We start from the raw sequence: 144,179 nt of genomic DNA, 5'->3' as shown, positions 1-144,179 counted from the left end.
GATTCTCTTTATTTTGCAGGTGGGGAGTAACCGGCCCTATCCACCCACAGCATAGTACCTTCAGTGACTGTTGCTGGTGTTAATCTTACATTTCTTTTAGATTGTGTGCCCGTTGGGGACAGGGATCCATCTTATTTATTTATTATTTCTCTATGTAAACCACTTTGGAAACTTTGTTGAAAAGTGGTATATAAATATTTGTTGTTTGTTGTTGTTGTTGTTTTATGCAGGTACAGAAGTGCACTTCCTATCTGTACCATGCATTTGAAAGGCCTAAATCCAAGTTCACTTTTAAAATGAACACAGGTTCAGTAAAAATGAACACAGGTGCAGTAATTCACACAAACATCTGTACACTCATACAGCACAATGTCTGAAACGGGCTATAGTTCAATTTGAAGGGATTTGAACTCAGGTCCCCCTTGCCCTAGTTCAACACTCTTACCACTATATAACACTGGTTCTTCTTTTGAGTCTTCTAGTTTAGGTGTGGGTGGGAGACAACTAAGGGGAGAGGTTGATAAAATTATATGCATGGTGTAGAGAAAGTGGATGGAGAAAGGTTTTTCTCCCGCTCCCATGACACTGAAGTCAACCGATAGAAAGGATTGGCAAGGGATTTAGGATAGACAAAGGGACATATGTTACTTCTTCACATAGGGCAAAATTAATTAATTAAAAGAGGCAGTATGCCTCTGAATACACTATTTGCCAGGACTACATGTCCCATTTGGGGGCTTCCTGGAGGCAACTGGAAAAGGAAAAGGAAGCTGGACTAGACAGAATGATGGTCTTGCAGAGGGGAGCTGGTCTTGTGGTGGTGAGCATGAATTGTCCCTTTTGCTAAGCAGAATGGGGTCAGAACTCCAGAAACGATTTTGATCTACCTGTTCTAGATGGGGTCACACTTCCCCAAAAGGTTTGCAGTCTGGGAGTACTTCTGGATCCACACTTCTCCCTGGTTTCTCAGGTGGCCAGGGGTGCTTTTTATCAGCTTCGGCTGATACGCCAGCTGTGCCCGTTTCTCAAGATCAATGACCTCAAAACAGTGGTACATTTGTTGGTAACCTCCAGACTTGACTTCTGTAATGCGCTCTATGTGGGGCTGCCTTTGTAGGTAGTCCGGAAACTTCAGTTGGTTCACAATGCAGCAGCCAGGTTGGTCTCCGGGTCATCTTGAAGAGACCACATTACTCCTTTGTTGATGGAGTTATACTGGCTGCTGATAGGTTTCCGGGCAAAATACAAAGTGCTAGTTATAACTTATAAAGCCTTAAAGGGCTTAGGTCCTGGGTATTTAAGAGAGCGTCTTCTTCGCTATGAACCCCACCGCCCATTGAGGTTGTCTGAGAAGGTCCATCTCCAGTTACCGCCAACTCGTTTGGTGGTCACACAGAGACGGGCTTCTTGGTTGCTGCCCTGAGACGGTGGAATGCACTCCCTGCTGAGTTATGATCCTCCCCATCTCTGGCAATTTTTAAAAACCATCGGAAAACCCATCTTTTTCACCGAAGCTTTCTCAGCTTTTTAAAATTTGTCGGTTTTAATTTTGTGGTTGATTTTAAATTGCTGAATTGTTTTAACTTTTTATATGTGTTTCAGTTGTTTTATGTTAACCACCCAGAGATGAAAGTTTGGGTGGTATATAAATTTGATAAATAAATAAATAAATAAGCAGGCTCCACCTTGGTATGTGGATGGGAGACTCCATTTGAGTGCTGCAAGATATCCCCTTTGGGATGGAGCCATAGCTGAATGGAAGAGCACCTTTATGTTTGCATGCAGAAGGTCCCAGGTTCAGTTCTTGGCATCTTCAGGCAAGGCTGGGAAAGACTCCTGCTTGTAACCTTGGAGAGCTGCTGCCAGCCAGTGTAGACAAAACTGCTAGAAATCAGGCCTGCTCAACTTAGGCCCCCCAGCTGCTTTCGGACTACAACTCCCATAAACCCCAGCCATAGTGCCCAATAGCTAGGAACTATGGCAGCTGTAGGCCAACATCTGTAGGAGGGCCAAAGCTGAGCAGCCCTGTGCTAGATGGACCAAGAGTCTGACTTGGTATAAAGCAGCTTCTTATGACTCTGGGTTAGATTGAGCTAAGCCCTTTCTATCTAAATTAGTAACGGGGTAGGTGTCTTTCCTTAATTTGGGCTGTTCCAGAAGCATCTTTAAACCCACATGCTTGCAAACACTAGGCCTCAAATTCCAAGTCTGCAGCTCTTTTCATACTGATGTGCCGGGGTTGTTGCTGCCCCCCTTCCCCCACAAAAGAAATCACGTTCCCCATGTCTGACAGTACACCCCCACCCCACCCAAAATTATTGGAACATTCCAATTGAATTCCTTGGCATGTGGCTCTTACAGAAAATAAAGCTGTCTTGCCCATTGTCTTCCGTTTGCCCAGAGCAGTTTAAGGCACAACAGACTGCAGCCAATCGTCTTCTGCCTCCCTCGATTCTTCATATGGAGGGGAGAGGATGGAACACTGCCACTTTATAACTTGCGAGACTGACAGGTGCTGGTTTACAAATCCTTTACAAAAGGTAGTTTCCCCGCCAGCATTTTTACCTTAATAGGTGAAGCAGAATGGATGACAATTGTGCTGTTGATGAAATTATTGCTATTGGTGTTGAATGGGGAAGGGAAGGGAAGAATGAATGAACTGAGGATGGCATTTTTTGTTGAAGAAGCAATTTATAAGAAGGCATAATGGATCGACGGGGCACACAGTTTCATTTTGGAGCTCTGTTTGTTTTCAGGACCTCTGTTCCTGTTCATCTGGCCACTCCCCTGAGCTTGGAGTGAGACATCACTTGACCTCTTTCTCCTCCTGCACTGAACACACTCTAGCAGGTATGCAATAAAGCACTAGTGTCACTTGCAATAAGATCGTAAGAACAGCCCTGATGGATCAGGCCCAAGGCCTACCTCTGGCTTGATAATCAAGTCATTTTCATGTTGCACCATACAGGAATGCATGTGGACGAACTGTGTTTGCTTAGTTCTTCTGGGCACAACTGAGATCATTTGTAGTTAAATTTGTGGAAAACTGGGGTACAGAAATACATCTTTTACATGCACACATATGCAGCAGCAGAGAAAAATTTCTCAAGGGTGACACTTTACAAATGGTGTTTCCCTTCTGGAGACCACACAACTGACTCACCGGTGCTATAGTCCTTTTGTGCCTGTAAACAGTATCAGGAATAAAACATGGTGACCTATTTGCTTCAAATGCACTCTACACCCTGGTGCACAGTTAATTAATCTTCACCATCCGTGGCAATTTTTGCGTGCCAGTGCCACCTAATCAGCCCAGTGGTAGTCCGTCTACTTCATTTGTCGTGCTCAGCCCTCCTCACACCTATGGCTTGCCTTTAGCAAAGCATTTCTTAAAGTGTTCCCAAATTATCGGTTTATAGTTCAGGAAATGAGGAGCTGTTGCTCACTTATTGACCTGGAGTTTGGATATCATCCTTCAAGGGGTGATATCCCGCAGATGATATCCCTGGATATCATCCCTCAGTGACTGCTTTAGAGATATGGCAGCTTCTCAGCACTCAGTTCATAATCTCTTGTTGCTAGGAGAATGCAATGCTTACCTCAACCAGTGGGGCCATTTGTGACCTGGCATGTTGTGCAGAATAGGGCTGCAGACAAGTCCGGGACACAGAAGCACAGCGATGCAGCCGGCAGATATTTCGGGGGGCTCCTGCTCCTGCCACCACTGGCCTCAACAGCTGCCCACCGGCCTCCCTCATTGGTGCCAGCAAAGAACTGGTGCACATGGGGCCAGGGCCGGGGGAGCTGCCTGACCTCTTTGGCTCAGGCTGATGATGTCACCATCCAGCAACACACACACTGGGCGGAGACATCATTAGCCAGCGCTTATGAGGGCAGAAGGAGAGAGGCGGGGAAGTGGCTCCCCCAGCCCTGGCCCCATGTATGCCAGCAATCTGCCGGTGCAAACGAGGGAGGCAGGCAGGCAGTTGAGGATAGAGGTGCACCTCGATAATTTTGGAGCCTGGAACTGAAGGCCTTTGGAGCCACTGCCCACAAGTTAAGCATCACTCCCCCTACACACACACACACACACCCCATGACACACGCAGTATTTTTAACCCATGAGTTCTTGAGGGCACAAACAGCAACTGAACTCACATGAACGCAAGAATATTAAAAAGGTATATTTGTGCAAATATGCATTAGCAGAAACATTTCAACACGCAACAATGTATTCCCATCTCACATATTTCTTTCCCCACTCCCCCCCCCCATCTCTGAAGAGGATTTGGGGGGGGCAGGGAGTGTGGAGGCTCTGGACTTGGGCCCAGAAAACCAGGGACAAGAGCATCTCGGGTTGTGGAGGCAGGCAGTGTGTAATCCTGGCCCCAGTACCAGCTCTGGCCCCATTGGGTAGGGATGTACATGGAACTGTACAGTTAATAAGGCAAAGGGAGACAAATGTCTCCTGGCTCTCAGCCTCTGAGGGGCCCCCAAGGCCAGTCCTTGTCCCCATTTCTCTTCCTGTTTCTCTCCCCCGCCCCCTTTTAAGATCTTTAAAGTGCAAGAGCAGCAGTGGCCTGTCTCCAGCCCCGCTGGCGGCTTCTCCAGAAACATCCTGAGTATGGCCGGGGTGTCACCTGGCTCACCGCTCGGCTCCAATTAACCCAGCAGCCAGCTCCACTTCTCCTGTCTTTTCAGGCAGCCCTTTGCTGTCTGAACAGCATCCCCCCCCCCCCACTTCCTCTCCCTCGATGGAGGGAAAGAAATCAGAAAAAACGCTGTTCGGGCAGCAAATGGCTGCCTGAAAAGACAGGGGTTGTGGAGCTGGCTGGACGTAGTGCTGAATGTAGATTCAACTAACTGCTAGCTTTTATATTTAAGTGGGGCGGGGGGAGCTATTTTTTGCTTTGTCCCAGTGGCCCTCCATGTACGGAGATCTGTTCTGTACCTAGTAGAAGGTGAAGGAGAGGAAGGCAGCAAGGGGCCCATTTTAAAGTCTTGTCTCCGAGCCCACTCCAACTTTGGTATGCCCCTGGTTCTGTGCACTCCCAGGAGGGTGGGAAGGTTGCTTTAAGGGGCAGTGAAGGGGCTGCCAACCTGCCAGCCCCCACCCTGCACCTTTCCCCCTGCTGGCGCTCTTCCAGAAAGCAGGCGCATGGGGCTGCAGTGTGCCTCCTTGCAGCCGGGATCAGCGTCACCATGCAGATGGTCGATGTGCATGTGCATGGCATGCACGTGCATGTGCATCAGCCATTTGCCTGGCGATGCTGGTCCGGGCTACAAAGAGGCACAGTGCAACCCGGTGCACCCACTTTTTGGAAGAGCATCAGCAGGGGTAAAGCAGCAGGGCGGGAGCTGGCAGGTAGGCAGTGCCTTCCCTGCCCCTTAAAGCGACTCCCCTTCCCCCTCTGAACCAGTTCAACCTCCGGTTGCCAGAACCGATTTGGTGCTCCTAGAATGGAGCGCCGAATGGAGCGCTGAACGGAGCGCTGAACAGTTCTGGAGCACCGAACGGAGTTCTGAACGGTTCCATGCATATCCCTACCATTGGGTGGCCCATGTTTACTGAACATGGTCCATCAGTGGTAGTTCCTCCCCTCCAGGAACATCTGTCAGACAGTGCCTGTGACATGACTGATAAGGCAACTCTCTCCCAGCCCAATGTCTATACCATATTATAAACAAAAGCTGTACCGGTAAAGAAGGGACCTCCATGGGAACTGAAATTGACGGCTCTCATTGCAAAGCATGGAGATCTCATAGTCATTCTTATATATTCAAGCAGTTATCAAGCAGTCTCAGTAGCAAGGCTCTGTATTGTCCGTCTGTTTTGGAACAGCAGGGTATTGTTTATATATCGCTTTTCAAACAAAAACCATTCTTAAAACATTTTTGATAGCAAAAGGGGTAGATAAATTGTTCCCTGACCTAAAAGGGTTCTAAGTCTTAAAACACACACACACCCCAGCAAGGGCCACTGGAGGGATATTTATGCTAGGGTGAATAGGTTCAGTTGCTCTCTGCTAAATATAAGAGAGGGACCACTTTAAAACAGATCTTTTTAGAGAGGCTTTTAAATATTTCATCTGCTGCTCATATCTGGTAAGTTTCTTAGTGTTTAGCTTTAATGATAATTTTTAATTTCAAAAATGGTATTTTAATCTTCTTTAATTGATTATTATTTTATATTCTATCTGTTTTATTAATGGTGTAAGCTGCAGTGAGAAAATGACTTGATTATCAAGCCAGCGGTTGCTGGTTCAAATCCCCGATGGTATGTTTCCCAGACTATGGGAAACACCTGTATCAGGCCACAGTGATACAGGAAGATGCTGAAAGGTCTGCGCGGGAGATGGCAATGGTAAACCCCTCCTGTATTCTACGAAACACAACCACAGGGCTCTGTGGTCACCAGGAGTCAACACCAACTCAACGGCACACTTTACTTTACTTTAAGCTGCCCCAAGCACTTGTGCATGGGAGGGAGAGAGTATAAATATTTTGAAATAAATAAATAAATTCAATTAGCAGGGGTCATTGTGCTGTTACCTTTGAACTAGGGTCTGCAGAACTATCTCACGTAATCGTGAAACAAAATGCTATACAGGCATGCTTTGAAATGGCAGCTATACGCTACTCCCAAATATTCAGACATCACAAATGTGAATGATAGAAGGTCCCTTCCAGCTCTAAAATTCTATGATTCTAGGACTCATTTTTATGATATCTGAGCATTTGGTACCAATGTATAGTTGCCATTTCAAAGCATGTACACATACAGTTTGGGCACATCTATCTATATATTTATTTCTCCTAGGCATACCCATCGCTAATCCGATGTGTGGCAGCTCTCGCAAGAGTTTGCGAGCTGGTGATGGACTAGCGATGAGGACAAGAGATGAGGAGGTGGCAGCGGGAGGTGACAGCCTCCAAGATGAGGAGGTGGCAGCGGGCCACCCCAGCCCAGCCGCTGGGATGAGGAAGCAGCGGTGGCAGACCAGCCCGATCTGGCCACCAGGAGCAGGCGGAAACGAAGCTTTGTTTCTCGGAAAAGAATTCAGACCTCCATTTTGAGATCAGTTATAGCTTTTCTCCTCAGTCTCCTTTTAGTTCCTCTGCCATCACTATGAATTTCCCACCCTTCAGGTCTGCAGATTGGCAGGCAAAAGCAGGGCCGGATGCGTGGCGGAGTGGCAGGGAGTTTCCAGAGCAGCAGGGAGCTTGCCGAGAGTGCCTTACTTTGAGAGGTGAGGCAACGGTGGTGGGCACGGCCATGGTGAAGAGGCGGAGGAGGAGGCGGATGGCTGGGTGATGCGGCAGCGGCGGGCCCTGGCAGAGGAGGCAGGCAGGTGAAAATGGCGGCGGGAAGGGAGCCCGTTGGGGAGAGAAAGCACAGCTGGTGGCGGGAGGAGGTCGGGGGCCTCCAGAACAATGGGGAACAGGCTGGGGTGGAAGGAAGGAGGGAATTGGTGGGGAATGGACTGGGGAAGGAGAACGGAGTGATGGGGAATGGATTAGGGTGGAAGGGAGGGGGGAAACTGCGGGGAGAATGATAGCTGGCAATTTGGTTTCGGCTTCAGAGCAAGTCGACTCTGAATCCGAAAATGGGGAGTTTTCAGAGGGCTAATTTCGTACCCTTAACTAAATGGGGGGACTTTGGAATGGGCTGGGGAAAAAGAAAAAAAAATCTGAAATGCACACCCCTACCAACTAATAGCCTGGCTATCACATTCCTCACCAGCTGAACTTCCAGATACTTTTCAAAGGTAGTCTAGTTATACTGTGTAGTATCAGAAGTCATCCCATAAAACTGAAGGCCAGGAAATTTGGGGCTAACAAAAGGAAGGACTTTTTCACAGAGTGCATAATTAACCTATGGAATTCTCTGCCACAGGATATGGTGATGCCCACTAGCTTGGATGGCTTGAAAAGGGGCTTGGACAAATTCATGGAGGACAGATCTATAAATAGCTACTAGTCTGGTGGCTGTGGGCCACTTCCAGCCTCAGAGGCTAGATGCCTCTCAATACCAGTTGCAAGGGAGCAATGGCAGAAGAGGGGGCATGCCCTTACCTCTTGCCTATGGACTTCTCAGAGGCATCTGGTGGGCCACTGTGTGAAACAGAATGCTGGACTAGATAGAGCCCTTAAACCCTATCTGTTGGCCTGGCCTTCCAGGGTTTTGAAACTGTTTTGAAACTGCAAAAAAGCCAATAATGAACTCAGATTATGGATTTCTGCAGAAAGTTCATTCCGCAACCCAGGAACAAATACAGAGAAGGCCTGCCTCTGAGTCGCCACCAGACATGCTGGTGGTAACTGAAGACGAACCTCAGATGACCTTAACATGCGGTGGGGATCATGCAGAAGAAGGTGCTCTCTAAGATAACTCAGACCTAAGCTGTTCAGGGCTTTAAAGGTAATAACCAGCACTTTGTATTTTGCCCGAAAACATATCGGCAGCTAGTGCAACTGTTTCAAAACAGGCATAATATTATCTCTCTGGGTTGCCCCAGAGACCAGTCTGGCTGCCATATTTTGAACTAACCGAAGTTTCTGAACTATGTACAAACGCAGCCCCCTTGTAAAGCGCATTGCAATAGTCAAGCCTAGAGGTTACCAGCTGATGCACCACTGTTTTGAGGTTGTCCTCTTCAAGGAATGGATTCAGCTGTCGAATCAGCCGAAGCTGGTAGAAAGCACTCCCGGCCATAGCCTCCACCTGAGATACCAGGGTGAGGCCTGGGTCCAGGAATACACCCAAGCTGTGTACCTGCTCCTTCCAGGGGAATGCAACCCCATCCAGCACAAGAAGCTCTAACTCATCCCTTAAATTCTGAACCCCTACAATGAGCACCTCCATCTTGCTTGTATTCAGTTTCAATTTGTTATCCCTCCTCCAGCCCATTACTGCCTATGGGAAGGCATTTAGGGAATGAATGTCATTTCCTGATGATACAGATGAAAAAGTGAAGTAGATTTGGGTGTCATCAGCATACTGATAACACCCAGCACCAGATCTCCTGATGACCTCACCCAGCAGTTTCATGTAGATATTAAAAAGCATTGGTGACAGAATGGAGCCCTGGAAGACTCCCTATAACAGCTCTTGCTTTGAGGAGCAACGGTCACCAAGCTCCACCATTTGGAATCAACTTAAGAGATAGGAGCGGAACCACTGCAAAGCAGTGCCCCCTATCCCCAACTTCCCCAGGCGATCCAGAAGGATACCATGGTCGATGGTATCAAATGCCGCCGAGAGATCCAGAAGAACCAGCAGAGTCACACTCCCTCTGTCAATTCCCTGGTAAAGGTCATCCATCGGGCAGACCAAGGATGTCTCCACCCCATAGACAGCTCTTAAGCCAGTTTGAAATGAGTCTAGATAATCAGTTTCCTCCCAAACCACCTGGAGATGGTTGGCCACCACCATCTCAATCACCTCTTCCAACCAAGGGAGATTGGAGACTAGCCTATAACTATCCATCGCTAAGGGGTCCAGGGAAGGCTTCATAAGAAGTGGTCTAAACATTGCCTCCTTCAGACAAGGAGGTACCCTACCCTCCCTCAGTGATGCATTTATGATATTAACTAGGCCACCTCAAACAATCTCCCTGCTAGATAGAAGCAGCCAAGTTGGGCAAGGATCCAGAGAACAAGTGGTAGGCCGCACCACCCCAAGCAGCTTGTCCACATCCTCAGGAGTCACAGATTGAAACTGATCCAATCTAATACTGCAAGTGGGATTTCGCGGCGACTGGTTTAAAGCAGAAGGAGCAGAAATTAAGCTCCTCACAACCTGGGATAGGGTTTATATTTTCTCTGATCTTTTCTTTCATAGTTTCAAACAGAACAGGTAGGAGACCATGTACTTTCTTTATTCTCTGTTCTTAACTTTCCTGTCACCGTCAGACAGACTGCCAAATGATTTTCAGACAGGTATGCAACTTCAGGGGTCCTTTTCCCAACAGGTCCCTCTTCTCTTAGCAGTCACATATCCAGCTGTTGACAAGCTCTACTGTTTCTTCATCTTCCACATCTCTGACACCTGAATCCATTGCTAAACCTTCATCCACACCTTCGTCATCTTCCTACCTACATCACTGCAACCTCATTCTTGATGGATTGTCACCTCTCCTGTCAATTCCAAAAGAACACCTCTGCTAAAACTATCATTGTCTTCTGACACTAGGATCTTACTTCCCCTCTCATTAGATCTCTTCACTGTCAGTATCAGCTTCAGACTCCTACTCTTTCCCATGCAGGCACTCCATCCCTTACTATAAATAGATGCAGACAATCTGAGCATATGCAGATGTACTTTTTAAAACGAACTCTTCCCTTCCCATAAAGAAACATAACACGGGGCCAGTTCAAATACTAACCCAGCACATGTGAAGAAACGGTGGCTGCACCAAAAGCGTGCCTGTCAGGACATCATCTATGAAAGTCCTGATGCCTTCCCGGCATGACTCTTACATAGATACATGGCAGGCTGCCTTATACTGCATTAGACCTTTGGTCCATCTAGCTCAGTATTATCTACACTGACTGGCAGTGGCTCTCTGATATTTATTTTATTTATTATTAGAAATCTTAATACCCTGCCCACTGGCACTCTTGGACCGGACTTCCGGGCAGAAGTCCAGTCCCCTGCAGGCCTGGGGGTGGGGGGGCCTCCAGATGCTGGCCTAGGAGGCCTCCAAATGCTGAGTGGCCCACTAAATGCTGAGTGGCACACAAGTGGCAGGATTGTCCATGCAAAATGTGGTATCTTTCTGAAAGTCAGTGGGAAGTATCTTATTCAGAATCTCTTCTAATAATACACATACAGAGGCACTTCACACGATTAGCGTGAAGTGCCATTAGGGTTTGTGTGGGGAAAACAGGCTTAGCCTGCTCTCCTCACAAACAGGCAGGGACCCATTCCAGATCGGCTACCCACACAATTGCCGGCTCCGTCACAGAGCCAGCAGGGGCGGTAGGGATCAGGGGGCGGCCCGCAGAAGTCCCAGGATGTCCCACACATGTGCGGGGGGCATCCTGGAGAGACCCCCGTGGCCGGGAGGTTTTTTGGAGCCTCCTGGCGGGGGTCTCCTTGGGAGCCACGCCATAGCATCTCACGACCACAAAAACGCAGTTAATGGAGCAAGTGCTCTGTTAATCTCATTTAAGGGGAGGGGTTCCTGGGCTGTCTAGCGGGCTCACCCGCAAGCCCGGTGGCTCTAACGATCACTAGAAACTGGGCTGGGCTCACTTAGCCCAGTTTCTAGTGATTGTCAGAATAGACACACACACTTTTGCTGGTCAGTGACCGAATAAACTTGTAACTAACACACACACACACACACTTCCAGCTTTTCATTAGCATGTTCTGGTGTTGCAAAAATAGTGCATTGTAACTTATCCATGGGTGGCAGCAGGGGTCCTCAAAAGGTCTTTAGGTCCAGCCTCCAAAATTACCTAGGTGCACCTTTGACCCCACCCCTCCAGTGCACTACTGCTCAGGGCAGCTCACTACATGAATAATATAAAGTAACAGATTAATAAAATTAAACAAGTTAAAGGGCCAAGCTAAAATCACCTCTAATATGGCAAAACTTTACAAATCTTTAAAGTTTCCAATATAAAATGTTCCAAGGATTTTAGGCAGAAGCCTTTCCCAGCCCTACCTGGAGATGCCAGGGCGTGGATCAGGAACCTTCTGCATTCAGTGCAGATGCTCTCCCACTAAGCCACAGCCCTATCCCAAATATAGAAAGTTGCCTGATACCGAGTCAGATCATTGGTCCCATCTAGCTCAGTATTGTCTGCACCGGTGCCGGCAGCGGCTTTCCAAGGGTTCAGGCAGGAGCCTTTCCCAGCCCTGCCTGGAAATGCCAGAGATTGAAGCTGGGACATACTGCATTCAAAGCAGATGCCCCCCATCTCCAAAGCTATGACCCCCTTGTTTAAAGAAATGTTTGTAGGCCATGTTTTCTGGTCATTCAGATAAACATCCCCCATACGTGAACAAGAGATATGCTGGAAGGGCATCAGGATTGTATGCACGCTTGGGACAGCCCTTCTTTCTGCATGTGTGCTGAGTCACTTTTGTTTGAACTGCCCTGCTATTTGTAAATTGTGGTTTTTTAAAGGTAAAGTGTGCTGTCGAGTCAGTGTCGACTCCTGGCAACCACAGAGCCCTGTGGTTGTCTTTGGTAGAATACAGGAGGGGGTTACCATTGCCATGTCCTGTGCAGTATGAGATGATGCCTTTCAGCGTCTTCCTAAATCGCTGCTGCTCAATATAGGTGTTTCCCATAGTCTGGGAAACATACCAGCGGGGATTAAAACCGGCAACCCCTGGCTTGCTAGTCATTTCCCCGCTGTCATTTCCCCACTGTCATTTACCCACCTTTAAAAAAATTAGGCTCCAATTTTCAACTGGGAAGGTGCACTCATGACCATGTTCTGCCTTGTACTGAGTCAGACCATTGGTCCATCTAGGTCAGTATAGTCTACACAGACTGGCAGCAGCTTCTCCAAGTTTACAGGCAGGAGTCTCTTTCAGTCCTATCTTGGGAGATCCAGGGAGGGAATGTAGAACCTTCTGCTCTTCCTAGAGTGGCCCCATCCCCTCTAAGGGGAATAACTTACAGTGATCACATCTTACAGTGATCACAGGAGTGAATGTCCACTCCTGTCATTGCAGTTGGAATTGCAATGCCTATATACCTGAGAAAGAGAAGGCAGCAAGAATGAGGGCCAAAAACATGGGGCCCATGGGGTTTTAATTTACTCCAATGTAAACAGGACATAAGACCAAAGTGGACATTCATGGAATTTTGTTTTTTAAAGGTATACTTATTTAGAATCCCAGGGTAAGGGTTGTGGTATGCAAGGACAAGGGAGTGGAGTAGAATCAGGAATATTAATATTTTAATGAAATAGATTTTATGTACAGAGAGGCAAGTGTGCTCTTGCTGCTGGCTGTTCATTAGCCCCGCCTCTACATCGGGGCTAGAATACCAGTAACTAAAGCCGCATTCAAAAGTTGGCCTGGATCAAGGAATGGATTGACCAAAAAGAACACACATAAAAGCAGCAAAATCTCTTCTTTCACAAAGATATAGCCACAGAGGCCCTGATCCTGATCAGAACACAGTGTGTGGGATGACAAGGAGGGGCACAGTGTGGTCACTGTTATGAGAGAGCGCCGAGAGAATTGACAGCCAAAAGCTGGATGGAAGGGAAGGGAGGGGAGCTAATGGAAGACCAGTAGTTAAGGCAAGAGAGTAGTTAAGGCAACAGTAATTAAGGCAAGAGAGGACTAGGGCTTGAACTAGATTTTTTGCTAAGGGGTTAGAGGGAAATGAACAAAACCCAAAGCAGCTGCAGAATGGAAGATTTATTCCGACGGGTTTTGATAAATTATCTTTCTCAGGGAACATTCTCACTAGACTGCCTGGAAGAGATATTTCTTTGCCCAAATCCTAAAGAGATTTAGGATTCTAGCAAGAAAGTATCTCTTCCAAGCAGTCTAGTGAGAATATTCCCTGAGAAAGATAATTTATCGCAACATGTCCAAATAAATCTCCCATTCTGCAGATGCTTCTGTTTTTGTGTATCTGGCTAATCTCAACTGACACTGATCCCCTCTATCATTTTGGTGAGAAAAAAGGCCATATTCTTGCAGTATCATAAAGAGAGAAGTGATGTGATATGGTGATGGACTGAATATAAGGCAAACAAAGGACTGAAAACCCCCAAGGCTTTGTGCTGCTGCCAATTCAACAATGGAGATGATGACATGGTCAGTGGACAAGGAGAGAGAGTCCATGGAGAGGAGAGTTTGGGAGAAAAGAAGAGAAGGATAAACTCTTCAAAGCTAGATTGGAGTATTGCTCAGGCTGTGTCTGAGAGGAGTAGGGCAAAGAAGAAGAAGAAGAAGAAGAAGAAGAAGAAGAAGAAGAAGAAGAAGAAGAAGAAGAAGAAGAAGAAGAAGAAGAAGAAGGTGGTTCTAGTTATTTGTTCCCCACCTTCAGCCCTGAGCAGTTGCTCTCCCTGATCAGCAGATGGGTATGTAGAGTTTCCAAGCCTCCAGGAATGGCCCCAGAAATTGGCATCAATCTGAAGGTGACTATTCAACGCAACCAGAGGTGTGCCTAGATAATTTTGGAACCTGGACCTAAAGGCCTTTGGAGCCCCACTCGCTCCCGCCGTCCCTGCTGCAAATTAAGCATACACACACCTACACACGCAAACATACCATGACACATGCAGTATTTTTAACATGTTGATTCTTGAGGGCACAAACAGCAACTGAACTCATAAGAATGTAAGAATATAAAACAGGTATATTTATGCAAATATGCATTAGCAGAAACATTTCAGTATGCAACTTAACATATTCCCATCTCACATATTTCTTCCCCCTCTCTCTCTAAAGCACCGAGTGCAAGTCACAATCGCCCTCAGCCCGCCCAGCGCAGCACAGGCCAGCGGCACGGTGACCACAGTACACAGGGCAGACTAAAGGGGAATTGGGGGTCCCCAGGGGGTGCAGAGGAGGCCCTGGACTTGGGCCCTGAAGTCCAGGGGTAAGAGTGCCTCTGAACACAACCCTGGAGATTTTTGAAGATGGAACTCCAGAAGCATCAACTCTTGGATCCCTTAATCTAATGATCATTAGAGACATTAGGAGGCTATTCTCATGATCGGCCAAAATTGAGCTAAAGGAGCCTAGCCCGATTTCGGCAAATCGTGTGCTGCAATCGGTGCTGCAGGGCTCCTGGCAGCAAACCTCCCAAAGTACCCCTCCCCTTAGCCAAGGTTAACGGAGCGAGTGCTCTGTTAACCTCATCTTTTTGATCATGTATTGCCACAGCGTGGCTCCGTGCCACAGCAACACCCAAGGGGACCCCCAGCTGGGAGGCTGCAAGCAGCCTCCCGGGCTTGGGGGTCTCTCCAGCATGAAACATGGAAGTTCCGCCTGGAACATCCGGGGGCTGCGCGGCCCCCGATCCCCGCAGTCCCTTCCAGCTCCATGCTGGAGCCAGCAGTCATGTGGCCAACCGATCCGGCCGCCCAGGGCTGTAATTGTGATCATCTGTGGGGAGAGTGGGCTAAGCCCACTCCCCCCGCAAACCCCCTTAAGGTGGGTCTCACTGATCATGAGACTCGCCTCTAGGAGTAGTAACAGTGAGGAAGGGTCTTCCTCTTTATTTCACTCTTGTTCTCTCTCTCTCTCTCTCTGATCTGGCTTTTTATGATAGAAGGTCGACTGATATTCTCAGGGCCTGTCACTACTTGCTCTTCTTGCCCTTCTTGCTCCCAGACTGCTGCTTCCTCTCTGCTCTGCTGCAGACCCCAGTAGCCATGTGGCTTCTCTCTGTCTCTCTCCCCCGCCCCCCACCTCATGAAGACAGAAAGCTCAGGCACACAGGCTTTTCTGTCCAAGAATGTAACTTCGCCAATAAAGCTTACTTGCTTTTAGATCTTAAACAACTGTATCAAGCTACTTTTTAACGAGGTCAGCTTTTCCTGCTCACACTGGCTCTGTTACAGCTGGGGTGATTCAAACTCCTGCCCTCCAACAGAGATTGCTTGGTACAATATTGTGAAAAATACTAGGGGAGAAATGGAAAAACCATCTCCAGGAATAGTCTTAGTCTGAGCTGGCAACCCTATCAAATAACAAGACCTCCCCCCCCGCCCCCCCCCGCTGCCAAAAAACAGCCATCTGCCCATCTCTGCTTGCCAATTTGCCTTACATCCCCACCCCCCCACCCCGCATATACATATCTGGGCACTGCTTTGTTTCTCCATTCTGTCTTTTCACTAGAGGTGTGCATGACACTTCATGGTCACTTCTGTTTCAGCCAATGACAAGAGTCCAATACATGTCTGTCTGATCCTTCACAGTTCTCCGCCAAAGAACCACCTTGACGTAAATAATTGCCTACATCTCTTGAGATAATCCTATTTAATACTCAAGGTTTTTATACACCCACTTGTTTACAAATGCATCAAATCTCCTCTTTCCTTGGATGGTTTTCTGATCTCTCATCTGTAAGAGTGGAAATGATACCTGAGCTGAGAATTCTCAACTTTGATGTAGATTGAATAATTAATTCCCAGATACTGTGGAGCTCGTGAAAAGCATCAGATTCCTGCCCCTCTGCATTCTAATAGCATGTTTTGTTAAATCCATGCCGACTGACATGGAGCTTTACCAAGCAGGTGAAATTGTTTTCCTCCTTCAATTTCTCACCTTCTAATAAGACGCCTGAATTTCAAACATGCTGGTCTTATTCCTATTGATTTCAAGTCCTAATGGACAAGCCATTTCTGCAAGCTTAATTGTCTCAGCCATGCAATGTGTCTAGCAAAGCCAACATCTATATATTTAGCATCTGCCTGGACTATTTCAACACTCCATTTTGCATATTTCCTCATTATTCAGTCCACAGTTCAGCAACAAAGGTGATACAGTATTAGCTTGTTTCACTCCTGCTGACAGCCATGGATCCTACAGGGCAGCTGTATCTGAATCCAGGCGTGGAGGATTTGAAGCAAGCAGGGGCAGAGCTATAATTGGGTGGATGGGTTCAAAGAACCCAAGCTGCCCAGCTCCCGAGAGCCTCCTGGCTCATCCCTCCCTATTTTCTCCCTTCTCTCCCTGCCTCAGAAGGAAACTCTCTTCTCTCCCTTGCTCCGAAGAAAACACCCTGCCTACTTCATTGGGAAATGAACTCAGAAGGGCTACACAGGTCCTTCCGGGTGCTGGCCATGTCCCCTGCATATGATGTCACACGCAGGGGGCGTGGCTGGTACCCGTGAGGGGCCACCTGGGAGAGGGGCAAGCATGAATCCCCTCTTGCCTAGCTACATACAATACCTGGAAGCAGGAACCTAAATGCAGGGACTTGAGCAGGCAAGGGCAGAACATCCTGCTTGTAATATACCTATATACCAGGTCTGGCCAATCCAGAGGTGGCTTACTGCCTGCCAGTCACATCAGTCAATGCTGAACATCTCATCTTATGCACCTGAAGCAGTTTTAAAGATCTGCCTTTGTTTGTCTGTTTGATCTGAATTATTTGCACCTCACATTTCTTAACAGCCTTAAGGCAGCTTACAACGCAACCCTTAAAATAGACTGCAACAAACACTAGCCCACTATAAAGCAGCAAAATAAAAGCAGCAAATGAAAAACCCACAGGAAGCCAGCAACTAAAAGACAAAACAACCCAAATAAACACAACATGTCAAACAAGTAAAGGGGCAGGCATAAAGTCATTAAAGGCCCAAGAGCACAGGGGCATGCAGTCCCACACAGTTTATCAAAATAGGCCTCACTCTTACATTATGGCTGTCTGAGTCTTCAAGTTCCTGATACAACAGAGATGTAAACCATTGGGGCCAAACTAAAAAAAGAGCCTGCAATGATATTTAGAAGCATAAACTGGACAGTGAGTGAGCACTCAGTTTGGCAACTGTTATTACAAGCCACCCCACTCCACCCCGACACCCATTACTAAATCTTTATCTTGCCTGAGTTGCACAAGTTTTGATTCTGCAGTGAATGCCAAGGGCAAGCCCCCTGACTCAACAGTTTTCCAGAAATGACTGATGGATCCACAGGGGAGCAAGAAAATAATCTAAGCCCAGGAATGTGCTGTTGCAGAGAAATTAGTTGTGCTCTATAAGGAATTGTACAGGAAGCAACTTTAACTGAGAAACAAGAGTTTGATATTTATGACTAACAAAAACATAGACTAAAAAAACAATAAACACAGACTAACAGTCTCTTATGCAGGGAGTGGGAGAACCTCTCAGTTTGAATCTAGGACACCTGTCTCTCAGTCCTACCTGGATGTTTTTCTCTCCTGGCTTGTAGTTTGCATCTCCTCTGGAATGGAGGTGTGCATTCACATATCCGCAAAATTTACCCCGAAGTCCCTGAGAACTACAAGGGAGCACTTCACACACAATTTGAGTTTTTCATCGTGTGTTGGAGTGTAACCCAATTTATATCCAGGGTTAAAAAAAAACCCCAAACATTCATTCATTCATTTATATATTGCCCCAAACACAAGCCTTTTTGCGTTGGTTTTTTGGGGAAATTTCCAACTTGCAGTAAAGCCTCACAGAAAACATGTGGTCAAGCCTGCTGTCTGGGAAAGGGACCAGAGATGCCAGAAAACGAACCTGGGGTCTTCTGCATGCAAAGTATCTGCTGTACCACTGAGCTACAGACCCTCCCCGGCTCTTTTCTTTTTTTAAAACTTAAATGGGATCATAAACCAGAGCTGTACTGCCGCATCTTGGTTTTGCTCAGCAGTTATGGTGTGTGTGTGCTGGAGACCAGTGCACTGACCACTCTATCGTACTAGACACTCACAAGCCAGATATCAGCTGAGCTGGTTCCTGAGCTGCTGATCACTGCTGGACCAGTTAGTAGGGCCGGCTGGCAACTGTGAAAGCAATAAGCAATGATTTCAAGAAACTGTGGGGAAATGCTACTTCCTTGTGCAAACGGTTCCTGTTTTGCCTTCCAGGTTTGCTGCTACAGTTGTTGGGGAATCTGCCATCTGGAAACTCTCTATGATTTTACTGATTCCTTTCCAGATGTCATGATGTGCCAGATCATCCATTTCTGAAAATTCAATATCTGTAAACATCCTTCCCCACCTTCGCCACTCTCGGCACAGGGTGCCCAAATCTAATTCAAACTTTCCTGGTGGATCGACAAACTCATTGCAGTCAGCCACCTGCATACAGATAGATATAGTACACTGGCATGTAGTTGTGTGTATAGTACTAATTGCCCATTCCTCATATCTGTAGAGCAAACAGCTAAAGCTAGAAGGCAGTGGTTGCTGGCTAGGCCTACACCAGGCTTTCGCAATTGGCACAAACAAATGTTCAACATCCGCTAACAGTTTGCCAACCCAAATATCCAAACATCAGGACACAGACACTGCAAAACATGATTTTTTCAATAGTTGCCTGATTTTTTAGTTTGCACACTCACTGGCAAGATCAACACGTTCTACAAGTATATAAGGCAGGGTTTCTCAACGTGTGGGTCCCCAGATGTTATTGGACTTCAACTCCCATAATCCCCAGCCCCAGAGGTCTTTGGTTGGGAATTATGGGAGCTGAAGTCCAATTACATCTGGGGACCCACACGTTGAGAAACCCTGAAAGGACATGGGCAAAGTTTTGATTGTGCAGTGAATGCTGAGGGCAAGCCCCCTGGTTTTCCCAAAACGACTAATAGATCCACAGGGGAGCAAGAAAATAATCTAAGCCCAGGAATGTGCTGTTGCAGAGAAATTACTTATCCTCCATAAGTGATTGTACAGGAAGCAACTTTAACTGAGAAACAAGAGTTTGATATTTATGACTAATAAAAACATAGACCAAAAAAACAATAAAAAGACTAACAGTTTCTTAAGCAGAGAGAGGGAGAACCTCTCAGTTTGGATTCAGGACAGCAAGTGAAGGAAGGAGCAAACAGACAAACTGTGACTTCACTCCCAAGCTACATTCAACTATAGACAAACATCCCCAATACACAGAACTGAGACCTGTATTTAGTAAATCCCAACATGTGCAGCTGTAGGCATTTTGAAATGGAGATGAACAAAAGCATACTTGCATGAAGATTCTGACTCAGTTCAGGAGTACCTTTAGTGTATTTCTGAATCCAGCAGTAAATATAGATAGCAGTGCTGTTACTCTGCTGGTTGCCAGTTGTATTTCTAATGGTTCAGTCAGGTAATAGCACGGGTTTACACTAGTTTTTACACTTATATCCCGCTCTTCCTCTGAGGAGCAATCTGCTGTTGCTGCTCTGTGTCTTGGGTTTTCCTGTTTTATTTTTTTAATATGTTTTTAAACTTTTAAAAAAGATCTATTATTTTTCTATTTAATTTAAATATTTGTATGTTTAATTGTGTATTAATTGTGTATTGTAGTTTTAATTATGTATCTTCTTTATATTTATTTCTGTAAGACGTACCCGTAACTAATCCCATGTGTGGCAAACTCACAAGAGTTTGCAAGCAGCTGCCAGATAGTGGCAGGTACGGGGCAAGAAAATGTTGGCGGCGGCGGCGGCAGGCGGGCAGGGAAAGCATTGGCCAGGCCAGCCAGCTAGGGAAACCACTGCCGCCGGCGGGCGGGGAAGGAAATTGCCCACCAGGCTGGTGGGGAAGGAAAGCTTCCCCCCTTCCCTACAGTCTGGTCAGCGAAGGAATCTGCCGCCAGCGGGCAGGGAGGGAAAGTGGACTGGGAGAGGGAGAACGGACAGAGGCTGAAGGGAGGGGGGAGGAGCATGGACTAGGGCTGAAGGGGGAAGGAGAACAGACTGGGGCTGAAGGGAGGGGGGAATGAAGATAGGGAGGAGAGACAGGGAGAACTAGGAGTGCAGATGCTCTGTGCCAGATCAGCTAGTTTTTAATTATATAGTAAAACACTTTGGGATTATTTTAATTATTATTATTATTATTACATTTATATCCCGCTCTTCCTCCAAGGAGCCCAGAGTGGTGTACTACATACTTGAGTTTCTCTTTCACAACAACCCTGTGAAGTAGGTTAGGCTGAGAGAGAAGTGACTGGCCCAGAGTCACCCAGCTAGTTTTATGGCTGAATGGGGATTTGAACTCGGGTCTCCCCGAGTTCAAATCCAGCACTCTAACCACTACACCACACTGGCAAAGCAGTGTGTAAATTCAACAAACAAACAAATATTTATATACCACTTTTCAACAAGAGTTTCCAAAGTGGTTTACATAGAGAATAAATAAATAAAGATTGCTCCCTGTCTCCAAAGGGTTCACAGTCTAAAAAGAAACATAAGATAGACACCAGCAACAGTTACTGGAGGTACTGTGCTGGGCATGGATAGGGCCAGTTACTCTCCTCCTGCTAAATAAAGAGAATCACCACATTAAAAAGGTGCCTCTTTGCCCAGTTAGCAGGAATGCTTAGCTTTTTTAAAAATGAAAGCTGGGGATCCATGTTAGGGTTAGGACTGGGTGACAAATCAAATCCAAATAGAATCTGGGGTGATTCGGGGGAACAGATTTGGACAAAAAACAAATCAGGGGTGATTTGATTCAGCACAAATCAAATTGAAAAAAAAGATTCATGCTCATCCCTAATGTGCAGTCATTCACACAAAAGCATATACATCTGTACATGCACATGCAATGTATGTCTAGATAGGGCTTCTATCTCTGCTGATAGGATCGTTGTGATATGAAAAAAATCTGCTTTAAAGAAAGGGTGGGGTGCAAACTTTACAAGTAAATGAAGAGCTTCCAGTATTGGCGCTAGCATTGGTTCATCCCCAAAGCACCATTTAAATGTAACTTCTATTCTAATAATGAATCCATATGACATTATTACCATATTGTTGTTAAATGTACACATATTAACAGTTATCAAATCATTAACAATAATATACTAACAAACAGAGAATATCTTTAGGACTACACATTTAAGGAATGATAATTTAGTTTTAGTTTTTAATGGCAAGGACACATTCATTTCTTATACCTGAGAGCCACCTCTTGGTATAGGAAGAGTAAAGCAGTGCCTTTAGCAAGCATCAGAAACCATCCAACCAGCTGATGATGATACCACTACTCTTACGGCTGCTACTGACACACACTGGTCCATCGCTAAGAGTGACTTAGTGATGGACAACCATTTATGACAGAAAGATATCTTTATTATTAATAGGGCATATTGTGTCTTCATTTTCACACACACACACACACACACACACACACACACACACACACCACCAGTGCCGTAGCGAGCTTACCAGTGACCAGGGGACAAAGTGCAGCCAGGGGGCCTCCATGTTTTCCCATCATGTGTGCAAAGCATACGCGTGCCCCAAGCCACGCCCCCTGCACCTGACATCAGATGCAAGGGGTCGGGGCAATTAGGCTAGTCTGGATTCCCCTGCAGGAGCACAGAGATGCACCCAGATGGCTGCCAAAAGCACGGTGGCCTGGAGGGAACAGGCACCCCTCTGCCTCTCACCCATTCCCTGGCTTGGCTCTTGGCGTCCACCACTTGATGCAGCATCTGGCCAGCAGGCTGGCAGGGGTCCTGGCCCGGTATCCCCCCATCTCTCTATCTGCCCAGCAGGAAGCGTGGTACTTGTTGGGAGGCGAGACAGCCCTGCATGTTCCTCCTCCTCCCTGCTCCTGCCACTGAGGCTGGTCCTGGCTCTGCCCATCCTGCGCTGCCTCAGCCTCCAGAACCGGTGGCCCAGCCTTAAAGAGGGTGCCCTTATTATTATTATTATTTTACATTTATATCCCGCTCTTCCTCCAAGGAGCCCAGAGCGGTGTACTACATACTTGAGCTTCTCCTCACAACAACCCTGTGAAGTAGGTTAGGCTAAGAGAGAAGTGACTGGCCCAGAGTCACCCAGCTAGTTCTATGGCTGAATGGGGATTTGAACTCAGGTCTCCCCGGTCCTAGTCCAGCACTCTACACTGCTAAACACCCCAGTCAGGTGTGGGAGGCAAGCACGAGTCTGGGTCAGTGAAGCAACCCCAGCTAACGCCCTTTCCAGCCCGGGTGAGCCTGCCCCATAAAAAGCCACGCGCAAGCTGATCCTACATCTGTTTCCTCAGAAGCAAGTCCTGCCGAGCTCCATGGGGCTTGTGGGGCCCCCTGACCCATCCGGGCCTTGTCCAATGGATGCTACACCCCTGCATATTATTCACACCTCAGTGAGGAAGATCAAAATAAAAAACAAATCCCTGGATTTGTAATGTACTGTGGTTCGAGCATGTATATTTTCTGCAACATCTGAAGAAGAGTCATATATCTGGGCACATATAAATAATGACAACATGCCCAGTGAAATTGGATGGCTGAGTTTGCCATGTGCTTTCAGACACTAGAATACCTTTCAAACATTACCGGGGGGTGGCAGCACATATTCTTCTCCTATTTGCCTCTGTCTCCATCTTCCTCCATTTCCTCTGTCGTCTCCCATGTGTGAGCTCCTTGTGGCAGAGACTCCTCCTCTTTTATCTAATGCCATGCACACGAAAGGTCCATTAAATTAATTAATAAAGAGTTAACAAACCTGTCTTTATATAATGTATAAAGTAGCCCTTCTTTTAGGACCTTTCTCATAAGGAATGTTGACTTTGGGCAACGTGTATAAGCACTGGAGTAGCGACGTTGGTGGCAACCAGTGTTCCCTCTAAGGCAGGGTTTCTTGACCTCGGGCCCCCAGATGTTGTTGGACTACAACTCCCATCATCCTCAAATCATAGCTGGCAATGCTGGGAGTTGTAGTTCAGCAACATCTGGGGGCCCAAGGTTAAGAAACCCTGCTGTAAGGTGTGCACGTGCTCACACATTTTTGGCTGTCCACTCAGTCAATTTTAGATCCTGCTCAGGTTCAAACAAGAAGGTCCCACTCTGAATGCTCGTGAGTGCACACTGCCTTGATACTGCCTCCCAGAACTAAACTCATTCCACACACAGATGAAAAAAATTAGAGAGAACGCTGGCCACATCCCATGTCTAAATATTTTGGCAGGCTGCTGCTGCTTCCACTGCTGCAGCCTGCCCGCCCACCTGCTGTTGGCCTGGCCTCCATGGCACTTGCTCTCCACTGCCATCACAACCGGCTTGCTTCCCTTTGCTGGCTACAATGCAGTATAATGACATCATTGCCCTGGCACAAGCCCATCCCAGGGATAACAAGTGCCAGGTGGTGACATCATTATACTGTACTGCATTTTGGCCAGCAAAGGGAAGCCAGCCAGCCAGCCATGACACTGGCAGTGAGCAGGGGGTGTGGAGGTCAGTGGTGGGCTGCCTCAGAAGTGGCAAATAGTGGGAAAGCATGGCGGCCCCCTCGGGCAGAGCACACAGGCACTCAGTGGTAGATCCACCCCTGCATACAAGATACACCTTCTGGTGTGGTAGCAATTCCTCTGCATATTCTTCCAGCAGCCTCTGCTGTAGGTGCTAGAGACTGCCATGAGCAAATGAGGGCTTGGACTTCTTATCCCACCGGTGCTGGGACTGCTGACTCTGGCTGAAGTTATTCCTGGAAGTTTCATTTTATTGTATTACATTTCATTTCTCTCAATATTTTTTGTAATGCTAAACCATCAAAATTTCCACTATCGCTTTCAGTCATCATCTGGAGGCAGATTCCTGGAGGTCCAGGCTGGCTCTGGGTGATTGGCAACTCTAACCAGCAGGCAGTGGCGCTCTTACTCCTGGACTTCGGGACCAAAGTCCAGGGTCTCCACACCCCTTGGGGGCCCCCCAAATCCTCTTTAGTCTGTCCTGGGTGGTGTGGTTTGTGCACTCAAGAACCTATGTGTTTTTTTAAAATGATGCTTAAATTGCTGGGGGCGGGGACTCCAAAGGCCTTGAGGTTCAGGCTCCAATATTACCTAGGTGCACCTCTGCCAGCAGGCTCAGATCTGGTCAGGTAATGAAATGGAAGCAGCCTCTTTTGTGCACAAGATTAAACCTTGGCTGGGTGGCTGACAGAGCCTCAGCGTGATCCCAGATAAAATGCCTGACTTAATCCTAACTAAGTCTCTGCTCTGTTAGTGACCCGTATCATACAGTTCTGAATCTAGTTTGGATCCAGCAGAATTTTCTACCCTTGACTTTGGAGCTTTGTCCAAAGAGTCTGAAACACCTCTCCTGCATGGGGATTACTTGGCTGCTACAATTTGCCACCTGTGTTTCAGACACATTTCCTTTAAAAAAAAACAACACCCTTCATAGTCACAGGGGGGCAGAAGAGATTTAGCAGAAGAAAAAAAGGAGGAAAGAATGACAGCTATCTATGACTCTGTACCAGCTTACCACAGAGTCAAAGGTATGTCCTTATTGAAAGAACATTGACAATACCAAGAGGAAAATGGTAACAGAGATTATTAATAGAATAACGGGAATTAGATTACTGTTGGGTCTTATTGTTGTTGGAGATTATACCTACAATACCAAATAAGCATAAAGCATTAGTATCTAGTTTATTGACAGCTACAAGGAACTGGAGGAATCCTAATAAAGTGGCATACAAATAATGGATTGTGAAAGTCTGGGTTGTAGCTCAAATGTCAAAAATCTCTTCACTGCTAAGAGGTGGCAGGCAAATAAGACCTTGGTTTAGTGTATAGTGGAAACCATTTGTTCAGTATTGGAGGCAGAATTACAACACTGATGTAGTTATAGAAATGTGACCACACTGTAAGTTTAAATTATGTATTTATGGTATCTGACTCTCAGTTTCAATGATTTCATTATCACTGGAACAATCTATATATTTATTTCTCTTAGACGTACCCGTCGCTAATCCCATGTGTGGCAGCTCTCGCGAGAGTTCACGAGCAGAAGCACCATGGTGATTGGGCAGTGGAGATTCCATATGAAGATAGGGAGGTGGAGCCTCTGAGAGCAGAAGCACCATGGTGATTGGGCAGTGGAGATTCCATATGAAGATAGGGAGGTGGAGCCTCTGAGAGCAGAAGCACCATGGTGATTGGGCAGTGGGGGGTGGGTATCTAAGAGAACGTCTTCTTCATTATGATCCCCACCGCCCATTGAGGTCATCCGGAGAGGTCCATCTCCAGTTGCCGCCAGCTCGGCTGGTGGCCACACGGGGACGGGCTTTCTCAGTTGCTGCCCCGAGTCTGTGGAATGCACTCCCTACTGAGATACGATCCTCCCCATCTCTGACAATTTTTAGAAAGCATTTGAAAACCCACCTATTCACCCAAGCTTTTTCTGTTCTTTAAAATTTTAAGGTTTTAATTCGTGGTTGATTTTAAATTGTTAAAATGTTTTTTAAGTTTTTGTATATATTTTAACCTGTTTTATACTATTGTTAACCGCCCAGAGATGAAAGTTTGGGGCAGTGTACAAATGTAATAAATAAATAAATAAATAAATAAAATAAAATAAAATATATCCTGATAGGGAGGAGGAGCCTATGGCACTGTGGTGATTGAACAGTGGGGATTCCATATGCAGATAGGGAGAAGGAGCCTGTAATGGTTAAGGTCAGTTGGAATGCAACTGTTACTGGTCAGAGAATGTCCTTGATTGTAGAAGAGAGGAAGATAGATAGATAGATAGATAGATAGATAGATAGATAGATAGATAGATAGCAAGCAGGCAGGGGTCTGAGACGAAAGGGGTTGTGAGGGAGGAAAGAGCCCCTTCAGGAGAGGGAGGCTGCCACTGTGTGAATTAGATGAGGAAACAAGATGAACAAGATCTGTTAACTCAGGGAGGGAGGGAGAGAGGGGGGAGGGGAAGAAAGACAGAAGTGAAGAGCGAGTGGAAGAGAGAGAGGAAAAAAGAAAGAAGGGGAAGAGAGAAAGAATGAAGGGCGGGATGAGCCCGAGCCAATCAGCTGCCTCAGGGGAATGAGTGGCCATCATGGCGCCTATTGGCAGCAAGGAAGGGCCCATTCAACCACTGCTGCTGTTTGGGGCTACCGAGGCCAATAATGGAGTGGGGGAGGCAGGCAAGGGATGGGCCTGAGGGGATCGAGCGGCCTGTCAGTGGTCTGAGGAGATCGAGCAGCCATGTCAGCTGTGAGGGAGGACCCGGTCAACCGCTGCTGCTGCTTCTGTAAGGAGGAGCAGGCCTTGGGTGAGGGTGGGGAGGTCTCTGGGGATAGGGGGCTGCATCTTGGATGATAGGCACCAGCAATGCTGCAGCTTTGACCAAGAGGGGTGAGTGGGATGGAGTAAAGGGATGGAGGAGAGACCAAGTGGGGTGAGGGGAGTGGAAGCAACTGGATTGAGGAGGAACAGGAGCAGAAATGCAGCTCAGGTGAGGGTGGAGAGATCTCTGTGAGGGCGACTGTGGCAGGGGGTGAGGGGAACACTCAAATACTAGCATGCAGATGGTCTGTGCAGGTTAAGCTAGTTTTATATATATATTATATGTATGTGTGTATGTGTGTATGTATGTAGTAAATATAGCTTTATAGATATCTATATGAGACATTACCAAGGGTGCATCCTCCAGAAATGCCTGCTCTCCCCCAAAATTGAAAGACAGAGGCCATGTTCATGCAATAAATTCAACACACATACAGTCTGTAAACAGTATATGCAGGTACAGATACGTACAGATGTACAGTCATTCACACATTAAGTTCAACACATGTGCAACAGTATATTTCCTATCTGGGTTAGAACATCAGGGAATCTGTGATTTCAAAAGGAAAAATCTAATAAAGGGATAAACTTTGCATGTGATTTTTTAAAAAAGTGATTGAAAAGTGACCTTTGTTCCTAGCAACCCCCCCCCAAAGACCCACTATTACAAAATGAAATTGAATGATTCAAAACAGTTCTTAGTATGTTTTTACCAGTATGCAAAACAGCAGGGCACTGCACTGCACTTCAATATTCATGCACATGCATTTACATTAGAGCTGGAGCCAAAGTTTCCCCAAAGTTAAATTTGAAAGAGGATGCCAGGGCTCCTCCTAAGGAGAATTTTTTCATATGGTTCCTTCATGCATGTACATTAAAGACAAGATCCATTTACTTTCCATTCAAGATTTTACTTCAAGTGATACTGCAGACAAAATTTGAACCCAAAAGAACCCAAATTCACACTTTTTAATAAGGCTTTCACGAAAGGTTAAAAGACATTTATTATTTATTTACTACAGTACATGTAGCCTTCCCTCAAAGAGCCCAGAGTGGTGTATATGGTTATTTTTTATCTTCATAACGACCCTGTGAGGTAGGTTAAGCTGAGAGATAAGTGATTAGCCCTGAGTCACTTAGCAAGGTTCATGGCTGAATGGGGATTTGAACTCAGGGCTCCATGGCCCTAGTTAAGCACTCTAACCACTACACCACACTGGCTTCAGGTTTAAAGAAGCCCTGGGCAAAATAATCCTCTTTATAGGTGAGCTCTGATGGGATTACTGGGCTGAGAGCAGCACTCCTCAGCACCAGCACATTTGGAGCTGCTGTTTTAATTCCCCTACAACACCTTGATGCAATGTCACTCCTTGGATGCCAGCTGACTCCAGCTGCACTAGGAGGAAGAAGGTGGGGATTAAGAGGCATTGCAGTGGCCCGGTGGAGGACCTGCTCAAGATGCTTGGCATTTGCCCAAGGGTGCCATGTGCAGATTGACCTTGGCAATTTAGGGATAGTTGGAGCATATCCTCAACTGCAGGGGTTCTCAAATGTGGGTCCCCAGTTGTTATTGGACTACAACTCCCATCATCCCCAGTCCAATAACATCTGGGGGCCCATGCTTGAGAATATCTGCTCTACTGCACTGTAGAGTGAGCAGAGGGCTAGTTGGGAGGCGGCGTCTGCTCTTTTAACAGCAGAGTATCCCTTGCCTGCTTGAGCTGGGAAGTTTGCAGAGCTGGCCCTCACTCACTCTGGCCTTGAGTAGCAGAGTAGCTGCTGATCCCATTGCTGCTGCTACAGCCACGGTCCAAATGCCCTTCAGCTGTGTGGGAGCTGTTCCAGCTGCCAGGCTCCAGAAGCCCATGTGAGAGGTGGGATCTGGTGGCTTTGTCCTAAACAGGGACCAGGGCTAGCCAGAGGCACAGGTTGTCTTCAGGTGTCTGCCGAAGCTTGCTGCCAAAGGGGGCCAGCCTTTGGTGGCAGCCTTTGGGGGTGGGGCTGAGGCCAATATTTTTGGATCATTAGAAAGAAGAGCCCTGCTCACCTCATTGCTGTTTAGTTTTTAGTTAGGCTTGATACCAGTATGTGTCTTGTGATGAACAGAGATGGGGAGGCGGGGAATCACCATGGGGCAGCTATACCAGTGGTGGTGGGTAATCGACAAAGATATGGCCAGCGGGTCATTATAAGGGAAGGGAATTTAGAAATTTAATTGCTATTGACCCTTCCAGCAGGCCTACTACCTCTTTGACCTTGGAGAGCAATGCCAACCACTCACAGAACCTCACCTTATTACTCTGTAATGCCAGGTCGGTTCACAATAAATCTGAAGTAAAGCATGACTTGATCATGGATGAAGTAGCTGACTTAGTATGTATTACTGAGACCTGGTCGAGAGAGGCTAGTGTTCCGGTGTGGTCCCAGCTTCTCCCAGAGGGTTACTCTATGGTTGAGCAGGTGAGAAGATGTGGACGGGGAAGTGGAGTAGCTGTGGTCTATATTCTTATAGAAATATAAGCATCTCCCTTACCAGGATCCCTGTTAGGGATTTGGCCTAAATTGAATGTGTGTACCTAAGTCTAGGAACCGGGGATAGACTGAGACTTCTGCTGGTGTACTGATCACCCCGCTGCCCAGTGGAGTCTCTAATTCAGCTGACGAACCTGGTTGCTGAGTTGGCATTGGAGTGGCCCAGGTTGTTGTTGGTGTGTTGTTGGTGGGGGACTTCAATGTTCATTTTGGGACCAGGTTGTCGGGAGCAGCCCAAGAGTTCATAGCTGCCATGACGACTGTGGGCCTATCCCAGTTGGTCTCCGGACTGAGACATGATGCTGGTCACACGCTCGATTTGGTCTTTTGCTCTGATCAGGGTGGTGTTCTATGGGTGGGGACTCCTGTCATCTCCCCTTTGTCATGGACGGATCACCATCTGTTTAAGGTAGAACTTACAGCCTCGGCCCACCTCTGCAGGGGTGAAGGACCTATTAGGTTGGTCCGCCCGAGGAGGTTATTGGATCCAATAGGTTTCCAAGAAGCCTTGGAAGGGTTTAGGGTTGGCTCTACTAGTGATTCTGTTGATGCTCTGGTGCAAACATGGCATAATGAACTCACTAGAGCAGTAGACACAATCACTCCTATGCGTCCTCTATGACCTGCTTTAAAGACAGCCCCGTGGAATTCGGATGAGTTGCGGGAGCTGAAGTGGCAAGGTAGATGACTAGAGTGCAAGTGGAGGAAAACTCAACACGAGTCTGATCGGGTACAATACAAAGCTGTCATGGCTCAGACTTCTGACTCAGAAGAGTCAGAGCAGGAACAGGAGGATTCACCTGCTAGCGAGGGCTCAGAGGCACAGCAACAGCATTTGGCAGGGAGACCAGACTCGCAACAGCAGCTGAGGATTTTGCAACGTCTGCCAAACATGATTTCTGATGGGGAGGAGCCTGGGATTTCACCTGTCTTGAGAAGGCGTCTCAAGAGGCAAACTCAGTAGGAGTCACGTAGGCGCAGAAGATCACAAGAGAGGAAGCCGAAGTGCTGACTCAGGGAAGCCTGATTGGCTGCTGGTTCTCTTGAGCCGTATATATTTAGCAGTCTCTCAATGGTTCAGATGCTGTTTGCAACTTTCGCTGGCTGCAGACAGTGTGCTATTTGAATTCCAAACTTTTTCCGAGTTCCAGTTTGCCTTGTTTATGCTTTCCTGCTTTGTTCCGTTAATTCCTTGTTCTGGTGTCCTTTGCTTGTTTCATTCCTTGCTTTGTGTTTTCTTTTCACTTATTACTCAGTTATTGTTAGAGGGGGGTACCTAGTTCAGTTCAGGGGACTTAATTCATTTACTATTTTCTTTGTGAGCCTTTTCTTTTCCTTCTTGCAGTTTCGCTGCTGCTTTCTGTTATCTCACAGGGGGAGTGCCGAAGAGGGTTGTAAATCCTGTTGGGCTAGCCGAGCTAACAGGTTTATGACAATAGCACATTTAAAGATCTATGCTCTGGCAGTGCAGGTGGCAAAGGAGAAGTTCTTTTCTGTCTGCATTGCTTCCGCAAACTCACATCCAGCTGAGTTGTCTAGGGTTTTGAGGGGGCTAGTAAGTACCCCTCCCCCATGTTTGAGAATATCTGCTCTATTGCACTGTAGAGTGAGCAGAGGGCTAGTTGGGAGGTGAGGTCTGCTCTTTTAACCAGTGGTACATATGCTAGTAACCTCCAGAGTTGACTACTGTAATGCGCTCTGTGTGGGGCTGCCTTTGTATGTAGTCCAGAAACTACAATTGGTACAGAATGCGGCAGCCAGATTGGTCTCTGGAACAACACAAAGGGACCATATAACACCAGTTTTGAAAGAACTGCACTGGTTGCCGATATGTTTCTGGGTGAAATACAAAGTTCTGGATATTACCTATAAAGCCCTTAATGGCTTGGGACCAGGCTATTTAAGAGAGCGCCTCCTCTGTCATGCACTAGTCCGCCTTTTATGATCTTCTGGAAAGGTCTGGTTGCGGTTGCCACCATCTCATCTGATGGCAACTCAGTACTGGGCTTTCTCTATGGCTGCCCCAGGGCTTTGGAATATGCTCCCTGCTGAACTAAGAGCATCTCCTTCTCTGTTTGTTTTCAGGAAGACCATCAAGACTTTCCTGTTCTTGCAAGCTTTTAATTAAAATTTTAATAATTTTAATAATTTGTTTTATATTGTTTTTATCGTGTTTTATGTATTTTAACCTGAGATTTTAATGTTGGGATTTTTATTTAAAAATCTAAATTTATGTATCAGGCAGTATAAAAATATGATAGATAGATAGATAGATAGATAGATAGATGACTATGAGTTCAAGTTCCTGATGCGCCCCTTTGGAATGAAAAGGGGTACTTTTCATTTCAATACTTTTGCCAAACTTCCATTCCTTCTTGTGGAGGAGAATGTCCTGTTGGATTGTAGCCAAATCCTCTAGATCAGGGATTCTCAACGTTCGGTCCCCAGATGTTATTGGACTTCAACTCCCATAATTCCCAGCTGCAGTGGCCTTTGGCTGGGGATTATGAGAGTTGAAGTCCAATAACATTTGGGGACCCAACATTGAGAATCCCTGCTCTAGACATAATAAAAGATCATTAAAAACAAAAAAGGAATTGTTCCCCATTAAAAAAAAAAGTAAACTGCCCCACCCCCAATTTCATCTGTTTGCATAGTGAACAAAGAACACTTAGAAAATGAACCCATGCATAATTGGATGCATCACGCAATGGAATCAACAGATGTGTTGCTATTTATTAATGCATTTGGTCCATTTCATTTTTCTCAAATAAATTTATCATGTTTGGCAAGGCTAGGATGGTGCTTTTGCACAAGAGCACCATTCTAGGTTTGCCAGAAATGTGCTCTTGCACAAGAGCACCTCATAATAAAATAAAAACATTAAAAGGCAGCATCATGTTGCCCCACACACTGTGGGGCAGCTGAAGGGTGGGAGCGTATACTGCAATCCACAGTGACAGTGAGTGTGAGCGGTGGCTCGCCAGTGAGGAGTAGTACTGTGGCTGCTGCCACACTGGTAAGCATCTTCTCATCTACATCTACTATGGATGGTTGCTGCCCGGTCGATTCATCCGAACCGATTCGCAGACTGCTGGTCTATTTTCGGTCCAAATTCGGACTGAACCACTCAAACCAGTTCCATGCTCATCCCTACCACTTTTGTTTTTCTTAGGAGGATTGGCCGGGGGGGGGCTGCTTTTACAGCTGATTCTACTCTACCATTACTTTGAGAATATCCCGGTGATGAAGTAATGCTATCAAAATCAAAATCTTTGCTTAATTTTTTTAATTCCCCTGCAACAAACTGGGACCCATTGTCTGAGCAGACTGTGTCTGGTATCCCATAGTGTGCAAAATGTGGTTTTATCTTGTGTATGACTGTTCTGGTGGAGGTATCTGGTAAATGGTCTATTTCCCCAAAATTGGAGAAATAATCTACAATGATAACATAGTCTTGTCTTCCCAGCTGCACAAATCTATGCCTACTTTTGCCCATGGTCTCTCCAGTATATCATGTGGTATTAGAGTTTCTCTGGTTTGGAGATCTTCCCAAGACCTGCACACTGCACATTTCTGCATGAATGTCTTCAACTGCTTATTCATTCCAGGCTAGTAGACTGCCTCTCTAGCCTGCCTGAGACAACCTTCTATTCCCAGATGTGAGGAATGTATTTTGTGCATGGTTCCATTGTGAAACATTCCTGGTACTGCTGCTCTTTCTCCCTGAAAGATGATGGCATTCTGTATGCACAGTTCATCTCATATCTGGAAAAATGTTATCTCTAGAGCATGTTGTCTTGCTCAGTCTGTTTTTGAATCATTCTCCACCTTTCACTGTGGATCGGGAGGTAGTGTATCTTATTGATGAATCTACAGAGCTCTCCTTGGCTGTTTCTGGTAGGTAGGTTCAGCTCAGCATATCAGCTAACACTATGTCCCAGCCTGAGCAGTAATTGATCTGTATTTCATACTTCTGGAGACACATCATCATCATCCTCCGTAGACACTTTGGTGCACTGAGTAAAAGCTTTTTCCATATATCAATTGCCTCAGAATTTTATAGTACTTATAAGAACATAGGAAGTCAGACCATAGGTCCATCTAGCTCAGTATTGTCTACCCAGACTGGCAGTGGCTTTTCCAAGAAACAAGTATGTAGGAAAATCAAAAGCACCTTTAAAAGCTTACAGAGTCTTTTACAATGCCCTGGCTGAATGGGCGAAGGCTAATGTTTCTTAGTTTAGTTACATTACAGGCAAAGAATCATAGAACAATTTCAGGGATATACAAAGCAAACGTCAAAGAAACAGAAAGTGTAACACAAAATCTGACTAAACAAACTTTCCCTAGACTAAACTTCCTGAAGCCAAAGCCCTGGCCAAATCCTGGATGAGAATTCAAGCCCCTGCAGTTCTATCTTCCAAGAACTGCCGTCATCCTTCTGTAGCCATACTCCATGGCCATATAGCCTGCTTTCGCCCCCAACCTGCTTCTTCTAAGAAAGAAACTCTGCTTCCTCCCAATGGCTCTCTAGGTCTCACCCATCTGGTGTGCTGATTGGCTGAGCCCTGGAGTTCACCAGCCTGTCAGTCAGGACAGAGTTCACTTCTGGTTAATTCTTTAGGGGAGGGGTGGCTGATCACTACAGCAAGAATCTCAGATTCATCTCAGGCCATAAACCACTTTGGCATGGGTTGACACAATCTTGCTAATGACAGTAACCCACATTAAAAACCTAGATTTGAATGACTGTGTGAACCAGGCTATTACTTAATTATACTGTGAATATAGGAAGTTGCTTTATACCAAGTCAGACCATTGGTCCATCTGGCTCAGTACTGTCTACATTGACTGGCAGCAGTTCTCTAAGGTTACAGGCAAGAGTCTCTCTCAGCCCTACCCAGAGGTTCCAGGAAGTGAACTTGGGACCTTTTGCATGCAAGCAGGCAGATCCTCTTCCACTGAGCTATGGCAGATGCTCTTCCACTGAACTATGGCAGATATGGGGAATATCTCACAGCATTCACCTGTAGTCTCCCATTCAAATGCAACCAAGTTAGATCCTGCTTAGCAAAGGAGACAATTCATGCTGACAACCACAAGACCAGTTCTCTTCCCCTGTGTAATCAATGTAAATTGAACTTTCAGACTGATGCAAGCAAAATAATTACCCAGATCCCTGCCCCAAGAAACTCCCAACCTAAACTTCGAAAGACAGAAAGGGATGTCAAATTGCAATTGTCCAGCTGCTGTTGGCCTTCAACTCCTCTGGGATTATTTTAATGAAACACAGTATAGAAATCAAATTATTAAAAAAATAAATAAACTCCCACCATCCCTTGTCACAGTGGCCAGAAGTCAGGGATGCTGGGAGCTGTAGACCAACAACAGCCGGAGGACCACAGTTTGACACCCTTGGCTTAGGAAGGAACAAGGATTATGAAATGACAGAAGGGTCAGAGGAATGGAAAAGGCAAGGGTACCAAGGGATGAATACATTCAGATGCAGGTGGATGGACACCCCAATCCCATGTAGACTCATTCCAGTCACTTCCACTGAGGGCAGAGAAAGGATTAATCACCACCTTACTATACTCCTTTGCTCCAAATCACCCCCAGAGCAGGGGTTCCCAGCCCTGGGTCCTCAGCTGCTATTGGCTAAAGACCATCGTGGCAGGGCATGATGGGGGTTGTTGTCCAATGACATCTGGGGACCTAAGATTGGGAATCCATGTCCTAGAAGACCTGCTTTTCTCAGAAGAAAGAGAGAGGAGGGTTTGTTTTCATTAAATGTGTTTATATGTAATGTTTAGGTTGAGCCCGAGACAAGAAACTTTGACTGCTGCTCTGGAATAGATCCCTTATTCTCAACAGCAGGAGGACTGGTCAGCAAGCATATGGTATCAAAAATGCAGCCTACATTCACTGACAAAACCTATAACTAGTTTACTTAGACTAGTTTCAGCCTAGAGGTGTATGTTATTATCAGAGACCTGTAACTGCACTTTGTTGATGAACGACTCTACAGAGGAAGAGACAGCTGTGCAGAGAGGATGTGACACATTGTGTATACATCCATGCTTTCCCACATACTGGACAAGCACAATGCATCTAAATAAGTGCTTGCTTACAGCAAGATTTGACAGAAGTCGAGTGTCTTAGGATGACACCTAGTAGCAGATTTATATACCAAGTTTGTTTCTGGTTGTGGGGCAATCTCAGCTTTTGAATGTTGCTCCCCAAAGCTAGAGTTTGACATAATCTGTAAAAAGTATTATCTCAGATTCTTTCAGAGAAATTGATCTCTTCACTGCTGCCAAAATTGTCAGAATTCATTTTATTTAATTAATTCACATAAATTAGGGAAAGTTCCTTTGAGTGCCTTAGGTCTGGCAAAGAGTTTCTTACAGAAGACTGATTTTGAAAAGTCAAAACTAAATTTTGAACTAATGGAGGCCTCCTGAGTCATTGACTACCCAAGTGGAGGTTGGTGGTTCCTAGGGGGAGGGGAGGTGCTAGGTAAAACTGGTGACGGATAGAGCCACGGATATTGATAGGTGGAGCAAATTGTGGGCAGCTGCAGAGATGGAACCAGGACTAGGCAGGTACTTTAGCAATAACTGGCAAAGTATAGATTTGTAGCTAAAGTATGGGATCAAAAATACACACACACACAAATCTCAGTTGCTCATCAGCAAAGATACAGAGAAATATGGAAAACATCAGTTGATTTATAGTGCTTAAGAAGACTACAGTAGTATGTAGATTTGTATCTAACATGGCAGGATCAAAACACAAGCAGACACACACACACACACACGAAAAGAACTGTACAAGCCACAATTAAAGCACAGACCAGTTACAAAAGGCTGCTTCTGTGGAGAGTAAATGCATTCTGAAGTCACTAGGGCAGCGCTGTCTGCCTGATTATTTCAAAAAAAAAAATACCTCTAATAACAAACAAACAAACAAGAAGAAGAAAGAACTCTGAGCCAGAGTGGTACAGTGGTTAGTGTGCTGAACTAGACTGGAAATCCAAGTTCAAATCCCCATTCAGGCATGAAAGTCATTGGGTGACTGGGACAGTTACTTATCTCTCAGCATAACCTTTCTCATAGGGCTGTTTGGAGAATAAATGTAACCATGTGCACCACTCTGTGCTTCTTGGATGCTTGCTTCAACCATGAACCATCTCCTGTAACTTACAGCAGGACATGGGAAGTAAAGATGAATGGGGACACCCTCTCCCTACTCCATGCCAACAACTGGGTGCCATTCCCTGCCCACCTTGGGGGCCCACCACTTAGCCTGGGTGTCCACCCTAGAAGCAAAAAATGTGTGTGTGGGGGGGTGGTTAATAGAGATCACTTCCTTAACCCTTAACATTACAAATACTGACCACAATCAAGAGAAAAACCTGGTTAGCTCTCTGCATAGCAAATTGATTTTTTAAATTACCATTTAAAAATTTTATTTTCCTTCCAGCTGAATTCATTCCTTATCTACACCACACCCACAGAGAAAGCCACTTCTGCGATTATTTGAAAGCTGTTTGGACTCAGAAACCCATGCACATGCCCTAAAATAACTTTCTGGCTTCTTATGCCAGTTTTTAATCGAATTAGTCCAGTCTTACAGTTTGCTGTTCCTTCCAATGTTTTATGGCATGTCATTTTGGGAATGGGCCATAATGCTTTGCATAAAAATCAGATCAGAGAGCAAGGGAAAGAAAGCAGCGGTTGCATTCCTCCCCTTTTAACAAACACAACCCAAGAAGCCAGCAAAAGATCAGACTAGCAACCAGCCAGCCTACCTGCTCTCTAACCAAAATAGTGACTAGATTCTTCTGAGTAGCTAAAAGAAAAAGACTTCTGCACCCTCTCAGCACTCTGATTGGCTGTCTGAAGAGTCAATCAGCCTATTCCCTCTCTGATTGGCTTACAGGGCAGTCCTAGGACTGCCCACTTTGCAAAGCAATCAGTGAGCATGCTTATTGGCTCCTGCCTTATTAATATCAATATTTTTAAAAATCTGGGGCTTTTCATTTGTTCTTTGAGGTTGGTGCTACCGTTGTCCACCTCACAACTCTTAAAGCAGCAGCAGCAGCAGCAGCAGCAGCAGCAACTTGCAGGCAAAAGCAGCAGGAAACAACAGAAGGAGCCAGTAGGCACAAAATAGAGGCAGAGAGAACATGGCTGACTGAGAAATTTAAGGTTAGTGCTGCCCACTCTGCCCATAGATAAGATCCGCCCCTAGACTACCCCATAAATAAAGTATCAAACCAACAGGTCTCTGGTAAATTCTCGATGCTATTATCTTTTAATCAAAAAATATTTTCAGAAATAAACAATAAAATCCTATGGGGAGGGAGCTCATAGGGATTAACATTATGCTAGAATGTTTTATTTGAAAATTATCTGCTGGTGTTAACATGATAACAAACAAATAACAAAGGGGAAACTCTCAAAAGAGGAACCAAAAGTGAGAGAGAACTTAAATGTCTAATTTTTTAATTGTTCTTTTTTTGGCCCAACACATTTTGAATTTGTTATCCTTCATCAGGACCCGGCTCTACTTGACAGGGTGCAGATCCTCTCTAAGCAGTAGACAGGTTTCCCTCTCATTGTGCTGAACTCCCCTCTGTCAAGCCTAATAACCTATAATTCCTCCAAAGTGTCTTGCCTCTCCTCCCAAAATATTTAAGTGAGAAGTTGCCCCTTAGCTTTCCCTCTGTGAGAGTAGAACTTTCACTGTAACAATGGAGTCACTTGTGGGAACAGGGTTGGTTGATAAGCCCTGATGAAGGGTTACAAATCTGAGACATGTTGGGCCCACAAAGAACAACAGCAACAACAAAATCTTAGATATAGTAGCCTTTTCTCATGTTATTGTAAAATATGCTGTACTTGGGTAGCACATCTAAAGCAGGGCTGAGGACCTCCACTCAGCCCCTGTAGTGCATTGCTAACAGTTACAGCAGTGTTTGTCTGAAGAAGTAATGCCATAACCACGATGGCCGGCGTTTCCATGATTGGGAGGCTGGAGAATGTTCAGATATTTGCAATAACGTCCAAACACGATTTTTGAGGAATTAACATGCCGGCTTGGACCCAACCCTGGGTTCCCAAATGTTGTTGGATTACAATTCACACCATCCCCAGCCACAATGGGAGGAGAGCTGGCTGGTCTTGTGGCAGCAAGCATGGATTGTCCCTGTGCTAAGCAGGGTCCACCCTGGTTGCATTTGAATGGGAGATGACATGTGAGCACTGTGAGATATTCCCCTTAGGGGATGGGGCCGCTCTAGGAAGAGCATCTGCATACTTGCATGCTGAAGGTTCCAAGTTCCCTCCCTAGCACCTCCAAGATAGAGAGAGACTGAGAGAGACTCCTGCCTACAACCTTGGAGATGCCCCTGTCAGTCTGTGTAGACAATACTGAGCAAGATGGACCAATTGTCTGACTCGTATATGGCAGCTGCCTATGTTCCTAATGGCCAAAGGCCAACCCTATAACCGCTGGTTTAATGAAAAGGGCCAGATCCTGATGTGTTTTGAGCAGGTGGGCTCTTCATCGGTATTTTTTTTTTAAAGTTTAACCCTCTAGTTCTTCATTATAGGAACATAGGAAGCTGCCTTATATTGAGTCAGACCACTGGTCCATCTAGCTAAGTATTGTCTGTACTGATTCGCAGGGGCTTATCCTAGGTTTCAGGCAGGAGTCTTTTCCAGCCCTACCTGGAGATGCAGGAGGTTGAACTGGGACACCTGCTGCATAAAAAGTAGAAGCTCTATCAGTGAGCTACAGCCCTATCAAATGACGAGCCTATCTGGCTCAGGAGAAGCTGGAAAGGGGACACATGCCAGGAAACATGAAACCAGTACTAACCCCAGCACACCAGTTTTGAAGTGTCCTGTCCATGCCACTGCTGTTGTGAGACTCAGATTTCCATTGGATGGGTGAGGCCAGGTAACTGCCTAGCACATCAGGGACCTAGGTTTCCTAGTAATGGTAGGGGAATGGCTAAAGGGAGCCCAGCAGATAGCACCATGGCACATTGGGCTCACACAGGGCAAATTGTTCCAGATGTTTACTGGGAGGAAGTGATCCTGCATTCCAAAAATCACTGACCTTCTGCTAATGGTGACTTCTGAAAATAAGCACTAACAAAAGACAAAGTTAGAGCACAGAGGGGAGCTGGGTCATATCACCAACACCCAATGGCGGATTAAAGGAGAGGCAGTCAATGCAGCTGCCTATGGTGGCAAAATTCCCCCAGTGGTAAATTTTGGAGACAGTTGAGCTTAAATGACTTTTTTTAAAAAAACCACATTTTAAAAAATCTTTAAAACTGCCGCCGCGCAGCAGCGTGGTTGCGAGACCTCCTTGAGCACCTGTCTGCCTGCCTCCCAAATTATGATGCTGGCGGCAAGGGAAACATTGAGGGTGCATGAGCAGAAAGGCCCAAAATCTGGCGCTCACCATCATTTGGGAGGTAGGTAGGCTTGGGTTAGGGAATATCGCTGCCACTTTCTGCTGCATTGCCTGCTCTCCCCACTGCCCTCAATGTTTCCCTTGCCATCCCATGAGAGACGCACCCGCCGCCGTCCTAATTTGGGAGGCGGGCCGGTATACAAGGGGCTCTCGCTACCACGCTGCTATGTGGTGGCAGTTTTAAACTTTGAAAAATATATATCAAATTAAACCCCCTGCCCTTCTTCCTTTGCCACTGGGGCGGTAAATCTTTGGCCACCTATGGGTGACAAAGAGCTGAATCCACCCCTGCCAACACACACCCCGCCCCATGCATCTAGCCCCCAGTTAGATCAACTTCATTTCAACTTCAGTTTGCTCCCAGATTTGGTGCCCCACCCATCCTCAGAATCAGCTGTTGCTATGGTGCCCGCCCTGTACTGCTGCGGAGACGTTCCTAGCCTTGCAGGAAAATGTTACATAAGGAAGTAGATTGCCTTAGTGCTGATTAAGAATCTCACAGATCGCTCTACCTCTCCGACAGCTCATGTACGTTAAAGGCTCTACTAGACCTTTCAACATGGCTGCATGCTTAGCCCAGCTGCTACAAAGGGCTACTTTTGCAAGGTGTACCTGGGAGGGACTGGGAGTCACTGAAATGCAAAAAGCTGTGAAAAAGAGGGGGAAGTGATTAATTCTTTACCTCCCAGCCTATTCCGCCCCCCCAACTCACTACCACCAGGCCACTTTTATTCCCAGGGGGCTCCAGATCCACATTTGGAAACTCAACATGGGTCTGCCTGCAAAAATCAAAAGATCACAACCACAATGATCGGGGGTTGAAGCACCTTCCTTATGAGGAAAGGCTACAGCATTTGGGGCTTTTCAGTTTAAAAAAGAGGTATGTAAGTGGTGGTGGGGGAGACATGGTTGAGGATTATAAAATTTTGCATGGTGTGGAGAAAGTGGGCAGAGAGATGTTTTCTTCCCTCTCTCACAACACTAGAACCAGCGATCATCCCATGAAAGCCAGGAGATTTAGGATGGGCAAAATGAAATATTTATTCACACTGCATAATTAATCTGTGGAATTCACTGCTACAAGAAGTGGTGGTGTTTACTAGCTTAAGTGGCTTTTAAATGAGATTAGAGAAGTCCATGGAGAGGGTAGGTCTATCAGGGGTGCCCTGAGCTGCATGATGGGGAAAAGTGAGATATAAATATAAAGGAAGGAGAGAAGGAAGCAAGCAAGCAAGCTTAGAAACAAGTTCTATATTAAGATACATTGCTATCTTGAAAACAAAATGAAACTTTCTTCTCTGCCCATTTCATATCAGATACACATTTCCAGTTTTTTGACACGTTAAGTTCAAGTCTTGCTTAAGACTACAAAACCGACAAGCTTTTACAAATACACCCATCATATCAATGAATTTTGACCCAGTTGTAGGTGCCTTAAATTTCCCCCAGTGCCTGACTTGATAGGCAATTAGTTTCATTACGAAGACGATATATCCAAAATGGTTAGTTCACAGTGGGTTTGACTTGATAGGTGCTGTATATTTTGTACAGAATGATACATTTGCTTTGACAGATGACAAGAGCCTTTGGCGGGATGAATTGTATCGACATTGCTACAAGCCATGTTCACCTCAGTTACTAGTGTATGTACTGTGCAGTGCATAGAAAGCAGTTATCTTTTAGAAGTGGGTTCCTAATGTACACTTAAAGTAGAGCTGCTCCCAAAAATTATCCATAAGATTATCTGGGAATTTTAGTGGCAAAGGAGGAGAGGCAGGATGCCAATGAATACCAGTAGTAGGGAAGCAACAGTGGGCGAGGGGGCATGCCTTTATCTCCTGCTTGCGAGCTTCTCGGGGGCATCTGGTAGGCCACTGGATCCTGGAAACAGGATGCTGAACTAGATAGGTCAGTGTTCTTCATTGTGAGTAGGGGTGTGCAGAACCAGTTCTATTTGAACCTAGTTCAAATAGTATTGGCCTGGTTCGACTGGTTCGGACTTGAACCGAACCGGACCCCAAAAAAGGGGAATGGTCCAAGTTTGAGCTGAACTGGCCCCGGGTTCTAACTAACTGTTTCAGAACCAGATTGGCAGTTCACCAGATTTGCTCTCTCTCACACACAATTATGACTCCTTACTTCATAGCATTGAGGCTGCCACGGCATACAGCTGCCCACAAGCTCAACTAGAGCAACTTCAGCCACATTTTGAAAGAGGAGTGCACTTTACCCTCCAAATGCAGATTGCAGAGCAGACCAGAGCAGTGAGTGAAGCATAAGGCCAGACTGCTGGAGATGGAGTTCCAGTCACCACTCTTTTGCACCAACTATCTTAATGACCACTAGACCACTAGGGGGATTGGGAGTAGAGGTAGTTAGTGAGGATCTCCTTATATGTCCCTGCATGCCTCTACACTATGACCCCTACTTTGACTCCTCAGGTACTTCCTGTAGTCAGTCAGTCCTCTTCCTCCTCCTAGAGAGAAGATGGAGACCATTCTCTCTCTCTCTCTCTCTCTCCCCCCTATTCATTATGGAGCTGATAGATAGGATAGTTTTTCCTATTCTAAATGTATTTCACCAACAAATCAATTTAGTTTAGACGTCCATGTGTGTTCCTTAAATAGCTGCAACAACTGAACTCTGCACTCTATAACTGGAGTGGGAGCTTCCTTGGCACTTTACTAAGTAATCACAAACCCCAACACAGACAAGCAGCTCACAGCAGTCACCAGTATTACACACAGAGAGAGACTGCTGCCACTGTGTCCATTTCTTGCTATCTCACAAACAAAACAAACCACAACTCAAGGCAGTGCCTGTAAAAAGCTTTACGGTTTGAAACTTCCTCCTTTTTGCTCCTCCTCCCTTATCCCCCTCCCAATGGGGGCAGAATTTCCCTGAAAACACCTTATTTTGAATGATAACATCAACCAAGAAGAAAAAGAGATCACAAGCCATTCGAAAGGCAGTGGCAGAAAAACAATCAGAAAGGGGAAAACATGGAGACAACAGCCCTGCAAAATGGTGCCCAGGGACACCTGCCATAGCTGCTTGAACCATTGAATTGGTTTGCATTGAACTAGGTTCAATTCAGTTGGATCTTGGATTGGCCCCCTTTCCTGAAGGGCAGTTTGGTTCACAATTGGACCCTTCGAACTGGCCCTGTTCACGGCAGACCAGTTCACGATTGAACTGTTCTGCACATCCCTAGTTATGGGTGATACAAACGCCTCTTTGGCACCGAATCCAGATTCAGACTATGGCCTGAGAGGAGGCGGCTTCAACCTTTTGTCCCTGCTGTGATCCCAATCTGTTGGCCACTGTGTCGTTCTCCAAATTTGCTGGCATAGTTTGGTTAGAACCTTGACTGATTCTTCTTCTGTTGCCTGCCATATTTCTATAGATATTCCATTCATTCCTGTAGCCTTCCGACTTAGTAATGACCAGAGTGCTGATCTAACTTCATCTTCCCATATTAGAGGTTCTTGCAATTAGGGAATATCTTCTAGAGAGCAGGGATTCTTAACCTTGGGCCCCCAGATGTTGTAGGACTACAACTCCCATCATCCTCACCCACAAAGTCCATGTATGGGGAAGATGGGAGTTGTAGTCCAACAACATCTGGGGACCCAAGGTTAAGAAAACCAGTTCTAGAGTATCTTGGATGTTGATTTCCCTGCTGTACAGATTTTCAGTATACTCCTTCTATCTCTGTTTGATCTTCTCTAAATCAGTTACTATCTGTCCTTTGGCATCCCTTTGGTATACCAATTCGAGGTTGGAACCTCCCTCTGAGTTCAGAGATCTTTTGGAAAACTTGCCTTGTTTTTCCGTGTCTATTTCCATCCTCAAAGTCTTTATGGATGTCATTGTAGTATTGTTCCTTGTCTCTTCTAATGGTTTTCTGAAATTCCCTATTAAGTTCCTTCCTGAGGTCTTTATCTTTCTTGACTTTGGCTTCTCTTCTCTTCTTGGCAATTTCCACCATCTCTTCTGACATCCATTTTGCTTTCTTCTGTTTCTTGGTCTTTGGCAGTCTCTTTTCACATTCGCCCCTAACAGCTTCTTTGATTTCACTCCACAGTTCCTCTGGTTCCCTATCAATGAGATACAGAACTTCAAAGCGGCTCCTGATGTTCTCCTTGAAAATAGTGGGAATATTCTCAAGATAATATTGTGGAAGCTGGATAGCTTTGTTTTTCTGCTTTAGCTTGACTTGGAACTTGCACATGAGCAATTCGTGATCAGTTCCACAGACAGCCCCTGGCCGTGTCTTTGCTGTTATAACTGAGCTCTTCCACCTCCTTGCACCAATAATGTAATCAATTTTATTTCTGTGTACTCCATCTGGTGATGTCCATGTGTATAGGCGCTGCTTTGGTTGTTTGAAGAATGTGTTAGCAATGAAGAGATCATTGGCTTGGCAGAAACTAATAAGTCGTTCTCCTGCTTCGTTTCTGTTTCCTAGGCCATATAGGCTGACTGTGTTTTCCTCCTTACCTTTTCCAACTTTGGCATTCCAGTCTCCAACCACCAGCATCACATCTTGCTTGCATGTTCTGTCAGTTTCAGACTGGACTTGAACATAAAACTCATCAACTTCCTCTTCTTCTGCATCAGTCGTTGGGGCATAGACTTTAAAAACTGTCATGTTAAAGGGTTGTCCACGAAATCTAATCGATATTAGTCGTTCACTGACCGCAGTGTATCCAAGTACTGTCATTGCTATATCCTTCCTGACTATGAAAGCAACACCGTTCCTTCTGTGGTTTTCATGTCTTGAGTAGTAAACAGTATAATTTTCTGACTAAAAGTGTCCCATTCCAGTCCATTTTAATTCACTGATGCCCAAGATGTCAATCTGTAGTCGATTCATTTCATCTTTCACTGTGTCGAGCTTTCCCATATTCATGCTTCTTACGTTCCACATTCCCATTGTAATTCTGTCTTTGCAGCTTTGGATTTTCTTTTCCCACACAGCAACACCAGCTGCTAGACATCCAAAAGGCTTTAGTCTAACCATGTCATAAACACCATCGGTACTCTGAGAGATCCTCAGCTCTTCTTCAGTAGCATGTTGAGTACCATCTGACCTGAGGGGCCCATCATACAGCACTACATCGACAATCATTCCATTTTGTCTCTCTGTGGTTTTCTTGGTAAAATACAGGAGTGGTTTGCCATTGCCTTCTCCCACGCAGTATGAAATGATGCCTTTGTCGTTGTCACTGAAGTGATTGTCCACCTCCAGCACCTTCCTATATCGCTGCTGCCCAAGATAGGCGCCTGCTTGCTTTAGCTGGGCAGCTGGGATGACCTTCATGCTTTGGGTTACCCTACTGGTAGTATACCTCCCGGTGTACTTTGCTCATCCCTCTCAGGAACACCCCCTGCCACGATGGGGCAGCATAGCAGGACTTGGGGGCTACTCTACTTCTAAGTAAATACAAATGAAACCAGATTTCGCTGCAACTAAGCCCAAATATAAGCCTCTTCAGACATTACAGCATACATCAACACAGGTATCTCCTCACAAGTACATATGTTTGTGTGAATGACTGTGAATGCATTCACATCAAAGTGGACCTGTGTACAGGGCCCCTCAATGCAGCATCAGGGTACAGATAGGAAATGCACTACTGTATATGCTTTGAACACGTGTAACTAACTGTCTGTGCCTACACTGTACACAGATTGTACGTGTGTGGGCCATGATGTGTGGAATAGGGCTAATGTCTAAACCACAACATTCTGCGGGCTTCAGCCCATGATTCCACTCCCCTCCTTACATGCTTTCTCTGTCCTTCCCTCCAGTAGGCACAGCCTTCCCACTGAATCCAGATCAGGGCTGTGGGAGTGTGAAAAGGATTAAAGCCCTCCTTCTAATCAATTCATACTGGATCCGTCAATGTTTTTTTAATGTAAAAAAGAACAACCACGTCCTTAAAGTAATATGTAATTTGGCCCAAAGACCAAGCAGGGTGAGGTGTAAATGGCACCAGCTTCTTATCCTCACCCCAGAATGATCTAGCTCATTCCTTTCCTATTATTCCCATAAACCATTGACGCAGGCACATTTCTTGTCACATTAAATAAGAACAAAAAACTCTTTCAGATTATTTATTCAGTTCCTTAAGTGGACCAAAGTATGAATGAAAAATGTGAAGAGTTTCCTAAGTGCCCTGTCTTCTGGCAATTCAGTCCAATCAGACTCGGTATTAAAAATTCAGCATCCTTGCTCTGCTTTGCTTTACTGCTGTACAGCAACAACAGGGGGGCAGAGGGCCTGGCAGACATCCTGCACTTGGTCTCCAGGCAGGGATTCACACCTCCATTTGCATGATGCTTACTAAAGATTACTGCCAGCTACTTCTTCTGAATAAATAGTTCAAGGCGGACTAGTGCAGAGTTTGAGAGAGAATAAAAACAGAGTTGTGGGTGGGTTGTGGGATTATTCTTTCCATTCAGTATACTACTAGGAGTACTTCTCCTTCTCCTTATTTTATTTTATGTAAAATATTTATATCCCACCCCTCCAGTACAATACTGCTCAGGGCAGCTCACAGCAGTAAAACACACACACACACACACACACACACACACACACACACACACACACACACCAGTGTAGAATAAAATCAGTTAAAACAGACCCAATCAAAAATTAAAAAACCCATCAAACTGTAATTTAAAAAATATTTTAAAGCCTCTTTAAACAAGTAGGTTTTAATATCATTTTTTAAACAAACCCCTAAGGGAGCGAGCATGGTGATGTGATTCTGGGAGGGCATTCCAGAACTGAGGGGTCACAACTGAGAAGGCCCTGTCTCTTGTCCCCGCCAACCAAATCTCAGTCAATGGCAGAGCAATGAGCAAGGCTTGAGATGATGAGCAGAGGCCCTGGCAGAGTCATATGGGTGAGCACAGTCCCACAGATACCCCAGCCCCAAGCCATGAAGGTCTCTAAAGGTTAAAAAACCCAGCCTGGAATCTAGCGTGGAAGCAAACTGGCAGTCAGTGAAGCTGTGGCAGGACAGGTGCAATATTCAAGAAGCGTCTAGTGCTCATGCACAAACATCCTTACAGCAGCATTCTGGTCCAGCTGAAGCCTCCACACCATGCTCAATGGCAGCCCCACATAAAGCGCATTGCAGTAATCCAATCTGGGTTACCAGAGCATAAGTGACTGAAGTCTCCTCCTTTTGTTTTGTATTGATATTGGGGTTACTTGTTTGATTGGATGGGCCATAAATTGGATGCATGATTTGAGTGAATAGTTGTAATAAGTTGGGAGGGTGAGAGTAAATCAAGGTATATTATTATTATTATTATTATTATTATTATTATTATTATTATTATTATTATTATTATTAAATACCAGTCTGTGTAAATAAATAAATAATAATAATAATAATAACTATTATTATTATACATTGTATATTTTAAACCACCCAGAGAACTTGCGTTTTGGGCAGTATAAAATATTCTAAATAAATAAATAAATAAATAATATTGAATGCAAAATTATGGAAATGTACATGAAATTAATTTAGTTTAAAAAAATACTTTACCATAAAGGCATTAAATGGTCAGGGTTTTCTTTTCTCTAGTACAGTATTAAGATATAAACTGGATTATAAACACTCTAATAGCCAATAGCATAGATGGAGTTTTGTTTTGCTTTAAATTAAAAGGTGGACAAAATAATGAAGGACAGAACTATTTGTCCTACTTTCAGTCATAGGAGCTGAGAATGGAACTTCCATGGGCAGAGGCACTATACCTTTAATTTCCAGGGGTAGACTATGGAGGGGGTAAACAACAGTGGACAAGCTATCTGCATCACAGCTTGCTTTTGAACTTCCTGGTTGCATCTGGCTGGTTGGTTTTCAATATGGGGAGCTGTACAAAAATGGACTTCTGTTCTGCTCCAGCAAGGCAATCCTTGCATTAAGATGTTCTTGCTTTTTAAACAAGAACCATGAAAAAAGAACTGGGGATTGCTTTGGGGAAGTAAAAAATGACATACAGTAAATGCAAATGTACATAAATACAAGCACATTTTAAAATCCTCTTCAGAAGCCAGACTCTATTGTCAAATTTTGTTAGATCTGCTTTATGAAGCAAAAGCAGAGCTTATGCACACATTCACTGCTACAAAGGATTTCCTACTGTGCCGGAGGAAATCTGACAAACCCATCTATTCACTAATTGACTTATGTTCCACTGCATTCAAGTGGGGGGAGGGGGGACTAAAAAAATTCCTGGATTTTTTATTTTTATTTTTAGTAAACAGCTCTAAAGCAAATTGTTTAAAGCCATTTCAAACCTCATAGCATGATTGGGGTGACGATTAATACATTATACAACTTTCCAGGTGACATTGTTCTATCACACAATTTGCTGAAGGTGCTATGGAAGGGAGACATAACCTAGATAAGCCATACATCAGGATTTAAGGATTTATTTAAGGAGGATGACAGGACAGAACCCTGATTCTAGTCCTCTCAGAAGGAGGCTAACATTTATTATGAGTTACTTCCTTCCTTCGACTTCAAACTACTTCCTTCAAATTACTTCAAACTTCCTTCAAGGAGCTCAAGCTGGTTACAAGTTCTCTTCCCCGGCTCCATTTTATCCTCACAACAACCCTGTGATGTATGTGGAGAGCTGGTCTTGTGGTAGCAAGCATGACTTGTCCCCTTAGCTAAGCAGGGTCCACCCTGGTTGCATATGAAAGAGAGACTAGAAGTGCGAGCACTGAAAGATATTCCCCACAGGGGATAGAGCCACTCTGGGAAGAGCAGAAGGTTCCAAGTTCCCTCCCTGGCATCTCCAAGTTAGGGCTGAGAGAGATTCCCACCTGCAACCTTGGAGAAGCCGCTGCCAGTCTGTGTAGACAATACTGATCTAGATGGACCTACGGTCTGGCTCAGTATATGGCAGATTCCTATGTTCCTAGGTTAGGACAAAAGATAGCAACTGTTCAAAGATCAGCTCAGTAAGCTTCATGGCAGAGTGAGGATTTGAACCCAGGCCTCTCTGCTCCTTGTCCTCCTCTAACCACCACTTAGCCACAGTGGTTTTCAAGGCTGGCCAGGAGTCTCCAGGAAGTGGCATCAATCATCAGGTGACCAGTTAAAGCAATTCTAGTTTGCTATTGTGAAAAATATTGGGTGGGGGCAGAATCTTCAGGAATAGCTTCAGTCAGAGCTGCCAACTAGGAGCGTCTGGAAGCCGGTGGCGGCCTCGGTTCAGCACAGCAGCATCCTCCCAGCCACACCCTGTGCGTCTGACGTGGTGCACTCGCAAACGGAGCCATGTGCCCCATTTTCAAGCACATTCCGGCCAGTGCCACGTTTGCAGTGAGGCCGGGAGCAGCTCTCTGTGCTTTAAAAGGCAGGGAGCCGCATTCCCGGCCAGGCTGGGAAGCTGGTGCTGGCTAAGCTTCTCGCAGGGGGTGTGGCCACAGCCCCTGAGTTCAGCAGCTCAGGTAGTCCGAACCTGTTTGCACAATGGTGGCTCCGCCCCTGCTGCCAACCATAGAGACAAAGTGCTGTTAGGAACAGGGTCGTCACTGCTTGATTGTTAGGGGGTGGAGCTGTAGTTCAGTGGAAGAGCATCTCTTTGCATACAGATTTCAGGTTCAATCCTTGGCCTTTCCAGGCAGGGCTGGGAAAGGCTCCTGTATGGAGTATACCAACCTGAAGCTTTGGACAGCCCCTATCAATCAGCAGGCGTAGGCAATATCAGTATCAAAGATCTGTCAAGGCAGCTATTATTATTATGGAGGAGAGCTGGCAGAGGAGTATCTAGGGAACATAGCGCCTAGGGCAAGCACTGAAATTGTGCCCCCTGTCCAAACATCTGACACCCATCTTTCAGATAACTTTACCATAATATCAGCTCAAAAATACAAGTCAAGCTCATTAATCTTTTAATATTTCAAAAACTATTTAGCAGTGGACGTAGCCAGACCAAAAAATGCTGGAAAACTACAAATTTCAGTATGCTGGGGCTCATAAAATACCCAAATACTATGTGGAGGTGTACTTGGAAAACTAAACAGAAGTACCTGTCTAATTCTCTACTATGCATTGTAGCATCACTATTACATAAATTTTAAAAATAAATGGAGAATTTGACTTTTCCCAGATACTACGGCCTTGCAGAGGCCATTTGAGCATGCGTGGTGGCCATTTTGTTTTCGGTAGCCATTAAAACTTTTTTTTTTTCATTTTAAAAAATGGTGCCCCCCCTTCAAGTGGCACCCAGGGCACGTGCCCTGCCTGCCCTACCCTAGATACGCCCCTGAGAGCTGGTCTTGTGGTAGAAAGCATGACTTGTCCCCTTAGCTAAGCAGGGTCCGCCCTGGTTGCATATGAATGAGAGACTAGAAGCACTGTAAGATATTCCCCTTAAGGAATGGAGCCGCTCTGGGAAGAGCGGAAGGTTCCAAGTTCCCTCCCTGGCTTCTCCAAGATAGGACAAGATTTTAGGGAAGAGAGCTGGTCTTGTGGTAGCAAGCATGACTTGTCCCCTTAAGCTAAGCAGGGTCCACCCTGGTTGTATACAAAAGGGAGACTAGAAGTGTGAGCACTGTAAGATATTCCCCTTAGGGGATGGAGCTGCTCTGGGAAGAGCATCTAGGCTCCAAGTTCCTTCCCTGGCATCTCCCTGGGGCTGAGAGAGATCCCTGCCTTCAACATTGGAGAAGCGGCTGCCAGTCTGTGTAGAGTAATACTGAGCGAGATAGACCAATGGTCTGACTCAGTATATGGCAGCTTCCTATGTAAAACATTTCATTTAAAAGACTCTTGAAATATACCTGTTCTGTCAGGCTTTTCATTCAATATTAAATATTAAATGTTTTTTTATTTCATATTTTAAAGCTGTGTTGTTGTTAGTCACCCAGAGAACAATTTGTTATGGGGTGGCTAACAAATAAAGTTTTATTATTTATAATCATCATCATTACATTGTCAGTCTTACTCGTTTTTATTGTGTTGTTTTAGCCTTTTGCTATAGCTTGAATTTTTTATGTAAACCGCTTGGAGCCATTGATAATAGGCGGCATACAAGTATGCAAAATAAATAAGTGCATTTATATAGCGCTTTTCAATGAAAATGTTCTCAAAGCGGTGTGGGGGGGGGGAGAAGAAGAGGGCTGACCCATGTGCCCGCCTGCAAGCTGGTATCAAAGGTGTGGGTCGGGGGGACCAAAAGGTGAGCATCCCACAGGGAGCAACTATCTCGTGTCTTTAGCTACGTGTCGGCTTTGAAGCCCACTGGGGGACTTTTCGCTGTTTCCTTAAGAAGGCAAACGCCATCTGCGTTTGCGAGGGAAAGAGCACGCCTCTCTGCCCCTTTGGACTGAGCAGGGCGGGCAAGTGGGGCGTGGCCACGTGACGGGCCAGGAGTCTCCCGCGCCGCGGACTGGCTCGGGGCGCGCGCGAGAGAGGAGAGGGGTGCGCGCGCGCCCCAGAGAGGCGGCCGCTCTATTCGTCGCCTGAGCTGTCGGGCGGGCAGACCATGCTTTGGGGGAGCAGCGGGAGACAGCCGGGCTGCCGAGCGGACCCCGCCATCCCGGGGAGCTGGAACTGGTAACGCGTCCCAAGCTGCTGCTGGGGGAGGCCCCTCCCCAGCCCCCCCGAGAGCTCTCCACGCCGGGGGGCAGCAGCAGCCTCACCAGCAGCTCGGCGCGGAGCACCAACTCCAGCTCCAGCAGCACCATGGACCTCTCCTTTATGGCCGCGCAGGTAATTGGGGGTGGGTGCGCCGACGCCCCAAGTGGGGTTGCGGGGGGCACCTGGTCGTTTCCCGCGCCAGAATCCCCGCCCCGCGGAAGATCGGCAGGTGCAGCCCGCAGCAAAGCGGAGATGCGCTCGCTCATTCATCTCCGTTCCGCTTTGGCTTAAGGGGCCGTGATGATGAATGAGGCTGTGGAGAGCCCAAGGCGGGAGACGCAGCTGGCGAGGGAAGCAGCGAGGGAGGGAGGAGCTCGCTGGCATGGGTTGTAGAGAGTGGGGTGCTTGCACGGGTTTTCCGGGAGGGTGGCTTTTGAGATCGGTTGAAAATGTGTCAGGGGTTGGGCGAGAGGGAGCTGCGAAGCCCCTCTCCCTGGTTGCAAGGCGGCTTCCTTTGTGCGTCTCTCTACCGCTAAGTGAACGATCGCTGAGAACCGATCACGGGGCCGGGGCGGAGGGAGAATAAAGTGGGGGGGGGTGTAATCCAGCCCCCAACCGCCCCAATGCAACAAGCGGGTCTTAAGATTTCCCAGCAGCAGGTTGATAAGTATGTCTTTCGTTTCTCACTGAAACGCGCGAGTGGAGAATCCAATTCCGCGCGGAAGCGCTAGACATGTAGAACAATTTGATTAGCTGATATTGTGTGGGGAGTGGGACTTTGCCCATCCCAGAAAATAGTAACTTTTTTTGCTGAACCGTTCTAGTGTAGTGTTTAACGTGTCTTTCTAGGACCGGAGAGACAGGTTCGCGTTCAAAAATCCCTACTCGACTTCAAATCCCCACTCATTGGGTGATCTTGGGCCAGTCACTCTTGGAGGGTTGTTGTGAAGATAAAAGTAGGAGCTTTTGCTTCACATGCAGAAAGTCCCACATTAATTCCTAACATATCTCGAAAGGTCTGGGGGAAACTACCCCCCCCCCATTCTGGGGGGTGTTCTTCATTTTGGGGACTGGGTGGCAGTTCAGTGGTAGTAGAGTATCTGCTTTGCATGCAGAAGGTCCCAGGTTCAATCCCTGGCATCTCCTGGAAGTTTTTCACACCCAGCTTTTAGTTCACATCTCCTCTGGAATAGAAGTGTGTTTTCACATATAGGCTAAATTTACCCCCATGTCCCTATAATTTATCGGGGAGCACTTCACACACAATTCAGGCTTTTTTGTCAAGCATTTGAGTGTAGCCCAATTTATATCTGGGATTTAAAAAATCCACTTTTTGCATCTTGGGGGGGGGGGCAACTTCAAACTCGCAGTAAAGCCTCTCAGAAAACCCTGCTGTCTGGGATAGCTCCAGGTAGGGCTGGGAGGAAAGGCTCCTCCCTGCAACCTTGAAGAGCCGCTGCCAGTCAGTGTAGGCAATGCTAAGCTGGATGGACCCAAAGGTCTGACTCAGTATAAGGCAGCTTCCTGTGTTCCTAGTGTACTGCCCCAAGCTTCTTGAAGGGTGAAAGGCAGAATAAAATAAAACAGTTATGTAATTATTTAAATAAACGTCAAAAGTACTCTAATTCCTGGGAACATGGATAGGTATATACAAAAAATTAGGGCTCTGTTGGTGTCAATTGTACTCCCATTTATTTGTTTGTCTGACCCATCCATCTTTTGGAGCTTCACTGTCTCAAGCATTTTCTCTTTTCTGTGTTGTTGTTTTCCTGTGTAGCTTGAGTTGGCTCAGTGGCATCCAAATCAAGGACTGAACTTTAATTTACTGTGTGAAGGGAGAGGGGGCATGATGCCTAACTTGTGCTCTCACCAGCTGCTTCACTGACTGACCACATATATATTGTTATACCCTCACTGAAGTCAATCACTGGTACAACTCTGGGATAACTGCCCTTGCTATTTCCAGACATAATCTCCTGGAAAGAGCTCCTGCAAAAGGCTCACTGAAATGAATGGGAAGTGTCTGTTGTAATCCTGCACTGTTCCCATTGACGTTAATGGAGCTTGTGCAAGTCTTCGTCTTGATAGTTTGTGCTTTTGCTGGGAGTGGGGCAAACTATAACCAATGATAGAGTATACTTCTAATCAAAGGGTCTCCCCCAGACAAATACGCATGGGGATGAGGCTGTAGCTCAGTAGTAGAGCATCTGCTTTGCATAGAGAAAGTCCGAAGTTCAACCCACAGGTACTGACTTGGTGGGAGGGGGGAGATAAGACCTGAGAGATGGTTTAGATCTGCCTGTTCTGAACGGGATTACACTCCCCCTGAAAGATCAGATATGTAGCTTGGGAGTTCTCCTGGACCCAAAGCTCTCTCTGGTTTCTCATGTGGAGGTGGTGGCCAGGAGCGCTTTGGTTGATATGTCAGCTATGCCCATTTCTAGACATGAATGACCTTAAGACAGTGGTACATATGCTCGTAAACTCCAGGCTTGACTACTGTAATGTGTTCTATATGGAACTGCCTTTGTACATAGACGGGAAACTACAATTGGTACAGAATGCGGCAGCCAGACTGGTCTCTGAGACAACATGAAGGGACCACATAACACCGGTTCTAAAAGAACTGCACTGGCTGCTGATATATTTCCAGGTGAAATACAAAGTGCTGGTTATTGCCTATAAAGCCCTTAATGGCTTGGGTCCAGGCTATTTAAGAGAACACCTCCTTTGTCATAATCCCTGCCACCTGTTATGATCTACTGGAGAGGTCCGGTTACAGTTGCCACCAGCTTGTTTGGTAGCATTCCAGGACCGGGCTTTCTCTGTGGCTGCCCCAGGGCTTTGGAATTAGCTTCCTGCTGAAAAAAGAGCATCTCCTTCTCTGTCTGTTTTAAGGAAGAACCTCAAGACCCTCTTGTTCTCTCAGGCTTTTAATTAGAATTAATTTTAATAATTTTTAAAACTTGTTTTAATCATTTTATTCTATTGTTGCTATTATCATTCATTTTAATTTGTGACTTTTAAATATTTTCAGTTTTGTACACTGCCTAGAGATATGCATATCAGGCAGTATAAAAATATGATAAATAAATAAATAAATAAATCCCTTACATCTCCAGGTAGGTCTTGGAAGGACTTCTGACTGAAGCCTTGGAGAGCCACTGCAAGTCAGTGTAAACAATACTGAGCTAGATGGACCAATGGTCTGATTCTGTATAAGGCAACATTCTTTGTTCCTATGCATATTTAATGAGTTTGTCTTGCATCTAAATTCCGGTGAAGTAGGAAACCAAAATAAATGGTTTTCATCAGTCAACACTGTTCCTTACTGGCATAGTTTTTCTTTTCTTTATTTGTTTTCCCTTTCTTTTCCTTCTTTTAGAAAGTGGCACAATAGTACGATTAGGAGCAGGGCCAATACATTGCTGCTTTCTAGCTGTCAGATTGTTCCTACTCTGCAAAGCCTAAAGCTTATGTCGAGTGGTTTTATGTTAAATTGAATTAGGTTGTGTTAAGGAGGGATGAAATCATTTTAATGTGTCAGTTCTGTCGCTTAGGCTTTTTCTGGCATGCCTATCTTTCTATAGAAATTGGTTAAAAACCAACAATGATTATGACCCACCTAGTTACACACATATTTTGCATCATTCATGTATTGCTTCTTTTCAATACCCAGAACAGAAAGAGTCAGATTGTTTTACCGTCTGTCTTCCTGGTCCATATTTCTGTGTGTGTTTTTAAAATTGTACTTTAAATTTTTTCATTGCATGCCCAAATGCATGGCATTTCCCTCCATGTTTATTCCATATAGCTAGGTAGCTACATCATTGATACTGTAAAGAAGGAATGTAGAGTGTGGCTCTTGACCCAGGCTCACCTAAATATTCCTGATAGCCCTGGATCTCTTTAGTAGCCTGATGTGGTTTTTTAGCAACTGTAATAGAAACCCGGGACTGTTTCCTGCTAAAAGACCCATGCATGTTTGCGATGCATATGGACATCCAAGGATTCTCTCCCCTGAACATTGTGTATATTTATGTAAAAAGCTTTTAAAGCTTAATCTGAAGATGGAAGGATGTGAACTGAACCATTTGAATACAGGCATAAACTTACACTCTCTCCCTAATAAATCCCAGAATCACTTGTTTCTAATCTGAAAACCTGATCTTGTTTTCCCTTTATGTTGAATTGGCAGTGGTGGAAAGTTCTGTGAGGTACTGAATTGATGTAACGGAGGCATTAGTCAATATAGCTTTTTCATAGTTATGTCTCCTTGAATTGCATTTGAATGATGGTTACCAATAAGCCCTCTGAACAGGGGCAATTTATTTCAATGATAGACCTGGTTATGCTAAAAAAAAAAAAAAGACTGTGAGATACAGATCTCCAACCTACCTGCACATGAAAGATCTTAGTTCCACCCTGTGACTTTGTCATTCCTCCATCTGGTCTAGACTGAGCTTTAACATTCAATACAGACTCCAGGTATGTGCTCTGCCTCAAATTAAACTCTGTTGTGGCCCCCATTGGCACTAAACAAGTGATACACTGCAGTCATAGCATTGTTTGAAAGGAAACCTGGAGACGGGTCCTAGGTCAGTCGTAGAGCACATGCTTTACATGCAGAAAGTCCCACCCTGGTGTCTGTTTGAACTTAAGAACGTAGGTAGCTGCCTCATACCAAGTCAGACCCTTGTTCCATCTAGTTCAGTATTGTCTACACTTCCTGGCAGCAGCTCTCCAAGGTTTCAGGCAGGCGTCTTTCCCACCCCTACCTGGAGCTTTCCCAGACAGCAGGCTTTACTTTGCTGCAAGGCTTGACTGCGAGTTTGAAGTTGCGCCTAAAAAGTTGCTTTGAGTTTGAAGTTGCCCCCAAAACCCGACACAAGAAGAAGATTTTTTTTTTAATCCCAGATAGAAATCAGGCTACATTCTAACGTGCAGTGAAAAACTTGAATCGCGTGTGAAGTGCTCCCTGATAGTTTGCAGGCACTTTGGGGTAAATCTGGCCGCTATGTGAACGCACACCCGGAGGAGATGCAAGCTTCAGCTGGGTATGAAAAACTTCCTGGAAATGCCAGGGATTGTATCTGGGGTGGTTTTGCCATGCCCCCCGAAATTCTGGGTTTCACCCAGATTTTAAGCATCTCACCCAGATTGCTTAGCCCACCCAGATTTGCCCGGATTTCAGTTTTCATTTTAAAAAAAAAAAAAAAAGCTATACTCTAGCCCTTGTAGAACATGCAGTCACCATTCTGCTCAAAAAAAAATTTCAAGCCAATTTTCATAATATGCAAATTAGGCACCCAGATTTAGAAAGCCAGAATATGGCAACCCTAACCTGGGGCTAAATGCAGAAGGTCTGCCACTGAGCCACGGCCCCACCCCCTCTGCTGGGTAACAGAGTTGGGAAAGACCACTTTGTAAAACCTGGAGAGCCACAGCCAGTAAGAGCAGACACAGTAGTAGATGAGACGACTTGGTATATAATTTTATATGAGGACAGTCTCACATGTTTAAGGAGACTCAAGCTGATGGGATGATGGGAAAGATGAGTACTTAATCTACTTGGTTAATGTCCTTTTGACTTAACACCATATGAAAGAGTCTCTTCGGCCCTCTTCAGATTAAAAAAAAACAATAACTCGGGGATGCTGTACTTGTGGACAGTGGTTTGAGAGAGTTTCTGCAAGTCAGTTTGCAGAATCCCTGGCTGATGCAGCAGAAGCCCTACCCTCCCTCTTATACTATCTGTCTGAAAATGCTGTAACTGTTGACAGATTCTTTCCATGATCAGAATGCTCCTATCACAGAAAGAATCCATTCATGGTCACAACATTTGTAGACAAATGCTGCAAGTGTGGCCTGGGTGGGTAGGGCTTCTTAGCACTTCAGCAAAGAAGTGGGATTTGCGGGTGTGCTCTCAGGATGCTGGATGCAAGTACAGTATCCCTGCCTTTTTGCAGTATCTGGCTTTCCTCTTAGTTGCTCTGTTGTTTTTTGTTGTTGTTTTAAACTTTTCCATAGCTATTGCCTGCTAGCACAGTCCTTGAATGCTTTCATCATTAGAAATATAGCTAACTCTGTTCTTAATATAAAAACAGCCCTGCTAGATCAGGCCCAAGGCCTATAGTCCAGCATCCTGTTTCACACAGTGGCCCACCAGATGATGATGATGATGATGATTTACATTTTATATCCCACTCTTCCTCCAAGGAGCGCAGAGCAGTGTACTACATACAGATGAGAAGCCCACAAGCATGAGGTGAGGGCATGCCCTCTCTTCTGCTGTTGCTCCCCTGCAATGAGTATTTAGAAGCATCTTACCTCTGAGGCTGGAGGTGACCTATAGTCATCAGACTAGTAGACATTAGTACACTGAAGTACTAGCAATATTATTTATTATTATTATTATTATTATTATTATTAATATAATTGGTGTTTCTATTTCATCCTGAATCTCCAGGGCTGTCATAAGAACATAAGAACAGCCCTGCTGGATCAGGCCCAAGGCCCATCTAGTCCAGCATCCTGTTTCGCACAGTGGCCCACCAGATGCCGCTGGAAGCCACAGACAGGAGTTGAGGGCGTGCCCTCTCTCCTGCCATTACTCCCCTGCAACTGGTACTCAGAGGCACCCTGCCCTTGAGGCTGGAGGTGGCCCACAGCCCTCCAACTAGTAGCCATTGATAGACCTCTCCTCCATGAAGTCATCCAAACCCCTCTTAAAGCCATCCAGGTTGTTGGCTGTCACCACATCCTGTGGCAGAGAGTTCCACAAGTGGATCACGCGTTGTGTGAAAAAGTACTTCCGTTTGTTGGTCCTAGACCTCCTGGCAATCAATTTCATGGAGTGACCCCTGGTTCTAGTGTTGTGTGAGAGGGAAAAGAATCTCTCTCTCTCCACTTTCTCCACACCATGCATGACCTTATAGACCTCTATCATGTCTCCCCGCAGTCGTCTTTTTTCTAAACTAAAAAGCCCCAGATGTTGTAGCCTTGCCTCATAAGAAAGGTGCTCTAGGCCCCGATCATCTTGGTTGCCCTCTTCTGTACCTTCTCCAGTTCAACAATGTCCTTTTTTAGATGTGGTGACCAGAATTGTATGCAGTACTCCAAGTGTGGTCGCACCATAGTTTTGTATAAGGGCATTATAATGTTAGCCGTTTTATTTTCAATCCCTTATTTACTTAGGATTACTGAGGGCTTGTCTAGCCATGTAAAAGTAGCATTTTACTTGTTTCATTCTGTTTTGCACCTTCAAGGAATTTTTGGCTTTGTTTTTTGTTTGTTTAAAATACTTTCATGCTCCCTGTCTATCACATTGGCCCACAGGGAGCCTTACACTGAATAAAAGGCATTAAAAAACACATCAAAATCAGCATAAAATAAAAACATGGGTCTCAAACTATGGTGTGGGACTCCCTGCAGAGACACTCACAATCACCCAGGGAGGCACAGGCCAGTGAAATATCACTGCACAAGCCAGTGAAATATCAGGTGTTGTGTAATGTGTGCCTTGCATTCTGGAAGCAATGGAATAATTTCCTATTTCTCAAGGATTTTTATCCACAGGGATGTAGATGCTAGGCAGCCAGCATTTCAGCTGATGGCAGGAGTTCTCCTCAGTTCAGCACTTGCTTCTGCAGACTGTTGGAGACGCAGCTCCAGTTTTGCACCTTCTATCCTAGTGGCTATTAGGGGCATTAGGAGTAGAGATAGTGAGGAAGGGTCTTTCTCTCTGCTCCCCTTCTTGTTGTCTGGCTTTCTTTAATTGGTAGACCGATGCTCTCAGGTCTCTCGATCTTCCTCCTTGCTCGGCTGCATTCTTTATTAGCCATGTGGTCTCTCTCTCTGCTCTGCTCTACACGCTGAAGATGGAATGCTCAGGGACGTGGGCTTTTCTGTCCAGGTATGCAGCTTCCCTAATCAACCTTACTTGCTTTTGAACCTTAAACATCTTTCTCAAGCTACTCTTGAACCGACTTGCTCTTCTCACACACGCTTGCTCTGCTATAATTGGGGTGACCTAAGCCTCTCTCCTCCATTGTAGGCAACATGAGGAGAGCCGAGGGCATAGCCTATGGAGAGCATCTGTGCCAGGGTGTGTGTGGGTAGCTGGAGTGCCTCCATGCTCCCTGTACCTGGGTACAGCAGATCCAGATTTTGAAGACATTTAGGACTAGAACCTTTTGTGGAGTTCAGGCCCTTCCCTTTCCCAGCTACTGCTTCTAATGAGGAAGTAGGACTGTGCCTGCTTTCTAAGTCACACATAGCCCGCTAGTCCTAATACTCCTTGAACAGGATAGGGGTGAGCTTTGCTGTGTGCCATGTCCAGGGCTGTCAACTTTGACTCAATCTACTACTGGAAATTCCCACATGCATGCACGTGTGCACACACACACAGCGATCCAAACCGCGCGCCCACCCCCAATATCTATATACTCTTTCTGAAATTGTGGAAATTTGGGGTCCTTATGGATGGAGATCTGGAGTGCCAGTGGACAAGTAAGAGGTATTGGCAGATTTGGGGTGACCTACAGATAGTGAGGGCTTGAACAAAAAGAGTGGGGAGTTCGTCGGCTTGAAGAATATTCCCTCTAGACATTTCCAAGCCCTTCTGATTCTGAGGGAGAAAGGTGTGTGAAACTCCTTTATCACCAGCCATTTCACAGCTTTATGTTGTTGAGGGGGAAGGGGTTGAAAAGGAGCTGGGACTGAGTGCCAGTGCCCACCCCACAAAAACACCCAGAAAACTGGAAGAAGAAAAAGTTGCATATGAAGTAAGACCCAAGTTAGAGCAACCACTCATGTCTTTGTTGCTAACTTTCCCCCCTCTTCTCACTATGCTCAGCCACAGGCTCAGGGAACACTTGCACAGCAAGGATATACTGCAGCATATTGTTGCGGGTCCATTCTTGCCTGCTTTCTGTAGTCACCTAGAGATTAGTACTGGTTCCTGTATGCTCCAGGCCAATCCAGGAGGATTGGTAACCCTAGCCACGCCCCACTGTGGTCCCAGTCTGGATCCCTCCCCACCTGTGGCCAGGGCTGCAGAAATCCAGTAGTCTACTAGTCTGTGATGAGTGAAAAATGATGCCTGGTGAGTGAAAAAAGTCCTGATGAGCAATGTACCAACATAGCTTGACAAGTAAAATATGTTGTCTGGCTGATAAACTCAGCCAACATTTCTTCGCCCCTGCCTATGGGCACTCTTTGACCCAGGAGGAAAGTTCTTTTTGGTGCCAATAGAACAGCCATGTGGGGCCCTGATTTACATCAGGACCTCGATGGGGACAAAGCCTTCCCCTGCTCCCATTATGACAATCATGACCTAGATTGGGCTTTGCAGGTGCTATTTGGTGTTTTAAGAAAAATGAGGATGCTATTGCAAAGCACACGCTTTAAGTTACATTGAGATTGGCTCTTAGTCCTCAAACATGAATCCTTCATCTGCTTGTAAATTTAGATCTTCCAAGCTGTTAGTGCCCTTTGTGAGTATCCATGCTAGTAATGAATGTACCATTCACATTTGGCCATGTATCCCTTTCTGGAACAAATCCAAGGAAATGAGCTTAAAAAGTGGAGAGAGATCATATTATCTTGGGAGAAAAAAAGAGAGAACCTAGAAAAGCACATTTTAAAAATGCATGAATACCTGCCTACTTGTAGCATGCACATGTCAGCTGTTCAGAGATAAAAACCGCACTGCTTCTTTGATGCTCAGCAGCAAACATCAATAATAGCAGATTTAGGCTTTCTTTTACAGGAAGCTTTTTGTCTCAGAAAAATAACTAGGATACAGTTGGTGTGTGTGTGTGTGTGTGTGTGTGTGTGTGTGTGTGTGAGAGAGAGAGAGAGAGAGAGAGAGAAATAAACTTGTTAAAAGAATCCTCTGCAAATGCTTAAGAGGAAACATTCATAATAACTGGTACTTACTGTAGCTGCATTGCTGGCAATTAAGGGGTGCATGCGGTTACCTTGCTAAAAGCTCCTGGGTTTTCTTTGGGGATGGGTGTTATTCTATGTCCAAGACACACACCAAAAATAAGCAGACTTAAAGTAAGTGCATGTGTGAAGCCCCCCTTAGGTTCAAGGTTTGATGAGTTCCTAAAAGGAAAGATTATCTGGCAGTGGAACAGCCATAACAAGTTGTTCTAGTAAGAACTAATCTGCCAACTTTCCTCCCACTAGCCCTACAACTGGACTAAAATTGGTCCAAATCAGTTAGGCAGTTCACAAGTTAACCCACTTGTGCCTCAGACATTCATGCATCTGCCATCTTGAATTGGGGTGGATAACATCACAAACTACTACATTGAGGTGTCCCCATGTGTCCCTACAGCTGTTACAAATTTGGTTCAAATCGGTTAGGCAGTTCACAAGTTAGCCCACTTCCGCCTAAAACATTTATGCATCCGCCATCTTAAATTGGGGTGGGTGAAATCATCACAAACTGTGCTGTTGAGGTGTCCCTATAGCTATAGCAAATTTGGTCCATATTGGTCCAGGCATTGTGGATTTAATTGAAGGGGACAAACATACAGATGGACACACAGACAGAATACCAGGTTATCTCATAAGCCTACTGAAAAGTAGGCTAAAAATTGAGATTAATATAGCCACTAGAATTAAACGGTTTTGCATGGCAATTGCTTTAAAAAAGAAAGAAGCTGCTCCATGTCACTCCTGGAGTGCAGTAGAAAAGATGTTTTCATTTCCATGGGGATTCTTGGTCAACCTCCTTGAAGGCTCCTCTGCGTCGATGAAATATCTATCTATCTATCTATCTATCAAATTTGTACACTGCCCCAAATTTTTATCTCTGGGCGGTTAACAATTACCTATCTAGTTGTGTTTATTGATCAGCGATGCTGCTGAAGTTTGAAAATAATGGCTTAAAATGTAAATGTTCAGAGGTTGCATGTTTTGAGTGTATTATGAGGTGCTCTTCTCCCCCCCAAATCTTACCCTATATCACTGTTCTCATGGTTGGGGTGGAGAAGGCAGGGATGGACCTACTGCCACCTCACGATCCATGAAGTCCTCTTCAGTACTCTGCCATGCATCCACACGATCCGTGCTGTATCGATCTCTGGAGCCGGGCCTCATCCTAGCCTCCAGGAATCCCCCAATAGACCATGTGATGAGTGCAGTGCATTGGGGGGTTCCCCATGGAGTTGGGCGCTCTAGGCAACCGACTCAGTGTATGCTTGGGCTGCATACACACGGCCCCATACCTGGGGTAAAGTTACATGCCCTTTAACTGAGGTAAAAGCCTGGGTACAAAACCCAGGCTTGCAGGGGAGGCAGCACTGGGATCGGGATCGATCCTGGCCCTGCACACAAGCAGCCTTACCCAGATAGGCCTGTGTAGGGCTGCTTAGGTGCCTAGCTTTTAAGTGTAATTGAAATTGAGGCATGTTATGAGCATATGTGCCCACTTTGCACCTGTGTGGGTGGCATTAATTAGATTCCACATCCACATTTGGTGGCTGCCTTTGGCACATGTTCAGAAATTGATTGCTTTTACTTCCTTACTCTCCAATGAAACTGTCTTTTGACTGGTGAAGTTGACATGAAAATGTAAAATTAGGATGTTTTTACAGAACAGTATCTTGGCTCCTGAGAAATCAAATCACTTGGGAACATCATGTACTTTCTCTGTTTTGGCCAAAGTGGGTGGATGGAAATTAGTGCTTCCTTTCACTTCAGCTTGAGCCTTGCTATGGGAAGTTTACATGGAGGTTACTGAAGATTACAGTATGCTGTATGGTGTTTGCTTTGCAGGTGGGTGGGGTGATGGAGAAGTTTCCTTGCTTCTTAGTGTGTGGGGCAAGCAAATCTCAAAGAGGTTCTGTTCCCTACCCCTTGAGTCCCAAGGTTCTGAGAGGCTGTTCATTGGAATCCCCCTTCACTCCACTAGTGACTCATGGTGCTCACCAGTTCCTGTTCTTTTTACCCCCTTTTCACCAGTGTTTGTGACCAAGGACCTGTTCTGTTCATAGGCACTGCCTCCTAACCATAACTAACCATTTCCAGTAGTCAGAATACAGGGGTGGTCCTTTCATGAGGGGAGAAAAGGCAGTTTCCTCAGGTGGCAGATTACTGGGGCACCAACGGGGTGGCAAAATGCCCCTTGCTGCTGTCATCGGACCAGCTCTTCAGGACTGATTTGATCCTTGCAAGCTTTGAAAGAAGCACCTCTCCTCACATTTCTTGCAAAAGTTGCAAGAAGCATGAGGAGAGAAGAGGAGGCTGCTGGCAGCCTCGCCACCCACATGCCACTTTCAAAGCTTGCATGGTGTCCGTCTGGCCCAACCCCACCACTCACCAGCCCCGACAGTGGTGGCACGGAGGTGAATGATAGGTGTCTTGCCAACAGCCTCCCCACCAGACCCCAGATGCACATGCAGCCTAGGCGACTGGACTGACCAGCACACTGGAGCGACGCAATGGGCACTCGTCAGTGTTGATGATGTCACTGAATACGGTAACACGCTTTACCTAGGGCTGCCTTTGAAGACGATCAGGAAGCTTCAGCAGGTCCAGAATGCAGCGGCTTGCCTACTTATGGGTGCCAAAAGATATGATAGGGTAACACCTCTCCTGCAGTCGCTGCACTGGTTACCCATTCGCTTCCGAATTCAATTCAAAGTCCTGATTCTTACCTTCAAAGCTTTGCAGGGCTTGGGTCCTGTTTACTTACAGAATCCCCTCTCCCATCCAGTTGCATCCCATTCTATTAGATAATTTCAGATGGCCCTTTTGTCAGTCCCTGATTTTCATGAGGTTTGGAGTTCTAGGACCCGCGAAAGGGCTTTTTCGGTTGCTGCCCCACTTCTTTGGAATTCTCTTCCCCTTCAGATTCATCTAGCCCCCTCTCTACCGGTCTTTAAACCCTTACTGAAGATCTTTCTTTTCCATCGGGCATTTGCTTTATTTCCAAATGCCCGTCGGAAAACTTTATTTCCTTTCCATTATCTATTTTAGTTTGTATTTTTAATGTAATTTTTGACTGTAATTTTCAATGTTACCTTATTTACATGTCATTGTACACCGCTCAGAGTCTTTGGAGTGGGCGGTATATTAAATGCTTCTAATATATAAATAAATAAAAATGTCAGACGGGCGATGCTGTCTGACAAGGCAGACACCGGGAACAGGGTTGGATGGGAAGAGGTTGGGCCCAATGGAGGTGGAGGCAGAGACCTGAGAGGGAATGGAACAGGGATGGAGGGATTAATAAAGCAATGGGGGCCATGAGGTGTGGAGCCTGGATGTCCGGTCTATAACTCAGCCTTTAAAGATGGCCAGGCTTGTGCTGAGGGCAGTGGCGCATGAGAGGTCTTCTGGTGAGAAGCCAGTGCTAAGACCAGACCCACTTAGGTGGAGGAAAGGGGGTGAAGGCAACCCCCTCCCCTGACTCTGAGGCCTCACTCACAAGTCTGCTTACCCCTCTGAGGGGAAGGTGGACACCTGGGTTGACACAAGGGTCAGTTTTGAAATGGCCCCCAACAGAGGCGTGGGGCAAAGTAGCATTTGGCACCTTGCCTCCAGCCCACGACATCTTGGGTCAAAATATGTACCTGGCCCTAAAGATGACTATCTAGGCCTGTACTGCAGCATGGGCAGAGTACCTGCCAAGCTGGCTGCTGGAGGTAGAAGTGACCTGCATGAGACATGGTGCAGCTGACCCTTGGCCTCCTAACATCTTGCTAATCTCTGCTATAGCTCATTGGAACTATGGGGAAGAAGTGATATCCTGTTGCTTCAGCTTGAGCCCTGCTACTGGGAGATATCCCTGGAGGTCACTGGGAAGATTCTTTTGGGGTTTCATGTGTGCTTGCCTTGCTTGTGTGTGAGGCTGGTAGGCAGTGAAAGCCTCCTGGTCTAGACCAGGTCTGCACAACTTCGGACTTACAACTTTTGTTGGTCTCCCATCTTCCCTGGTTATTGGCCACGTGGTTGGGATGATGGGAGTTGTAGTCCAACCACAGCTGGAGGGCTGAAGTTGTGCAAACCTGGTCTAGAAAATGCACTTTCCCCCCGCTCACCATACTATAGTTTTCAAGCAGCATTGAGAGAACACAAATGTGCAAACATTGCAGGCCAATTTGGAGCTCTCCTGAAAAGCAATCTCCCCCCCCCCGCAACAAACATTCAACAGGACTTACAAATTGAAGCCCAGTTACAATGTGAGATGAAAGTAGTATCAATTGGGCCATAAATGGGCTGCAAAATTACTGTACCAAATTAGTATAATAATTGAGACACTGTGGGCTTGTAAAGTGCCTGTGTTTTAAAAAAACTGGTTTTCTACCTCCTGCAGAATTTATACATGGTTTAATGCAGAAATGGCCCACTTTGTATGCTCAGGGGCCACTGTGTTCTCAAGACAGTGGTCTGGAGGCTAGAATTCTCCAGCCTGTTTAGGTACTCTAGTCGGGTACTCTGATATTGGCATTGCCTAGAAGTAAGGGCTTCATGGACATCTGGGTTTTTGTAACCAAATCGTCTTTAAAAAAAAATTGATATAGAGTTTACAAGCAGTATTTTAATATGCACTGGACAATATTACAAGTTATCTATAAGTTAGAAACTGATTTTGTATGTGGCTGTATATAACAAGAACAGGCCTGCTCCCTTTGAGTAGTGCACAGCTCAAGATTACTTGAGCCTATAGCAACATTACCAGAGTTTGTTGCCAAAGATGAGTAAATATTTTAGCTCAGCCTCTCTTTTTGAGGGGGCCGAAACCCATGTTTATACTTGATGATGCATTGTGAATAATAATAATAATAATTGTTGTTGTTGTTGTTGGTATAGCACATTTGAGTGGCCCAAGCGCTTTGCATGCATTATCTTGTAATCTTTACAAAAGTGCTGTAAAATGGATATTATTATGACCATATTGCAAATGGAGGGTTACAGTTAAAAGGGAGTAGCTTGCCTACAACAGGGCTGGTTTCAGGAGGCCCTCAGCAGGCTGTTCTCCATGGATTCTTCCCACCTGGTGAGCCCTGAAAGAGTGCCCTTTCACATAGAGGCTATGGACTTGGACAGAACTTGACAAATCCCCAGTGCAAGGGAGCCATGGTGCCTAGAAATGTAACTGTAACACCTGGACTAGGCTATTCAGAGATAGAGTTATTAAATAAAATGGTCATTTGTCCCAGGCATTCCTGTTTTGCTTCGAAGTATGTTGCTCTAAAGGGCTTAAGGAAAAGCCCACTTACCCTCCTGCCCTCACCCCTAGAATGTTAGTTACTAAGTCCAGTAGTTTTGTCTATTGTCTGGCTGGAAAATGTTGGGGCTGGCTCCTAAACCTACAGCAAATATGTCAAGGCCTGATCTTGGGGAATTGGCAGAGGGCCCTCCTGGTCCATCAGCAGCTAAGCAGTGATACCAGCCTTAGCACCAGCCCTAGCCTAAGGCCACTTGATAGGTTGAGGTGAGAGTCAAACCTTGGACCTTCCTAATTCATGGCTTAAAACGCTTAGCCACTACGACACACCAGAACCTAACAGTTGCGGCCAGTGTGGGTGGATTGGGAGGACAGTCAGCCAGCCTCAGGTGAGACTCATTCTCACTCACCTTACCCTGTTCCAGCTGCCTTGCTCCCCCTCACCACCCCTAGCCACAGCATTAACTCTTTGCATGCAGGCTGGTCCCTTGCCCTGTTTCCCAACCCAGCAAATGACCAGCCTGTGAGCAAAGGGTTAGCAGCCAGGACAGGGCAAGAGGTGTTAGAACAAACCTCACTCAAGGCTTGTTTACCACCCTCTCAATCCTCCCCTACTGGCCGCTATTGGAACATACAATGGCTGTCATGCCAAGAAACCTCCTGGTAACACAGCAGGAAGACAGGCCCCGACACAATAGGGAGCTTTTCAAGCTGCACTGGGACTGTGTGCACAGCAGAAGATTGACTATTTGCTCTGACTCCAGAAGTGCCCTGTGTCACTTCAAAGTATGTCCCATAAGGATCATAACATTTCCGGTTCTTTTGTAAATAGATATAAGATGGTTTGTCATTCACTTCCATTCATTTTCAGTTTTTGCAAGAGATTTTTATTTTATTTCTTTAAAAAAGAAAAGACAATCCCATCAAGAATTTTGCAGTTGTTGAAGCCTTTCAATTTACCACCCCTCTCTCTGATAATTAGTATGTTGTCAAGTTGCAGTGTCTGTTGAAAACCCCTACTTAGATCCTTGAAGTGAAATGTAACCATGTGGAAAGTTGGAACCGTGGCACTAGTAAATTCAGCAATGATCAAATGCATTAGCACAGACTTGCTTTCTGTGTGAAATGCTTCATGGCATGAAATCCCTTCAAGGAACGTGGACCGTTATCCTTTGACACTAGGTAGATCCTTCAAAACCTTCAGCTGTCAGATGTGATAGGTCTTTGTACTAGTGAATGTGATACACAATAACAGAAAAAGGAGTCATTGTGGACAGCCTGTGCTTTGGAGAAAGAATTATCATTGTTCATAATGGAAATGTCCTTAGACTATAGTGTCTCTTCAGAAAAAGTTGTGCTGTTGATCCAAGATATGTCTTCCCATGTATGTTCATGGACAAACCATAACCACAGTTGCAGAATGTACAATGTACTGTACATGTAAAATTGTCTTCAGTGAATAAAGATCAGATTGCCCTTAGTCTTTAGACTTTAGCTGAATGGCAAAGACAGAAATAAACCTGTGTTATTGTGCAATGTAGCATCTATTTCTGAGAATGCACACAAGACTGAAATTAACACCTCAACAAAAGGTTAAGGTGTTACTTAAATTCCATCTAAGCCCCCTTTTAGAGGCTTAAGCTGTCCACAGATTTTATACTGCCTTCAAAGTCCAAGTTATTTTCTTTCCTCCACAACTGCATAGACACTACATTTGTGATGAGATAGCTAGACCCACAAACAAAGCTTCAAATAGCTTTGTTTCCATTTGAATGTTGGAAACTCTCATTAAATTTGCTATGGTACATCTTACTTATGCTTTTAGCCAAATTACCTCCACCTTCCATTCAAGGGTGAATTGGGTATACACAGGCCTCCCCAATAGACCATTACATGGAAAATATAATTCTAGTTACATCCTCATATTAGCTACAAACATGTCTGAATTATAGATTTATGGGAAGATCTCCACAGCAGCTACAGGCCAAATCCGTTGTTTTAAAAATTCAGCATTGTACGTCCTTAGTTGTAAATGGGATTTCAGCTCTTGCATGTGCTCAGACTTTGAAAAGAAAAGATGATTTGAAGCATCTGCTGAACCCAACTGGCCTGTTTGCAAATGATATGCAAGATGCTATGTGGAAAACCAATGTCTGGAGTCCTAGTTGGCTTCAGAGTGGGAAAAGTTAGTCCATTTGAAATCGTACACCAAAGATAATGAATACAGTGCAGACTAATGAGCTTATTTAAACTGACCTCCAGAAGAATTGAGTTCAAGTTCAAGTAATGTTATTTGGGGTGAGTGACTGTGCTTGAATAGATCAGAAAACATATGTTTCTCAATTCTCAAAATGGGGAGAAGATCCCCAGATTTTATAAAGCATTTCATCCCCTAGGATGTTTAATGGTGAATATAATTCTTTGCTCTCTCCACTATCTTCTGAAGGTGTTGTCAGCCAAATGCTGGCTCAGCTACTTTTGAAAAGGATTTTTCTTAGTTATGACGAGTTGTAACCCCAACACTTATTGGAGTGACCATAAGATGCAGGAGTCTACAATTCCGCCTGCCATGTAGAGTTCTGTTGACCTCTGAAAGTGATGAGATTCATTCTGGCTTTTCTCTCCAGTTTGGAACAGGTGAGGACATGGGGACCGTCCCCACAGTTATACTGTGCTGGGAAACTCAGTGCAATAGATGGAGCATTTTGCTTCCCTCTCCAGTTCAAACTTGTAACTGAGGAAGGGGGTAGATCTATTCGCATAACAATCCTTCCCCCTGCCCGCCCCTTCTCCTTTGCTTACTTCATTGCCTAAACCAGTGATCTTCATTATTTTTTAAGCAGGGACCACTTGGGCAAAAAACTCTTCAATAGGAAAGGCATTTCCCACAGTGCTGACCTCTGCACAGTTCTTCACTTGTATCAGTGCTGGGAAGGCCCTTTGAGAGAGATGGGGCCCTCTCTTAAAAGCTCTATGAGGAAAGCACTGCTTTGGAAGGACTACATGTCTTAGCACTCTGTGCACACCTTCCAAGATGGTGTAAGGGCACAAGAGAGCTCTGTTTCCCTTAAAGAGTCCCACCAGCACTGGGCAAAAGCACAGCACTACTGCATAGTGGGAGTAGTCACATGCATTGTTCCTTGTAACAGGGAATCCCAGATCTTGTAGTCAATAGCACTTGGAATTCCCTGTTACAGTGAACAATAGTCCCCTCTGCATGGTGCCAGAGGAACCATGCAAAATATTCCAACTTTGGCCAAAGCTTCACATAGGCCCAATAATCAGCCAGGAGGTTGCACTTAGGGCTGATGGGAACTACCATTGGCTCCCAGACCTTACAGTGAAGATCACTGGCATGAGCAATGGTTGTGTCTTAGAGCTAAGTCGACCTTAGGCCCACTTCATATTTATTTTATTTGTTTATTTTTATTTATTTATTGTTAAATCTATATATTGCCTTTCATTAAGACAACCCCAAGGTGGTTTACAGCAAAATTTAAAAACAAGATTGTAAAAAAGACACAATTAAAATATTAAGCTAAAAATATAAAACAAATTTGATTAAAAATTTAAAACAAAAGCATAAAAGCAATACAGAGTACAAAGAGCAGCAGCAGAGACAATCAAATAAATGCCTGGGCAAAAAGCCAAGATTTTACTCTCTTTCTAAAAGCTGTGATGGAGACCGAGGAGTGAATAGCCACCGGGAGAGCATTCCAGTCTGGGGGCAGCAACAGAGAAGGCCCTGTCCTGTGTGCACGACAACCGAGCCTCCCTCATTGTCGGCACCCAGAGCAAAGCCCCCTCAGATGACCTCATCAAGCGGGCAGCAACCCTTGGAAGTAGATGGTCCTCTACACATGGTTTTGGCACATATCAATCATGGCAATGCCATCTCATTTTCAGGGAGTTTTAATGGTATAATTAATATTTTCCAAAACTACCCAGGCAGCATTTCACACAAAGGGGTTTTCCTACAGAGCTCCACATACACATGGTTGCACTGCAAGTTCCTAAATATGTCTCTTCTACCTACCCTTATAGTGAGCTCTCCTAAATTTCATCCCCATTCACTAAGATGATGAAAATAAATAAAAAGGCAGGTGACAACATGATGACTGAATGAATAGCTGTCTTTAGGCCTTGCTAACTATTAGTAAAATTGCCTTCACCAAAAATGTTGTCATTTTAACCAATTTAAACTTCACAGCACTAGATTGAAAATGGACAGATGGTTGAATCTCTGAGATCCAGACTTTTTAATGACAGATTCATGATTAAGGTAAGACAGATGGTATGCTGTCCTGGCAGTGAGTGCAGAGATGAAAAACAAGGGCCAGCAAACCGAAACTTCTGTTGAAATCCTCCTGTTCTACTGAGATATTTCTTGAAACCGAGTCCCTAGTTAGAAGACATATTGGGGGAAAGCCTTCTATCTGTTTTTATAGGGATGCTCTTTGCACTGATAATAGCTTGTGCAACCTTTTATATGAATTTGTGTTATGGTTTGATGTGCATAGATATTAGTCATAGTATTTTCTGTTCTCTTTTATATTTATTTGAGTATTGGTTTATACATACAATAATTGTTACAACATAGTATGAAATAAAAATTGTTAACAACAACAAAAATAAGAAATTATCTTGGTCTTCCTCTCTAGACTGCTCTATGCAGAAAGAATGATGATTTCTCAAGAGAGTTATTTTCAGTGTTTGGATTTTATGGCTAGTGGTTTATCAGTTGTAATTTGCCTTGGAGACTTGATATTGGCTAACTGGGTGCTGGAATCATGTCCTTTCTTTTAATTGGCTGACTTGCTTCTGCCTTAACTCACTTCTCCCTCCAGGTCTGTTTCCCTAAACTCAGAGGCGTATCTAGGGAAAATAGCGCCTAGGGCAAGCATTGAAATTGTGCCCCCTGTCCAAACATCTGACACCCATCTTTCAGATAACTTTACCATAATATCTGCTGAAAAATACGAGTCTGAAGGTCACATTCAAGTCACTTATCTGAATATGTGCACAGTGACATATATTATTTTTTTTTAAAAAAAAAAAATTACCTGTAGCCCCTTTTCGGGGCTTCCCAAAGGCCAGGGAGGGGGTCTTCAGAGGTTTCCCCTCCCCCCTGCTGGCCTCTAGGGCCTCACAGGGACCATTTGAGCATGTGCGGTGGCCATTTTTTTTTAAAGTTTTTGAATGGCAGCTGAAAACAAAATGGCCACCAAGCATGCTCAAATGGCCTCTGTGAGGCCTGGTATGGCCTAGGGCCTCTCAGAGGCCATTTGAGCATGCACGGTGGCCATTTTGTTTCCAACAGCCTTTAAAAAAAATAATTTTAAGAAATGGCGCTCCCCTTCAAGTAGCGCCTGGGGCACGAGTCCTGCCTGCCCCACCCTAGATACGCCCCTGCCTAAACTTCAGTAGTCAGTAGAAAGGGGAACTTGACTACAGTTCCTGCCTGTAGGTTTATTGATATATTTAGCACATTGCCGAAACTTGCATCTCATGGCAGTTTACACACAAATTATGACAATAAAACTACATTAAAACCATAAAAACAATTAAAACACTTAAAATGTCAGTAAGCAGTCAACCCATTTTACAGATAGCTGACGGCTTAATGAAACACATATGTCTTAAGAGCTTTTCTGAAGGCTGCTAGAGAGATGCTAAGGCTCTTACCTCATCAGGGAGTGAGTTCCAAAGCTCTGGGGTGATTGTGGAGAAGGCCCAACCCTGAGTCACCACCAGACAAGCCAGTGGAAGTAGTAGTAGTAGTATGTTTATTGTGGTCACAGACCAGAATTACAAACAATAACAATTAATAGCATTAATAAGAAAATTCAAGAATTTCAAAAGTTTACAAAATCACAAACTGTTCAAATCACTAATGCAGTCTTTACGGAGCTTTGATGCCACAAAACAGAACTTTGCCACATTATCTGAAATTACAGGTTTAAAATTGGCCAGCATAATTTCCAAATAAAATTGGTCTGTGTGACCAGGATAAATGGCTAAAATAGGAGCAATAAATTTGGTGCGAGTATCCTTATAAAATTGGCAATAAAGAATAACATGGGTGATAGACTCTATATCCCCTGAGCTGCAGGGACAACAGCGCTGATCATAAAGAAGTCATTTGAATTTACCATCAAGTACTGCCAAAGGGAGAACGTGCAATCATGCGAGGGTCAGAAGTCTCCTAAATTTTGGTACCAAGATCTGGTCTAAATATTCAGTTGGTTTATAGTTAAAAGTTTGAGATCCTAAGTTTGGATAGCCGTGCAGACTCCTCCTGCAAATCTATATCTCGGAGCCGTTGCTTCGCAAAGCAAAGCGCCTGCTCTAATCCTCGCCCAATAAGATCTTCTTGAGACATGCCCAAGTGATGCAATTTTAATTTCAGAGCTGATTTCCATTTGGAAACGAAACAGTCTGATAACACTAAAGGGGCACAAGCCAGTGGCAACTGTAGGCAGACCTCCCCAGAAGATCTTAATCAGTGGTGGGGCTCATGAAGTATATTATTAAATACCCTGGATTTGTCTTTAGACTCCATCCAAGAAACGGGAGATGTGTCTTATTATTTTTTGTTCTAGAGAACTGATCTGCCTCTACCAAGAATAAGGTAATGAGGTGGTGAGCAAGGGCACATTGTAGCCACCAAGCTTTACATGGTTCAGTGTGCAACATTTCCCAGCTATTTGCAGGGGTGCTGGTTAAAGAGCCCAATTTGCAGGTCCACAGAGAGGTTACATTTAGCATTGTAAGGCCAGTTCAGGAAATACCCGTGCCCAACATGTGAGGAGGAGGGTGGGGCATTTAAATTACTCAGTTAGGGGTTGTTCTAAAATTCTGTCCTCATCACACAGATGTAACAATGCAGGGTTGGAATGGCACAGCAGGTGGAGGGGAGACATGCATGCACAAGCTCCTTGCACAATAAGTGCTGGTATTTCCTGAGTTGGCTAGGGATGTGTGAACTGGCTCAGTCTTGAGCCAGTTCGCCATCGAACTGGTCAGACTCAAGGGCTCGCCCTCAAGCTGGACCAGGCCCAGTTCAGCTCAAGGTGGAGCTGAGCCCTCCCGAGTGGGCTCAGTGCCAGTTTGGGGGTTCTACAGTTTTAAAAAAATATTTAACAACTCACCATCTCTGGGGGGGGTGCTGCCACGGGGGGGTGTCTCTTGTGGTTCCCACTCCCACTCTTGCTGGCCTCCCCCTGGTCTCAGATGGCCCAGTTTGGGCCATTTTGGGGCCGTTCTGGGTCTCTCTGTGCTGGTGGCGGCCATTTTGGAGGCCGCTGCACATGGGCACTGGTTGATTCAGCAGGTGGCAAAGGATGGGTTTTCTTCTGTACCACCTTTCCTAAATTACTCCTATAATCTCCCATTTGCTCTACTGTGGGGAATGCAGGTGTTCACAGCTTCTCTCAAGGAAGATAATGTCCTCCACTTTCTTATATGAGATATGGTTACAGGACTGTGATCCAAAAATACAATTTTGCACACCCCTCTCCTAACACTTTGATCACCAGTGTTTGGTGTGGATCCAGTTTTTGCCTCCACCTCATGTGTGACCAGTGATTTCTTCCAGTGGAATGAATGGAAGCCCGTTGCTTTTTTGGCAAGAAGCAAATGCAACCCTTTCTGTATCCATCGATAAGCACCTCTGTTGTCCTTGTGTAACATTCTACAAATCGATGTCTTAAAATATTACACTTGATTGTAGTTTTTCCTGTGTTGTTTTCCTGGACCATTTTTTTTTTTTAATTAGAAAACAAACTGAGACTCAAGCTGAGTTCCTGTGTTAAAATAGCAACGTGTGGTAGCTGCTTGAATATGAGACTGCGTGGGCTTTGCTTCTGTGTGGGTAGCGGCATGCAGCCCTCTCAATAACGATCTTGGCTTTCTTTTCCACCACTGCAACTTTGCAGGGAACGAAATAACCAGCTATCTAGGTAGAATGGGGGAGACTTGAGAAGTGTTTCCAAGCATTCTGCTATTATAAACCATGGATCCAGCTGTTTAGAGGCACCTCATAGAGTTCTAAGCAGGTGTTTTTTCACATTGCATAACAGGTCTTTTATTAGTCAGTGACAGCCAACTAAGAAGCACTTTGAGAAATCTTATCCAGACATTTTATTGTAATAGAAGACTAGGTTTGGGATGACCTAAGGAGGAAAAATGACATTTAGGGCAGCAAAATGAGGCCCTAGCTCTCTTTTCTCTCTTGCCGCCTCCTTCTTTTTAAAAAATTTGCTTTTGTTCTTCCCCTGCTTTCAAAGAGTCTCAAACCAGGCAGTCTGTTTACTTTTTAATGTTCTCAATCTTTCATCCGTAACAACAAAGCTGGGTTCTGAGATAAATAATTCTAACACCAGTGACATGTTTGGCTGGTTGGCTCTTCTAGGTTTCTTTCTCTGAGCATTTCCTTAGTCCTTTTTTCATTCAAGTTCACCAGCAGCACAGAGAACAGCTTCTCCTGATCACGTTGGTGCTTTGTTCTGGAGCAATGAGAAACCACTTGCAATTGTCTGTGCCTTACTGTGTGCCTAATGTATGTGTTATCTTGGGAGAGCCATAATTAACCTCTTGACTGGTTTGTTTTTACTCGTTGCAGGCAAGGAGGTTGCTAATGTGATTGGGGCTAGAGGATTTCATCTTTACCCCAGGGGAAATGCTTGACTAACAAGCAGAAGATTGCTGGTTCAAATCCCCGCTGGTATGTTTCCCAGACTATGGGAAAAATCTATATCGGGCAGCAGCAATATAGGAAGATGCTGAAAGGCATCATCTTATCCTAGGCAGGAGGAGGCAATGGTCAACCCCTCCTGTATTCTACCAAAGACAACCACAGGGCTCTGTGGGCGCCAGGAGTCAAAATGGACTTGACAGCACACTTTACCTTTAAAGTCATTTTCCAGATCTAAGTTCCCTCCGGCCTAAGCTGTGATTTGCTCTGTATGGGGGGGAAAGACAGGCATGATACAGGTGCTTGCTCCCCACCCCCATGGAAGACAATAAAACTGGGGGAATGACACAGGGAGAAATGTTAAATATCTGCAATCTCAAGCTGCTTCCCTGATCCATTAGCAGTCCCCATTTTCATGTGGCTGCATTTGGTGAAAGATAGCTCTGAATAGCAGCCACAGAGGAAAGCTGGTCTTCGGGGAGGACCACTGGTCTTGTAGTGAACATGAATAGTTCCCTTTGCTAAGCAGGGTCTGCACTGGTTTTCATTTGAATGGGAGACTACTTGTGAGCTCTGTAAAGTATTCCCCTTAGGGGGTGAGGCCATAGCTCAGTGGTAGAGCATCTGCTTGCATACAGAAGGTGCAAGGTTCACTCCCTGGCATCTCCAGGTAGGGCTGGGAAATAGTCCTGCCTAAAACCTTGGAGAAGCTGCCGCTGGTCAGTACAGACCATCTATTGATTTGAGCTAGATGGACCAATGGTCTGACTTGGGATAAGGCAGTTTCCTATGTACCTGTATTCCTGTTTCCTCCCACTGCAAGACTCATCCTCCCAAATGCCTTTGCCATCTCAAGTATCTGCATTGTTAACCGTATTTTTTACCCTGGCATTTAGCCAGGGTTAAGGGCGCAAGCGAACCCTTAACCCTGGCGCCGGGATCATGTGCATACTCGGACTGCACACAGCCTGAGCATACACCAAGCCAGGCTGCAAGAGCACCTGTCTGGGGGAGGATCCCTCAATGCACTGCGCTCCTGGCATGGTGTGTTGAGGGATGCCAGAGGACTTCCTCTTCCAGCTCACCACTGCCAGAGGACTTCTTCTTCCCTGCACTGCCGCTCACCACGGTGCCGCTCACGTGCAGCAGCAAGCAGCAGAGCCATCTAAGCAACTCTGATAGTGTGCAGGGAGGCCGGCAGGAGCCTGCCTCTCCACCACCAGGTTGGTTGATTGTGTGCACAACCTTACAGAATTTATAATCTGAGAAATGAGCAAACTGGAGAGCTTTCAGCATTGCACTGAAATGTCTCTATCCCAAAAGGAATGAATGCAGCAGTCTGCCACCCCAACTGCTGGAGCAAATTATCTCAAGAGGCAGCACAGTGATACTCTACATGAAGGGATACTGCTGCAGACAACTATAAGGGGCAATACAGAACAGAACAAAGTGCACATAACTACAAGGAGATTAAAATTGTATTGCCTGTCGAGCCTTAACTACTGATTCAGGCTCCACAGAGATGGTGTTAACTCAATAGGTGTATTAAAGAGGACTATATGCATTTCCCTGGTAGAGCTCTTAACACAGGCCTGCTCCAGCTTCTCCTAATGCAAGGGAGGAGGGGGCCTGTCTGGAGGCCATGTGCTCACAAGTTTTTGGAAGTCCGCTCTGCTCAATTTAGATCTCGCTCAGGTTGAATCAGGGAGGTCCCATTCTGAATGCATGTATGCACACTCTGCCTTGATAGTCCCTCCCAGAATAAAACTCATTCCGTACAGAGATGAAAAAATTAGAGGGACCACTACTGGAGGCTAGGTTGCAGTTAGGGAGACAAATATGCATAGTTTAATTCACTGTCCCTGAATGTAATACAACACCATGATGGATGATAGGACACACAAAGCAGTGCCAAGAATTGCAGTAAAGGAGCACTAATACAAAAACACTCTTTGAGAAGACTGTGGGACAATGTAGAGCAGTCTCCTTCATTGTAAGCCCTGGGGGCCAGTAGCAGCATCCATCAACCCTAAGTGCAGCTTCCTGATTAATTGTTTATTGATCCTGTGAAGCTTCATCCAAAGCTGAATACTCTGCATAGTCCCCCTAGCACCATGTGGAGACAACCACTTTCATTACCTAGTGCTTCTGGTGGTGGATCCTTTAAGGGAAATGGAGCCTTCTTGAGCTCCTGCACCATCTTGGACGGCATGCACAGAGTGATGGAAAGTGTAGTGCTTCCCAGTGCTTTCCTCCTAGAACTCTTGGAGCTCAATCTCTTTCAAAGGTCCCTTCCAGTATAGTGGGAAATGACTCCTATTTCTCTGAAGGTTTTTTGCCAAAATGGCCCCCACTTGAAAAATGATGAAGATCACTGATTTTCCCAGTATAACGAAGATGGTCATACAAAGAAGAGAGAATCACAGTTTGCCAGGCCAGTAATGAGACACACAACAGCAATAGTTTCCAACTATACATAGCCAACTTAAGTTGGTCAGGCAATGTTTCATAATGTGTTGTGCAACGGAACACATCGCTTAAGGAAACTCCATCCCTGGAGGGTTTATGGAAGAGACCTGGCTATTATCTGTATGAAAATTTATGAACAGACTGCATGTATAAGCGTTCCTGTGTGTGACGTGTGTCTATGCCTCTAGACATCTAATTGGTCCATCTGGCTTTGTCAGTGATAAAGATTCTTTTTCCAAAACCAGGCTTTTTCTTAAGCGGATTACATTCCTGTAGCAGAGAATCTGAAGCCTTCTTAGCAATCCCACTTTATTTTTATGACCCATCCTGTGACCCTTTCTTTTCACTTCACATTTGCCATTCTGATGTTGTTCTGAATGGTTTTTACTCCATTAACTACATAGATCTCCTTGTTGGTAAAGAATTGTAGGGTAGGGAAAGACACTCTGGGAATCTGCCAATCTAGTAATTCCCTATAAAAGCCTTCAAGAGAACTGCTAGTGTACCACGTGAAACAAGTAAGCTAAATGGCAATCATTCATCAGGCTGCCAACTCTATCTGCGGGGTGGCTGGAAGGAAGATGGCTGTGGGGGTAAGGAGTTCTTATCTGGCTTCTGTGCTTCACTCTCCTCAGGGTGGGGAAGGGTCTGGCCAAGGCTTTTTCTTTGCTCTTGTCCTCCTTGCTGTAGCCTGTTTGCTACCAGGGGCTGAACTCACTCTAATTGTGTTCAGATATACTCTGCACCTGGCCAAACTGCCTGATTGGTGTGGGTGTGAGGCACACCCATTGGACTTCTGAGATCTTGGCCCTTATTAGAGTGGGCTGCAGCCAGAGGCACAGCCGCTGGCGCAGGCTGCCAAAGGGGGCCAGCCTTTGGAGGTGGGACTGAGGGCTGGGGCCAACATACTAACTTGAACAGCTAGAGAAGATTCTTGCTCACTTCACTGTTGGTGAGATTGGGTCGAAGTAGTTATGTGTTTGTGTTCATCTAGAGATGGGGAGACAGGGGGCACCTTGGTTGAATGTGGGGCAGCTATTCCGGTGGTGGTGGGGAATAGAAGAAGTAACGTTAGCAGGTCAGCAGGCCGTCCCAGGGGAGAGGTAGTCAGAAATTTAATAGCTGTCTCCTCTTCCGGCTGTCCTGCCAGCTCTATGACCTCGGGGAGCACTGCCAACAACCCACATAACCTTACCTTGCTCCTCTGCAATGCCAGGTCAGTCCAAAATAAACCCAAGCTCATCCATGATTTGATTATGGATGAAGGGGCTGACCTGGTGTGTATCACCGAGACTTGGTTGGGGGAGGCTGGTGGCCCGGTCTGGTCCCAGCTTCTTCCTCCAGGGTATTCTGTAGAGGAACAGGTGAGGGGACGTGGGCGGGGAGGTGGAGTGGCTGTTGTCTATAAGGATGACATCTCCCTTACCAGGGTCCCTGTTGAGGTATCTGACCATATTGAATGTATCCTAAGTTTGGGGACCAGGGATCGCCCCGCTGCCCGACGGAATCCCTTACTGAGCTCATGGACTTGGTCGCAGAACTTGCGTTGGAGTCTCTCAGACTTTTGGTGCTGGGGGACTTCAATGTTCACTTCGGGACCAATTTGTCTGGGGCAGCTCAGGAGTTCATAGCGGCCATAACAACTATGGGCCTATCCCAAGTGGTTTCCGGACCAACGCACATTGCAGGTCACACTTTCCATCTCTGCAGGGGTGAGGGGCCTATTAGAATGGTCCGCCCAAAGAGGTTATTGGATCCGATAGGATTCCAAGAAGCCTTGGAGGGATTTAATGTTGGCTCTGCCGGTGATCCTGTTGATGCCCTGGTGCAAAAATGGAATAACATGCTCACCAGGGCAATAGACACGATTGCTCCTAAGCGTCCCCTCCGTCCCGCTTCAAAACAGGCCCCTTGGTATACGGAAGGTCTACGGGGCCAGAAGCGGCAAGTAGGCGACTGGAGCACAAGTGGAGAAAGACTTGACTCAAATCCGACAGATTACGACATAGAGCACATTTAAAGATCATGCTTAGGCAATACGTGCGGCAAAGAAGCAGTTCTTTTCTGCCTGTATTGCATCTGCGAGTTCACATCCAGCAGAGTTGTTCAGGGTTGTGAGGGGGCTAGTAAGTGCCCCCCCTTCCTTGAATCAGAATTTGGAACCATCAGTTACCCGCTGCGTTGTGTTTAGAATTTTTTGCAGATAAAATCTCTCGGATTCGGGCTGACTTAGACTGAGACTCCACAATTAATTCGATGGCTGAATTGGAGGTGTCCGACAACTCCTCTTATGTGGTTCGACTGGATTGGTTTCAGTTTGTGACTCCTGAGGACGTGGACAAGCTGCTCGGAGCGGTGAGGCCTAACACTTGTTCTCTTGACCCTTGTCCAACATGGCTTGTTCTATCTAGCAGGGAGGCTGTTTTAGGAGGCCTTGTAGAAATCATAAATGCTTCTCTGAGGGAGAGCAGGATGCCTCCTTGTCTTAAGGAGGCAGTTATTAGACCTCTTCTTAAGAAGCCTGCATTAGATCCCTTAGAGATGAGCAACTATAGGCCTGTTTCCAACCTCCCATGGCTGGGCAAGGTAATTGAGAAGGTGGTGGCCTCTCACCTCCAGGCGGACTTGGAGGAAACTGATTATTTAGACCCATTTCAAACTGGTTTTGGGGCAGGCTATGGGGTGGAGACTGCCTTGGTCAGCCTGATGGATGATCTCCAATTGGGAATTGACAGAGGAAGTGTGACTCTGTTGGTCCTTTTGTATCGCTTGGCGGCTTTCGATACTATAGACCATAGTATCCTTCTGGAACGTCTGCGGGTGCTGGGGGCACTGTTTTACAGTGGTTCCACTCCTACCTCTCGGACAGATTCCAGATGGTGTCGATTGGAAACTGTTGCTTTTCAAAATCTGAGCTTAAGTATGGTGTCCCTCAAGGCTGCATACTCTCTCCAATGCTTTTTAACATCTACATGAAATCGCTGGGAGAGATCATCAGGGGATTTGGAGCGAGGTGTTATCAATATACTGATGACACCCAAATCTACTTCTCCATGTCAACTTCTTCAGGAGATGGCATAACTTCCCTAAATGCCTGCCTGGAAGCAGTAATGGGCTGGATGAGGGAGAATAAACTGAAACTGAATCCAGATAAGATGGAGGTACTTATTGTGCGAGGTCAGAACTCTAGAGACTATTTTGATCTCCCTTTTCTGGATGGGGGCACACTTCCCCAAAAGGAACAGGTTTGCAGTCTGGGAGTACTTCTGGATCCACACCTCTCCCTGGTTTCTCAGGTTGAGGCAGTGGCCAGGGGTGCTTTCTATCAGCTTCGGCTGATACGCCAGCTACGTCCGTTTCTTGAGATGAATGACCTCAAAACAGTGGTACATATGTTGGTAACCTCCAGACTTGACTTCTGCAATGCGCTCTATGTGGGACTGCCTTTGTACGTAGTCCGGAAGCTTCAGTTGGTACAGAACGTGGCGGCCAGGTTGGTCTCTGGGTCATCTCGGAGAGACCACATCACTCCTTTGTTGATAGAGTTACACTGGCTGCCAATAGGTTTCCGGGCAAAATACAAAGTGCTTGTCATAACTGATAAAGCCCTAAATGGCTTAGGCCCTAGGTATCTAAGAGAACGTCTTCTTCATTATGATCCCCGCCACCCATTGAGGTCGTCCAGAGAGGTCCAGTTGCCGCCAGCTCGGCTGGTGGCCACATGGGGACGGGCTTTCTCGGTTGCTGCTCCGTGACTGTGGAATGCACTCCCTGCTGAGATGCGATCCTCCCCATCTCTGACAATGTTTAGAAAGTACTTGAAAACCCACCTCTTCACCCAAGCTTTTATTGTTGTTTAAATTTTAAGGTTTTAATTCATGGTTGATTTTTAAATTGTTGAGGAGTTTTAGGTTTTTGTATATATTTTAACTTGTTTTATACTATTGTTAACTGCCCAGAGATGAAAGTTTGGGGCGGTGTACAAATGTCATCATCATCATCATCATCATCTGCATGCTTCCCTGGTCTGGCCCAGACTCGTTCCAGCCAGAACACCTGCTTTTGTGGACAAGTCAAAGTGCAGAAGGTCTTTATCTGGCCGAAGCTGTACAAATTCCTTTTTGCCTTTTCATTAATGGCTGCTTCCCTTTTCCCAGTCTGGCTCAATAACCTCATGCATTAGTATAAAGGTGAACCAACTCAGGAGATCATGATAAAAATAGGAGGTTTTAAAGTTTGATTTTCAAAACAAAAAATTCTTTTACATCCAGAATCCACACAGTTACATTAGGAAACTGCTAGATGAACCGAGTTCATCTAGCTCGGTATTGTCTACACAGACTGGCAGAGGCTTCTCCAAGGTTGCAGGCAGGAGTCTCTCCCAGCCCTGCCTTGCAAATGCCAGGGAGGGAATTTGGAGGTACTCTTCCCAAAGTGGCCCCATCCCCACTCCAATGCTCATACATATAGTCTCCGGCAAACCAGGGGTGGACCCTGCTTAGCAAAGGGGGCAATTCATGCTTGCTACCACAAGACCAGGGTTTTAATTGGATGACTTACTCTTATTCTGTTCCCATGCTTATGGTAATGGCTTTGCCCTGGGCTGCTTTATGGAAGTTGGGTGTAAGTCAGGAGAATGTCAGGCAGAGAACCTTGGGAAAATGACGTGGTAGGTTTGGCCATTTACACTGCCTGGAGTGATGCCCAATGCATCTCAGTGTATCATTGACATTTTCCCCATGTACAGACAGACCCATTTCACTTCTGGAATTATTTCACCACTCTCAGCTGTAGAGCTGGCTGATAAGCAGTCTCCTCTTGAAATAGTTACTTTGTACTATATTTTATTCTGTAGCCTCCAAATGGGCTCAGGCTAGGGGTGTGCACAAAACCGGGTTGTTCAGTTCAAGTCCGGACTGGACGTGAACAAAACCGGGTATGTTCAGTCCCCCCACCCCCGAACATACCCCTGGCTTGGCTTGAATTCAAGTCAGCTCAGGGGTTCTAAGTATTTTATGATATATATTTTTAAACCAGACTCATGGCAGCAGCCCCGGGGTGTGGGCGTGTGCCATCTCCCCTCCCCCCACCAGCCTTCTCCTGCTCTAAAAAGTGCTGGTTTGGCCCATTTTCGGGCCCTTGCCAACCTTCCTCCGGTGATGGTGGCCATTTTGGAGGCTGCCATGCATGCCCACTGGGGGTGGCATGTGCAGTGGCCTCCAAAATGTGAACTGTCCCTTTTTAGGGTGGGAGAAGGCTGGCGGGGTCGGGGAAGATGGCAGAGACACCCCCCCCCCGCCTTGCAGCAGCTGCTGCCAGTGTTCTCTCTCATTTTTTGCATCTGTGTGCGGAATGAATTTTGGCAGTATGTGCACATGTATATTCCGAGTGGGATCTTCCTGATTCAACCTGAGTGGGATCTAAAATTAACTGAGCGGGCATCAAAAAATCTGTGAGCGGATGCATGTGCACACACCTTAGAGGGAACAATGGCCACTGCCAACCTGGACTTGGTGGTGAGTCTGGTCAAAACCCCCACAATTCTTTAAAATCCCCAAACCAACTCTGAGCTGGCTCATGGGGGTTCAGTTCGAGGTCAAGCCAAACCTGACCTGGTCTGTTTTGAGGGCGAGCCCTCAAGCCAGCCTGGTTTGATGACAAACTGGCTCACCCACTGGAAGTTACTTACAATGATTTAAAGGACATTCTCTTCTTCCTCCTTCTTACTTCCACCTTTCTTTCTTATCATTTGCCCACCCCCTCAGCTTCTTTTATTTTCTCCCTCAGCCTGGTCTCATAGCTAGCCCTTTCCCCTGTCTTCTCAAAACCCTCTCTAAGTGCCTGACTGTCCTTTCCAACTGCTGAATCCTAACTGCTCTCTCCCTTCACAACAAATTAGCCATCAAATAGGCATGCCCCGTAGAATGTTATGGTTGCTAGGAAGATTCAGTTGCTAATAGCCACTGCAGCGCAACCACTGAACAAACCTACTGATTCTTTAGACACTTCACACTAAGTGTTTGTCTGAGAGTCTATATGCTAATCACAGACTGTTGTATCATCATCATACTTTATTTACGGTCTTTGATCAAAAAAGAAATAAAAATCTTTACAAAGTTAAAAGGAAAAATATTAATAGAAAGTCAGTTACACGTAAATGACTAGCAGCTTTTGATTAGTAATAATTACACATAAAAATAAAATAAAGTAACGGCATTGGAAAGGTGTAAGTGTATAGGCATAATTTAAAATTAACAGCAAGGAACCCAAAGCTGTATTCTATTATTTTGAAGTTCCTAATCTGGTGACCACATAACAGAATTTAGCCACAACATATGAAATAGTTGCATCTTTATCTGCTAATAAATATGCTGTTGTATTGTATCAGAGACCGCTCCCAAATGTCCCCCAAGTCTCAGGAGCAATTTGTCCAGTGATTTTTTTTAAAAAATAGATAAAAACCAATTAAAAACACATCTTTTAAAGAGGCTTTTAAATGTTTTATCTGCTGATTTCTGGTACATTCTTTAGTTTTTATAATTCTCAGTTTTTAGCCTTTTATTAATAACTTTTAATTTGAAACATTTAACAAATGTAATTTTAAATGTGGTTTTAGCCTGGTCTTTTAACTTGTTTAACTTTATTAATCCTTTACTTTACATTGTATCTTTTTGATTAATGTTGTGAACCACCCTGAGCAGTAGTGTACTGGAGGGGTACAAATATTTTTAATAATAATTAATAATAATAAATTAATAATATTAGCCCAATTCAGACATTGTGCTCTATGTGTTTGTGTGAGTGACTTTACCTGTGTTCATTTTAAAAGTGAACCTGGATACAGGCCCTTCAAATGCATGGTACAGGTAGCAATTGTACTTCTGTACCTGTGTTCAACATGGACTGCTAAATGGCTGTACGTGTATGTAAATCTGAACCTGTGTACACTTTTACACCCATTGTACAAGTGTTGGGCATAATGTGTGAATGGGCCTATAGTGGAGAGGGTATTATGACTGTAAGAAAGAAGGAATCTATGAACCGATGAATCGGCCTTGTATTCAGACCACTGGTCCATTGGAACCAATATTCGTTCTGGCTGGCAGCAGCTCTCCATGGCCTTAGGCAGAAGTCTTTCCTAAGCTTACCTGGAGATGCCAGGGACTGAACTTTTTCCATGCAAAGGAAGTGCTGTGCCACTGAGCTATAGCATCTCTTCTTGAAAGCTTCACAGCCCACTATGCATGGATCGTAGCCTTCATCTTGTAATACTCAGGGCAGCTAAAACATAATTGTTCAGTCTTCCTTTGATATGAAGGGTTACTGTGGCAAACTAAGAACTGCTGGAATAGAATAATCATTTTTATTTTATTTTTATTTTTTGAACGTTTATCCCACCCTATCCTAGAGACTCTGTGCAGGTAACCATTTTGTAACCATAAGCAAAATAGATTTTTCACTCCCACCTGTTCGGAAACTTTTTCTTTCTTTGACTCTTTTCCTCCAGGCCCAAGGAAAACTTGAAGAGATGCCCTCAAAGAAGTTTCCTTTTTGTTGTTGTCACACACATACAATATGGTAATTAAACCAGGAGGGGGAGCTATGACCATGCCTGCTGAAAACCATGGAAAATGGGTGTGTTTTTTTAAGCAATGCAGTCATTATCAAAACAAGGACAGATACTGATGGTTTCCAGGCTCTTTTATTGTGCATATGAATGTAGCATTACCCCCACCCCAGTGTTCTGTTGAATAGGTTCACAACAGCATTGCTGTCTTGCCAGAAAACATGGCATTTCCAAATGTTTATGTATGGTGAATACCTGAGTTCAAAAAGGATCTATTTTGGATTTTTAAAATGATGGCTATAGAAAACAAGACAAAAGAAGATCTTTCTGGCTGGAGGCAGAGGGGGATGAGGGTAATAATGGACAGATTGCTATCTAATGGGCTGCCTTCCCTGTTGCTGCTGAGAAGGAACTTTCCCTAAGGTCAAATTTGCTAGCAACATGTCTGACCAGTGGAGCTGCTGAGTAGGGGCTCATCTCATCATCAGGATGGCCACACTAAGTGTCTTGGATCAGCTGAAAAACACAATATTGTAAAAATAAACAAATTAAAAAATAAATACTAGGGTGAAAGAAATGTGTTCATGCACCCAATTTGTGAGAGAGACTGAAGCTCTTCTCACGATCAGTGAGAAGAGCTGTAAGGGGGTTTGTGGGGAGAGCAGGCTTAGCCCACTCTCCCTGCAAACGATCAGAAGGGAAGCCTTGGGCGGCCGGAACGGCTGCCCACACAACTGCCAGCTCTGTCACGGAGCTGGCAGGGGCTGCGGGGATCAGGGGCCGCACGGCCCCCGGAAGTTCCAGGATCCCCACGTGAGTGCTCAGGGCATCCTGGAGAGACCCCCGGGCCCGGGGGTCTACTCATGTGTGACCACGCACCGCAGCAACACACGAGCAAAAAGACGAGGTTAATGGAGCGCTCACTCCGTTAAACTCGGCTAAAGAGAGGTTAGCTAGCCGCACGGCTCCCGTTGCAGCACAGAATTTTGTGTGTGTGTGTGTGAGAGAGAGAGAGAGAGAGAGAGTACAAGTCCTTGGGAATTAGGCCTTTCTATCCTATGGCTGTGCAAGACAGGCTATGGTTATTCATTGGTGGGGACCAGAAGTGGGGTTTCTGGAAATTTTTGAATTGGAAATATTTCTTCAAAAACATTTCCATTGAAATTTCCCCCTCATTCACATACAATTTGTGTACACACACATACACACCCATTACTATATTCATGTTTCTGATGACCAGTCCATGTGGATGACCAACAAATGACTAGCCCATGCTGGTTTGAGGATACAGTGGGAAAGAATTCTAAGTTTGTTATAAGATGACTTCAGAGATGAAAAGATACTGCTAATTTGGAAATGCAGTCTGATATAATCTCTTTTTGAAAATGAATGCTGAGGCAGGCAATTCATATTCAAGAGAGGGAGTGCAGTTTGAGACTAGCTGTTTATTGGGGGATGAGCAAAGACTACATCCCCCATTTTGGGATGTAGAATGTGCAGGCCCTTTCGGGAGCAGGGTGCAGTATTACATCTTACATTCTTACATCTCTCTGAAGCACTTCAGGGGTGCAATACAAGTAGGAGAGAGAGAACAGTTGACATTCTGAGATTGTTTACGCACACATACACACCCAGAACTGGTGCTCTAGATGATCATCTAGGTCTGCCTTGTGGACAGGTAGGCTCTGGTTGTATATAAATATTGATATTCTAATAAATAGAAATCCACTGAATGCACAAACACCTGGATTAATTCCTAACTAATAAATATATGTCTTCAAATTGCATTCCTGATCTTCTTCATTTTATTCAGTCTCTGTTCAGATCAGGTATACATCCTGTGAGTTGTTTGTGAAATTGCGGAGTACAAGGTCATTCAGGCAGTCAAAAACTGTGTTCTACCTGGGTTTGGGAACTGTGTGTGCTTCCAATTTTGGTTGTATGGAAGCAAGGTAAGAGGAAGACCTGGGTAGCTTTTCCTCCTACCTTGTTTCCACACAGTCACTTCCATCCAGGTTCGTATTAAGTTAAGCAAATACTGAGGCGGGTCTCACGATCAGTGAGACCTGCCTCAAGAGGGTTAGCGAGGAGAGCGGGCTTAGCCCTCTCTCCCTGCACACGAACAGGCTGCAGCCTTGGGTGGCCAGATCGGCTGCCCACACGACTGCTGGCTCCGTCATGGAGCCGGTGGGGGCTGCGGGGATCGGGGGCCATGCGGCCTCTGGAAGTTCCAGCATGCTCTGCGTGAGCGCTGAGAGCATGCTAGAGAGACCTCCGAGCCGGGAGGCTGCTTTTTAGCCTCCTGGTCGGGGGTCTCCTCGTGAGTTGCCACAGTGCGGAGCCACGCCGCGGCAACACACAGTCCTAGAACCCAGGTTAGTGGAGTGCTTGCTCCGCCAACCTGGGCTTAGAGGAGGGCTTCGCAAGCAGGTTACCCGCTTTGCAGCAACTGGGCTCGCCTGCAAGCCCGGTGCTTCTCACAGTCCGCTAAAATTGGGCTAGGCTCCCCTAGCCCAATTTTAGCCGATAGTGAGAATAGCCTCATTATGTGAAATTTGTCTTGTCATTTAGCAAAGACAGGCCTTTAGACTTCTTGAGGCCTAACGTGATATTTTACTTAGCATAACCAGTACCCTTCCATTACATTATTACCACAAGGGAATAATTAATCTTGTGGTAGCAAGCAGGACTTGCTAAGCAGGGTCTGCCCTGGTTGCATTTGAATGGGAGACTATGAAGCTATTCACATAATTGCTCAAAACTGGGCTGAGCTCCCTTAGCTCAGTTTTGAGCAATCGTGAGAACCATTCTCTGGCAGTTAGCCTGCCTAACTACCCCTCACCCTAAATGAGGTTAACAGAGCAAGTGCTCCATTAACTTTGTTTATTTGATTGTGTGTCAGCCACGGCTGCTTGCAGCTGACACACTGGGGTGGGGGGGAGAGGGGGGACCCCCGGAAGGCACTGTGCACTCAAACCCCGTGCCTTCCTGGGGTTTGGGGGGCCTGTGCGCCACGTGGCGGTGCTCCTCTTCCCCTGAACCCCGGAGATCCCAACCAGAGCAGCCGCTTATCTGGGCACCCGATCCAGCCACCCAGCAACGGGTGACTGCTTGTGTGCATGGAGAGCGGGCTCCTCGCACAAACCCTGTCTAGTGTTTCACACCAATTGTGTGAAGTGCCTCTACATGTGGGTACTCTAAGATAAGAAGGTTCCAAGTTCCCAAGATGGGGCTGAGAGATTCTTGCCTGCATCCTGGAGAAGCTGCTTCCAGTCTGTGTAGGCAATACTGTGTAGGCTAGATAGGCCAGTGGTCTGACTTGATATATGGCAGCTTCCTGTGTTCCCAAGAATGATTGTTCCTATAATCAGCGCAGAACACATTCACTGTAAAAAACATAATTTAGATTATAATTCTGCAGACAGGGCTTGTTTTCAGTTTTGTACAGTGTCAACCAATTTAACATATTTGTCAATGACAAATAACAAGTGGTGTGTCCCCAACTCCTAATGGGTTCTTTACAGGTCCATATCCAGCCATATCCAAATTTGCAGGACAGGAGCAGAGAAAATTTTAGGAGGTGTGACCCACCTTAGCTATGGGCCATCACTGGAGAGTCAAGCCGCAGACCTCCCTCCATAGAACGAAGCCAGTTCTCCCCGCTCTTGCCTGGCTTCTCTATCCAGGCTTATTTGAGTTTCTCTTTCCTTCTGATCCACTCCTCTACTGGTTCTCTGGATTAGCCCAACCTGCTCTCGAATCTCTTTCCTCCGCTCCTTCTCTGGATCAGATCTATCTATTCTCTTTGCCCAAACTCATTCGGGTCTCCTCCTCTTTCTGCTCTACTCCTTCTCCGGATCAGCTGTACCTATTCCCTCTGCCCAAACTTATTTGGGTCTCTTTCTCTCTTCTCCCTCTCTGGATCTCCAGATCAATTGCACCTATTCTCTTGACCTAAACTTATTTGGATCTCTGTCCCTCGCTCCTCCACTCTTTTGGTTCTCTGGATTGGTTCTGCCTTCCCTCTTTACCTTATCCCACTCAGATCAATCTCTCTCCCTCTTGGTACCGCTTCCCCATCCCCAGTCCTCTGTAAAGCATATAAGCTTAGGTAGTCAGTATAGCAGAAGTCAAGTTTAAAAGCCCAGGCATGTATACAGCTTGCATATTTATACCCTGCCCCTCCAGTACACTACTCTCAGAGCGGCTCACAACAATAAAATAGATACAATAAAAGTAATAGAATTAACCAAACTGAGTAAACAAGTTAAAAGTCAGGTTAAAAACCACAACCAGTCTTAAATTCAAATTAAAAGTTATTTTAAAACCTACAAACTGACAATTATAAAAACTAAAGAACCTACCAGATATAACCAAAAATGGAGCATTAAAAAGCCTCCTTAAAAAGGTGTGTCTTTAGTTGTTTTTTAAAAACAATTGGTGGGGGGAGAATGGCGAAGCTCTTCAGGGAGAGTGGTACAAAGCCAAAGGGCCACAACCGAAAAGGCCCTGTCTCTAGCCCCACAAACCAGATTTCTGTCTGAGACGATGTTCTTGTAATGTGGGAATACCCGTGTGTTCCACCATATCCATGCCTCTACTTTATATTCAGTAAAGTATATTTTTATTTAGACTTTTAAACCTGCAGTTGTGACTTTGGTGGGGGTGGGGTGGGAAGACTGACTGATTTATAACCATACCAAGGATTCTGAGAGGGGTCCCAAAAGCACTCCTCATAACACTGTTACATGCTTCCCACTTCCCCAAGCAGTGGGTCTTGAGCCCGTGCTACTAGGGATGTGCATGGAACCGGCGGAGGCCAGTTTGAAGGCAGGGATGGGACAACTTTAAGGGCAAGGGAGGACGCATTTACTCCTCGCTCTGCTCCCCACCCCCCGCTGGTGCTCACTTGAAAACCGGTCCAGCAAGGCGGCAATGTACCCGACGTGCACACATGTGCGAGCTACTTCTGCCTACCTCCAGTCTGAAGAGCGGATGGGGCAGCAGGGAGGTATGCTGCCGCCCCGCCAGACCAGTTTTCAAGCGAGCGCTGGCGGGGTGAAGCGGAGGGAGGAGTAAGTGCACCCTTCCCCACCCTTAAAGTTGTCGCACCCCTGCCTTCGAACCGCCAGTGTCCCAACCTGTTTGGTGGCCCGTAAAAGGGCCTCCAAACAGGTTCGTGCACATCCCTAAGTGCTACCTGGATTTGGCTTCCTTTGGAAGAAATATCACTGAAGATGTGCAGTGCTTCGGTGGTAGTTGCTTTATTTCCAACAAGTATATACAAGTAGAGCAGAGACAGAGGAAGTAGCATGTTCACCTTTACCTCACATCAAATTGTCAGACAGAGACCCTGTACTTCAAGGTGCCTTAAGCATTCCCTCCCTCCCTGTCACAGGAACATAGGAAGCTGCCTCATACAGAGTCAGTTCATTGGTCCATCTAGCTGAGTATTGTCTACATTGACCAGCAGCAGCAATCCAAGGTTTCAGACAGGAGTCTCTCCCAGACCCACCTGGAGATGCCAGGGATTGAACCTGAGACCTTCTGCATGCAAGCAGATTCTCTACCACTGTCCTATGGCCCCATCCTCCAAGGGGGATATCTTACAGCAGACAGTGCTCACATGTACTCACCATCAAATGCAAACCAGGGTAGACCCTGCTTAGCTACCACAAGACCAGCTCTCCTCCCCTGTCTGTCTGTCTGTCTCTCACTTAAAAAAACACAAAACCCTGCTTCTCTGTTCTCAGCTGCTTCTTTACACTCTCTCTCTCTCTCTCTCTCTCTCTCTCTCTCTCTCTCTCTCTCTCACACACACACACACACACACACACACACACACACACACACACCAGCCCCTCTTTCTCTTAATTGAGGAACAGGGGTTACCTCCTAGGGAGCTCCAGATATTCCCCAACTATTAACTTCTACTAAGGAAGCACTGTTTAAGTATCCTGGACTACTAGGCAGTAATCTGCCTAGTAAAAGAATTTGCTGGCCAGCAGCCATTGCCTTTTAAAAAAAAATGCTTCTAAAATCACCCTTGCACACTGTGGTTCTAGTATCTCCACAGAAGTAGCCAAAACCTTTCTGTTGGACTAACCATCGTACAGGGTCTTAAGAGCATGTCTCCCTCGTTCCATTGTATATTCTCAGCATTTGCCTATTAGTAAGGTAAACCCCATAACCCTCTGAAATCAGTGACCTAATTACGCATGACAGTCATTAGCCCAGTGAAAGAGGAGTCTGCCTGACAGCATCTGTTGGAGAAAGCCCAGTGTTACTGTTTTATGCTGTTGCATTTGAGATTCAAGCTGTAGTGCTAATCAGGCAGCCACACCGCATTGCATCTCGGAGGTTTTCCTTTTTAAGGTCACATACAAGATGCCTGGCAGACTTCAGAAGGGTTTGTAATTTGTCGGTCACTAACCCAAAATGCCATTTGTTGAGAACATTTCGTAGACTACTAGTGGTCTATGAAATGAGACCACTAGTAGTCTCTTCACAAAGAGCTGTGGGAAGGAGACTCCAGTGCTGAGTGGGATTTGTATTTTATTTCAGCTCAGTAGTGGTATTTTTTAAAAAATCTTGCTCAAACATTTTTGAGGGGTTATTTCAACAGTATAGTCACTTGATTTGGAGGATTCTCAGCCTACTTAAGTTTGTATTGAGGAGGCATTGGACATAACATTAGGGGCGTGTACAAAACTGGTTGGTTTGGTTCGAGTCCGAACTGATCTCAAACAGAACCGGGCATGTTTGGGTTTGCACATCCCCAAACACCCTCCGGTTTGGCTCGAATTTGAGCCAGTTCGGGGGTTCTAACTAAAAACAAGGATGTTTTTTTAAAAAAAAAGACTCACCGCCTCAGGGTGAGGGGGAAGGCACATGCGCCATGGACACCTGCATGACCTGGGTCACACAGGTATCCATTGTGCATGCATGGCAGCCTCCAAAATGGCCACCACCACTTCACAGAAAACCTACCAAACTGGGCCGTTTTGAGACTGGGGGGAGGCCAGTGGGGGAGGGGGAACTGCGGAGGACTCCTCCCATGGCCGCAGCAGCACCCCCCAGAGGCGGTGTGTCATTTTAAAAATAAGTGTTGGTTTTTCTTATTTAGAACCCCTGAATGGGGGGGCAGCGTGTTGGCTCATCCTCAAGCTGAACTGGGGCCAGTCCAGCTCAAGGCCAGTTCAATGTCAAGCCCTCGAGCCAGGCAAGTTTGATGTCGAACCAGTTTGAGGTTAAGCCAGTTCTCACATCCTTATATAACATATCTTGCCACTGAGAGAGACCTATTTAAAAGTGGAAAGACATTTGGTAGAATCCCTAATTCCTGCTGGTCAAGTCTCCTGGCTTTGGATGACTGGACTTTCACTCCTTTACTCTTAACCTAATTTTTTTGAGAATTTTCTTGTGCATATTTTCCTGCTTTATTTTTGGTTATAGTCTTTTATCTGTTTATTTATTTATACATTTCTATCCTGCTCTTTCTGCAAGGATCCCAGAATGGTGTACATGACTATATTTATCCTTACAACAACCCTTTGAGTTTAGGCTGTGAGATGCGACTAGCCCAGAGTCACCCAGTGAGTTTAATGGCTGAATGGGGATTTGAACTTGGGTCTCTCTGGTTCTAGTTGAACACTCTAATCACAATTCTATATTATGATATAGGCTATATTAAGACACAATAGCAATATATCAACATTTAGTCCTCAGTATTTAATAACAAACTGCATATGTCAATTGTTACCACCTCATATTTGTTTTTGTCCTGACTATTGTTAATTGATCAGGATTACATTCTGTTTGGTTTTGGACTATCAGATAAAATACAAGTGTTCTAATGAGCAGCTGGGAGCCATAAGTGCTTCACTGAGCCACTGATGGTTCTAATTGCCGTGGTTCTGAAGAATAAGCCCTATTCAGACATTATGTTGTACAAGTGATGTCTGTACAATCCTACATTTTCAACCTACTTTCCTCATGGGAAACAGTCTAATGAGATCGCCTTGCTGTCTATGTGTGTATCCATGTGTCCGTCCGTCCTTGTGTGCGTCTGTACTGTTGTGCCACATGGGGCACCTCGAAAGTGTATTTTGTGACGATGCCATCCACCCCAATTCAAGAAGGTGAATGTCTGAACTTTTGAGGTGGAAGTGGGCTAACTTTTGAACTGCCTAACAAATTTGCATCAAACTTGATATAGAAGCTAAGATTATAGAGGACATTAAACCTTGGTATCCCATAAATGAATTCCAGAACCCATTTCAAGATTCCACTGTGCATGTCTCCCCAGCCCCCACACCCCGTCTTCCAACAGCTTTGCAATACTGGGACCAGTGTGGATCAAATTTAGTACAGTCATCATTCCCCCATAGGGCCATCCTTCACCTGTGTGTGGTGCACCCTATTCTTACAGATGAGGCTCTGGCAACTACTGTTTAACAACAACAAAAAGTGAATGAATTTGAAGATGGTAATGATAGATTAAAGGTATCGTAAAATGAAAGTAGGCAGATTAGTTCTTAACAGAACCTCTTGGCATGTATGTGAATGTTGTGTATGTCCATTTAAAAAGTGAGCCTGGGTACAGCCTCTCAAATGCATGGAACAGATAGAAAACATACTGTTATATCTGTGTTCAGTATAACGTGTGAATAACTATGTGTGTACAGATCTGTACCTGTGTAGACTCTTATGAGGATTGAACGTAACCTGTGAATGGGGCTGTGCAGTGATAGGAGTTGTGCATGAGAATCTCCTTGACCTCTTTAGTTGAAGTAGAGAAGTTAGGTATATTTGGTAAGTAAATGATACCTGTTGGGAGCTCAATGAACGGAAGTGTTCCAACAAGGATCACGACATGTGCATCCCAGGATGCTAGGTGAGGTTTGGTTTACCACATGCAGCACACTTTTATACAGGAATAACTCAATCGAGCAATGGAATCTGGACATGGGAGCATACTTTCATGTGCTGGATATGGGTGATGATATCATTAATTCTTGCTTCAAGTTGCACAACATCTGGTCCTTTGTTGAAGGGTGATTTCAAAAAGTTAATTTACCTGTTTTATTGTGTGAATTGGGCAGTCTTGTGACTAAGAGACGAAGGAGAAGAAGAAGATTTATATACCGCACTTCAACCAAAGTTCTCAAAGAGGTTTACACAGAAAAAGAAATAATACATAAATAAGATGGCCGCCTGTCCACAAAGGGCTTACAATCTAAAAAGAAACATAAGGCAGATACCAGCAACAGCCACTGGAGGGATGCTATATTGGGGTTGGATAGGGGCAGTTGCTCTCCCCCTGCTAAATATAAGAGAATCACCACTTCAAAAGGTGCCTCTTTCCAAGAGAGAGAATGTGACTGGCCCAGAGTCATCCAATGAGCTTCATGATAAGTTTTAAATTCTTATAATGTTTTTACTCTTTGTTTTTGTTGTAAACCGCCCAGAGATGCAAGTTTTGGGCGGTATAAAAATATGTTAAATAAATAAATAGGGGTCTGAACATGGGTCTCTTTGTATCAAACTCACCACTCTCACCACTACAGCACACTGGTTCAATTATGGGGCATTCCCCTTTCCTGCAATGGCCACTGCTTTTCCCGAAGCTCTGGTTCTGTTCTACTACTTTCTCGTCCGTTTTCACCTAATTAGTTTGTTCCCAATTTTAAACATAAGCATTTTTTATTTTTTTTAATTTAAACACATTTTTATACTGGCCCATACACAAATCCCTGGGCAGTTAACAATCTAAATACCAGGTGCTAATGTCCTGTTGGCAAAATATCCACCACCCTCCACCTCCCCGACATTTCATATATACATTTGCTGGTGAATTATACAGGAAATAATAAACATTACTTTGTAAAAAAGTAAATGGGGATGTTTTGTTGGAGAGGAATAAGAAAAATTCTTAGGCAGAGCCTTTTGCAAAACAAGTTCTTATGCAATGGCTTTATCTACTTATATAGTTACATTTCTATACTGCCTTTCATAAATCTTAGCTCAGAGTGGTTTACAGAATTAAAACACAACAATAAAAATCCATACAAATCCGGTTAAAAGTGCAATGAAGCTATATTTTGCTTTATGTTCATTTGCATAATCTGAGAAAGGCAACTCTTTTGGCAAATGATGTTTTCCTTAAGGGCTGAGCACTCATCCTGGAGTAAATCTGTAGGAACAAATTCCTTTGGGTAAGCCTAATGCAAACTAAATGGAATTGTGCGCCTTAATTTTAGGTTGAGCTGTCCATACATTAAATGCCACACCCTCTCCTCTTCTAAACAGACTAAGCTGGTTCAGACAAGCATCTGGTGGATCACATGTTGAGGGCAGGTTTGTGGCGAGAACACGTCTGCTTTGGTGTCACTAAAAAGCATCTCAACATGCTGTCAGGACATTCTTTAATCATGTGAGAGGGGTGTTCATCCAGATCGCCCCTCTACATGTGCTACAAGTCCTGTTGATGAACACACCTTCACATGATTAAAGGACATCCTGACAGCATGTTGGGACATGCTTTAATGACATAGGAAGCTGCCTATACAGAGTCACACCTTTGAGCATAGGAACATAGGAAGCAGCCATTGGTCTACCTAGCTTAGTATTGTCTTTACAGATTGGCAGTGGCTTCTCCAAGGTTGCAGGCAGGAATCTCTCTCAGCCCTATCTTGGAGAAGCCAGGGAGGGAACTTGGAACCTTCTGCTCTTCCCAGAGCGGCTCCATCCCCTGGGGGAAGATCTTACAGTGCTCACACTTCTAGTCTCCCTTTTATATACAACGAGGGCAGACCCTGCTTAGCTAAGGGGACAAGTCGTGCTTGCTACCACAAGACCAGCTCTCTAGGTCCACCTTGCTCAGTATTTTCTACACTGACTGGCAGCAGCTCTCCAAGGTTCCAGGCAGGAGTTTCTCCCAGACCTACCCGAAGAGGCCAGAGAGTGAATCTGGGACCTTCTGCATGCAAGCATGCAGATACTCTTCCAGTGAGCTATGGCCCCATATCCCAAGGGGAATATTTTAACAGTGCTCACATGTAATCTCCCATCTAAATGTAGACCAAGTCACACCCTGCTTAGCAAAGGGGACAGTTCATGCTTGCTCCCACAAGACCAGCTCTCCTCCCCGCTTATGAATTATCTTTGCTCACTTCTGGTTCCTGTGATGGAAATTAGCTCTGAATGTTTGGTTGTGTGTGACCCCCTCTGAAAATGGGAATGAAAGCATATGTACATAAAGAGTGTGTTTGAATGTTGATTGTTAAAATAGGCCCTTTCTAGAACATCCTCCTGGCTTCTACAGGCACCATATGCCTGCTTGAATAAAAACATCTTATGTTGCCTGTGGGAAAATGCTCTTAGTTGGCCTTTGGGGGACTTCTGTCAGGTTCAGAAACTCTTCGAGTAAATCTTCTGAGCCAACCTATAATTGGATCACTTAAGGTTTAGGCGACTTTGAGGGGTGGAGAGCAGCCACCAAGAATGCTGTTCAACAATGCATCATAAGGCCTGTTTGCAACTGATAATATACTGGGAAATTGTCTGGTTTGATCATTATGAGGGAGTGGCAAAAGCCCTGACCGAAAAGGAATGGGAACTCTCCTCCCATGGTTAATAGCAATTTCAGGGGGACTCAATCGGGTTTGAGACTGTGGCAGGGGTAGAGGGTGAAAACTCACACACACCCCTCCGCCCCACATCATGGTCCTGATTCAGATCAGGGCACTGTGTGGCTACTACTTGCATATAAAAACAAACACGCAGCTCCAGTCCTGAAATAGGAATACCATCTAGTTGGGTTTTCACAGTCGCTTTCTGCAGAGCACTGGTATTTGGCTGGCAGAAGGTGAACTACCTTGGGATGCAGTGGGCCGTTTCTCTACAACAGGGATTCTCAAACTTGGGTCCTCGCGTGTTATTGGACTTCAGCTCCCATAATCCCCAGCCTCAGTGGCCTTTGGTTGGGGATTATGGGAGTTGAAGTCCAATAACACCTGAGGACCCAAGTTTGAGAATCCCTGCTCTAAAACCACAAATATTTATATACCACTTTTATTTTTTTATTTATTTGACATATTTCTATACTGCTCAAAACTTGTGTCTCTGGGCAGTTTACAATTAAATTTCAACAGAAGTTCTCAGTGGTGTGTGTGTGTGTGTGTGTGTGTGTGTGTGTGTGTGTGATATAAAAATAATTTTGAAAAAATGAGCCCCTGTCCCCAAAGGGCTCACAATCTAAGAAAAAAAATACAAGGTGGACACCAGCAACAGCCACTGAAGGGATGCTGTGCTGGGGCTGAATGGGGCCGATTGCTCTCCCCATGCTTAATCTAAGAGAATCACCACTTTAAAAGGTGCCTCTTTGCTCAGTTAGCAGGATCTAATTGAGGATCTACTGCCTCCTTTGAGGGGTCTGAATGCTTCCAACAGGCTCTGCTTTTTTTTATTTTACAACAAAGCAATATTACAAAGACATCCTAAGTCTCCAGTGTAGGGATGTGCAGAATGTTTTGAGCTCGAAACATTCCAACTCAAAATCGGCCATTTCAAGTGTTTCGAGCTTGAAACAGAATGCCCTTCAAATGAAGGGCCTGTTTCGAGCTCAGAACAGAATGATCCAGTTCCAAGTCAGAATGTTCTGACTGTTCCAAGTGCCATTGTGGAGGAGCATTTTTCTCTTGCTGACTGGCTTTGGCACTGGCTTCCAATTGGCTTGTGATCTCTTTGCTTCTCGGGTGGCTTGTCATCATACAAATCATGTTGGTGTGTATCATATCAACTTGATTTGTAAGATAACAAGCCACCCAAGAAGCAAGATCAGAAGCCAGTACCAAAACCAGTCAGCGAGGGGAAAACAGCCCTCCAAAATGGAACTTGGAACCCTCGGAATTTTTGAGCTTGTTCCATCGGAACAACCGTCTTGACCAGTTGTTCCGACGGAATGTTCTGGGCGTTTGTGTTCCGTTCCAAGCTCAGAACAGAACGCAAATCCTGTTCTGTGCACATCCCTTCTCCAGTGTGCTCTCATCCAGAAAAAAACTAAACCCTGTAGCACTGTTCCTGGAACTTCTCACTACATGAGAAGTTGGGCAAATTCGTAACAATGTATTAGTAAGTTAGTTAGTTAGTTAGTTAGTTTATTATATTTATAAACCGCCCCATCCAGAGGCTCTGGTTGGTGTACAACAACTTTTTAAAAATGACATAAAACCCACAATTCAAACACAATGCTAAAAACAATATAAAAACAATTCAAAAACGATTAAAACCAATTAAAATACTTTTTAAAACAACACTTTACACATATATATAACACTATATATTTTTATATAGTTACCATATAAAACAAGATTGTATAAGAAATGTAATGCGAGAAACTAGATTTGTACATAAACACAGTAGCCAAAATCCTCACTGATGTGCTTGTGCAAGGACATTGTGCTAGCACAAGGTTGTTGCATTTAGTCATGCTAAGCCCGGAGCTTGCATTCGAGACTGGTGTTGCACTAGCGCAAACATATTTGCACTTGCATAACAAGGTGTGCAACCTGTGGCATGCCTCATGTTTTGCAGGGAATGTTTGCACAAGAGCACAATTTCAAAAATCCCCATGATTTAGTGCATCTACACAATCTTCTTGCACTAGCACTTTCTCTCCCAGTAAAAACTTAGCCCAATACAATATGGTATTCTGTTATCTTACCTGTTTTGTCTGTTCAAACCTAAAAAGAACCCAATTAGAAGCCTATAAGCCTAGAGAGGCATATATCGGATATTTAACTCAAAGCCCCTGAAACATAGGAGAAGAGATAGGTTCACACATTTAGCAAGGAAGAAGGGGATGCAATTTTTTTAATGGGCTTTTTGGAAGCCTTAGCTGCCAAGAGAGCATTATCAGATCCTCAATAAGCTTTCATACTGCATTATGGGAATATGCCATATAATGAGAACAACAGCAGTTGAGGAAGCAGCTCTATTCATTCCTCAACAGAACTAATTTTGAATTGGTGGATTTCTTCAAGGCTGTGTGGCTGCAGCTTATCTATTTAAATGAGGTATGAAATGCTATTTTATTGCAGGTGCATGAATTCAGCTATTATGCCTCAGAAACATAAGAACATAAGAGTAGCATTATCCTTCTTTTATAGATAAGGAATTGCTAAACCAGTAGATAATTGTGTGGAATCTGGCATATAATCGCATACCCAAAGCAGCATGTAGATGGCCTCTGTTTCAAATAGATGCTTCTCTCACAAGTGCCTTTTTGCTCATATTCCATCCTGAGGACCAGTACAGATGGTCACAGGATTAGGCTATTGTTGTTGTTGTTGTTGTTATTTATTACATTTAAAAACCACACCATCCAGAGGCTCTGGGCAGTGTACAACAACTATTAAAAAGACATAAAAACACACAATTCAAAACACAATGCTAAATACAATATAAAAACAATTCAAAAACAATTAGGAACATAGGAAACTGCCATATACTGAGTCAGACCATTGGTCTATCTAGCTCAGTATTGTATTCACAGACTGGCAGCGGCTTCTCCAAGGTTGCAGGCAGGAATCTCAGCCCTCTTGGGAAGAACTAACCTCGGGTTTGAACGATAAAACCTCCTTTCGAGGTCCCAGAAAGAAACCTTCAAGGAAACGGGATGGAACGGGTGCCCTCATACTAGGGAATTGGAATGTTCCCCTTCTCGTAATCAGGTTAGTAAACCTGTATGTCATTTATGCAGTGCTCCTGCATAGGAATAGGAAGAGCAGATGAGACAGTAAATCTCTTCTGGAAAAGTTTGTATGGTTATGTGCAAAAAGACAAGAGTATCTCTTCTAAACAGCAATGGGACAAATTGTGGAAATGGACGTCGGACGTAACCCCCCCCCCCCCGATTACATGATGTGCCTTGAAATCCCCCACCCCCGAGTTACAGTACTGCCTGCATATACTTCATAACCTTGTGGGTTTCCAAATCCTTGTGTGTACATCTTTGTAGATATATCATGTACAAACAACCACTTTGTATATAATTGTGCTTTGGCAACGTACTGTATGCTTTGGTAGTTTGTTGGGTCAATAAAAAAATCTTGTCCTATAAAAAATCTTGTCCTATCTTGGAGATGCCAGGGAGGGAACGTGAAACCTTCTGCCTTTCCCAGAGTGGCTTCATCCCCTGAGGGGAATATCTTGCAGTGCTCACACATCAAGACTCCCATTCAGCTGCAACCAGGGCAGACCCTGCTTAGCTATGGGGACAAGTCATGCTTGCTACCACAAGACCAGTTCTCCTCTCTGAGGAGAAATTAATTAAATTTAATTAAAACCAATTAAAATACTTTAAAAACAACAACAACACTTTACAAGCCTTGGAAGGCCAAGCCAAACAAATAAGTTTTTAGGGCTCTCTTAAAGGCCGACCGCGAGCCTAAACTGCGGATAGCTGCCGGGAATGCATTCCATAGACCAGGAGCAGCTACAGAAAAGGCCCAGTTCCGAGTCGCCACCAGACATACTGGTGGTAGCTGGAGACGGACCTCTCCAGATAACCTCTTAGTCGACAAAACGTACTGTTTCGTCGACTAAGAAGTTATCTGGAGAGGTCCGTCTCCAGTTACCACCGGTAACTGGATTACCATACCATTACACGTACCATTATCTCATACACCGTCTAGTCCAGGGGTTCCCAACCTTGGGTCTCTAGATATTGTTGGACAACAGGATCATTGGTTGTGGATAATGGAACTTGAAGTCCAACAGTACAAATTACTGCTGTTGTGGGAGAGAAGGCACACTGTCACTTCAGGGAGGATGTTCAGTACAAGAATGGTGAGGTGAAGAATGCTTCCTCCCCCTCAGCACATGCCACCTTCCTATCCTGGATCAGGACCACAAATGGCGTATTATACCTGGACCACATCAGGGTTAAGTTCATCTTCTCATGATGGGTTTCTTCTCTCATAATGGATTTAATGTCATGTATATTTTGTCCTTAAATTAGTTAATGTGTCCCTTCTGTGATATATTCTGGCTTAGGTTTGTAAGTTCTTGCTGTGTTTTATTCACTTTATTATTTTTCCTGTGCTGCTTTTAATTGTTTATTATTTTGATTTATGTTGTTAGCCACCTTGAGGCTGTCTTATGGGATCAAAAGGTGACATAAATATTTTAAATAAATAAATAATCACTGCTCTGAGTTCCTTGGAGGGAAGATAGGATGCAGACTGTCTCTCTCTCTCTCTCTCTCTCTCTCTCTCTCTCTCTCTCTCTCTCTCTCTCTACTTGCATTTTATTTATTTATGTATTTATATCCCATTCTTCCTCCAAGGAGCTCAGAGCAGTGTACATGGTTATGTTTATCCTCACAACAATCCTGTGAGGTAGGTTAGGCTGAAAAATAAGTTTATTGACCCAGAGTCACCCAGTGAGTTTCATAGCTGAATGGGGATTTGAACTCAGATCTCTCTTCTCCTAGTCTGACACTTAAATACTGCACCATGCTGGCTTTCATTTTGCCAGTGCTAGGAAGGCAAGGTCACTCTATGAGGTTTTCCAAATGGCAGTTTACTCCTACTTAACAAGAGAGGGTGTGTTCATATGAGGGAGGTATTTACAACTTCTTCAGTCCACTGCTGTTCATACAGCCAGTGGCATTATTTGGCTTTTTCATGATAATTGGCCCTTAATGTGCAACATAAACTGCCATTTGGAAAACCTGAGACCTTGGGTTGGGGCGGTATAAAAATGCGCTAAATAAATAAATAATAAACTACTTTTAAAAGTTACACTTTGCTGGAGTATTGAAAACAGTTGTGTGGGATACTGTAGCATTTTTGCAGCACCATATGGAGAGACCCCATGGATAAATCAGGTAAAGGGGCTACCTGCCTACAAGTGATTTTGGGAGGTGTCGGCTCCTCCTGCTGCCCCTTTCAATTCCTAATTGGGCAGACTTGTTTCCTTTGCCCTGCAGTCAGCTTCCAATCTACAGTGCAATATAATTGTTTTGTTTGCCACCCCCACCCCCCAGCATTCTTGCACACTGCCAGCAGTGTGCTAGAACAACAGACAAATCCAAAATCCACTTGCGCCTCAAATATTCACATTGAATTCCAGTGAATTGGGGTGGGTGACATCATCACAAACTATGCCATTGAGGTATCTCTTTGTGTCAATACAACTGTACTAAATTTGGTCCAAATCAGTCCAGGCATTGTGAAGTTGATATGGACACACACACACCTGTTTGAACTCATGAGCTTACTTTCCTTAAGGAAAGAAGGCTAAAAATTCCATGTAGAGAAAGGCAGATGTTAACTGCTGAAGGTATGACAATCCCATGGGTTCATCCCACAGCTAGTGATGTCTGTATCTCCTTTGGGAAACCTTTCTCTCGTTATTGAGATTAATCCTGGCCCTTGAGTACTTGGATCATCATGCTTCATCTGACTCTGGTCACACCATGCTCTTCCTTTTGGTATTGCCGTTTCTTTCTGCCTGTCTTGGAGGGGAAATAGCAACATAGGAACATAGGAAGCTGCCATATACTGATTCAGACCATTAGTCTATCTAGCTCAGTATTGTCTTCACAGACTGGCAGCGGCTTCTCCAAGGCTGCAGGCAGGAATCTCACTCAGCCCTATCTTGGAGAAGCCTGGGAGGAAATTGAAACCTTCTGCTCTTCCCAGAGCAGCTCCATCTCAAGGGGAATTATCTGACAGTGCTCACACTTCTAGTCTCTCATTTATAGGTAACCAGGTCGGACCCTGCTTAGCTAAGGAGACAAGTCATGCTTGCTACCATAAAGCCAAAGGGGTGTGTGTGTGAGAGAGAGAGAGAGAGAGAGAGAGAGAGACTCGGTGTTTTTGGGGGGTGGGTATGTTGTGAGGCTATCATGAATTGATAATTTAGTCTGACTCTTTAACATACAGTGACAGTATTTTAGTTTAACAGCATTAGGATTATTTTACAGATGCTTTCAGACACATTCCTCTAAGGCATAGATTGAGTCAAACACTTGATTGGTCATTTGGATTTTCAGTGGGGTGGGGGGATACCACAGACACAGCATCACACACACATCATACCCCTTTGCACTGCCCTAACTGCACAAACATGAACTGTATGCGCAAAAACAGTAACTGTCAGAACAGCTAGTGGACTTGTATACGTGGATATAAGAGTGAGCTTGTCATTCCTCATTCTAGGCAACTGATACTAAATGGAGTAGATATCTAATGATGTTTCTCCGAGGCCCTGGTTAAAAGGAAAACTTCCCATATTGTTTCTGAAATACATCTTTGAACTGGGCTTTGCTGCTTTTCTTAAGTGCAAAACGTAACCTCTTTTCAGCTGGTTTGAGAAGACTTGTGAGTACTGCAATATGAAGAGAAGTCATATTTGTTCCTGTACAACACTGAACAAGGAGATAAATATGGATTCTTCCCATATGAGTGCCCATACTTCTGGGACAAGGGTCTTCAAGAGAGCAGTTTTCATTGGGAAAGTGGTCAGTGGCAGGAGGGCCAGATCAGGGTCCCTTACAGTTCCTATTTCTTATAGTGTATTTCTCCACTCATTGGGTTTGGGTGGCCCCAATATCTCTCCAACTGCATAAGAGCCCAAATTAATAATTACCTTTTGCAGGAGGCCTCTGTAAATACTAATGTCCTTGGTGAACTAACCTGACATGATTGAACAGGTTAGTTCATATTGCTTTTGTGGGATTCCTTTATTTGGAACCAATAACAATTGTTTGCCGTTAACGATTTTATTACTAGGCTTAAAGTTGGCCTGGCCATTAATATCATTCTAAAATTTGGGAGGCACAATGGGGACAGATTAATTTTCCTATTTCTTAAAATATTGGAGGGTACATTTAGCACATCCTCTATAAAGCTGAAGCTTGGGGACACTGGGATTTATTTTGGTTTTAATTTGAAAGCTTTTCAAATGCTTAAGTTTCTCTTGGATATTCTTAAGTACACTTCTTAGGACAAGAACAGAAACTCTACCAATTGAGGTGTATTTTAATCTCCATATCTTTAATGGTTGGAGAAAGTTACGTTCCCTAAGAAGGCCGATAGACTCCTTAAATTTCACCTACCAGAGGAAACATCCTGCGATGTTTCCCCTGCTGTGCGAGGTGATTCCTGATGTCCAAATACTGTTTGCTTAATCTAATTGTTTGGATTTTCCCAGGCGCACTATAATAGGACTGAATTGTTTCAATGTTTTCTTTAAACTGAGGATTGGCCACATTCGAGAGAGAATTGTATGCTGTCAGATTTGGCAAAGTTGAAGGGAGCAGAGTGTCCTTTTGGAGCCAGATGCTCAAATCTGCGAGTGATTATGAAAACATTTAAAGATTATTTCCAAAGAGCATTTAATGTTCTTTATTTTCAGCTGATGTTCTCTGAGGTCCTGAATGGCCACTACAGGAGAACCAAATATGATCTAAGAAATTGATTGACATCCTGACTAACAAAGGAATGGGAGAACGACCAGTATAGTATCAGTCCTTCTGAAGAATTCCAGATTAACACTGCACAAGTGTGTGTGTGTGTGTGTGTGTGTGTGTGTGTAGGGGGTGGGTGGGTGGGGAGAGAGAGAGAGATTCAGCAACCTTACCTTCCCCTAGAAACCCTCTATAAAAAGATAAAGTGTGCCGTCAAATCGATTTCGACTCATGGTGCTCACAGTGTCCTGTGGTTTTCATTTGGTAGAATACAGGAGGAGTTTACCATTGCCTCCTCCCACGATGTATGAGATTATGCCTTTCAGCATCTTCCCTTGAAAATGATGCTGCCCAATACAGTACCAGTGGGGATTCGAACTGGCAACCTTATGCCTGTTAGTCAAGCATTTCCCCGCTGTGCCACTTAAGGTGGCACCTGGAAATATGCCCCTGGGGGCATATTTGCCCTCTGGGACATGTTTTCAGGTGTTGCAGAGTGCTTCTTGAGGAAGATGATATTAAAAAAAAAAAATTCCCACCACTGAGCCAGTAGTTGAGCTGAGTAATTTGAACTTTTCAGGAGCACTGGTGCTTCTTTAGTCAGGATGTTGTCAGCCACTGTGATTTTATTCAAAGAACTGTGAAGGGCCTCACTTGTTATATAAGAAATCAAGATCTAAAATATGTAGATCACCTCCATTACGGAAAGGACATATTGATCCAGTCAACAAGAAACTGAATTTATTTTAGCAAGTAGCAACAGAGAAGTTTGTCTCTTTTGCTTTTGCACTAGCATGTTCACAGTATAAATTCACAACTGTTCATGTGGTAAATTGTTATCACGACAAATGACTTCTTTTTTTCTTCTTAATCTGCTTCTGTAACTGTATTATCTGTCTATCTATTTATCTATCTATCACATTTGTATACCGCCCAAAACACAAGTCTCTGGGCAGTTTACAACAAAACAATAAAAACAACAAGTAAAAAGATTAAACCATTACAACAATCTATATATTTAATTCTCTTATGGCTGACCCAGTAGAGAACTCTGTGGGGATGTAGAGACGCGTCTGGATGCCTGCTGGAACTCTCGCAGGGTCCTGCGAAAGTTCCAACCATTGCCTTGGGAAGGAACGGGCAGGAGCAGGAACATTGCCTGGGGCGGGAGGGTAACTGACGGCGAGGCGCCCGTTGGAGGCTGGGGCTGGAGGGAAACGGGTGGCAAGGAAAAAAAAGCAAGGGTGGCGAGACAAAAAGGGGCATAGAGTAGGTGGCTGAGCCGCGCTGCGCTGCCAAAAGGATCCCGGCGGGGGCAGGCTGCCGAAAATGGACAGACGGAGGCTGGCGGAGCACTTGGGGCTGTTATGGTGGGCATGGGGGCTGGGAGGCGGGAGAACGTCAGAGGAGGGAATGGGGAACAGACTGGGGTGGAAGGGAGGGGGGAAGTGGCGCAGATGCTGTGCGCCGGGTCTGCTAGTTAAAATTTAAAACATTAAAACTATTAAAAACACAAAACAATATCTAATTAAAAGCCTGGGTGAACCTTTTAAAAGTTGTAAGAGATGGGGAGGCTCTTATTTCAGCAGGAAGTTGTGTTCCAAAGCCTCAGGGCAGCAATGGAGAGGGCCCGTCCCTGCGTAGGCACCATTATTAGATTTTTATAATGACCCAAGCTTTAGTTGTTTAACCTGTGGAGATGACGAATGCAATATGCAGTCCTTATTGTAGCTATATAATTGCATACTGAGGAGATTCTCGCGATCGGGCAAAAGTGGGCTAAGGGAGCCTGGCCGCTTTTGCCCGATCGTGTGCTGCCACGGGAGCCCGGCAGCAAACTCTCCTAATCCCCACTCCCCTTAGACGAGGTTAGCGGAGTGAGCGCTCCGCTAACCCCATCTATTTGAACATGTATTGCCAAGGAGACCCCCGCCGGGAGGCGGAAACAAGCCTCCCGGCCCTGGGGGTCTCTCCAGAATGCTCCACGTGTTCGCGTGGGGCATCCTCGAGCTTCTGGGGACCGCGTGACCCACAGTCCCTGCAGCCCCCACGGGCTCTGTGACAGAGCTGGCTGTCATGTGAGTGGCCGTTCCGGCTGCCCAGGGCTGTATGAGGACTGTCTGTGGGGAGAGCGGGCTAAGCCCGCTCTCCTCACAAACCCTTTTAAGGAGGGCCTCACTGATCATGAGACTTGCCTCACTATCTGATTTAAATAATCTGCTGGGTGCACATTTTTTCCATTCTCTCTAAGCAGACATAGGCTTGGCTCCAAAGCTGCCCTTCCATTGCTGGAACACCTCTTTTGTTCACACTAAAGGTCTGCTTCCAATTTAGCAGAGGAGTGCTCTGTGCGAAAAGTACAGTAACCCCAAATTCAGAAGAGTTCCTCCCTTTTGCTCCAGCTCTAATGGAAAACCTTGCCCAATCTTTTTCTCAAAATTGTTTTATGGCCCACTGGAATTTATATTTATTTATAATTTATTTTATTTTATTTATCAAATTTGTACACCGCCCCAAACTTTCATCTCTGGGCAGTTAACAATGCTATCAGGCCTGCTCAACTTAGTCCCCCCAGCTGTTTTTGAATGGCAACTCCCATAATCCCCAGCCACATTGGCCAGTAGCCAGAGATTATGGGAACTGTAGGCCAACATCTGCAGGAGGGCCAGAGTTATCAGCCCTGTGCTATAGTCTTTATTTTTTCCTTATTTTCTGTGCTTCTTATACTTTAACAACACTGAATATATTGTGGTACTGCACCGTGAGAAGGGATGCACTGATACAGGTGCAAGCGCTCACTGGAACTAAATCACCCTTTCACTCTTTGGATCCAAGCCATGATCTTTAAAGGTAGTTGTAGAGAGAAGTATCGAGGGTCTTGTTGGTCTGTTTTGTCAGAAATATTAGGCAAGGTATTTGTCTGGGTCTTTTCTTACTTGCGTCATTTCCATGCTGTCTCATACCAGTGTCCCGTGGTGGTTTACAAAGTGATAAAAGCAGAATTAAAACCAAACAGTCAAAAGTTTAAAACAGCATCAACAGCGATAAAAGCCAACTTCCAGCTTATCAAAGGGTTGATGAAATAGATGTGTCTTGAGCGTTCTTTTAAATCGTGCTAGAGATGGTGAAGTTCATGCAACAACAGGGAGTTCATTCCAGAGTTTCGGGGCAGCTATAGAGAAGGCCCAAACCTGAGTCACCACCAGATGAGCTGGAGGCAGTCACAGGCAGACCTCTCCCGAAGATCTTAATAAGCAGTAGGGGTCCTGAAGCAGAAGGTGCTCTCTTGAATACTCTGGGCCCAAGCCAAAACATGGTCCTCTCTCTGCAGATACTGCCCTGGTCTGGATACTTTCACAGTCTCCAGTGAGCCCAACTTAGGGGCTGTCACTGAAGCAGTTCTGGTCAATCTCCATTCAATGATCAACAACTTAATACCGTGTTTCCCCGAAAATAAGACAGTGTCTTATATTAATTTTAGCCCCCCAAAATGCACTAGGGCAATTAGCGGTACATCAGAAATTACTGCTAGGTCTCACTTTCGGGGTAGGTCTTACTTTCGGGGAAACAGGGTAGGCATCTTAATGGCAAACCTAAACTGTTTTCTGCCCACACCCTCAAGTTAATTATTCTATAACTGCCAAATTAAATTAAAAGGCACAAAAGAGACCTTGGGAATGGTAGAGGGAATGTTTCCCTTCCTACTTTAACCACCTCCATGTAGTTCTAAAATGAAGATGGGGGACAATAACAGAATGTGATGGGAAATATCAAAACCAAAAATTAGTTAAAATAATAGCTGATACCAAAGATGAATACATCACTGCCTCTTTTTGCTTGTGTATAATGCATGTAAAGATTCAAGAGCCTTTAAAAATGCTGAAATGGTCACACGTATTTTGGTGTTTTTGTTTGTTTATTTTTACTTTATCTCTCCCTTGAGGAACAACAGATTTTTCTTTCCATTATTTTCCCTCAGGAGTCCTGCTGTTGCGGATTATTTATATTATAATATTGCCAATGGGCTTGCAGTTTGATGTGTGCACTGACCTGTCTCTAAATGGGTATATTTGAGGATGCATCCCCAGGTGGCCGGCTGACAGGTGCTGAGAATGAAGCATTACCTGCAATTATTATTCCACTCTCTTTTTGGTAAATGTGTCTTGAGCTGCCTCTGTAGAAAATCTCCATATAGACTGTACTAGCCAAAGAGTTGGATAGCTCCTGAGCTGGTCCCAAGTCGCCACCAGTGGAAACTGTAACCCGACCTCCCCAGATGATCTTAATAGACGGCAGGCTTCATGACAGTAGAGGCGCTCTCTTAAGTACCCTGGACCCAAGCCATTGAGGGCTTTATAATAACTAGTGCTTTGTATTTTGCTCAGAAACATATTGGCAGCCAGTGCAGTCCTTTTAAAATTGGTGTTATATGGTATCTTGGGGTTGTCCCGGAGACCAATCTGGCTGCCGCATTCTTTACCGACTGTAGTTTCTGGACTACGTACAAAGGCAGCCAAACATTCTGCATTACAGCAGTCCAGCTGAAGGTTACCAGCAAATGCACCATGGTTTTAAAGTCATTTTCCTCCAGAATGGGTGTAGCTGACGTATCAGCCAAAGCTGATAAAATGCACCTCTGGTATTTTGTCATACTTTTGCTATGTAAACTTTAAGAACTCCGTTTGCTGGACAGTGGTATATAAATATTTAATGATAATAACTCTCTTCCATTGGAGTAGTTCAGGATACTAGGATACTAGGTACAATGCCTCATATCTCCAGCTGGGGTCAGTAGAGACCCCATTCCAAAACCCTGAATAGCTGCTGCTAGTTATTATACACAGTATTGGGCTAATGACCCAGTGGTCTGACTCAGTACAAGCTAGCTCCATAAGTTCACAGATAGAGATCAATAAGATTGCACCCATGCCTTTTAAATGTAGTGCCTTCTTTATGTGCAAGGAATGTGGTCTGCGCCATAGTTCTAGGCACACATAGGGCTTGTTTGCCATACTGCACAAGAGCTAGACTTTTCTTTCTATGGCTGCAGTTAGGTAAATAAGAGATTTTGTTTTAAAGAGTGTGCATATGGCAGGTGATGGAAGTCAGCACTTTTATAATGGTTCACTGCAGCCATTTCTAAGACTCAGATGAGCTGTTGCCATTTTCAGCATATCCACTGTAGGAATATAGCTGTCCAACTTAAAGGGAGACAAGTGCATCACAAAGCTTCATTCTGAACTCTGCTCCACTGTCAAAAATAGCGTGAGTCCATTTTCAAACTGTTATATATCCGTCATTTGTGAGCAGATCATCATGAAATTTTGATCATTGGTATTATTTGTCCTCCTCCATGTCAACTTTGAAGTAGATTGGATGGATGGTATGGATTGTTTGGCTGATAAGATATACAGGGCTTATTATGGTAGAATGCAGTTTTATACCTCACCTAAAGGTACAGTTATCCCTTGCCAACCATGAGGGTTCCTTTCCAGCAAAACCTCACCATTGGTTGGAGAGCAATTGAAATCAATGGGAAACAGGAGGTTAGGGGAACTGCGGTCATGAAAAGACCAAAAAAATCAAAGAAAAAATATTTAAAATTGCCCCAAATCACCCAGAATCCCTTAAAATCCCCAAGAATAAGCAAGAGGAGTGAGCAAATTGAACCTCTGGGAAATTTTGGGGGGGAAAACCCAAATCACTCGAAGGCACTTGTGAACCCACAAAAACCACTCAAAGTAACTTTAAATTGTGAGGAGTTAGCAGGGTCAGCAAGAGAAATGAGCAGATTGAACCTCTGAACCCCCAAAATCACAGGAAACCCCCCCCATCACTAAAAAAACCTCACCAAACCACAGATACTCTTGGTTGCAGTTGGTGAGACCGGTCACAGTTTCCCAGTCATGGATACGCAAAAAAAATTGCCATTGGGAAAACCACGGTTGGTGAGGGATGATAGTACTTTTATCTTTTTCTCTCATTTGCCACAAATTGATACAATGCCATAAAGATGCACTTCATACACAGACAACCCTTTGTTTGTTTGTTTGTTTAACATTTATATTCCGCACTTCCTTCAAGGAGCCCAGAGCGGTGTACTACATACTTAAGTTTCTCCTCACAACAACCCTGTGAAGTAGGTTAGGCTGAGATAAGTGACTGGCCCAGAGTCACCCAGTTAGCATCAAAAATTGCTCCCATAGCAACAAGTGCTTCATTGAGAGAGCCAGCGTGGTGTAGTGGTTAGAGTGCTGGACTAGGACCGGGAAGACCTGAGTTCAAATCCCCATTCAGCCATGAAACTCTGGGCCAGTCACTTCTCTCTCAGCCTAACCTACTTCACAGGGTTGTTGTGAAAGAGAAACTCAAGTATGCATAGTACACCACTCTGGGCTCCTTGGAGGAAGAGCGGGATATAAATGTAAAAAATAAAATAAAATAAATTAATTAAAAAGAATTGATTTGCAGACTCTGGGCTGTCTTAAGAAGCCATTAGTCTTCCCTTCTCCATAGACTGAGTGGGCTGACAGACCTCAAAGCTGTCTGTCTCTGTACAAAGTTTAATATTCTGTAAGAACTTTTCAGCCTTTTCGTTGCTCCTGAAGCAGCATGACTTATCTTTGGGAAATCTAGTTGATGTTTGTTTGGAATGTGAAAAGATCTGGATCTGGAAATGTTTTTCCAAATGGAGTCTGCCAGCACATTAAATTGTTTCTCTCATTATTTTAAGTACTTTATTTACTGATTATCTCCTGCTGCAAACATCATAAATCTGTTTGTATAAAGCTCTGACTGGGGCAAAGGTCAGCTGAAAAGTGAAGGGATGCTAACATACTTACCAGGCAATCCTATAATTGAGTTAGGCTAGTGTCCCAGTTATGCCATCCTAATGTTGGCCGAACATAGTCTGGATCTTATATAATACTAGCACAAAAGGGAAGGAGTAAAGAAAAAACAACCACAGAGAAACGTAATTCCTCCAGCCATTTCCACAACATTGATGGTAATTTTGCTAGTAAACATAAATCACAAAGTGGCATATTTACAAAATCGCCAGATGAACCAGGAATGGAAGGAGCCAGTCCATGCATGGTGACGGACACACCTCCATGATAGGCACACACACACTCACACAGTAATTTGAATATCGGTTTAATGTGGGTTACCAACACTAGCATGATTGTGTGAACCCATGCCAAGGTGGGGATCTTCAACGATCCTCACCTTGGCATAGTGGCATGGATTGTTGGTTTCTTTACCTCTCCAGTACACTCGGCGCAGCTCACAAAATTATTAAATTTGGACTTAAAGACTGCCGAGCCCCTTCCAACTCTTAGCATTCTGTGATTCTATATTCTACAATATGCTGGTGAAGCAGAGCCGTTCCACCAGTGTCGTAGGGCAGAGGCATATATAGCAATAGCAATAGCAATAGCACTTACATTTATATACCGCTCTATAGCCGGAGCTCTCTAAGCGGTTTACAATGATTTAGCATATTGCCCCCAACATTCTGGGTACTCATTTTACCGACCTCGGAAGGATGGAAGGCTGAGTCAACCTTGAGCCCCTGGTCAGGATTGAACTTGCAACCTTCTGGTTACAGGGCAGCAGTTTTACCACTGCGCCACCAGGGGCTCTATATATCTGGTTCAGTCAATAGTAAGGGGTATACCCCAGGTCCTGTGCCACTCAAATCAGGCTTTTAAAAATAATATAAGACTGTGGGGCTATTCTGACGATCAGCAAAAATCGGGCTAGCCTCCGCTAGCCCAATTTTTGCTGATCATCAGAACCACTGGGCTCGCAGCCACGCCCGGTTGTTCTGGAGCAGCTAAGCCGCTCCTGTAGCCCGCCCCTTAGCCTGGGTTTGCGGAGCGAGCACTCCGCAAACCTGGGCTATCTGCTCATGAGTAGCAGCGGCACGGCTCCGCACCACGGCTACTCACGAGTAGACCCCCGACCAGGAGGCAAAAAGCTGCCTCCCGGCTCGGGGGTCTCCCCAGTATGCCCTGCGTGCTCGCGGTTTGGGGGGCCGTGTGGCCCTCGAGCTCCCCAGCCCCCGCCAGCTCCGTCTTGGAGCTGGCAATCGTGTGGGTGGCCGATGCAGCTGCCCAGGGCTCCTTCCCCGCTCACAGCCCCAAGCCGGGTCTCATGGATCATGAGACCCGGTCCTGTGTGTCCTTAGTCCTTTGTGGTCTGCATAGGTATTAGAACATAAGAACAGCCCTGCCGGATAAGGCCCAAGGCCCATCTAGTCCAGCATCCTGTTTCACACATTGGCCATCAGATGCCACTGGGAGCCTGCAGGTAGGAGTTGAGGGTTGAGCCCAGTGGTCTCTGTAATTTTTTCCGTCTCTGTGAATGAGTTTTCTTCTGGGCAGCAGTATCAAGGCACAGTGTGCACACATGCATTTAGAGTGGGGCCTTCCTAATTCAACCTGAGCGGGATCTAAAATTAATTGAGCGGACGTCAGAAAACTTGTAAGTGCATGCACGTGCGCACGCCTTAGAGGGAAGAGTGGTTGAGCCTGTAGCCCTCCAGCTAGTAGCTGTTGATAGACCTCTCTTCCATGAAGTTATCTAAACTCTTCTTAAAGCCATCCAGGTTGTTGGCTGCCACCACATCTTGTGGCACTGAATTCCACAAGTTGATTATGCATTGTGTGAAAAAGTAATTCCATTTTTTGGTCCTAAATTTCCTGGCAATCAATTTCATGGGATGACTCCTGGTTCTAGTGTTCTGTGTGAGAGAGGAAACGTTATCTCTGTCCACTTTCTCCACACCATGCATGATTTTATAGACCTCTATCATGTCTCCCTGCAGTCGTCTTTTTTTTTCTAAATTAAAAAGCCCCAGGTGTTGTGTCAACATTTTCGAGCTGTCCACCATGACCCCAAGATCCCGCTCCTGGTCAGTCACCAACAGCTCAGATCCAATCAGCATATACTTGAAGTTGGGGTTTTTCGTCCCAATATGCATCACTTGCCAGCATTGAACTGCACATGCCATTTTGTCTCCTACTCACCCAGCTTGGAGAGATCCTTTTGGAGCTCTTCACAATCTGTTTTGGATCTCACTACCTTAATTAGTTTGGTATCATCTGCAAATCTGGCCACTTTGCTGTTTACCCCAACTCCTAGATCATAGGAACATAGGAAGCTGCCATATTCTGAGTCAGACCATTGGTCTATCTAGCTCAGTATTGTCTTCACAGACTGGCAGCGGCTTCTCCAAGGTTGCAGGCAGGAATCTCTTTCAGCCCTATCTTGGAGAAGCCAGGGAGGGAACTTGAAACCTTCTGCTCTTCCCAGACCGGCTTCATCCCCTGAGGGGAATATCTTGCAGTGCTCACACATCAAGTCTCCCATTCATATGCAACCAGGGCAGACCCTGCTTAGCTATGGGGACAAGTCATGTTTGCTACCACAAGACCAGCTCTCCTCTCCTAATCATTTATTAATAAATTAAAAAGCACTGGTCCCAGTACAGATATCTGGGGGACCCCACTTCTTACATCCCTGCATTGTAAAAACTCCATTTATACCTACCCTCTGTTTCCTGTCTTTCAACCAGTTAGCAATCCACACATGTACTTGTCCGCTTATCCCATGACTGCTATGTTTTCTCAAGAATCTTTGATGAGGAACTTTGTCGAAAGCTTTTTGGAAGTCCAGGTATACTATGTCACCTGGGTCACCTTTAGCCACACACTTGTTGACACTCTCAAAGAACTCCAAAAGGTTTGTGAGGAAAGATTTACCTTTGCAGAAGCCATTTACCTTTGCAGGCCCGGCTGGTTCTCCCCCAGCAGGGCCTGTTCCTCTGTGTGCTTTACAGTTTTATCTCTGAGAATGCTTTCCATCAATTTGCCTGGAACATACATTGAGCTAAGTAAGTAAAGTGTGTCATCAAGTCGATTTCGACTCCTGGCACCCACAGAGGCTTGTGATTTTCTTTGGTAGAATACAAGCGGAGTTTATCATTGCGTCCTCCCACACAGTATGAGATTATGCCTTTCCGCATCTTCCTTTATCGCTGCTGCCGTATATAGTACCAGCGGAGATTCAAACCGGCAACCTTCTGCTTGTTAGTCAAGCATTTGCTTGCTGCTCTACCTAACTAGCCTGTAATTTCCCGGATTGCCCCTGGATCCCTTTTTGAAAATAGGTGTTACTTTTGCTACTTTCCTGTTCTCCAGTACAGAGCCTGATTGTAGGGATAAATTAAATGTTTTTGCAAGGAGGTCGGCGATTTCACATTTGAGGTTTTTAAGGAGTCTTGGGTGGACACCCTCCGGCCCTGGCAATTTGCTAGTTTTCCATTTTTTCAGACAATTTAGAACATCAACTCTTGTCACTTCTATCTGATTCAGTTCTTTCGCCTCCATCCCCGAAAAGCCTGGTTCAGGAACAGGTATATGCTCAGTATCCTCTGCCATGAAGACAGATGTAAAAAACTCATTTAGCTTCTCTGCAACCTCCATATCCTCCTTAATAATCCCTTTCACTAGGGGCGTAACTATAATAGGGCAAGGGGAGACTGGGGGCCGACTGCCTTGGAAGGCCCCCCCCGAGGAAAGTCACATGACTGACAACCCCAGCCACGCACCTGCCTGGGCTTCCTTCAGTTGTATTCATCCTCTGAAATTGATGTGAGTGTTAAGACCAGGAGCTACCAGAACAGCATGTCTTTCTCTAGTACTATTAAATGACTTGCATCATCCACAATTTACAAAACCTTAAAAAAATTAATTTAGGATGATGTTTTATTGTGGCACATAGGGAGGGGTGTGTGTGTGTGTGTGTGTGTGTGTGTGTGTGTGTGTGTTTATTTTAAACTATGCTTTTTGTTATTACTATTCAGCCTCATTTAAGATTTTTTTACTTCATGAGTTGAGCTTCAGTGAGCAGGGGGCCCATTTTAAAATCTTGTCTCTGGGCCCACTCCAACCTTGCTACGCCCCTGCCTTTCACTCCCTCATTTTCTAACAGTCCAACCGCCTCCCTGGCAGGTTTCTTGCATCTGATGTATTTTAAAAAGTTTTTGTTATCCCCCTTGATGTTTTTAGCTAAATGTTCCTCAAACTCTCTTTTTTCCTCCCTTATTGTAACCTTGCATTTCTTTTGCCAGAGTTTGTGTTCCTTTCTGTTCTCTTCATTTGGGCCGGCCTTCCAGTTTTGGAAGGAGGTCTTCTTCCCCTTTATGACTTCCTTGACTTTAGCCATGCTGGCATCCTCCTGGACTTAGTGATACATTTCTTCCTTTTTATTTTTATGTATTTTATTTATTTATTTATTTATTTATTGTTAAATTTATATACTACCTTTCATTAAAAACAATCACAAGGTGATTCACATAGAAAAAAATCTATAAAAATTACACAATTAAAATATTATGCTAAAATATAAAAACAGATCTAATTAAAAATGTTTTAAAATATATACATAAAAATAACCATACAATATACAAAGAAGCAGCAATGGAGACAATCACATAAAAGCCTGAGTAAAAAACCAAGACTTCTCATGCTTTCTAAAAGCCATGATGGAGACCGAGGAGCGAATAGCCACTGGAAGAGCATTACAAAATCTGGGGGCAGCAACAGAGAAGTCCTTTTTGGTATACATTCTAACTGGGCTTCTAGTATTGTAGTTTTGAGTAAACTCTATGCATTCTGGAGCGAAGTGACTCTCCTGATTTTCCCTTTCAGCTTTCTTTTCATCATACTCCTCGTTTTGGAGAAGTTACCTCTTCTGAAATTCAAAGTTTCTATGTTAGACTTCCTTGCTGATTCCTGCATGTATGCTGAATTTGATCGCACTATGGTCACTGTTCCCTAAAGGGTCGACGACACTGACATCACACACCAGGTCCTGGGTGCAACTCAGGATTAAGTCCAAGGTCGCCTTCTCTCTGGTTGGTTCCATGACCACCTGTTCTAGGGCACAGTCATTCAACATATCTAGTAATAGATATGCCTCCCTGATTTCCTCCTGTAACTCCCAGTCACTGCCAGCATTTTGATCCAGAGGGTGATAGCACATCCTCAGTAGCAGATTTTCTTTCAGGCCTTGTATTGTCACCCACAGGGTTTCTCCAGTGCTCCTAGGTTTTCTGCCTTGTTAGACTCTATCCCTTCTTTAACATACAGTGCTACTCCACCTCCAGCGTGCTGCTCCGTGCCCTTCCTATAGAGTTTATATCCAGGGATAACCGTGTCCCACTGGTTCTCACTGTTCCACCATGTTTCTGTTATGCCCACTATATCTATTTCTGCATTAGCAACCAAGCACTCCAGCTCACCCATCTTGGCTCAGAGGCTTTTGGCATTGGCATATAAGCACCTATATACTGGATCTCTTATCTGGAGTGTGCTATCTTTCTTTGGACTCTTTGACCAGCTAGAACAGCCTTCTGTCTGCTCTTTATGTGGTTCTGCTCTGTCCCCTTCTGTTTTATCTGAATCCTTTGCACCCTCACACTTTAAAGGATGGTATTAAAGGAAGAGAGCCAGCGTGGTGTAGTGGTTAGAGTGCTGGACTAGGACCGGGGAGACCCGAGTTCAAATCCCCATTCAGCCATGAAACTAGCTGGGTGACTCTGGGCCAGTCACTTCTCTCTCAGCCTAACCTGCTTCACAAGGTTGTTGTGAAAGAAACTCAAGTATGTAGTACACCGCTCTGGGCTCCTTGGAGGAAGAGCGGGATATAAATGTAAAAATAATAATAAATTAATAATAATAATACGAACCGGATACTGTCCAGCTCCTGTCAGCTATTCCCCAAGAGTCATTTAAAAAGCTGCTATGCAACATTTTTTATTTTAAGCGATAGCAGTCTAGTTCCATCTTGATTCAAGTTTAGCCTGTCCCTTTTGTACAGGCCTTGCTTGCCCCAAAATGTGTCCCAGTGCCTAACAAATATAAACCCCTCCTCCCGGCACCAACGTCTCATCCACGCATTGAAACCCCTCAGCTCTGCCTGTCGTACTGTACTTACACATGGAACAGGTAGCATTTCTGAGAATGCTACCTTGGGGATCCTGGACTTCAGTACGCTACCTATCAGTACGCTACCTATTAAATTTGGCTTCCAGGACCTCCTGACTACACTTCCCCACATCGCTGGTGCCCAACATGCACCACGACAGCTGTCTCCTCCCCAGCACTGCCTAACAGTCTATCTAGATGCTGCGTGATGTCCGCAACCTTCGCACCAGGCAGGCAAGTCACCGTGCAGTCACCGTGTAGGTCACAAACCCATCTTTCTATACCTCTAATGATCGAATCATTCACTACAAGGAGATCCCTACTCACCGGAGGAGTATCCCCTGTGTGAGAGGATATGGGCTCATTGTCCATGGAAGGGGTCCCTTCTAAAGGAGCATTTCCCTCTTCCTCAGACCGATGTCCTCCTTGCCCGAGACCTCCATTCTCCCTGAGAGCAGAGTTGCTACCAGCCCTAGAGTGGGATGCCTCTACCACGTTCCTGAAGGTCTCGACCGCATGCCTCTCTGTCTCTCTGAGCAGATCCACCAACACGGTCTTAAGGGAACAAACTTGTTCCCTCAGAGCCAGGAGCTCCTTGCACCGAGCGCGCACACATGACTTCTGCCCATGGAGCAAATAGTTGTACATGTGGCACTCTGTGCAATACACTGGGAAGTACCCCCTCCTCTGCTGACATTCTGCCTTCATAATTGGTTTTGTTGGCAGTTTAGAGTGTTTAGAGATAGTTTTATTAGAAGGATAGAAGGTTTCAAGTTCCCTCCCTGGCTTCTCCAAGATAGGGCTGAGGGGGTTCCTGCCTGCAACCTTGGAGAAGCCGCTGCCAGTCTGTGAAGACAATACTAAGCTAGATAGACCAATGGTCTGACTCAGTATATGGCAGTTTCCTATGTTCCTATGTTTCCTATGATAAGTCTCAGCTGTATTGGCCAGCTATTTAACTGTCGAAACCGCCTTTCTCAAGAATATGAGGGAGGGCTCAGTACTTATATGAGGAAGGGATTTGTACTTCCCTTCCCTTCTCCACTGGGCTCCTTGTAATAACAGGGGCTTCTTCCAGGCTCCCTCACACACTTCCCACTAAACTCCTGCAAAACTCCAATGCCCTGTTCGCTATCTCTGTTCGCTATTCTCTGTGCTCTTGGGCCATCACCTCTTATGTTGAGAGTAGGCTTCCAACTGAGAAACAGGAATGTGGCTCAAAGGAATGTGGAGCCTCCCACAGCCCTAGCTGACTCCATCTCCTCCAGGCAGGGAGAAACAAAAAGTGTATGCCACAGGGGTTTGCTAGCCCTGGCAAATAACAAACACACAGACTAGGACTTATCCCTTAAAGAGAAACCAGCCCCTCAAAATCTCCCCTCTTCCTGTTAGTTAGTTTGAAGGGGGGAGAGGCTTGATGTTGTTCTGTTTACAAAAGCTTGCTCACCTGCTGAAGCAGCTTTTGCTCTTCCCAGAGTAGGCTTCCAACTGAGCAACTATTGTGTAATATTTGTGCCAAACAAATATTTTCCACCTTATTGTATGTGCAGAAAACAGTCTAAAATTCTCTCTCTTTTTCCAAAACTATGATTTAAAAAAAAAATCTTGTGAAGGACTTGACACTGATCTCTTAAGATTTCCTACCAACCCTGGGGAAAGTAAGACATGCTGGGTAGAATGTAAATGGAAAGATAATGTCTTGTGGGATTTTGCTACAAATAGCGCATCACCCAATTATAAGAATAATCTTCTCCAAAGATTTCCTAGTAGAGACACTTTAGAAACCTGGCTTTTGGTTATCTGGACTCAGGGCTATTACTGATACTTCCTCCACTGATAAAGGTTTCCATCCCACTAGACTTTAGAACTTTGGATAACAGTGATTCACATGGACAATTAAGAGGAATAATTTGTCCAATCTACATTGCCTAACCAGCCTGCTTAAGAAGAAGTGACTTCTGATTTTCCAGGTTGCACATTTGAAAATGGCTCTTTCTGTACAGATATTATCTGCAGTCTGCTTTTGAACCAGGAAGGTTCTAGAACATCCTAATTATGCCACATTCATATTCCATCTTTCCTGCGAAGACTCTTGGGGTGCATGCCTGGAGGCACTTTTTTAATGTGGTGATTCTCTTTTTTTGAGCAGGGGGAGAGTAACTGGCTCTATCCACCCACAGTACTTCCAGTGACTGTTGCTGCTGTCTATCTTATGTTTCTTTTTAGACTGTGAGCTCTTTGGGGACAGGGAGCCATCTTATCTATTTATTAGATAAACAGGACCCTTTTCAATCTGGCTTCCGCCCCGGATATGGGACTGAAACTGCCTTGGTCGCTCTAGTGGATGACCTTCGCTGGGAGCTAGACAGGGGGAGTGCGTCCCTGTTGGTTCTGCTGGACCTCTCGGCGGCATGCGATACCATCGACCATGGTATCCTTCTGGACTGCCTCTTGAGTATGGGAATTGGAGGTACTGTGTTGGAGTGGCTCCGTTCCTTTCTTGGGTGGAGGGTCCAGAAGGTGGTGCTGGGGGACTACTGCTCGGCCCCGTGGCCATTGGCCTGTGGGGTCCCGCAGGGTTCGATTCTGGCCCCCATGCTGTTTAACATCTACATGAAGCTGCTGGGAGAGGTCATCCGGAGACTTGGACTGAGTTGTCAGCAGTATGCAGATGACACTCAGCTCTATCTCTCCTTGTCACCGGATCCTAGGGAGGCAGTGGATGTCCTGAATCAGGGACTGGAGGCCATGATGGACTGGATGTGGGCTAATAAACTGAGATTGAATCCAGACAAGATGGAGGTGATGTTGGTTAGTAGGATTGCTAATCAGGATGAGGAGATTTTACCGGTTCTGGATGGGGTTACACTCCCCTTGAAGGAGCAAGTACGCAGCTTGGGGGTATTACTGGACCCAGCTCTGCTTTTGGAAGCTCAGGTGGAGGCAGTGGCCAGGGGTGCCTTTGCACGGCTTTGGCTAGTGCGCCAGCTGCGTCTCTTTCTCGAGAAGGCAGATCTGGCCACAGTTACCCACGCCTTAGTCACGTCACGGCTGGATTACTGCAATGCGCTCTACATGGGGCTGCCTTTGAAAAATATTCGGAAACTTCAGCTTGTACAAAATGCGGCAGCTAGGGTTCTATCTGGAGCTGCCAGATAGATCACATCACACCTATTTTGAAAGAGCTGCACTGGTTACCAGTGTGTTCCTGGGTCCAATTCAAGGTGCTGGTGTTGACCTTTAAAGCCCTTAACGGTTTGGGCCCGGGATATTTGAGGGACCACCTGCTCCCAAGGGTTTCTGCCCACTTGACAAGATCATCTGAGGGGGCTCTGCTCCGGGTGCCGACAATGAGGGAGGCTAGGTTGTCGTGCACTCAGGACAGGGCCTTCTCTGTTGCTGCCCCCAGGCTTTGGAATGCTCTCCCTATGGCCATTCGGTCCTCAGACTCCTTTACTGTTTTTAGAAAGCTGGTTAAATCTTGGCTTTTTATCCAGGCCTTTACATGATTGTTTTATTGCTGCTTCTGTGTGTTTTTATCCATGTATAATTTTTTTGTATTTTATATATTATATATTTTAATATCGGATTGTTTTTATATTTTTAGCTAAATACTTTTAATTCATTTTTATGTGTTTTAACTTTTGTAAACCGCCTTGGGGTTGTTTTTAGCGAAAGGCGGTATATAAATCTAACAATAGATCAATCAGTCAATCAATTCTCTGTGTAATAATACTTTGGAAACTTACATTGAAAAGCGGTATGTAAATATTTGTTGTGGTTGTATTCACCACCAGCTCTCTCTGAGGTGGGTTAAATTCAGACCCAGTTCCTTGTCTAAGGCCCCTCAGTGAGCTTTGAACCTTGGTCTCCCTGCTCCAAGTCCCCTTTTCCGTCCACTCCACTGGCTCTTGTGAGCCTCGAAAAGCCTCTTGGTGAGCCTCAAAAAGCTGACCCGTCCCCACCCACGATCCTCTCTATTGGTCCGGCCATGGGGATTGTGCACCCAGACGTGCAACTGCCTTCTCTAGCCGTGTGCCCTGCCCCCCAATTCCCTTTATGGGGATTCCCCCAACGCCAGCCAGGAACCCCACAGTCTCCCAGCCCCCGCTGCTGGCAGATCCGAAAAATGGGACTAAGAGAGCACTAGCTCCCTTAAGCCCATCTAAGGAGGTGGCTGGCTCGGTGGGCTTGCTGCCGAGATTGGGCATGATCCCTCCAGTTCTCATGCGCAGGCAAGACCGGGCTCGGCTTCATTGGCCTGTTGTTCGTTAGCCCAGTTTTGCCTGCATGTGAGAACAGCCTCTTGGCCTGCCACCATGTGTTCAAATGATGTCACCGTGCCAGTGTGAGCGTGCTGCCCACCCCAGCGAGAACAGGCAATGGTGTGATGGTCCTGATCCAGCCCAGCATAAGGAAGCAAGCTGGTGGTGGTGGCAGCAGGTGGGCAGCCAGGCAGGCCCTTGTATTGTTGGGGTGGGAGGGCCTGACAAGGCATGATGCCCAAGCATTGGTGGCCTGTATGCTACCACACTCCCCTACACCCACTATTGCGATGTGCCTCTATGAAGGGACATCAGAACCTTATTAGAGTGCAAAAGTAAAATGAATTCTGAAGCTCTGCAATAACAATGCCTATTTTAAATGACTGCTGCTTATGGTGGTGTTGGTATTCTATTTGCGGCCTGCCTAATAGCCATAAAACACTCTAGGCAGCATACAAAAATAAAATCAGATTAAACACTGTTCAGGGTCTACCACTACCCCAAGCAGGGTGGTCCAGGGGCCAAAGTACATGGTTTGGTTTCTTTTTGGTGAGAGAGAATGCTGGAGATTGATGTTGTCCTTATAATAACCGGTCTATTTACAGACATGCAAGCAGAGCACTTTGGGAGGAAGAAGGGTCCAAAAAGCAGAAAAGAAAAATGAGCAGTGCTTCAGGTTCCCAAATATAGCAATTTTGCTCCAAGGATCCCTTAATTTTAGGCAATCCTAGTTGAAAATTCCCTGCTCTCTTTGTCTATGATCACACTTAACATGGAACCTGAGACTCCCCCAGTCTGAGATATGGAGGGAACCTGAAGGGAACTGAGAGGAGAGCTGGCCTTGTGGTAGCAAGCATGACTTGTCCCCTTAGCTAAGCAGGGTCTGCCCTGGTTGCATATGAATGGGAGACTAGAAGTGTGAGCACTGGAAGATATTCCCCTCAGGGGATGGAGCTGCTCTGGGAAGAGCAGAAGGTTCCAAGTTCCCTCCCTGGCAGCATCTCCAAGATAGGGCTGAGAGAGATTCCCACCTGCAACCTTGGAGAAGCCGCTGCCAGTCTGTGAAGACAATACTGAGCTAGATAGACCAATGGTCTGACTCAGTATATGGCAGCTTCCTATGTTCCAAAGTTGACACTGTAGAGAGCCACATCTCTTGATTTGTTGGAAGTAGCCAAGTTGTGCGAGAAGTGTGCTCCCTGTCCACCTCCCAGAAATCCCGATGCTATCCCAGCCTGCCTTGCACTGTCTTTTGACTGCCACGCCTCCTTTATGTCAGCTGCTTCACAGCCATTGGTCCTGAAAGCAAAGAAGGGTTGTGCACCTGGAATGAACCAGAGATTCGTGAAGAATGTGGGTTCAGACATAGCACACAACTCAAGGCAAGCAGCACTTGGTTTGGCAAACCAACTTCAAATCTTGGCTACACATTGCAGTTTGACACCCCATCTGAACCACTGGTTCCTGCCTTAGCATGGGTTCAGATGGTCATGGACAAGTTGGTTACCAGCTTTGCAAGTAGGTTCTGTGTTATGTATTAACCCGAACTATGTTTCTCTTCCCAAACTGAAACAGCAACATTCTTTTCACTTTTCCTAGAGCTGGCACCTCAGATATTCTCAGTTGTTGACCTATGATTCAGCTGTGCTCAGTTATTCCTTGAAGCCCAAAATACTGCCATGTAGGTCATTATGGTTTTGGATGATAGAAGTTGTAGTCCAACAATATTTGGGGACCTAATGAATAGCAATAGCAATACCAATAGCAATATTGGGGATCCCCCTGCCATGGAGGAAGGGTGACATATAATCGCAAGAGAAAAATATATAACCATTTTCCACCATAGCGTTGACTACCAGGTTAGGAACATAGGAACATAAGAAACTGCCATATACTGAGTCAGACCATTGGTCTATCTAACTCAGTATTGTCTTCATAGACTGGCAGTGGCTTCTCCAAGGTTGCAGGCAGGAATCTCTCTCAGCCCTATCTTGGAGAAGCCAGGGAGGGAACTTGAAACCTTCTGCTCTTCCCAGAGTGGCTTCATCCCCTGAGGGGAATATCTTGCAGTGCTCACACATCAAGTCTCCCATTCAGATGCAACCAGGGCAGACCCTGCTTAGCTATGGGGGACAAGTCATGCTTGCTACCACAAGACCAGCTCTCCTCTCGAGGTTTATTTATTTTATATATTTATTGTTCAATTTATATGCCGCTTTTCATTAAAATAATCTCAAAGTGGTTAACAATATAATTAAAACAATGTGCAATTAGAATACAAAAGTACAGATAATATAAATATATCTCTATTTTTTTAAACAAATTAAAACCAGGTTCCCGTCTGTTGTCATGTTCATTATGGAGTGCTAGGTGCATCTCTTGTCAATGAGAGACAGAAGCTGGCTGCCATAATACATAGAAATTCTGTTTTCTTGCATTTGTTTCAACCGTTGTTGTTTCAACATTCCAAATAAATCAAGATCAGAGCTGCCCTTTATCCCCCTTCAGGCCTGCCACTGAGCCATATGTATGAAAGATGCTAGTGCAAATTTAGAAAATGGGTAGACCTTTCTGCAGCCACATACTACAAGGTTGGTATTTCCAGCTTTTCCATTCATGGTGCTCTACTGATGGGACAAGGTACATTTATTTACATTTGCCCCCACCCTCCTCAAAGCCAATATTTTAGACTGCAAAATAGAGAGTTATTGGACAGGACTTGTATACAGAGAATCCATCCATCCATCCATCATATTTCTCTACCACTTGACATGTGCATCCCTAGGCATTGTGCATAAGCTGAAAAACAACAAATATAAAACAAGGTAAAATGCTTAAAACAATGTTGTGATATAGAACCAATTTAAATTTATTAAAAGCCTGAAAAACAGGTATATCATACGGGTCTTTAAAAAAAAAAAACCAGCCAGAGATGGAGAAACTCTGGTTTTAACAGGGAGTGCATTCTAGAGCCCCAGGGCAGCCTCAAGGAAGGCCTGCTCTCGAGTAGCCACCAAATTAGCCACTGGTAGCCATAACCGGGCCTCCACAGATTATCTTAATAGGCGGCAGGGTTCATGACAGAGGAGGCTCTCTCTTAATAGCAATAGCAATAGCACTTACATTTATATACTGCTCTATAGCCGGAGCTCTCTAAGCGGTTTACAATGATTTTAACATATTGCCCCCAACATTCTGGGTACTCATTTTACCGACCTAGGAAGGATGGAAGGCTGAGTCAACCTTGAGCCCCTGGTCAGGATTGAACTTGTAACCTTCTGGTTACAGGGCAGCAGTTTTACCACTGCGCCACCAGGGGCGCAAGCACTGCAAGATATTCCCCTCAGGGGATGAAGCCGCTCTGGGAAAAGTAGAAGGTTTCAAGTTCCCTCCCTGGCTTCTCCAAGATAGGGCTGAGAGAGATTCCTGCCTGCAACCTTGGAGAAGCCACTGCCAGTCTATGAAGACAATACTGAGTTAGATAGACCAATGGTCTGACTCAGTATATGGCAGTTTCTTATGTTCCTATGTTCCTAACCTGGTAGTCAATGCTATGGTTGTAGGAAGTTTGTGCAAGCTAGAAAAGACTGCTCCCCCTGGTGGTGGCTTTGCGTAACACCCTTTATTTATGGTTTCAAGGCAATCCTGCCAAGCCGAAGGAAACTGCCGCTGAACAGCATGTAATCTGGAAAGCACCTTGAGAGGGTGTTCCCTCATTTTCATTTTCTCCCTGATAGTTCTTAATCACGATGCCCCTCAGGGCTAGCATTAGCACATGGCACCATTGAGCAACTGCTGGGGCCAAAGCACCCTGTGACCCACTTCCAAAACCTGCCTTGGCCTTTAGGGGAGAAATGGAGGAGGCCCCTCCCTTTACCTGAGTGGCAGTTGTGATGATTGCAGAGGAAAACACAGATTTATTTATTTATTTAATAAAATTATAGATTAAATAGATAAAATAAAAACATAGATGCTATAGCCAAGATAAGGGGAGGAGGGCCCACCAAAGGGTGTCTGTATAAAGTATCACAAAGGATATGAAGGAACATCTTATGCCTCTTTAATGAGGAACTCCCTGACAAAGCCTAGAAGGAGACCCCCAGTCTGGGGATCCACCTGGGGAAAGGTACAGCTTGCACCACCTGATCAAAGGATTTCTAGGATTTAGTGCAGGCCAGATGTTGTTAGAACAACAATTTCTTGGCCATTGTCGCTGGGATTTTGCAGTCCCAAAAACATCTGGGGACCCAAGGTTAGGAACTCCTAGCTGAAGCCTCACTCAGTCATCATAAAATCCCCTCCCTGTAGCCCTCTTCAGCAGGGCGAGGGGGAACAGGAGTCCCACTGCATCCATCAGCAGCATGCCCCACTTGCTTGTCTTCAGACAATGGGGCTTGTCTGAAGAGGGAAACGCCCAAAGCATGATGGCAGGTGCTTCCCTGATTGTGAGACTGGATCAATCCATCCTTGCAATCATGGACATGCCCACCATCACAGGGAGGACACTTCCATCTTCAGGCAAGCCCTGCTATAAGTCTGAGTGGCAGGGCATACTGCCGATGGACAGGACAAGACATTCCTCTCCCTTCACCCTGCTGAACACAGCTTTGTAGCAGGACGATTTTATAATGTTTGCATGAGGCTTTAGTGTGTTGAAAATACAATGAATATTTATATACCGCTTTTCAACAAAAAGTTCCTAAAGTGGTTTACAAATAAATAAATAAGATGGCTCCATGTCCCAAAAGGGCTCACAATCTAAAAAGGAAACATAAGATGAACACCAGCAACAGCCACAGGATGGATGCTGTGCTGAGAATGGATAGGTTCAGTTACTCTCCCCCTGCTCCATAAAGAGAATCACCACTTTGAAAAGGTGCCTCTTATCTTTGCTCACTTAGCAGGGGCCTTAAATTGTGTAAATGACTTACACAATCACATCCTAAATAAGAGGTGAGTTTTGACAATCAAGGTACTGAAAGCTTGCTGTCCCCCCAGTGGTAAAATAAAACCAAATTGCCAGCAAGGTGCCCAGTGGAAATAGATAAGGATCTAGATGAACTTTGGGGACTCACAAGCCAGAGGAATGAAAAGGGCATTTCTAATAACTAAGAATAGTGAAGCCGGGAAGAAGCTGATGCAAGCAGTCCAGTCTCTGAAGTAGTTATACAGTCAGAGACGCAGAGATGGCAATATTTTCCCCTAAGGCTCTTAAGGGTTTCGGGAACTGGGCCAAATACAGCCATGTTTTATATTGTCTTAATTGAGGAACGACGGCGATGGGATTTGTGGGAAATGGGGCTGAGAGAGTGCCTGGTTTTGGAATTTAGAGCAGCTGTTGGCTCTCAAGGCAAAAATTGTGCCTGATGCCGGACAAGTCTGAGACAATATTTTAATTTCTCCAAAGGAAAAGATAAACGGAGGACCCTTTTACACTCTTGCTAAAATATTGGTTGGATGCCTGGAACCAGAGATGTTTTAATATTCTGAACTATGCACTCCCTGAATAAATTCCATCTGGCTGTGTGCTTCCTTCCGCCCTCCCCCACCCTGCTCCACTTTCCAGAAGCAAGTAAAAGATTAAGCTAGAAGCTTACAGTTCCCTAAACTAAAGTTTATCTTCCACCAGACCTGTTTAAAAAAGTGATTATTCTGGAATCATGACCCTTCAACTGACTGCAGTCTCTTATTTATTGACACGTTGAAAGGAAGAGGCAGAAGTTGACCTGAACTGGGACATCCAAGAGCCCGAAGAGAAACACTGGGTTCTGTTGTGAAGACTTGTGGCTGTTGCGTTTCATTTTTGAGATTTGCCTATCCACTCTCTCCTTCCTGACACTAACTGCTGCTATCCCACAAACTTTCCCTGGGATTAGACAGAATTTATACCTTACCTTCCAAGGCTCAGAAATACACTTTTCTCCTACGCAACAGAGAACTATCCTGTTCCAGTGGACTCGGCACCATAGAAAGTTGCAAGACTTGGAGCAAAAAAGAAATGGGGAACATTGTCTTCAAATAATAATATAAACATGCAGCTTGCATTCTACAAGCATAGACTCTTTCTGCATACCAGTGGAAATTTGCCTCCACCCACCAGGGGCAGTCCGTCTATGTGGCATGGTGAGGTAGTTGCCTCAGGCAGTGGATTTGGGGGGCACTGGTGGGGTGGGAAGATGACCGCCTGCTGCCCACTGCCATTGGAGCAGCTCTTCACCAAGTGAAGAGCACACCAAAATCACACACTGCTCTACCTCCTCCTCTTCCACCATCTTCATGCACCACTGGGCTGCTTGAAGAAAAGGGAAGGAAGCAGAAAAGGAAATTTGGGGAGGGTGTACAGTACTGGAGACACTCTGTAGAGCATTTCCAGGGCTCAGTTCCCACAGCTCCTTTTCTTAGCCAACCCAGCAGTACACGGGCAAGTGTATGGGCAACCGAAGCCCATACGGGCAATACCACATGGGCAATCCATGGGCAACCTATGCAGTACATGGATCCCCCAGTGATCGGTACTCCCCCAGGGATCAGTACTGGGACCAGTGCTCTAACTTGTTCATAAATGATCTAGAAGTTGGGGTAAGCAGTGAGGTGGCCAAATTTGCAGATGACACCATCCAAAAGAGACTGTGAGGATCTCCAAAAGGATCTCTCCAAACTGGGTGAGTGGGAGACAAAATGGCAAATGCAGTTCAATGTTAGCAAATGTAAAGTGATGCATATTGGGGCAAAAAACCACAACTCCTCATATACACTGATGGGGGTCTGAGCTGTTGGTGACTGACCAGGAGATGGATCTTAGGGTCATGGTGGACAGCACACTGAAAGTGTTGACACAATGTGCGGCAGCTGTGAAAAAAACAAATTCTGTGCTTGGAATCATTAGGAAGGAGATTGAAAAGCATACTGTTAATACTATCATGCCCTTGTACAAATCTATAGTGTAGCCATGTTAGTGGCGTGACCATTTGGAGTACTGCATGCAGTTCTGGTCACCGTATCTTAAGAAGAGTATTGTAGAACTGGAAAAAGTGTAGAAGAGGGCAAACAAGATGATCAGGGACATGGAGCACCTTCATTATGAGGCAAGGCTACAGCATCTGTGGCTTTTTAGTTTGGAAAAGAGGCTTCTACAGGGAGACTTGATAGAGGCATATAAAATTATGCATGAAATAGAGAGAGTGGACTTCCTTTCTGACAACACTAGAACCAGGGATCATCCCATGAAACTGAAGTGCAGCAAATTTAGGGCAGACAAAAGGAAGTACTTCTTCACACAATGCATATTCAATCTATGGAATTCTCTGCCATGGGATGTGGTGATGGCTACCAGCTTAGACAGCTTTAAAAGGGATTTAGACAAATTCATGGAGGACAAGTGGCTACCAGTCTGGTGGCTATAGGCCACCTCTAGCCTCAGAGGCAAGATGCCTCTGAATACCAGTTGCAGGGGAGCAACAGCAGGAGAGAGGGCATGCCCTCACCTCTTGCCTGTGGGCTTCACAGAGGCATCTGGTGGGCCACTGTGTAAAACAGGATGCTGGACTAGATAGGCTTTGGGCCTGATCCAGTAGAGCTGTTCTTATGTTCTTAAACAAATGTTGTCATCTTTTTAGACTTCCTAATCAATGGGATGCCTTGATGTATTCTAAATTACAGGTTTGTTTTTCTCTTGCGGAAACATCTTAACACTTTTGATTCCCCCGCCATAACTGAATTAAGTAATGCATAATTAATATGCACACAAGTCCATATTTTTGTGTGAATTATTTAACATGTGCTCATCTTAAAAGTGAACCTGGATCCATGCCCCTTCAAGTACTGGTACAGATAGGAAATTTACTGCTGTACATGCATTCAACATAGCATGTAAATACCAGTGTGATACAGATCTGCATGTGTGTACACTTTAAACATATCAGGTGTTTGAATGTAACATGTGAATAGGACCCCTGTGTTAAGTAGATGTGGGAAGTGGAACCGATCCCAATGGCTGCAGTACCCATATGGGAGCAGAAACTCTGATTAGGGGCATAGGGCGTTTCTGTGAGCCTGCGCAGTGTGTCTTCCCCTTTCCCCTAAGGCTGGAACCACAGGACCTTGGCTGAGATGAGGCAGAAGTGGCTTCGGGGTAGCATCACCGCTCATGTTATGGGCTACACTCAGGCCTCCTCCTGCGAGAACAGGCCTCTGTTGGGGAACAGTGGTGGCTGCATTCGCTAGCGCTGTCCAGGAAGGAGACGTTTCCCTTCTCTTGGGTGCTTTTGCCTGCAAATCTGTACCCTCGCCACCAACTTACCTCACAGGGTTGGTGTGAGGATAAACATAACCATGTACACCGCTCTGGGCTCCTTGGAGGACGAGCGGGATAGAAATGTGAAAATAAATAAATACATAAATAAATAAAAATATCCAGGGTTTCTACTCCTGTGGTGAGTGCCATCCCTTTCACATGAAAGCCGAGTCTGATGGAAAGTGGCCTCAAGCCCTTTGCATCAAAGGAATGATAGGTGGTCGTTTTTCCTGCTCAAGTGCTAAGCACAATGATCATAGGAATATTGATATCCTCCAAAGAACAAACAAAAAAGGGGGTGAAAGTGTCAGTGTAAAGTGAATGCAAACCACACATTTATTTCTGGCAAAGGATAGGACTGCTGAAGCCCAATGTCCTAACACAAGGTTCTTTTGTATCAATGCAAAAATGCTTTTGCAGTCCTCACCATTCTGTGAGCTTATCTGCTTTCTGGCATATGATACAAGTCTGTACCTGCCGCTGAACCCCACCCTCCCAGATGTGGACCTAATCACGTACATTCTTCTTCCGCAGCTTCCGGTTATGGGAGGAGCCTTTATGGATTCACCCAATGAGGACTTTAGTACTGAATACTCCTTGTTTAATTCGTCGGCCAATGTCCACGCGGCCACCTCAATGCCGAGCCAACCAGAAGAGGCATCCCGTTCCTCAAATGATGCCATTTTGTTATGGATTGCAATTATAGCAACTATTGGGAACATTGTAGTTGTCGGAGTTGTGTACGCCTTCACGTTCTGAGAAGAAGCAGGAGGAGGGCCTGAGGAAGTGGACAGCTGCTGCACTGTCTCTCATGAGTGTGGATATGTGCGGATATGCACATATCTATATTATAATGTACATCTTTGTAAATATACATTGATAGATGCTGTTTGTTACTTAAGAATGAGTTTAGCAATGGGTAGCCACAGCAAACCCCTAGAGGCCCTTTGTAAATGGTATGTGGATGAAATTTATAATCAACTGTGTAACCCGCTAAATTGAAGTCTAATGTGAAAGGCCTGTGTGTGAATACAGTGCACACAAAGAAAAAGGCAGACTCGCTCTGCAGGGGCTTGCTTTATGGCTGGCTGATGAAACTGCTTTTCTTCATTTCTTTTGCTGTGTTTGTTTCTAGAATTCTGAACATTGGATTTCTGTATAAATGCCTCTTACGCTCTGTGATAACTTTGTTCTCTTGCTCTGCAGGGGTACAGGACAAGTAAGATCTGTTCTGTTTAACTAGAGAGGAAGGAGCCATGTAAGTTAAATGCACATTATTCATGACCGAAAGCAATGTCATAATTTTCATTTAGATTTTTATTTGAGGCCCGGTTTAGTTTCTAGAAAATTGTACTGCAGAAATGTGTGCATTTGAAATATTGATTGAGTAAGAATGATTTGGTGGAACTTATAATGAAACTAAGGTTTACAGTGATGCTGTTGATAGCCTTGTGTAGACCTCAGGTGGGAAGACATGACTGCCAAAATCCAAGAAGTCCATCATCATCCCACTTATACACATGGTTCTGGTGTCTTCTAGCCCCCACGGTGTTCAACAACATTTCTGATCTTGTAGAACAGAAAGGGAAGTTCTTGGGTGTCTGTGGATTGGAAATTGCTTCCTAACTTAGAAATTCCCACCCTGATGTTGGATTACAGCTCCCATGATCCCTTGCACAATAGCTAAAAGGCCATTGTGCCTAGGGATGATGCGTTGAAGTCCCACAATGTCTGGGGTCCCAAAGCTGGGAACCATTATCCTAGCTCTTAGCAGCTTCACGGAGAAATGTGTAGTCAGTTAAGGGGGGAGACCTCTTTTGCTCTAGTATTCATTAAAATGGTGTGTCTGCTACTCTTTTCAGCCAGGGGAGTTTCCTTTTCCCCACAACTCCTGTTGCAGACCATGTGTTTATTCCTCAGCACCTTCTGTATTCCTGGTAAGGCATTCTTGAGAGGCTGCATTGTAAACAATTAAATGACTGTTCAGCTTTCATCAGTCACATCGCTGTAGGTGCAAAACATTGTATGAGGTAGCAAAAAAAAGTAATTGCAATGCATCTTTTTAAAAAATCCTTTGTATTTTTGCAATTTAATCTCGAGTATATCCAAAAGTGGGCTTTTAAATCTCAGTGAAAATATTCCACATCAAAATAATGCTGTGATAAACCATTAATTATGAATGGCCTGACCCTACAGCTAGCTCTGCAGTTAACATAAGAACATAAGAAAAGCCCTACTGGAGGCCCATCAGCATCCTGCTTCACACAGTGGCCCACCAGGTGCCTCTGGGAAGCCCACAGACAAGAACTGAGGGCAGACCCTCTGTCTTGCTGTTTCTCCCCTTCAACTGGTATTTAGAGGCATCTTGCCTCTGACGCTGGAGGTTGTTGTATGGGGAAACAGGTTCTCAAGTTCTGACCCAAATAAGTTTTTAAAGTAGGTCTGCAAAGTTAGAGATGGAGGATCCAGGAAAGAAGGCTGAAAAAGTGCCAGTGTAGCCACAAGTGAATATTTACAGCCAGCCTCACAAATACGCACTAATGTATGCACATGTGTGTATAAAGACCCAGCCTTCAGGGAATATGGTTCATGAGCCAGGCTCACAAATTCTGAGTGCTCATATTTGTTTTTGGCAGCATCTACCCCCACCCCCTCCTGAGGTGGAAAATGGGTGATGGCATTGTTGCACTGAAAGCTTTCTCTTGTGTTATCGCCCCTTCTTTATCCCTACCTCCCAAAAGATCAAGGTAAAATTGTAGACTTTGCACAGAGAAAAGGGTCAGGGTTAGAGTACAAATGAACAAATTGTTGAACTCTCTTCATGGAGTAATCTTTGGAGGCCATTCCTGCCAATTTTCATTTCCATCCCTCTGACAATATTAATAAAAATTCTAAAAGCTTTTAAAACACTGCATATCTGACCACCACAGACACAGTAGTCAGGACAATAAAAGCAAGATAACACACTGAAAGCTGAACGTTTTGCTATGCTGTCACCTATTTCCCAGCTCTTCGGGTGTAGACCTTGTCAAAAATCGCCATGAGCATTTGTCACCCACAGACGGTACTGAACATGCCAGTTGGCTCATATACTAATAATCTGGTAATACGTTGTTCACACATTTGCATTCGTTTTCACCTGAAGTCTCCATTGCCTTTGAATCATGCTGGAAGTACCTGAATTTGAGCCTGAACCCCAATTTCCCTGATTGCCTCACGGCTTTCCATTTAAAGACACTAATAAAAAGCAAATGAGATCAATTTCACACCCCTGGAAGTTTCCAAAAGAGCATTGCTCACCTCATAATTAAATTGATTAGATATTCATAGAGTTTCAGCGGCACTATCAAGATTCTGTAGTTGTATCACATCTTGCAGTGAAATCCTTGCATGGTCAATAGCAGAGAAAGTCATTTCACTGTGGTTACATATGGTAACCCAGTATCTTATTTTTACCCAATTGGCATCCTGTGCTGTGTGATTAGTTTGCCAATATAGTGCTTCATTTACGCTAGTTTTTGGGTTTTAATCTAAGCACAGTTATCAGTGCTTGTTTATATTTGCCAAAGGAGTGGAACAAAAAAAAATTAAAACCACTCAGCCTTGAAAAATAACAGACTAGAACTAACTGGAAAAACAGAGCCAGGCTTCATTGAGGAGGGAGAGTATCAGCCATATAATCTACAAAAGATGCCATGATATCAGAAAAGGAGTAGTTTTGTATGTGTCTCCCAGATTTTCCATACCCACATGCCCTTAGTAATAGCAGTTATCTCATGTAACTTGATTAAAGAGATTCCCTTAAGAGACTGATTTGAATAACACTTGGCTTTAATATTTCCAAAGGGAGAGTGACCATTACTCTTTTTGCTTTGGTACAACCTGATGTAGCCACCTAATGGTGCAGCGGGAAATGACTTGGCTAGCAAGCCAGAGATTGCTGGCTCATATGTTCCCCAGTCTGTGGGAAACACCTATATCGGGCAGCAGCGATATAGGAAGATGCTGAAAGGCATCATCTCATACTGCACGGGAGATGGCAATGGTAAACCCCTCCTGTATTCTACCAAAGACAACCACTGGGCTCTGTGGTCCCCAGGAGTCGACACTGACTCGACAACACACTTTACCTTTAGAACCTGATGTTGCAGTGGGCACAATCTAGCATAATTGGCCTGCAGAGAGGTTCTTCAGTTACCCCTTGTCTCAAAATGGTAGGTTGCCATATTGCCAATGAAAATGTCACAAAGTGGAGAGCTAGCTTTTGAGTTCTCTGGAACTCTACTATTACTACATATATTTATATTCCGATTTTCAACAAAAGTCCTCAAAGCGGTTTACATAGAAAAATAATAAATAAATATCATTCCCTGTCCCAAGACAGCTCACAATTTAAAAGGAAACTCAGTGTAGATGCCAGAAGCAGCCACTGGAGGGCTATTGTGCTGGGGTTGGATAAAGCCAGTTGCTCTCATGCTGCTCAACACAAGAGAATCACCACTTTCAAAGGCACCTCATTGCCCTGTTAGCAGAGGTCATTCTTCTTTAAGCTGCTTGTTAACCAAAGATGAAAGCTAGGTACCTGCTAGTAAAAATTAGAAAGGGGAAAAGTGTCCTTTCCCCTTTCCTGAGATCTTCCCATATAGTAATTTTTGGCCCACTAGTTGGTGGTAGGGCACCTCTTTTGCATGCAGAAGGTCCCAGTTTAATCCCTGGCATCACCAGGTAGGGCTAGGAAAGGCTTTTCCTAAAGTCTGGAGACCTGCTGTCAGACATACTGACCAGGATAGACCAATGGTTTGACAGTATAAAGCCACTTCCTGTGTACTTAATCTCATGATGCACATGTGCCCAACTTAATCCACCCCACTGGGGTGCTGTAAGAGATCAAACAGAAACATTCCTTCTGTATCTTTCGCTCTCTCGCTAACACCCTTGACATTCCATGGCTCAACTGTCCTCAACATTCCATAGGTCCTGGAAGCCAATGAGCATGGTCCTGGTTGAGCAGTTCTGGTCTTCTCTGCTTTTTCTTTTAATTCTAGGATCTAGCATGCTTCCCCCAAGTATGCAGAAACCACTTATTTTGGCATGGCTTCATTTTGCTCTCAGATAGGCACACAACTATCCAAGTTTGGTATTACTAAATTTGGTATTTATTGATGAACAAGTTGTTCATTTATTATTTATATACTGTTTTGCAATGAAAATTCTCACAGCAGTTTATGTAGAAAAGATAATTAATAAATAAGATGGTTCCCTGTCCCAAAACAGCTTGCAGTCTAAAAGGAAATATAAGGTAGACTTCAAAAACAACCCCTGAAGGGGTATGGGTTGGTATTAATATCAGCACAACTTACCATGGTTGTTGGAGATGTTCAGTACTACCTCAAACTGAAGTGAGCTGGCATCTTTCAGACATAATTTGGTAACTTCTTGCTCACGTGCTTTGTCCTCAAACTGGCTGGAAATCTATCCTTCATGGTTTGGCAGTCCCCAAATTAAAGTTTCAGCCTTCCTTCAATGATCTATTGTGTGTCTGTTTCCCTCTCTAGGAAAGCCTCCTCTTCAATATCCTGGAGTTATTCACGATCCTAATAACTTTTCCACATTTTCCTGCAGGGAGTTGAGAGTTATTAATGTGTAATGCAGTTCTGTTTTCACACCCTGGAAAATGTAATTTAGCTTCGTTTCCTGCAGCTAATCATAGAAGTAGAGTGGGCCTGTGAAACAAACTAAGTAGTAAAACTTTTTTTTTAAGTAGGGTAAAATTGAGGCAGTGGAAGCAAAACTGATTTTTGCATTTGGAATGGTCACTGTCAGAATTTGCATCTCTGCTCCTTATTTGACCATGAGGGGCCCAGCCTGGCTGCTATCTTACTGATAAAAAACAAACATGCTAGCCCAAATCAGATGTTTAAAGTACAACAGGTCTTTAAAGTAGCCTGGACTTGTCTACAAATCATAATTTCCTATTGATGTAGTTAGGGTTAGTTCTGTTAGAGGTTGTTGATTTTTACCCACAATAGGTAAAACAGCAGAGCACTAAGGAATGAGCACACACTCCAGTTACAGAGTAAGTAGCAGAGGATGGTTTGGATATTGCAGCTATTTAGAGAAAACAAATGGAGATCCTTGTATGCCTAAACACTAAATATTTATTGGTTAAATACACTTAGATAGGAAAGACCTATCTCTAATCTAAAGGACTACATAGTGGATAGGTAAGGAGAGAGATGTTTCCATCTGCTCTCTAGGAGGAAAGGAAGGATTGTGTCTCAGCACAGGAAGTGCTGCAGAGTCAGTTCAGGGGTCATAGAGTAGGGACAGATAGGGAGACCCTGACTCACTATCTCTACTCCCAATGCCCCTAGTGGTCATTAGGACAGTTGGTGCAAAAGGTCGACGCACTGGAAGTTCATCTCCAACAAGTTCTCTCTGTTGTTTGCTATTATTAAAATAAATCAGTGCTTTAAATACTTGATTATTATTTGACTGTTAAGTTTGTGAAGTGTTGGAATGATTTCCAGCAGCAAATCTGATGTATGGTCCCACCCAGAGTACAAAGAATAGGGTGAGTTGTAAATCTAAACCAATAATTAGACTGCCATGAAATGCTCTCACACTGGCAGTTTTATAAAGACTCACGATCTAGACTCAGGGTACGGCTAAAAATATTTATATACCACATTTCAACAAAGGTTCTCAAAGCGGTTTACATAGAAAAATAAATAATATATAAAGTGGCGTCCCTGTCCCCAAGGGGCTCACAGTCTAAAACAAAACACAAAGTAGATACCAGCAACAACCACTGTTGCTGTGCTGGGGCTGGATGGGGACAATTGCTTCCCCACTGATCTACAAGAGAATTACAAGAGAACTGCTGCTTTAAAACGTACCTCTTTGCTTGTTTAGCAGGGTATCTTCAGCTGTTGTTATGGAAGCCCCCCCACCCCAAAATAGGTACAAGTGATCTGCAGGGACAGAAGTCAGTATCTGTTAAAAATGTTGTCCGGAAGTGTGGAAAGAGGATGAGCACTTGTGCATTACTCATGGTATTCAAGGCCACTTCCATACTTATGCTGGCTGACATCCAGATTAACAAAGCGCTCTTGCACAAACATATCGGGCTAGTGGAAGGCTGTTGTGCTGGGTCGTTGCACTCAATCTGGAGCGTGTGGTCCAGACTAGAGTTGCGCAGTGGGAACATGCTTGGAGTAGCCGAGCAAGGTGTGCAACTTGTGTCATGCCTTATCTGTTGTGCTAGGAACCTTTGCAAAAGAAAGCCATTCCAAGAATCACCATGACTTCCCACAGCTATACAGTCTTCCTGCACTAGTGCAGCTTTGTCCTTTGCCCAAGCATGTTGTTAGTCCAGATGTCAGCCACTGAGTTTGATCCTTTCACAAGGACACCTCCTCCCTCGCATCCAACAAGTGCCCAACGAGCTCTCTGGTCCTCCTCCCAAGTAAGTGGCTTGAAAATAATACCGTGTGTTGATTTTCCCCCAAATTATCTCACCTTTGTGTCTGGTCTGTACAATACAGATTCATGTGGAATAGTCTTCATCTGGGGCTTTTACGCACTGCTGGTTTTACCGTGAGTTTACGGGGAGGCTTTAATGCGAACTCGAAGTTCTCCCCCAAAACTGACACAAATAGTGGGTTTTTTAACCCCGGATATAAATTGGGTTACAATCTAATGCACAGTGGAAAAACCCGGATTGTGTGTGAACTGCTCCCTGATAACTCACAGGGACTTCAGGGTAAATCTAGCCGATGTGTGGATGCACTCCATCCATTCTGGAGGAGATGCAAGTTAAAGGGCTTCAAAAACCCTGTGAGAAATGTTTCCTGGCAGCCTCACTAGACGGCAGCTATAATGTGAATCACCCTCATTTTGCAGAGATACATGGGCATTGCTGGCAGCAACTGTTAGTGATGTGAGAACTCTTCATACCAAGCAATGGGGGGGGGTGCTTCATACCAAGCAATTTGGTAACTGTAATATGTAGATCAGGAATAGGCAAACCTGGCCCTCCAGCTGTGGTTGAACTACAACTCCCATCATCCCCAGCTACAGTACAGTGTGCCTGGGGGTTATGGGAGTTGTCGTTCAACCACAACTAGAGGGCCTGGTTTGCCTACCCCTGATGTAGATGGACTGTCTAACTCAACACTTGTCAAGACTATGCTCATGCAGACTAGTTTCTATTAGTATTTCTTTTCTAAATCTGCAAGAATTCTCATTTTATTCAAAAGCTTTTATTTTTATTCTAAAACAACTGGTCGGTTTGATAGGTGTGACCAAGCAGTGTCCTCTCCTGCTGTGTTCCCTTACACCAAGAGCATGTCCTCTTAAGCAAGCGATGGTTCGAAAGTTGTAAAGCTCTGAATTAGGATGTTAAGCAGAATGTTGTTGTAGATTTGTAACGTGGCTAATTCTCTCGTAGGTGGATAGTTCATCTATTTGTTCACGATTTTGCATTTCTGTTACAATCTGCTAGAAGCTATTCAAATGTTTATGAAACTTCACACAAAATGCTGTTATTTTGCAAGCACGGTCATCCCCCTCTTCTTTCGATATTTTAAGACACAACCATTCAGCGGTGCAGAATGATCCCTGAATAAGTAGTCCATCCAAGAGCCCTTCTGCATGTCTTGCCCTTCTGTAACATCTAGGGCAGGGTTTCCCAACCAGTGTTATTCCAGATGTTGCTCAACTACAACTCCCATCATTCCCAGCCACAATAAAGTGTGGCCAGGGATGATGGGAGTTGTAGTTCAGCAACATTTGGAGTACCACTGGTTGGGAACCCCTGTTCTAGGGCATCCCTTCTAAACACTTCCAGAGGCTTCACACTGTAGATATTAGTGTATTTTGTTAAGGGTTGAAGCCCCAGGACATAATAAGTTGAGGTGCTCTTCTAGAGTTACAAAAAAGTGAGTTGGGCAGAATGGATGCCATTGGCTGAACTGCTCTAATTCAAAAGAGGGCAAGTACATAGGAAGCTGCCTTCTACCAAGTCAGACCTTTGGTCCATCTAGTTCAGTATTGTCTACACAGACTGGCAGATGCTCCAGGCAGGAGACTCTCTCAGCCCGATCTTGGAGATGCCAGGTAGGGAACTTGGAACCTTCTGCATGCAAGCAAGCAGGTGCTCTTCCCAGAGCAGCCCCATCCTCTGAGGGGAATACCTTACAGTGCTCACATGTAGTCTCCCATTCAAATGCAAACCAGGGTTGACCCTGCTTAGCAAAGGGGAGAATTCATGCTTGCTACCACAAGACCAGCTCTCCTCAAGGTCCAGGGCAGGAGCGATTATTTCATGAGGCACAGGGAGGCAGTCACCTCAGGCAACAGACTATGAGGGTATCAGCAAGTTGGCAAGATGCTCCCTTCCACCACCATCTTTGGGACCAATCTGGCCCTTGCGGGCTTTGTAAGGAGCGCCTCTCCTCACGAACCTTGCAAAAAGAAGCACGAGGAGAGGAAGCTGCTGGCAACCTTCGTACCTCCCTGCCACCCACCTCCCCTTCCGAACTTGCAAAGGTGGGTTTTGAAAAGAGGCTGGCCCCCATTTGATGCCCCTCCTCAAGTGCCCAGGGAAGGAGTGCTAGCTTGCTGTGGGCTAGGAAATGAGCAATCAGAGGACGGAAGAGGGTGGCATCAGAGAATCACAAGGAGAAGCATCCAAAAGGGAAATGGAAAAACTGGAAGAGAGAAGAGTGCATGGCTTGAAGCTGCAGGGATGAGGAAGGTTGAAGTTCACATATTGATTTGAATAACCGGCTAAATATTAGTCCAGTCAAGAGGCTTGTGATGCAATCATTCTTCTCTCTTTGATACGCTTTTCCTGATACAACTTGGTTTCTTTGGAAAGGCCCACAGTTGTACTGTTTCTATCTTGTACGAATTGTTCTACAGAAACTTTTATTCTTGTAATAAACTGTTCTTGATATGTGGGGTTTGCTGAACAGAGGGGGAAATGAAGGATTATTTGTTTACCTGGGGTTTGCATAATATCATGTATTCATGACTGGTTTGAAATTTCCATGACTGGAAATTCCTTTTAACTACTACAATACTCCTTGTGGTTTATGGGCCTCACTATACATATAATTATTATTAATCAGGTGAGATGAAAATGCTTTTGTTAAAGTACAGTTATATTTGTGGTTTTATATTTAAAAAAAATTAAAGTAATCTGTGTTTGCAAAAGGCAGTGTTTTGTTCCTTTTTACATACCTCAGGAACATGGTTGGATGATATATTTATTTATTATTTATTTATTCGATTTCTATACTGCCCTTCCAAATATGGCTCAGGGTGGTTTACACAGAGAAATAATAAATAAATAAGATGGGTCCCTGTCCCCAAAGGGCTCACAATCTAAAAAGAAACATAAGACAGACACCAACAACAGTCACTGGAGGGATACTGTGCTGGGGGTGGATAGAGCCAGTTACTCTCCCCCTGCTAAATAAAGAGAATCACCACGTTAAAAGGTGCCTCTTTAGTTGCAGTTGACCCCATAGTCTGAGGATGGCCACAGTGTTTCTTTCTAAGATGGGGTTTTCCAAACTTCTGATCATGGTGAGTCAAACTAGATGTGACTGCATGATGCATCTCTGACATTTTTTTTTCTGTTGAGAACAGCCAGGGGGAGAAGGTCAAAGAAGGGGTAGAGGGGCTAAGTGCTCCTCCCACCATTCCAAAGCAGTGCCACACAGATGTGTTTAGCAGCAATGTTTTAAAGATATTTCATTCATGCATCCAGGGGTGTAGCTAGAATTGAGCAGATGGGTTCAAAGAACCCACCCCCCTCCCACCAGCTTCTGAGGGGCTCCCAGCTCCACTCTCCCTATTTTCTTCATTATCTCCCTCCAAGGGGCCACCGGGGAGAGGGGCGAACACGGGCCATCTCTCCCCTAGCTATGCCCCTGCATTCATCTCAAATGTCACAGCTAGATGGGCCTTGAGGGCCAGCAGAGACATAATGTAGGAGAGCTATTAGTATTATTTTAAAATACAATGATGGGCCCACAACAAAATTTTGCATAATACCTATCATACAAAATATAGCACCCACCTTGGTGCTTATTGTTTTTAATGAAAGGCAGTATATAAATTTAACAATCAATAAATAAATACCCCTGAGTACATGTGTTACCTGAGCCTGAGCATAGTGAAAGTTTTAGGCACCTTTCCCTCTCAGAAACAGAAGAGGTTATGACTATCTTGAGGGAGTACTCTTCAAGTTGAGAAATTTCCCACTCTTCGTTCTTTTCTTGCTCCTTCCCCCTCTTGCCTCAGAGTTCCATTATCTCCACCCACCTGTTTGCACTCTGACCCCAGGAACCTTCCGTTCTATTGACTAACATGGGAGCAGTTTGGGATTCTTCTTCTTCTCAACCATCAGAGAAGCCTGCCAACCCTGTTGTTTTCAATAAGTCGGTGTTGTGGGCACAACTCCTTGGAGGGCAGGTTGTTTCTGCTGCTTCTCTTCCTTGATGGGTGGGGTGATGGAGTGAGTCAGCAGAGGTTGATTGAAAGGAGGCAAGGCCAGAACTGTGAATCAATGAGCAGCCGCTTTGGGTGGGTGGGGAGGTACTTCTTATGCTACAGGATCTGTGGGTTATTGAAATTATTTCTCAGGGTGCACTTGCCATTTTCTAGTGGCATTTGTGATTCCTGATGACCTCCAGGACATTCAGATAAAATGAGACTCTGAAGGCGTCTCAGACTAAAGACAAAGCTGCTTGCAGAGTTTCCGAGTAAAAGAACTCTCAACGGGAAGCACCAACAGAAAGACAGGAGAAGTTTCAAAGCAAGAAATCACTCCAGAAGGATCTTATTTGCATTGTTTACTCGAAGTCTCCAGGAGTCTCTAAGAGAAATGTGAGTACAAATCTGATAAACTATCCCAGATAGCCTTTTTTTTAAAAAAAAAATCAGATTTTTAAACCACCCTTTATAAAATTTCAGGACAGTTTACAATTTAAACTAAACAACTAATACCTAAAAATCATGTAAAAACAACTTAAAATTACCATCAATACAACTTTAAAACATCATATACTACAATGTATGTATTAAACTACAATTTTAACTAAACAATTAAAACTTTAAATCATATAAAACAAAATTGCCATCAGTAAAACTTTAAAATATTATAGACTAAAAGCCTGATAAAAATAGGTGCATTTTCAAAAGTCATTTAAGAAACAACCAGAGATGAGGAAATTCTAATTTCATTTGGGAATATATTCCAGAGCCCTGGGGCAACCCTAGAGAAAGCCCTCAGGCCTGCTTAACTTAGGCCCCCCAGCTGGTTTTGGACTACAAGTCCCATAATCCCCATGCACAGTGGCCAATAGCTGGGGGTTATGGGATTTTTAGGCCAACATCTGCAGGAGGGCCGACAGTGAGCAGCCCTACCTTAGCATGTCATATCCCTTGTGTTGATGAACCACTTGGCCACACCCTCCCAAGCATCCCACATGCAGCATCTGTCTGCCCAGGTAACCTGTGCATGGAAGGGATTCCTGTGTGAGCTCTGGAACTTCCAAACTGCATGGAGGAATCCTTTCTCTCCTTGTGTAGACAAATGCTAAACATGTGAATGCCTTTGGGGCATGACCAGCAAGTGTATTAGTATATAGTCCATGACTAGCCACCACACTCCTGTTTCTCGTCCCAAGTGTTCACCCGAAGCAGAGATGTAATTGCTGAAGAGGGCTTTTGTCAATGCAATAACACAGGTTCCCAACCTGGGTTCCTCCAGATGTTGCTGAACTACCACTCCCACCATCCTCAGCTACAGTGTATTGTGGCTGGAGATTATGGGGGTTGTAGTTCAGCAACATCTGGAGGTTGGGAACCCCTGCAAGAGGGACCATTGAAAATTACACGCACACACGTCCTTGAAGTGACTTCCATTCATACAAGAGCCAAGTAGGAATCCAACCCAAGAAACGACCCCACATCAACCTGTTTAATTTTTAAGCACACAAGGAGAGTTCCACTAGATCAGATCAAAATTCCATTTTACCCTGCAACGTTTTTTCCACAATGGCCAATGCATTCTTCCTCCAGTTGCCATTTGTGTATGTCACCTTATGCCAGTTGGCATCTGCTGAAGAGTGAATTAATTTGACAGAACAAGGAAGTGGCCACAGCTTTTAACAGGTTACCTGGAATACTCTTTACGTTCATAGAGGTATAAAGCTCTTTCTTTAAATCAGATTCCAAAAATATAGCACATTTCAAAGTCACACACACTTTCCTCTCTTTTTGTCTTTCTGTAAAGGCCTTGTTAGGTTTAATTTGATGTTTGTTCTGTATCCCAAACATCTGCTGCTCGTTTCTTTGCTCTCATGACAGACTCAAAGCATTAAAGTTGCATCACTAGCTGCAAGTTGCTGTTTGTTTCCACCAGCTGTCACCTTATTCAAAAGAGAAGGCACATTTTAGTTAAGGGAGTAGCTTTATTTATATCAGGCATGTTGATTTCTTGAGAGACCAAAGAGCTGTTATTTTGGTGTAAGGAAGGCCAAGCACAGGAAACTGAAGCTGCTCTTTCCAACAGCACCCTTTGACTCAGATCAAACTAGTTGTTTTTCACTTTAAAAATAAATAAAGGCGATGCTCATGAGCAGTATTCAAAGAAAAATATAATTCAAAGAAATTCTCTTTTTCAGTATGGCAGATGAGGTTACCATTTAGAGCATGATGCTGCTGATTCACCAACTACCACCACACCACTATTTCAAGTTCTCCCTGGCGCTTTCCAAATTACAGGCTGCAACAGCTGTAAAATGCTTTGGCTTGGCAGGATCGAATTGAAAACATAATTAAAGGGTGTTGTGCAAAGCCACCA

General features: G+C 44.9%; 1 protein-coding gene across 2 annotated transcripts; it reads left to right on the top strand.

Annotated features, from left to right (window-relative positions):
• Positions 1 to 51,134: 51,134 nt before the first annotated feature.
• C1H14orf132 (chromosome 1 C14orf132 homolog) lies at positions 51,135 to 140,518 on the top strand. 2 transcript variants are annotated; one of them, XM_053283998.1, is made up of 2 exons: positions 51,135 to 51,475; positions 130,832 to 140,518. In XM_053283998.1, the coding sequence occupies exons 1-2, from the start codon at positions 51,449 to 51,451 to the stop codon at positions 131,054 to 131,056; spliced, it is 252 nt and encodes an 83-aa protein (XP_053139973.1). In that variant the 5' UTR covers positions 51,135 to 51,448; the 3' UTR covers positions 131,057 to 140,518. The 2 variants fall into 2 exon arrangements, with proteins under 2 accessions (XP_053139973.1, XP_053139974.1); XM_053283999.1 differs by lacking the exon at positions 51,135 to 51,475 and adding an exon at positions 127,985 to 128,127.
• The last annotated feature ends 3,661 nt before the right edge of the window (positions 140,519 to 144,179 follow it).

Source organism: Hemicordylus capensis, chromosome 1 (assembly GCF_027244095.1).
Source record: "Hemicordylus capensis ecotype Gifberg chromosome 1, rHemCap1.1.pri, whole genome shotgun sequence".
In the NCBI taxonomy this organism is placed as follows: domain Eukaryota; kingdom Metazoa; phylum Chordata; class Lepidosauria; order Squamata; family Cordylidae; genus Hemicordylus; species Hemicordylus capensis.
This window is presented reverse-complemented; position numbering and strand designations above follow the sequence as displayed.

Excerpts from the sequence above, each read along its gene's own strand:
- C1H14orf132 (XM_053283998.1), top strand. The coding sequence starts at position 51,449 with ATGGACCTCTCCTTTATGGCCGCGCAG. Across the intron at positions 51,476-130,831 it reads TCTCCTTTATGGCCGCGCAG|CTTCCGGTTATGGGAGGAGC; the intron begins GTAATTGGGGGT and ends CTTCTTCCGCAG.